Genomic DNA, 144,179 nt, shown 5'->3' with positions numbered 1-144,179 from the left:
TTCTGACCATTCACAGAGCTCCTGGCTTCAATTGCTGCAAATGAAAACCAACGGCCTTCATTTTCCAGCCACTAAAAAGTCCCCCTTCTTTTCCCTTCATTTTCTCTTCCGCATTTTCTGGCCAATACAATCTTCCCCTCTCCCACCAGTTGCCAATCAAAACGGCACATTCAGTCCTCATAAGCTACCAATTGAAACCCCCCTCCTTCCACAATTCTAGCCTATCATTGGCACTTTACCTGCAGGGCGCCAGCCCTCAAATTGAAGATGGCTTTTCACTTCTCACTCAGTTGTTTCCTGCACAGCCACAGCGTGTGGAAAATGTGTTTGGTGGGATGAAGAGCAGCTTTCTTTTCCTTCGAGAAATCAACCTCCTTCTAGGGTAAGAGGCCAAAATGATGGCGATGTATTAAACTACTTTAAAATGGATCGTTTTTGCATTGTGCATTGCACCGTTAAATCTGTATCAACAGCACAGTGATGCTGCTCGTTCATACACCTTTGATGTCTTGTTGGCTTGAAACCATGACATTTTATGGACAATGTCATGCTGTTTAGTACAACGTTTTATTTTAATTGAATTGTTAAATAATTGCATGTACGTTATAGCCATGGCTAGATGTGTCGCTCGTCCGCCACGAGGGTCATGGCTGAACTTCAGCCTGGTGTTTGCACGTTTTCGATTTACAGCCTGTACATCTACATATACGTTCAGATTTCAAATATAAAGTGCTTAACCCATGGCTACAGATGTTACAATTCTGGACGGGCCCTCAAAAGTACCCCTATTCTCCGGATTGTTAAATAAAAAGCATTTTAATCCGATCGATGGCCATTTTCTCTAGCTTTCAACTGTGTGAGACCTATCGGTTGGGAGGTGTATTGCACCCTTATACATTATAACTCTATGATTAAAATGGCCACCGATCGGATTAAAATGATTATTATTGAACAATACTCCTGCACCTGCTCATCAAAGAACTGCTGTAACATTTCCCTTTGAACATGGAGTTGGTCCTCTGGCTCTTTCTCTGTCTCTGAGTCAGGCTCAGGCTCAGCCTCAAGCTTAGCCTGACCCTGCACCATGTCCTCAGCCTTCCTCTTGTTGATTTCCTCCATTTTGTAGGGAATGTCGGAGTGGAGCTTATTGACCCTTACTCCAACCAGGTCCCTGCAGAGGCTGGATGCATCGAGGATTTTTAATCGTTCCAGTTCCCTCAATGGAATGAGCCCGCGCCTCAGGTACTCCTTGAGGGCGGGATATTTAACGAACCCGTTGTTCATCAGCATGCCGATCCCGCTGATTAGGCAAAGGGAGCTGAGTAGTTTCAGCTGGTCATCCTCCTTGGCCTGCAGGACACGCCTCGGAATCCTGCTCAGGACTTTAGGAATCCATGGTAGCCCCTTTTCCTGATAGTATTTCAGGCGTGATTCAAATATACAGTCGGAGGCTACCATGGATTCCAGGATCTTTGTGGTCCAGGTCTGGGCCTCCTTTACATTCAAGCAGGGCCTTTCTCCCACGCCATGTATCACCAGGAATGCTGGGTTGTCCCAGTAAGCGGTCCTCCCGCGCCCTCGGGTCCAGTACTTTATGTATGGAAACCACACTAGCTCCAACTCCTCCATGCCACTAACCAACAGTTTGTTTGGATCACGCCCGGCCTTCTGCACCATTTGGACTGCTCTTCCAAAGGTTAGATCCTGGTCGAAGTGCCGGACGTGACCCAACACCTCTCTGGCAAGTTCATCGTATGTCAAGGAGTTCTTGATCGACTCAAGTGGCCTGGTGGTGTTAGGACTTTTCAGTCCTAACAGGTCCAGTGTGTTGGTCTTGTGAAGGTCCTTTAGGAGGACCTTCAGAAGTTCGGCCCCGAGGACGCGGTCCGTTGCCCCCATGTAATCTGACAGACGCCAGATCCTCCTCACCTTCTCCATCTGGCTTGGTGTTGTTAGCCAGTTGTCCAGGGGCGGTGGGGAGGATCCGGCGCTGGCGGAATTACATGGGGACAACGCCAGGAAGCCCCTCAACCTGGTTGAGCTGTTCTTTCCGACTGACGAGGTACCCAGGGAGCTGGAATAGTACTTGTCCCCTGGGCACCTCGGCATTCCATGGAAAAGTTCTTCCAGGGCGATTTCCAGCTGGTAAGCCGTCCATACAGGCTGGAAGCCACCTATCCACTTGTTGGATTCAAGCAGATCCCTTAGAGTCTGAAGTATGTGCCTGGCAGCGATTTCGGCAACCGATGTGATCCCCTCCCCCTGCACGTTCTGGAAGGGGACCAGCATCGGTTTTGCTGCCAGGAGTGCCTTCAATCTAACAAGGTCCACCAGGTCCAGGGCGGCAAGGCCATCGGGGATGTGTCCCCTCTCCAGGCGTACCACCCCCTCCAGCCTTGCTGCCATCTGGGTCCCCAGCTTGTTTGTCAGGTCTGTGAAATGCAGTATATAATCGTTTGCCCTGGTGAGGAGGCACCGGTCTCTGGGCCCCTGTTTGAGGCCCATGGAGATCAGCACCCCGCTCACCGGGTGCTTGTAGAACGGCGACTGGTGCTGGTGTGGGCTGTCTGTGTAGAGTTGAACAAAGTTCAACTCTCCACCAGCACCAGCCGCCCTAAAGACAGTCCACAGTAGTGGGTGGTGTTCTGGCCTGTGGTGGTCCAGGGGTGACTGGTAATTTGCCGCCTCGTGGATGGTCAGGGCAGTGTAGATCTTGCCCTGTTCACCCACGAGGGCGTGTATGCCGTCCCTGGACCACAGCAGATCCACGTTCTCGTCCCTATCTGTAACTGATACCGCCACGTGGACCGAGAGGGCCTCCACGTCCTCAAGGTTTGAGAACACGCCGTCTTGCAGGACCAAGGGGGCGTTCTCTTTTTGACCCATTCGGGTCATGGTTATCATGAGCTTAAGTCCCCTGGGGGTAGGCGTCTCAAGCACCACATCGTCGAGGAGTCTCAGGATGCACTCCTGGTCCTCCCCGACGATGTGGAGCTTGGCCGTGTTGTACAAATTGTTTTTCAACACGGTTGGCCTTTTTTCTGCCCGAGGTATGGCACGGAGCTTTTCTCCAAATGCCTTCCCTAAGGCAGCCTGAACCCCCTTGCACATGACCACTGCTGCCCTGTGGTCAGTGAGCAACCCCGACGGTTGCTTTGCGTCTTTTGGCACCAGAGACCAGTGTAGCGTGAACCCCCCATCCACATAGCCGAGAGTGGACCCATGGACGTGTGTCCACTCTTTGATGACAGCCTGGCTAAAGTTTTTGAGGGGTATATGCTTCTTGAGGAAGTACCAATGGCAGTGATGCCCCACCCGCACCCACTCGGGTAAGTACAAATAATGTACCCGGGCCTTAAGGGACTGCATGCGGCCTAGCTGGAACACAACCCCATCAATGTCCGGTTTGAACAGCAAGCGCTCATTTTGCAGTTGCACCGGGACATTGATGGGGTTGACCGGCATACAGTCCCCCTCAGCCCTGAGGAACCCCTCCACATTCCCCACGAAAGGGGAGAATAGGGTGAGGGCCTCAATGGTGTTGTCACGCGCCGTTTCAATGTACTCGGATTGGTCCATTGGGTTAGGGTAGTAACACTAGTATGGCCTACTTCCTCTTGATTTATGACGAGATGTCAAACAAACTCTCCCGGAACTCTCTCCCCAGTTGACTTAAGTATGCAGGATTTTTGTGTGTGGGGTTGGGATAATTAGCTGGGATTCAGCGTTTGTAGTGGGGATTGGAGCGGGTGCGTGGTGTAAAAATGTGCTTTTTGAAACAGAAAATGTCAAACTGGGCGAAATGAAATGAAGAAAAAAAAATGAAGGGCTCCCACAGTGCAATTGATTTTTTTAAATAATTTTCAACAAAATTAGAACGGTTTGAAAAAAAAAACGGACAGGGCTTCGCCGTATCTTTTCGTTTTTTTAAAAAAATCCAAAGAAACACTGTCAAAATCTGAAAAACAAACAAAGTCCCTAAAGAATAAAAAAAAAACGGACAGGGCTTCGCCGTATCTTTTCGTTTTTTTAAAAAAATCCAAAGAAACACTGTCAAAATCTGAAAAACAAACAAAGTTTGCTGGACTGTCAACCGGGACAAAGGGTAGCTAGATGAGAGCTGTGCACAGCACGATGGTTTGAGAGAGAATGAGAGAAAAGTGGGCGTCTGCCTTTTATACCTGCCCGGAAAGTCATAAATTCAGAAATTGCTTAAAAAAAAAGTAATTATTTCTTAATATTTGATTGACTATTCCCCTTATTTCGGGCACGGGGAACAAGAATATGTACTCGGTTTCGTTGAAATAATTTTCTAAATTGATGAAAAAGCTGTTTGAAGTTCGCCAAAACACCTTAAAACGACATCAAAATTAAAAAAACAGCGAAACTCTTCGTGTCATTTTGTAGCCCTTGTCGCCCTGAGTCCGAATCCGTTGTCCGTTTTGAAATCGGACCACGGGAAGTGCCCGAAAATAAATAAAAGAATATTCGCGGGGATGACCGTTTATAAATTGTGACCGCAAATAAATTGTTTTGGAACCCAAAACGATGTTTTCATGATCTGAGACTTGGTCTACCCCCCTAAAATCGACCCTTGCGCATCTCGTGGTGGTCTTGTTTTTTTTTTAGGACCACGGGAAGTGCCCGAAAAAAGCGTACTAAGATCGCAAAAATTGCGCTTTTTGGTTTTGGGGTTTTGGGGTTCAAAATGATTTTTGCAAGGGCTGACATTTCGGCTACCCCCCCTAATTGGACCACGGAAAATTTAATGGTGATAGTCCGCGCTGTCTAAACAACCGTTAACTGGGTGAAATTGCTGTTTTAAAGTTTAAAAAATTCACCATTTCATGAATTTTAGTCATTTTGCTCCCAAACTTTTTCTACCCCCACTAATTCAATAGCGCTGAATCCGAATATGTCAATAATATTGCAATCCAATAAGTAGAAGTACCTTAATTTGCTCCTCATTGGCTAAAACTCGACTTCCTGTAGGAATGTCGCACAGTAATGAAACTTATATCAAAATGTTCGTCCTGATGAGTTATACAACATATCCGAAGATGGGCTTCTAACACCCCTCCCCCATGGAGTTAGAGTCCCTAGAAGCTAAAACTAACAGATCTACAAGTTCTGTAGTCAAACATGACCGAAAGACCCCCAAACTCTGCCTACCCCCCCAAAATAGGGCATTGTGAACAACGTTCCCATTGGAAAATATTGTCTATAATGCTTCCAAAGGCCCTAAACCAAGACCCCAGAGACACCCAGAAAACATATTTTGAAAAAAAAGGAAAACTCTTTTGGCCGTAGATTTGTAGTTTATGGCTCAATATTGTCATGGGTGGTACCATTGGAACCGCTCAAGGGTCCAGTTTACTAATCAACTGTCATCTCAACCTCAGCCGTATAGTTTAGGAGTTACAGCCTGTTGACCGAGGTAACGTCATTTTCACATTATTTGGCCTGGAAAAGTCCCTTTGACTTGTTTTTTTTGAGGGCCTGTATATAATTGTAACATCCGTGGCCATGGGTTAAGCACTTTTTATTTGATATCTGAACGTTTATGTAGATGTACGGGCTGTATGTAAATGTTGAGAGTCCAAAAAACGGGTTGAAGTTTCGTCATGACTGTCATGATATGACGGTCATGTTTCTGGGCTAGTCTAAAGAACTGACGTTGTTGGCTTGACACCTTGACATTTTAGGGACAATATGCTGTTTAGTTCAACAACATTATTTTAATAGATTGGACATTGGCAAAGAGCTTTTTAGCTAAATTATTTAACCAATGATAGAAAATAAAGTTTTCAGAAAGCTTAATGAGCTGTCCAACACATGTTTTCAGATGTCATATTTCAAGCCCAAGAAACACAAGGCCATGGGGGGCGATGAATGGCTGGCTCGGATGAAGACGTTTGCTAATACAGGTGCCTGGCCTAGTCAACTAGGAAACAAGCCATCTGTCAAGCAAAAACAATGGTATGACTTGTATCAGAGGGTAAGCTTTTGCATGCATCTGTAAAGGAATTGTTTCAACCAACAATGCTCTAGTATGTGTTGGTGAATTTCAGTGGTGTAAACTTAAAGTAACTAAGTACATTTACTCAAGTGATGTACTCGAGTACAATTTGTTGAGGTACTTTTTTTTTAAGGTATTTTCAATACTTTTACTTCTACTCCATTACATCTCTGAGATAAATATTGTACTTTTACTCCACTACAATTATTTGGAAACTTTAGTTACTTTGCAGATATAAATTATTCAATATAAAACATACTTTAACCACTTTAGGTGCTTTAACCACTTTAGCCTTATTTTATACAGGCTATTTGAAAATAGCCGATCTACAAGCTCACAACGCATGTACGCAAGTACATTTTGATACCAATACTTTTGTACTTTACAAGTAAATAGGACATTTAGAATTCCAGACTTTTACTTGTAACAGTACTTCTACATTGCAGTATTGATACACTTACTTAAGTAAAACATTTGATTACTTTTTCCACCACCGGTGAATTTGGAATATGGTTGTGTAATGCCCTGCAGGGCAGCAGTTAAGAATATAATTAATGTGTGTGTAAATATTTGGATTTTGGTCACAGATAGAGAAATGCCCACTGCATAAACAGGGGCAGAGGACTCTGTTTGGGGGGCCACAGATCTGCAATTGTGGATTTCACACTAAGAAAGTGAGTTTAACTGTTAATTAAATAACAGACTTCTATAAAGCTGTATTGCTATACATTAATTATTCTGTCATTTTATTAACATTTGTTTAATGTTCAGCCAGCTGATCTTGTTCCACGGGAACGGCCTACACCAAACCTGGCAGCAGATCCTGTTCCGAAGGAACGGCCTAAACCGAACCTGGCAATGGTAATTCTGCCTACTAAACTCAAGCTTGGCCGTGATGCAGTTCCAAATAAGTATGACATAACTTGTTGGGGCTTATTGACCGGTGCTGTACTGACACTGTTTACTTCCACAGTTTGACAAGCAAAGGTTTGGTGGCTCACATTGTGCCGCAGCCAAACCTAACGTCGATTTGGCCAGGCCTAGGAAACCTGCAGAGGTATGAGGCTTAATGTTGGATATAATGGTTCATATAATAGTTTGCTTATATAATGATGACCAGTCTCTGTTGACCTGTCGGTATGTTGCTCTTTTCCTGGATGTATAATTTCTTTATATTTGACAGTATGCTTATCAACTATCCCCACTCGTAGTCTGTTTCCAGCACTGTCGCCACCTCACCTAGTGCAGCATCTCCTATGGTCTCCATGATTACCTCTTCTCCCGTCTCAAGGCCTCTGAGCAGCACCAGGTCCTTCATAAGGACCATCTCGCCTTTCTCTCTCCCTCCTTCCTCTTCGACCGCTGTGAGGACTGCCACAGCCCCTGTAGAGGGTCATTCCAGGTATCACTGAAACCAATCTTACTCCAATTGGTCAAAGGGGGGCACTATAGCAATTTTTTTTAAATGCAAACTTTAAACAGGCAAAAGTCATGCCTCGTTTGGCCGACAGCCATTAAACCTGCTTAAACATGTGCCTTGACTCATGAGGAACATATCTATCACTTTGACCAGTAAGCTCCGCCCTTAGATTGTCTGCAATTTTGAGCAGTTTGAAAAACATTTAAACCAAGGATTTCTGAGCAATTCGCGTGAAACTGTCAACTAAATGTGTGAGGACCTTTTTCACAGGTTCAGATCTGTTGGTCCAATAGCTTGATCGCTTAATCATCTGCCTTGAAACCACAGGGTCGCCGGTTCGAATCCCACCTCATGTAGACTTCATTATAATTGCATTGCACACAACATGACTGTATCAATGAATACATGTGCAATTGTTAAAAGATAACGTGAAATGCTTATTTGAAAGTAGTTATTTTCAACGTATGACATACTTCATTCGCCCTTTTGTTTTGTTGGATTCTCCTTTCTCACAGTCTGAGGCTGTGGATTGAATAGCTCGATCAGTAGAGTGTGAGCCTAATGTGCCGAAGGTCCCCAGTTCAAACCCCACTCATTACAGTTTAAATTTAAATTGCATTGTACAAAACATGACCCTGTTAATTCAGACATGTGCAATTTTTAAACAATAACAAGAAATGCTTTTTTGAGAGTAGTTGTCTCCGCCAGGAGACTATGTTTTCACTTTCCGCCCCCTCCCCCCCCCCCCCCCCCCCCCCCTCCCTCCTCGGCCAAGCTAACATTCGTCAAGCCTCACGTGACACGTGACAATACGTTGAAAGAGTGTGCTCTGATTGGCTAGTGAGACGCATGACGTATAGCGGCCTATAAATAGATGTGTCACTTTGAAAGAGACTTGGTCTCTTTCAAAGTGAGGTAAGACAGGAATAATCACGAAATGGCTGAGAAATGGCGGAGTAACACTTAAGACAGGATTAATCAAGTAACACTTAAGACAGGATTAATCAGGAACAGTACTGGCGGAGACCTGTGCTCCGAGGAGCACATTTTCTAGTTGTTTTTTATGTATGACATACTTTCATGTGAAAATAGCCGATCTACAATCTCACAACTTTTCAGATAGCAACGCGTTGTGAGCTTGTAGATCGACTATTTTCACTAGTTTCCATTCCGAGGAGACAAAAAAAAACATTATTGGTAAATGTTTTGTGAACCAGTGATCTACAGTAGTTAGCGAAACAGAGGCTTGGTTCATAACGGACGGAAAAACCTATAGATATCAACAGACACCATCAGGGAGGCCATATCTTTACCTCAATGAGAAGAGAGGCAGTCTGTGAATCCATACAGTAGGTCGCTGGTTCGATCCCTGTCCCCAACAATGCGTTGAGGTGATCATCATTTGGAATTCCCCCTATTCCCATGGATTGGATCCACCCCTCTCACTCATCACCAATCACACCTGTCACATGCACAGTACAATTTTTAGGTACTTTTACTTTACTACTCTACTCTACTACAATTACAGCAGATGACAGCTTTAGTTACGTGTTACTTTGCAGATGTAATTATTAATACAACACCTACAGTAACCACATACAGCCGATCTACAATGTGACGCGTTATGAGCTTGTATATATATAATAAGCAACCCATGCTGTATGATAACTTACCACATATGAAATCCAATTCTGTCTATCCAATGGCTCAGTCGGTACTGCGGCCATAGCTGAGTGGTTAGTGAGCCCGCCTAGGGAGCCAGAGACCCTGGTTGCCCCAGGTACGATTCCAGGCCAGGCCAGCAAATGTGTCGATGAAATGAAATTTGTCCCTGAGCAAGACTCTTAACCCGTAATTGCTCACAGGCCCTCATTGGAAACAAGACCGCAAGGACTTTCATGAACGGACCTGGAATTATCCTTATCCTTTACACTGTCTACCCGCAAGTCTATAGGTCCCTTGTTCAAATCCCAATTTAACCAGCCCAAATATAATTTACTGAACAAAAATCATGACTTTGTTAATTAATGCATGTTCACTTCTTCTCTCACTGCCTCTCTTTCTCACTGCCTCTCTCTCTCTCTCTCGCTCTCTCTCTCTCTCTCTCTCTCTCTCTCTCTCTCTCTCTCTCTCTCTCTCTCTCTTTCTTTCTCTCTCTCTCTCTCTCTAACTGCCTCTCTTTCTCTTTTCTCCGCTTATTGCTGCTTGCAGCTATATTCTGTCTTTATTTTTATATTTTCACATTTTGGGAAATGTAAGGTCATTTTCAACATGATGTAACCTTACAGTATATCAGCATACACATAATTTAAAATGTACATGCAGATTACCATTAGGTTGGTAGGATCAATATTGATTCCTAGCATGATTCAGTATAATTTATAAATGAAATCAGTGTTCTATTCCTGATGTTGATTCAACATAAAATCAACTAAAATGTGCATGCAGATTACCATTTAGATGATGGTTGAATCAATGTTGATTCCTAATGTTGATTCAACATTAAATCAACTAAAATGTGCATGCAGATTACCATTTAGATGGTTGATTATTGATTCATAACGTTGATTCCAAATAAAATAAAATAAAATCAGCATGCAGAATACCATTTAAATGATGGTTGAATCAACGTTGATATAGTGTTAGTTAGTGGTTGAAACCCAACGTTGAATCAATAAGGAATTCCTTTGCGATTTCTGTACAGTTTCAACGTTGGGATTGAACATTGAATCAACCGTTATGGCCGACTATTTTTCAACGTTGATTGACCCATATTTTGCTATCTGGGGACCCCCCCTTCCCTATACAGTGATTTGAAGGGTTAAGTGGGAGCAGTAATTGGCAGTTTTGTTCTATTGTTGGTGTGTCCCACCCCCTCATTCTTTTTGGGCCATCAGTGCCCTCTGTTAGTATTTAACAAGAGTTTGTTCTGCTTGGTACCACTTCAATCTCTGCTAGTTGTTAAGAGCTGAACTTCTCTTTCCTGCACTAGCTGAAGCAGTCAGATATTTAGTTGTGGTTCTAGTTTTGTGCTTAATTGTACTAGATGTTCTGGCTCTAAGTCAGTTAACCAACATCTGTCTAGTTTCTTTTCAGTCTACTTTGAAGAAAGTTTGGAGTTATGGCTTTACTACAAACAATGAAGTCCTTGATCAACCAGAGACTATCTGCAGCTGCGGAAGAGATATTTGGGATCGTTGGAGGAATTCTAAAAGAGTACGAGGGTGAAGCTTTCCAAATCAAGCAAGAAACTGACCGCCAACGTAAACTACTAACTGGATATGTTTTTAAAACCAATTATCAAATTACACAGAGCAGGTTGGTAAACCACAATCTGATTGTTAAACCTTTTCTAAATATGTGGTTCAACTGTCCTTGTATGGCTCATTTTTTCAGCATGCTATTTTGAGTCATAATTTTGTGAGGTTGAATGGCAATACTTAATAGTAAACTGGAATACTCATTAAGCACTGAGCTTGTTTAAGATGAGATCCCCATGCACACAAATCATGATGACATATAAGAGACAGACAGATATACACAACTACTATAGAATGTCATACCATCAGTTTACAGGTTACTGGTATGAAGAGTGAGAAATATGTACAAAAGAAGAAAGAGAGAGGGGGGGGGGGGGGTAGGTTAGGTTAGGACTTAGACAGGGGCCATTTTCCAATTGCAGCCTCCTGAAGGTGTATCTTTAGGGCAGTTTTGAAAGAGAGTAGGGTTTTACACTCCTTTCCACATTTTTGATGAATAGCATGAGAACGAGTTACTTCCCTTTGTTGAGCCAAAAAGGGTTGGACAAGGTTTGTGGAGCTGCCTCTGGTATTGTGATCATGGACATCATTAACATTTTGGAAGTATTTTGACAAATACAGGGGGATCCCAATGTTGTGGTGTATCTTGAAGACCAGCCCCATAGCAAGTTGCTGTACTCTGTCCTCAACCCTAAGCCATCCAATCCTAGCAAAATGATCAGGGGTTAGATGGGTTTTGTAATTGAGGCCAAGAAGTAGCCTTACAAGTTTGTTTTGGTATGTTTGGAGCCTTGTTTTTAAGGCCTTGGAGGTGTTGTGATACCACGAAGTGCATGCATAATCATAATGACCTTGTATGAGGGCCACTGCAAGAGTCTTCAGAGTATTCTTGCTGACTAGACGATCAATCCTCCACAAATAGCTTGTTATTTTGTGGACCGTTTTGATCGTTTTTTCTGCATTTTTGTCACCAGAGAGGTCAGCCTCCAAGGTAGAGCCCAGGTAGGTAATTTCGTTTTTTCTTTTGATGACATCATCACCCGCTTTGATCGTGAAACTCTCTGCCTTTCTAATGTTAGGAGTGGACCCAAAGAGGATGCATTCCGTTTTACCCAGGTGTAATGAAAGTTTGTTGTCGGAGAGACAGATGCAGATCTTGTTGAGTTCCGAGCTGAGAGTTTTCTCAACCTGCAGCCTGTCCCTGTCCGAGACTAGCAGGGCCGAGTCATCTGCGAACAGGAACAGGTTGCAGTCGCAGGCTGAAGACATGTCATTCACATATATCAGGAACAGTAAGGGTCCTAGTATACTTCCTTGAGGAACACCACAAGTCACTGGGAGGGGGGGGGGGGGGACTGGGTGCCGTTTACTTCCACCACTTGCTCCCTCCCTTCCAGGTAGCCCTCATGAAAAACTGCTAATGAATTACTACACAAAAGCTACTTGTGTAGTAGTGGCTGTATAGTCACCTGTAGCAATTGTGTAGTAAATCTGTAATTTATTCACTATTCACAATACATCAGTAGAGTTTCTTAGTGAGACAGTAGTGTTCCCAGTAGTAATCAAGCCGAGTAGTGAAAAAGCTGTTAGAACATTACTGCTTTACTACAAGGGCATTTAAATAGAGATTGTGTAGAGATTTTACTACTGGCTTGTGTAGTGAATATGCAGTAACTACTATACAGAATCACTACAAATATTTTAAAAAGTGATCAAGTAGAGTTTTTACTACCTGCTAGTGTAGTGCATGTGTAGTAACAACACTACAGAATCCACTACAGTAGCCGAGTAGTGAAAAAGCTGTTAAAACATTACTGCTTTACTACAAGGGCATTCAAATAGTGATTATGTAGAGTTTTTACTACTAGGTTGTGTAGTGAATGTGTAGTAAAAACACTATATAATACTCTACAGAAGCTGAGTAGTGAAAAAGCTGTTAAACATTACTGCTTTACTACAAGGGCATTCAAATAGTGATTATGTAGAGTTTTTACTACTTGATTGTGTAGTGAAGATATAGTAAAAACACGACAATCCTCTACAGAAGCCGAGTAGTGAAAAAGCTATTAAAACATTACTGCTTTACTACGAAGCCATGTAATTGATCAAGTAGAGTTCTTACTACATGCTAGTGTAGTGAATATGTAATAATACCACCAGTAGCATGGTCTCTGACACTCTGTATAGATGAACCTCTTATTGTAGTATCAATCAATATTAAACACTTTGTCTTTGTTACAATTAAATAAAATTAAATATAGGATATATGTGGCAGGATAAGAGATTGCATTTAAATCATTTATTTCCTGAGTTTACAGGCTAAAGGACCGCCATTAGCAAAATCAGTAAAACAACAACACCTGGGAGTCTAACTCCATCGACACATACAGTACTGTCAGTGGCGGTTCCAGCCTTTATGGCACCCTGGGTGAACCAGTAGTAGGGCTCTGTACTCATGTCTCAATACACAATTTCCCCATACCTGAAATACATCTTTACATTTCTCAAAATTGGTTCATCCCTTCAGACGGACACCTGCGTCGCAAGTTGATGCAATTTGGTGATGTGTGGCACAGATACTCCCTTTAATTGGCGTGTTGCCCAGTTAGTGGCAAACCCTAACTAAAAATCACACCTGTGTGAAGGTAGCGGCACCTTTGATATATTTTGTCATAGATATGTGTTTCAATATTAATATCTAATATATAATATCAATATTAGTTTATACCCCAGTTAATAAGAATACAGAGGACGAACACAAGGATGGACATACACCTGGACATAGACACGGACACACAGAGAAATACTAGAGAAACAATATTAAATCTCTGTAAATTTATTTCAAGGCTTCCAGTGGCACTAAATAGTGCCATTGGAAGCGAATCACCAAATGCATTCCAAGGTAAGTGGCAAAAACTGATCTGTCATAGCTGATAGAGTGGGTACCTAAAAAATAAACTTTGTGTGTCCGTGTGTATACATGTGGTACCAGAAAGATATGTAGTATGTGTTATGAAATAATCTATACAATTTATAAGCCGTACCCAGAGTGTTTATGTTCCGGACTTTTACAGTTTATATAAACCATCTAATTTTGTATTCATGATATAATATTGATGTCATGAATAGTTCCCTTGCCTGACCAATCAGAACGTCGACGGGCCTGACCAACCAGAACCTTGACGGGCCTGACCAATCAGAACGTTGACGGACCTGACCAATCAGAACCTCGACGGGCCTGACCAATCAGAACGTTGACGGACCTGACCAATCAGAACCTCGACGGGCCTGACCAATCAGAACGTTGACGGACCTGACCAATCAGAACCTCGACGGGCCTGACCAATCAGAACGTTGACGGACCTGACCAATCAGAACCTTGGCGGGCCTGACCAATCAGAACGTTGACGGACCTGACCAATCAGAACCTTGGCGAGCCTGACCAATCAGAACGTTGACGCAAAAGCCAGGTATAGAGGGCTAATATCTGCGCGCCGCTAAAAAACAAAAACATAAACCTAACCTCAACCCTAAACTTGGGTTGTCTAACCCTAACCTTAAACCTAACCTCTCAGAAAAGAAAAGAAACCTAACACTCAAACCGATACTCCCCCTTCCCTATGTGTTTTCCCTGGTGGGCGTGGATATACATCTAACCCTGACCAGAACCCTAACCTAAACACCATCCCCAGCCCTAATCTGAACCTAACACTATCCCTAACCTGATAACCATGCCCACCAGGGCGTAACACTAGGGAAAGAGGGATTCTCGTCACAACCACTAATTGGGTGAAAACACTGGAAGTATCTGTGCCACACATCACCAAATTACATCAACTTGCGACAGAGGTGTCAGTCTGAAGGGATGAACCAATTTTGAGAAATGTAAAGATGTACATTTCAGGTATGGGGAAAATGATGTATCGAGGCAAAGAAGTACAGAGCCCTACTACTGGTTCACCCAGGGTGCCATAAAGGCTGGAACAAGAGTGTCAATTTGGGGGTCCTCAGCATGAAATAGTTTGAACCACTGAACAGACACAAATAATAAAGAACATACAATAAATAAATGAGTACTGTACAAAACAGATGTTTTTTAAGACTCAATCTGTTTCTTGGTGATTTGGCAGTGGAATGACATAGAGTCTCGTTTGACTTTTGAGGAGCACACATGTCCAACTGGATTCCTAGATCATAATGTCGACAGGTAGTTGTGGGTTTGAGAGACAATTTTCGAACCACTAGACAGGTTTTCAGCTCACAGTCACACTTGCTGGTTGCACATCTACAGTGGACACAAACCAGTTTTTCTAATACACCAAATGTACCATCTCTAACCAGAACTACCGAGTTGTCTCTTCGTGATTCTCTTGAGTAGTGTGCTGTGGTAAAAATGGAACCGTCAAAAGAAAACCTGTCATAAGCAGACACCTGACTGTCCTCTATGTGAAACCCAAACAGTGTCTCTATGGGCTTCTTCAGGTGTGTCAGGGGTGGACAATGCTGCCTTGTCATAACATAAAGGTCAGGAGCTAGAGACTCTCTCTTTTTCAAGGTCACCTTTTTGGTAGTCAGGGTCTCATATAATGATTTGCACTTACTGCTTGGTTGCAGCAGATGAGATGCTCGTTTTACAAGTGCTCTTTGAAGATACAGCGACTTAAATATTTGTTTGGGAATGTGTCTTGTGCCATGGAATGCACTTAAGAGGACAGCATTGTTTCCCTCAAAAGAAAAGGTGGACGTTGCCCACAGTGGCCCAAGATTTAGCACACCTTTGGGGACATGTAGAAGCTGGTGAACATTGTAAGTGGTATGTTCTTTACCATAGAGTACTGTCATTTTCTTCACAAACTTGGTCAACATCTTTTCAGCTTCTTCAACTGCAGACTGTGTAACAGTCTCCTGTAACAGCAGATGAATGGCAAACGAGAGTAGAAAGAACTGTCTGAGATAATCAGTTGGCAGGATGCCCTCCAAGGCAACATAACCATAATACAAAAGAAAAGCTCTCCATTCTGACCCTTTCCAATGTGTCCGCTCAGACATAGCTCTTGGTTGGTTGGCGTGTTATCTCGGATGGTGGAGAAAAACTCTCCCAAGTGCTTATCTATAGCCTTGATCTGTTTGCCAATGCACCATGGTTTTCGGTGGTGAGTAGTGTCAAACCAAAGGGCAGCCAACTGCCGCATAACACCGAGTAACACACAATGAAGATAGTCTGGAACAAAACCATCGACCACATTAAATAGGGGAAGAGTCATTAAGGACGTTGGACCTTTAGTGCCACATACAGACTTTTGAGTCTGGTGAGCTTCCATTGCATAGTTAACTTGTTGCTGGTGGGTTCGTAACCTGGGTACGTCTTTTGAACTATATGATCTCATAAAACCTGCTCCCTTGGGTACAATTTCACCTGGTGTTAAGCACCAATCACACCCATACATGCCATTGAATTGAGTTGTATTTTTGAGAAGCGGTCTAGCAACAGCGTCGGCAGTACAAATAAGGTTGAAAACTTTGGAAATCAGTTTTTTACCCGTGATGGGATTTGTCCACTCAAAACCATCTTTAGCCAGTTTAGTACATTCAGCAATGTATGGAGCTAAGAAGGTTTCCATTTTTGGCTTACTCGGTCCAAACCAAAGGGCTGTCACCATTATATGTTGTTTCCGCAGTTTGGGCGGCAGCTCAATTAGTTGTGTTTGTAAAGGCCAAATAGAGTATTTGGACGAACGAAAAACTGGGACACCATCACAATTCCAAATGACAGACAGAGCATTGTCATCAAGTTTCCCCTCAGACAATAATTGCTGGTAAAGAGCACCATCCATTATATCACCAATAGTAGTGTCTTTTCTTGTTTTTTTCCCCTCAAGATGTTTAGAAACGTCCGACATACTGAGAAGATCTCCTAAGTGTTCAACCAGAGGCATGTATAGAAAGAAACACCCATTCTTTAAATTACGTTCAGCATTGAAGGGGTGTGAACACTTATGGCAATAATTTTTTATGTACTCAAAGCAGTTACTACACTAGTGATGTATTTCACTTATTCCATCTTTTGAGTCAATGAATGCCTTTTGGAAGACATACTTTGTGGCTGGTAGCATACTTGGGAAGAATAAATTAAAAACTGATAGCAGATCCTGCAGAGCAACCCCATTCACACAATGTCTTAGACAGAATGCCAAAAGTATTAGAAGACTTTCACCGATGGTGACTTGGGAACCGGGATACAGTGGCTCGTTGTCATTGGTCTCGACGGTGGCATTGTCCTGGCTGTCTTCCTCTTGCCCATCTTCCTCCACCTATGAAGTTGGAGGAATAACATTATACATGGTTGAAAATGGAGTGGAATGGAGGTCCTTTGATTAAGCCCTTTATTAATCAACCCTTCATAGACCAAGACAATTGGTTCAGCTGGCTACAGTACCATTACATTACGTTCACAGCCACAATGTGGCTGTGAACTGATTTTACTCCATTTAGGTCTGTAGGTTACGGTTTAGTAAGTACAGACCCTGCCCACTCGAAGTCAGTCTGAAATCAGGCTTAAGACGGTAAAAGTACAGTAGGGTACACTGCAGTACAGTAAGGTTCATAAGTAGGCATAGGAGGATACAGTTAGTAGTATCCAAGTACATTAGGGTACAGTAAAGTGTGTAGTCTATTTGTGGGATATGGTAGGCGCCACTGTAGCCCACAAACAGACTACATACTTAATTGTACTGTACCCTACTGTTCAATAATCTATCCCTACTTAAAATGCAGTTTTATTAGTTATCATTTACCTCATCATCATCTGTAGACACATAGTCCTCCACTTCAGATGCATGTTGCTCTATCTGTAGGAAGAAATTAAGAGAAGATTCAAAACCATGTAACCATTTCAATTCTTTCATAATATATTATATTATTATTTATTTTAAACTGTTTGACTACCACAGATTGGCACTCAAATATATCAAAACCTCCAGGATATATAGGGTACAGAAAAAGAATAAGATTTGCAACAATTCATACCGTTTCATCAGTAATCTGTAGGTAGTCCATGTGCTGGTATATCTGGTCGTCGTCGTCAGTCATTCGCTGGTCTATCGGAGGGTCATCAGCAATTTGCGGTTCCATGAGCAGGCGATTTCCATCAAACGTCTGATGATAACAAAATCATTCAGATCAGCTTTAACACAAACTTTAAACATGCCCCAGCAAGGGTTGAGAAGAAAGTAGAATAAAAATGTAGTCCATTGATTTGTGGGCTATGGTAGGCCTCATTCTAGCCCACAAAGAAGACTACAGATTAATTGCACCGTACCCCAAGGGTTCCCAAAGTTTTTAGGCTGTGACCCCCCCAAATAAACATTTGAACTGGGATAAATAGCAGCTCCACAAGCTTACAACGCGTCGCGTTATAAGCTTGTCAAGCGGCTATTTTCAGCAAAAAGCTTTCCCCAGAATAATATAAGATCGAAAATACTCTAGTATGGAGCCTTGATGGACCAACCATATGGGGTTCAAGTGGTTAAGCTAACTACTTTTTTATGTTCCACTGCATTTGTTCACTTATGTATCCTAAAATAATAAGAGGAAAATAGTCTATTCTCTGTTACAAGGAACTTAGTGCATTACCATATATGTTAGTCAAGTGCTTTAGCATCTTACCATACTTTATTTTGTCGCCTCACTCTGCAAGGCGTTGTGATATTGTAGATCAGCTATTTTCATAATGTTCACCTCTTTCTTACTTAATATTTGACAGTTTGGTATTTAAGGGTGTATAAAGTCCTTAATTTTATGTTGAATTATTTGTGAGAAGTGAGAGAGAAAAAAATATATGCTGACCCCACAAAATCTAGGAACCCCACTTGGGGTCCTGACCCAAAGTTTGGGGACCACCTGTATCCTACTGTTCAGTAATCTAATCCTATTTAAAATGCGGTTTTATTACAGTTAACACTTACCTCATCATCGTCTGTACGCCAGGAGTCTTCTTCTTCAGCACTATGATGCTCTCTCTGTAGGACGAGAACAAATAATAATTAAAATAAAGTGCCAAACGCCCACAAGTCAGAGTAAATTCTCCAATTTGAAGAGATATATCTGAAGACTACCTGCCACTCTGGCAGCTAAATGTTTTATTTTTTTTATCAATAGTCACATAAACATAAATTATTAAGAGATTAGGAGCCTACCTCAATGTGTTGACTTTCCATTTCTTGATCTACTGCTGCTGCTGCTGCTGCTGCTGCTGCTGCTCCATCAAAGGTCTGCTGATCCACCTGCACGAGGTAAGGAATAGAAATCATGGAAATCAAAGGAATTAGCTATTGGCAATATTTTACCACTATAATGCAGGCAGTTATGAAAAGTGTAAATGCAAAGCACTGATATAAGCTACTTACATTTGTGGAGACAGAGCTAACGTCAAGGTTTGTCGTCGTTCCTCTACTTGCTTTCTCCACCTGTACCTTGTTCGTCGTGACGGTTTGGATTTCCCCAACTTGTAATGGTCAGACATAATGTCCTCCTTTATGTGCGCCTTTAGGTTAAAAACGAAATATTTTAGAACAGCTTTCTAGCAGAGTTTATTTTCGCCGGCTTGGTTTGTCGTGGTTGTATGCCATGTCATGTGCTGAATGACTGAGTCTGCGACGCTTTTGAGCTGAGAGAGCTGTCTCAGAATGATGACGTCGCCTGGGAAAACAAACTCACAAGCTCCAACACAGGCGCCAGCGAAAACAAATATATAGTTTTAATTTCGTTTCACTTTTATTATTTATTAACCAGCTCAAGTCTGAAAATGACGAGTCTTGTAAGCGAATACGAGTCGTCCCAATCTGACAGCGAGGCTACGACGATTGTAAGTAACTTTAGCTGGCGCAGTTAGCTATTAGCAACTGTGCTAACATTAGCTATCGTCGTTAGCGTTAGCTATACAAGCTAACGTTAGCTATTAGAAACACTGTTAGCAACGCTAGCTTCAGCCTCTGCTGGCTTTAGCTTCTCTCCAAGCTCGCAGCGTTAGCTTAGCCCTATAAAGAACCATACCCTCCACCACGTTTTTTACTTATCACGGAGCCAACAACAGAACGTGGCGGAGGTTGAGGTTCTTTATGGGAGTAGCGTAAGCTACACTACTATTAGCTACGCTTGCGTTAGCAGAGGTTCACAAACGTTCCATAAACGTGCCACATGTCCGCGACCGTTGCCCCTATCTAGTCTGGCAGAGACCGGGGCTTTTTTGCCTGGGGTATAGAATTTGGTATATAGTCTGTTTTATTGGCCTAAAATATTGTCCATATATATACAGTCATGAATCCACTCGCTGACCGTTTGTCAGCATTGAGCAATTTATTTTATAGGGGGTAAAAGGTTTGGGCCCATTCACTTATCATTGGGCCAATTATCTATATTATATAGGAAAAACAAATCTGCTTTAAGTAGCATGTTAGGGGTCAAGCTAGGGGTTCTTTATTATTCTGAATCCATTGCAAGCATTTGTTTTGCATGAAAAACATTCCTTGGGCTAAAAACACCCCCCACAAAATTGTGAAAAGTGATGACTCATCACTGAAATATAGTTTTGGCGGGCAGTTTTTAGCCCAAAGAATGGACCAATACTGTAGTTAGGGATGCAGCGATCATGGTTTTTCCATTTCGATACGATATACGTTATGGCAGCATCTAAATCGATACGATACGATATAATTACCGATACGATATGCACTCATGTTAAGTACCTCTATACTGTCTGCTATCTGGCAGGCAGCAAACCTTTATATCATTACTATTTATTTCTAATTTTGCAGTCTGGAGTGTAAAAAAGGGATTAATGATTAAATATGACCCAAACAGAGAACTTAACCTCCCCAGAATTTATCGGCACATTTGATCGGTGATTTCCATCCGATTAGAATCCGATCCAATATCCCTGTTTTTTCTAATATCGTATCCGATCAGCATATCGTATCGTTGCATCACTAACTGTAGTTCTGTTATACTGATTCAGAAATGTCTCAAATGTTTTTTTAATATTTTTTCTGAATTCCTTACCTCAAAATAGAAGCCAATTGAAATATCAAACAAATGAAAACTCAACTCACCATCATTTTACATGTGTTTTTGACAATAATAGTGGCAGTAATATTGGATTGATGCCAATTAAACATATTTGCACAACTTGAATTTCTTAGAACTTTTAGTATGTTGTTCTGATGACTTAATAGAAATATTCTGTGAAGAAAAAAAATCTGCTATGATTACTTAGAGTTTTAGATCCAATATGAGCTAGTTTGCCTGTACTGTACCCCCTGTAAAAAAAAATGCTTAATGCTGACAGACAGAGAAGTGGATTCATGACTGTATATGTATGGACAATATAATTAGGCCAATAAAACAGACTATATACCAAATTCCATACCCGATACAAGGTGCTACCGGACTAATCCATGCCAAACTTTGCATGGTTTCTCACATGGGCCCCCTCTAGCGTCACCACCAGGCAGATTAGTGAAACACATTTTTGGACACTGCTCCAACAGATTTTGTCCTAAAATCCGCAAGATTGAGACAAAGTGCCTGATGATTGATGTGTTTTGGCTTATTTTCAGAGTCAAGCCAGCCCCAGGAGGATGAGCCAGAGGCGACGTCCACAGTCCTCCAGCTCTGCAGCTGGGAGGTCAAATGACCTCATTGGCCAAATTGTCGGCCAACATAGAAAGGTATGAAATATAATCTTTGACTCTGTAAAACTATGTCTGAACCTAAACTACCCTAACCTCACAAATACTATGCCTAACGCTAACAGAAATTATGCCTAAACCTAACATCAAAAACCCGCCCACTTTGCCATAGCACATGCCACATGCTCATTGACTTGACTGCGACTGTCAGGTCACAAGTCACTATGACTAGCTCCACCGGGAGCTAGTCATAGGGTTTGTCCGTCACGTCACACTTTAGGCCCTGCCATATGTCCGTGACCGTTTTTGGACACTGCTCCAACAGCTTTTGTCCTAAAATCCGCAAATCAGTAAACAGTATCTCTAAAGTCTTGTCACTAACATCGGATCTGTCCAATTTTCCATATTCCCTCCTCATTGGCTATGTCTGTCTTCAAAATTTTGTCATTTCTGTTTATTGGTGCCTGTTGGACATATTTTGAAGTTTAAATTATGTGTCTGGGTGTTGCAAAGTAAAATGCATCTAATTTTCTTTATCTTCTCCCAGGAATATGAGGAAACTATGCTCCTTTATTCATCACAAGTAAGTATTTAGATCCAAATTTCCTACATTAGCTTGTTTCAATGGGAGAGGGGAGAGAGAACCCTTTCATTTCATAAATACCCTTTTTTTGTAATTTTGTTTAGATTGTATGTACACAATTCACTGAGATCCTGGATGGCTTGGTTCTGTGCTTAAAATAATTGGTATATATATGTATTTATTAAATAGTCTATGGTCAAACGGTTGAACGGGCTCATGTCTTCCTGCAACAGGAAAACCACTGCTATGCCCTATCGATTTCCTGAGCGCTGCCATGGAGCTGCGGTGTCGCCAAACAGACACACGCACACTGGTGCCGCTCTGAGTAAGCGGTCTATACAATAATAAACAGCATTGTTTACTTTTATTTTTTCTTTAAGGAGACCTCAGATGATGCCGACAGTGCATGCGGCAGAAACTTGCTGCTTGCCAAAATTAAAACCTTAGGGTTGGACAACACCAAACTGAGAAAAGAGAACTCTCAGCTGAGAAACAGTATGCTGCTCTTTGACCGTAAGTTCAAGTTATTTTAGCAATGCAGATTTTCAACAATAGTTCAACTCTTGAGAGCGTATCATTTTAGCATCTTAAGAGTTAAAAGGTATATAAGGGTCCATTAGTTTACCATAACCTTTCATTCACGGTACCCCTGAATTACACTGTTACATTTTTAGGATCTTGTATCATTTTACTACGTAAATATCCCCATCTTTCCACAGCATGAAATGTCCATCAGTTTGCATCAGTACTGACTGCAAATAAATGTATACTTGACGTTCAACCACTTGAACCTTTGCATCCCTATTCTGGGGGAACATTCCCCAAAAAAGCCGATTTACAAGCTCACAATGTGACGCGTTGTGAGCTTGTAGATCTCGTGATCTGGTGTAGATGTCATCAGGTATTTTACTGAGCATTTAGGATCTAAGGTTAAACTTACAGAAGTGATATATATTGTTGAATTCCAAATATTCAGAAATGATTCTGATTTAAATTACATGATTTGTTTTTGTACATCTTTACAGATCTCCCAGAACTTCTGAGCCGAGTTGAAGCTCTCTCGGGGGCTTTAGACACAGGGGTCACCCTGAGGCCCTGTCAAAATCAAGCTGCACAAAAAGAGGTAGTTGTTACACAATATTATATTCACTTATTTATTTCAAGAACCCCCAATTTGATAGAAAATGTCCTAATCTACGTGGTCTAAAGGCAGTATTAATTTGACTGTTTTTGTCACGTGCCACTTCTCAGCTATCCAGCTCTAACCTTAGACATTTGTCAGTGTTGTCGATAACTACTATAACTTCTACCACTTTTTTTGGTCACATGATTGGATACTGGATTCTGATTGACTTGACCTTGCAACACTTTTGTGTTGCAAGGAGACATTCTGATTGGCTTATAGCAGTCACATGGGCAAGCCTACCCTACCATGCTGAGTGTATTCTGAAACAATTAAGGATTGTAACTAGGGTTGTCCGATATTGGCTTTTTTACCGATAACCGATATACCGATATTGTCCAACTCTTAATTACCGATACCGATATCAACCGATACCGATATATGCGGGGATTATTGTGATTAGGGTAAGCTCAAATTTCATATCACACACACCATATACAGTAAAAACTCCTGTAACTTACTTATAAAGCAAAAAAAAAAAAAAAAAAAAAAAAAAAATTTTTTTTTTTTTCAAAAACCGATACCGATATTTTCCCGATATCAATTTTTATGCTAATATCGGCCGATAATATCGGGAGGCCGATAAAATCGGACATCCCTAATTGTAACTCAATAGCCTTGCATGTTTTCTTTCATTTATATGGTCGAAGTGGTAGAAAAGCAATTTACCACTCGAGGGTTGTGTGTTATGGTCTGATAAAGCCACTGTTTCTGGGTTGTTTTGCACTCGCATAACCCACTCTCTCTCGTGGTAAATAGCTTACTAAGTAATATTCAATAATTTCTGAAGTTATTCTGTACACTGTTCTGTTTCTTTTTCAGACTGACATTGGAGGAGGGGTTCTTGTGCCAGAGCACTCCCTCCGGTACATCGACCACTCCAAGCACTCAGCCTTAACAAACGGTCTCCTGACCCTCCTGTTCAGCAGAACTGAACTAGCACAATGCAGCATCACAGGTAGGGGTGTGCTCAATGGTCTCAATGGTTCATTTATATAGCGCCTTTAATCCAAGGCGCTTTACAAATATTGCATTACATTTACCCATTCACACACGCATCCATACACCAATGGCGGAGGAAACCATGCAAGGCACCAACCTGCTCACTGGGAGCTACCAGGGGTTCAGAGTCTTGCTCAAGGACTCTTCGACACTAACTCTGGGGGAGCCCAGGATTGTTTTAATGCCTTTATTGAAACGACAGCATACTGACAGGAAACTGGTAGAGAGAGAGACAAAGGTCGCCCGGATCGGGAGTCGAACCGGCGACATCAGAGACATTTGTGATATGCGCAGTAGGCCAGCGGGAGCACACAAAATGACCTTTTCTATTGATTATTCATGCCACAGAGAATTGAGTTCAATAATATGTTCTTGTATTTGTCGCATGTCTAAAACAATAATTTGACTTCAATTCTGGATGGGGACTATGTAATTAATACACTTTAGTGGAAATTATCTATTAGCAGCATATATCTCATTCCTATACTGAGTCGGCCTGTGTGTATAATTAGTAATCATAAGAGAGAGAGAGAGAGAGAGAGGATTGAAGAGAGAGACATGGAAACGGAATATATTGAAGATAGAAACGGAATAGATTGAAGAGACAGAGAGAGAGCCATGGAAACGGAATAGATTGAGTGATGTTTTTTGCAATTCAACTTAAATGAGTCTGCATCAAGTGAGGCTTGAACCGGCAACCTTGCGATCGTGAGGCACTCTTAGGTAGCTGCAACACTACCTATAGTGCTATAGCTTTATCCAGGCTGATATTGTCTGTTGAGGATCACAAACTCTTGCCTTCTGTCATGACCCAAGCCCCTGTTTCACTAACACAAAGATCACTCGTTCACAAACCATTTACCAATGAAGAAATTGTACATCTCCTCAGAACCAAAACTAGTGAAAGTAGCCGATCTACAAGCTCACAAACCATTAAAAGTTGTCAGATCGGCTATTTTCACAATGAAGTATGTTATACATTGAAAAAACATACTCTCATTGCTATCTGAAAAATTGTGAGATTGTAGATAAGCTATTTTCACAATGAAGTATGTAAAAAACACTCAATTAAGTATTTCATGTTATCTTTAACAATTGCAAATGTATTCATTGATAGTCATGTTGTGTGAAATGCAACTTAGATGAAGTCTGCACCAAGTGAGGCTTGAACCTGTGACCTTGAGGTTGAGAGACATACACTTAAGTGGGACGCTATTGGACCAACAGACAAACCTCTGAAAAAAGAGATCACACTGATCATACAGTTTCACGCAAATAGCTGAAAAATCCTGGGTTTAAGTGTTTTTCAAACTGCTCAAGATTGCGGACAATCTAAGGGCGGTGCTTACTGGTCAACGTGATAGATGTGTTCCTCATTAGTCAAGGCACATGTGTAAGCAGGTCTAATGGCTGTCGGCCAAACGAGGCAGGACTTTTGCCTGTTTAAAGTTTCAATTTTCAAAAAATTGCTATAGCGCCCCCGTTTGACCAATTGGAGTAAGATTGGTTTCAGTGGTATTTGGAATGGCCCTTTACATTTCTGCAAAGTTTCAAAGAATGGTAAGTCTGCATGTATGTGTTAGGGGCAGATGAATAATTGTCATAAAACTGCAATATTAATTGGCTCATTAAAGCTTCATTTTTTCACTTATGGAAAATATTTTGCAAACGTTTTTTGGCATAGGTCCAAAGTTCATGTGTAAAAAGTTTCGTGCAGATTACTCAAAAATCCCAGGAGGAGATAGGTTTTAACTGTTTTTCATATAATTCAAAATGGTGGGAGATCTAAAGGTCAGAGGTCAAAAGTCTGAGTGTGAAAGTTGTTCAGCATGAGGGGACGCATGTGTGCATCGAAGTTTCATGGCTGTAGGTGAAACAGGGCATGAGTTGTACCTGTTCAAAGTTGGCATTTTTCAATTGAGTGCTATAGCGCCACCTTTTGACGAAAGATTATGAGAATTATTTCTTGATCGTTTTTCATGACCATCTATCATATGGCCGAGTTTCATAAAAAGCGACTGCACGGTTCAGCCAGAACTGCCAAAAGTGGCAGAAGAAGAAGAAATGGAAATATAGCTGCAAGCAGCGATAATATGGGGCCAGGAGAGAGAAAGAGAAATGATAATTCCTTTAACAGGTCAGTTCATGAAAGTCCTTGCGGTCTTGTTTCCAATGAGTGCCTGTGAGCAATTAGGGGTTAAGAGTCTTGCTCAGGGACAAATTTCATTTCATCGACACATTTGCTGACCTGGCCTGGAATCGTACCTGGGGCAAGCAGAGTCTCTGGCTCCCTAGGCGGGCTCACTAACCACTCAGCTATGGCCACCCCTCAGAGAGAGAGAGAGAGAGAGAGAGAGAGAGAGAGAGAGAGAGAGAGAGAGAGAGAGAGAGAGAGAGAGAGAGAGAGAGAGAGAGAAGAGAGAGAGAGAGAGAGAGAGAGAGAGAGAGAGAGAGAGAGAGAGAGAGAGAGAGAGAGAGAGAGAGAGAGAGAGAGAGAGAGAGAGAGAGATAGATAGATAGATAGATAGATAGATACGGAATAGATTGAAGAGACATAGAGAGAGACAAATGGAATAGATTGAAGAGACAGAGACATGGAAACGGAATAGATTGAAGAGAAAGACATGGAAATGGAATAGATTGAAGAGAGAGAGAGAGCGCCATGGAAACGGAATAGATTGAGTCATGTTTTTTGCATTTCAACTTAAATGAGTCTGCATCAAGTGAGGCTTGAACCGGCAACCTTACGGTCATGAAGCACTCTTAGGTAGCTGCAACACTACCTATAGTGCTATATCTTTGTCCAGGCTGATATTGTCTGTTGAGGATCACAAACTCTTGCCTTCTGTCATGACCCAAGCCCCTGTTTCAACTAAGATCACTCGTTCACAAACCATTTACCAATGAAGAAATTGTACATCTCCTCAGAACCAAAATTAGTGAAAGTAGCCGATCTACAAGCTCACAAACCATTAAAAGTTGTCAGATTGTACATTGGCTATTTTCACAATGAAGTATGTTATACATTGAAAAAAGATACTCTCATTGCTATCTGAAAAGTTGTGAGATTGTAGATCAGCTGTATGTAAAAAACACTCGATTAAGTATTTCATGTTATCTTTAACAATTGCAGATGTATTCATTGATAGTCATGTTGTGTGAAATGCAACTTAGATGAAGTCTGCACCAAGTGAGGCTTGAACTGGTGACCTTCAGGTTGTGGGGCACACATTTAAGCGAGAAGCCACCAACAGACAAGAACCTGTGAAAAAGGAGATCACACAGATCATACAGTTTCACGCAAATAGCTGAAAAATCCTGGGTTTAAGTGTTTTTCAAACTGCTCAAGATTGCGGACAATCTAAGGGCGGTGCTTACTGGTCAACGTGATAGATGTGTTCCTCATTAGTCAAGGCACATGTGTAAGCAGGTCTAATGGCTGTCGGCCAAACGAGGCATGACTTTTGCCTGTTTAAAGTTTCAATTTTCAAAAAATTGCTATAGCGCCCCCGTTTGACCAATTGGAGTAAGATTGGTTTCAGTGATATTTGGAATGGCCCTTTACATTTCTGCAAAGTTTCAAAGAATGGTAAGTCTGCATGTATGTGTTAGGGGCAGATGAATAATTGTCATAAAACTGCAATATTCATTGGCTCATTAAAGCTTCATTTTTTCACTTATGGAAGATATTTTGCAAACGTTTTTTGGTATAGGTCCAAAGTTCATGTGTAAAAAGTTTCGTGCAGATTACTCAAAAATCCCAGGAGGAGATAGGTTTTAACTGTTTTTCATATAATTCAAAATGGTGGGAGATCTAAAGGTCAGAGGTCAAAAGTGAGAGTGTGAAAGTTGTTCAGCATGAGGAGACGCATGTGTGCATCGAAGTTTCATGGCTGTAGGTGAAACAGGGCATGAGTTGTACCTGTTCAAAGTTGTCATTTTCAACTGAGTGCTATAGCGCCACCTTTTGACGAAAGATTGTGAGATTTATTTTTTGATCGTTTTTCATGACCATCTATCATATGGCCGAGTTTCATAAAAAGCGACTGCACGGTTCAGCCAGAACTGCCAAAAGTGGCAGAAGAAGAAGAAGAAGAAGAAGAAATGGAATAATGCGAATAACAATATGGGTCCATGCTGGAAGCCTGGCCCCATAATAATGCGAATAACAATACGGGTCCATGCTGGAAGCCTGGCCCCGTAATGATGATCATCCTAAAATAATAGCAAAAGTGATTGTGATAATTATGGTTATCCTGATAATTAGCTGAAAATGGTGATACAATGTTTGTCCATATTGCCCACCCCTAATTACAGGCAAGAAGTGCAACATCCAGAAAGACGTTGCCACCCCGAAGCCCATGCTTGACCCGCGGAAGCTTCAAGCTGTTGTTGGTGAGATTTTAAATTATTGTTTCTTGCTTCATGACCTGAAATGTTAACATTTGAGACAACTTTAGGTCGACAGACAAGGGTCTGTCGTGATGTCCCTCCCACCTCACGACAGGAAGGATATAGAGACACAGGGCGAGAGCACACAGTAGGATGGTTTTAAAAATCTTTGGGATCATAATGACTCTACATTAGAGGCATATATATTGGGGCTGTCGCATTAATCGCATACCGCAATATTTCTGTTTCAAACCGCAATGGGGAGATATACCACACAAACCACGGCTCACACGAAATGCTCACAAAGCATTACAAAAGCATACACAGCAATGAAGACTAAGTGAACATTAAAATACAGTAAAAACTCATCTCTGCTGTGCTATTTAAAAAGCAACACTGTAAAGCTTATTCATTGTAGGTTATTTATATATAGTAATTTAAGTTTAAAATTGCTGTTAACCACCTGAACTCCATATGGTTGAGCGAAGTCCCTCAGAGCTCTACTAGTGTATGTTCTGTCTTATATTATTGTGGGGAAAGCTTTTTGCTGAAAATAGCCGCTTGGCAAGCTTACAGTGCTTGTACAAGCTTACAACGCTTTAAACACATTTGCCTTCCCCACAAAAAGGATGAGGTTAAAAAAGGGTGGGGTGGGCCATTGCAATTTTTGTCGCATACCGTACTTCTGAGACACTTAATCACACCACGGTTAAAATTGTGTCATCGCGACAGCCCTAATATCTATGTCTTATGGATCATACTCTCGGAGCCCAAACAATCCTAACCTGACAAAGGTGGGTGTGCTCCAGCGGTTGTTATCTCTCCCATTGGTCATTGAATGGCACTCCTGGGCGATGATGGTTCAGCATTGCTCTAGTCTGTTACCCAGAATTCAATTTTAATCATTAATCTGTTTTCTCTCCCTCATACAGCCTACGTGATGGAGAAATGCGGCGTTCCCAAAAAGAAAGTTCTTCAGGTGGTGACAGCAAAGCTTAACTACGAGGACAAGGTAGGGAAGCCAAAACGTCCCAAGAAGACCGGTGGTCCAAAAAAGAAGACTGACCCTTCACCTCCAAATATACATAATGAAGTCTAGACCTTAGCTGAAAAAAACTAAAAGATAATCAGATCTGGGCCACATCCAGATTGGAATCCAAACGGTATTAACATCACGTGACCATTAAAACCAATCGGATTCCAATCTGGATGTGGCCCAGATCTGATTCAGACTGAGCTTGGCTGCCACTGTAAATGGGGTCCCCGTTTTTTTTTTTTTATATATATGTATTGTTTTTATTTATATTGTTGTTCAAGGGCATGCATCTTGTGTTTTTTTTTGTGTATTTTTGAGAAGCGGTCTTGCAACAGCTTCGGCAGTACAAATAAGGTTGAAAACTTTGGAAATCAGTTTTTTAGCCGTGATGGGATTTGTCCACTCAAAACCATCTTTAGCCAGTTTAGTACATTCAGCAATGTACAGTATGGAGCTAAGAAAGTTTCCATTTTTGGCTTACTCGGTCCAAACCAAAGGGCTGTCACCATTATATGTTTCCGCAGTTTGGGCGGCAGCTCAATTAGTTGTGTTTGTAAAGGCCAAATAGAGTATTTGGACGAACGAAAAACTGGGACACCATCACAAGTCCAAATGACAGACAAAGAATGGTTATCAAGTTTCCCCTCAGAACAATTCTGTGTGTTAATTGTATTGATATTGTTTTTATTTATATTGTTGTTGTTCAAGGGCATGCCTTAGGCCCCATTCACACCTGTAATCAGATCTTGGCCACATCCAGATTGGAATCCGAACGGTATTAACATCACGTGACCATTAAAACCAATCGGATTCCAATCTGGATGTGGCCCAGATCTGATTCAGACTGAATTTGACCGCCACTGTAAATGGGGTCGCTGTCCTAGTTAAAGTGAGTGCCTGTCTGTGCTCAGTTTGAGTCAGACGTATTATTCACTCCAAACCTGATAAGAAATTAATGCACACTGGCTACAGTGCACCTTTTATTCCTCTTTCGTTAAACATACAGCCTGGATAATCTGATCAGATCTGGACCACATCCAGATTGGAATCCGAACGGTATTAACATCACGTGACCATTAAAACCAATCGGATTCCAATCTGGATGTGGCCCAGATCTGATTCAGACTGAACCTGGCTGCCACTGTAAATGGGGTCCAACTACAGCAATGAATGTACTGCCAGACAGATAATATATTTTGTATTGATATTTGTATTGTTATTGTTGTTATTGTTATAAATTCTCTTGATTGACCTGATTTCATGTCCCCTCGAATAACTGAACCTGAGCATGATTCTGAATTGATAAATGGTAATGTAACCAGTTTCATCATCAGAAATTGCTGGTATGCAGTGGTCAAGTAATGAGTAGATGTTGTCATTACTTAATAGTAAGGCAGAAGTAATTGAATGACAATTGTGTAGAGCTTTAAAAGTGACCCAAAAGGGTTTAAGTAGTAACAAAAAGTAATTTGTTAGTGATCAGTAGTGATAAAACACTACATGAACACTACACACAAGGATGGAGTGATTCAGTAGGGATTTTGAAGAGAAACAGGGGTAAATGTGTAAGCATTCTATAGAGTTTTAGAAGTAATTCAAAAGGGCTTGTTTAATAGTAAGACAGAAGTAATTGAATGATAATTCTGTAATGTTTTAAAAGTGATTCAAAAGGGTTTGTGTAGAAACAAAAAGTAATTCATTAGTGATCAGTAGTGATAGAACACTACATAACACTACACACAAAGATGGAGTGATTCAGTAGGGATTGTGAAGAGAAACAGGGGTAAATGTGTAAGCATTCTATAGAGTTTTAGAAGTAATTCAAAAGGGCTTGTTTAATAGTAAGACAGAAGTAATTGAATGATGATTCTGTAATGTTTTAAAAGTGATTCAAAAGGGTTTGTGTAGAAACAAAAAGTAGTTCATTAGTGAGCAGTAGTGATAGAACACTACATAACACTACACACAAACATGGAGTGATTCAGTAGGGATTGTTAAGAGAAACGGCGGTAAATGTGTGAGCATTCTGTAGAATTTCAGAGGTAATTCAAAAGGGTTTGTTTAATAGTAAGACAGTAGTAACTGAATGATAATTGTGTAATGTTTAAAAAGTGAATCAAAAGGGTTTGTGTAGGAACACAAAGTAATTCATTAGTGATCAGTAGTGATAAAACACTACATGAATATTTTCCATAGGGATTGTGTAGAGCTGCAGCAGTAGATCTGTAAGCATTGTGTAGTAATTCAACAATGAATGTGTAGTGATTGTATAGTTCTTTCCAAAAAGCCTATAGTGAGGCTGAAGTAATTAAGTAGCAGCCAGGCAGTGATTTGAATAGTAATGATGTAGTAATTATCAGTAGTGATTAAGTACTGAAACGGGACATTTCTCCACATTTTACTATTGAAATCACTACATAAATCACTACTAATCGCAATAGCAATTGAGTAATGAAATGGTAGTTTTTGTGTAGACATTTTGTAGTAGTTATGAGTAGTGATTCAATAGTGTTTTTTCACGAGGGAGGATCTCATCCAGTTCACTGACGTGTCATCAAAACCTATTGCTTTGAGCTTATTGATCATAACCCTAACCTAGGGTCTAATTGGTTTCCTTTTTTGTACAGAGGGGTCACCCTTGCTTTTTTGAAATCGTTAGGGACCCGTCCCTGTATGGTGGAGAGGTTTATTTTGTGGGTGATGATTGGAGCAATGGAGGCGGCTGAGTCTTTTAGAAATTTGGGGGGGATATTGTCCGAGGCCTGTGGCTCTGTGTTGATGAAGAGCACTCCATTTTTTAAACACCTCTTCTGTTTTCACAGGGGAGAGTTTAAAATCATCTTTGCAAACACCCTGTTTTTCGTAAAATGAGACAACATACTCCTCACCATAGCACCCAGAGTGAGGAGGAAGTTTTTCAACCAAATCTGAGGCTACGGTCGTGAAGAATATGTTGAGGATTTTACTCACTTCGTGTTTGGATGAAATGAGAGTGTCATTCACCTTGAGGCTTATGTTTGTAAACCTGGTTTTCAATTTCTTGCTGCAGCCTAGAAAATAGTCTATGAACAGGTCGATAAGTATCTAGTAAATCTAATCTACAAATTCCAATCTGGTTTCAGAACAAACCACTCCACTGACACATGCCTTCTCTATTTGAACGACTCTATCAAACAAGAGATCGAAAAGGGCAAATATTGCGGCATGGTCATGCTGGACCTCCAGAAGGCCTTTGACACAGTTAATCACCCAATTATGATCAATAAGCTCAAAGCAATAGGTTTTGATGACACGTCAGTGAACTGGATGAGATCCTACCTGGAAGGGAGGGAGCAAGTGGTGGAAGTAAACGGCACCCAGTCCCCCCCCCCTCCCAGTGACTTGTGGTGTTCCTCAAGGAAGTATACTAGGACCCTTACTGTTCCTGATATATGTGAATGACATGTCTTCAGCCTGCGACTGCAACCTGTTCCTGTTCGCAGATGACTCGGCCCTGCTAGTCTCGGACAGGGACAGGCTGCAGGTTGAGAAAACTCTCAGCTCGGAACTCAACAAGATCTGCATCTGTCTCTCCGACAACAAACTTTCATTACACCTGGGTAAAACGGAATGCATCCTCTTTGGGTGCACTCCTAACATTAGAAAGGCAGAGAGTTTCACGATCAAAGCGGGTGATGATGTCATCAAAAGAAAAAACGAAATTACCTACCTGGGCTCTACCTTGGAGGCTGACCTCTCTGGTGACAAAAATGCAGAAAAAACGATCAAAACGGTCCACAAAATAACACGCTATTTGTGGAGGATTGATCGTCTAGTCAGCAAGAATACTCTGAAGACTCTTGCAGTGGCCCTCATACAAGGTCATTATGATTATGCATGCACTTCATGGTATCACAACACCTCCAAGGCCTTAAAAACAAGGCTCCAAACATCCCAAAACAAACTTGTAAGGCTACTTCTTGGACTCAATTACAAAACCCATCTAACCCCTGATCATTTTGCTAGGATTGGATGGCTTAGGGTTGAGGACAGAGTACAGCAACTTGCTATGGGCCTGGTCTTCAAGATACACCACAACATTGGGATCCCCCTGTATTTGTCAAAATACTTCCAAAATGTTAATGATGTCCATGATCACAATACCAGAGGCAGCTCCACAAACCTTGTCCAACCCTTTTTGGCTCAACAAAGGGAAGTAACTCGTTCTCATGCTATTCATCAAAAATGTGGAAAGGAGTGTAAAACCCTACTCTCTTTCAAAACTGCCCTAAAGATACACCTTCAGGAGGCTGCAATTGGAAAATGGCCCCTGTCTAAGTCCTAACCTAACCTACCCCCCCCCCCCCCTCTCTCTTTCTTCTTTTGTACATATTTCTCACTCTTCATACCAGTAACCTGTAAACTGATTATATGACATTCTATAGTAGTTGTGTATATCTGTCTGTCTCTTATATGTCATCATGATTTGTGTGCATGGGGATCTCATCTTAAACAAGCTCAGTGCTTAATGAGTCTTCCAGTTTAGTAGACCTTGTATTGCGAATTTGTACTTCCATGTACTGCTGTTCTCATGTCTTACTAAATAAAGTACATCAATCAATCAATCAATCACTCCACCATGAGCTCCGAACAGGTATGCAATGTAACCGATATACTTTAAACGCTTAACTACTACGGATAACTGCCAAATAATTAGCCATAGCATGCATTTTTCTGAGCTATAACATTTGCCTAAACAATCTCTGCCATTGTACTTGTAGCTGTTATCTATAATAGAGGGTTAAATTAACTTTAACTAAAAGTTTGATCGCACTCGAACTGCGGTCAATGTTCATCCTATCGGTCTCTTATTATTTGGCTGGCGAAAAATATCCGTATCCCTCAGGTTGAGAGAGCGGCGTTGTCAGCCATATCTCTTTGCAATGCCCTTTGGACACTGAGCAGCAAACCCAACGTTTAAATGTACAGATGTGCCACTTCAAAACTTCACATGTCCTGCCATCGCCAAGACAGTACATTTTCAGGGGATTCCCAGGGCAATAAGAGGGATTTTAAGGGCAGAAAAGGGAGGAAAAACATGCATTTTCAGGCCACTTTCAGGGAAAGAACAGTAACGTGTGAAGTTTTGAAGTGGCACATCTGTATGTTCTCACACACACGCACACATCCGTTTAGGTCACTAGTGTGATGCCTATCCGTCGTGCAGCAGGAACTCCACCCAAGGAGTCGGCCCCCTCTACTGCAGCAGAGCAAGGTGAGCATCACTGTTGTGCATCATCCATGTTAACTTAAACCCCATTATGGGTAACCAGGGTCCCTCAGGGCTCAATACTAAAATAAATATAATAATACTTATTAAGGTTTCGAGGCCAATAGGCTCGAAGCCTTATTACATCTGTAAGAGTTCATTATTCTTCCGCCGGTTTTGCCAGTTCTGGCCTAACCGCGTGGTCACATTTTATGAAATTCGGCAATATGGTAGAGGGCTATGCCAAACGGCGAAAACCCGAAACTCACAACCATTGGCCAAAGGGTGGCGCTGTAGCACTCAATTGAAATATGCCAACTTTGAACAGGTACAACTCATGCCCTGTTTGACCCACAGCCATGAAACTTCGATGCACACATGCGTCTCCTCATGCCTAACAACTTTCACACTCTGACTTTTGACCTCTGACCTTTAGATATCCCACCATTTCGAATTCTATGAAAAGCAGTAAAAAAGACTCTTCCTTCGTACAGATTGAGCAATCTGTACGAAACTGTATACACATGAACTTTGGACCAATGCCGACAGACGTGAGCAAGCGGATTTTCCATGAGTGAAAACGTTAAGCTTTTATAAGCCAATGACAATTGCAGTTTTATGACAATTATTCATCTGCCCCTAACACATACATGCAGACTCACATTTGTTTGACACTTTGCAATATTGTAGAGGGTCATTCCAAGTATCACTGAAACCAATCTTACTCCAATTGGTCAAAGGGGGGCTCTATAGCAATTTTTTGAAAATGCAAACTTTAAACAGGCAAAAGTCATGCCTCGTTTGGCCGACAGCCGTTAAACCTGCTTACAGATGTGCCTTGACTCATGAGGAACACATGTATCACTTTGACCAGTAAGCTCTGCCCTTAGATTGTCTGCAATTTTGAGCAGTTTAAAACATTTAAATCCAGGATTTCTGACTAATTTGCGTGAAAGTGTGTCATGTGTGTGAACTCCCTTTTCACTAGTACAGGTCTGTTTGCCCAATGGCTTAATCATCTGCCTTGATACCGCAGAGTCGCCGGTTCAAATACCACGTCATGCAGACTTCAACTCAATTGCATTGCACACAACATGATTGTATCAATGAATAAACATGCAATTGATAAATGAAATGCTTATTGAGAGTAGTTATTTTCAAGAATGACGTACTTCATTCCCTCTTTTGTTTTGTTTTGTTGGATTCTCCTTTTTCACTGACTAAGGCTGTGCATTGAATAGCTTGATCAATACACTGTTAGTCTCATGTGCCAGAGATCCATGGTTCAAACCCCACTCGTCACAGTTTACATTTAAAGTGCATTGTACAAAACATGACCCTGTTAATTCAGACATGTGCAATTTTTAAACAATAACATGAAATGCTTTTGAGAGTAGTTGTTTTTTATGTATGACATACTTTCTTGTGAAAATAGCTGATCTACAATCTCACACCGGAAGAACCTATGGGACGGAAAAACCTATAGATATCAACAGACACCATCAGGGAGGCCATATCTTTAGCTCAATGAGAAGAGAGGCAGCCTGTGAATCCATAGGTCGCTGGTTCGATCCCTGTCCCCAACAATGCGTTGAGGTGATCATCATTTGGAATTCCCCCTATTCCCATGGATTGGATCCACCCCTCTCACCTGCTCTCACTCATCACCAATCACACCTGCCACATGCACAGTACAATTTTTAGGTACTTTTACTTTACTACTCTACTCTACTACAATTACAGCAGATGACAGCTTTAGTTACTTGTTACTGTGCAGATGTAATTATTAATACAACACCTACAGTAACCACATACAGCCGATCTACAATGTGACACGTTATGAGCTTGTATGTATATAATAAGCAACCCATGCTGTATGATAACTTACCACATATGAAATCCAATTCTGTCTATCCAATGGCTCAGTCTGTACTGTGGCCATAGCTGAGTGGTTAGTGAGCCCACCTAGGGAGCCAGAGGCCCTGGTTGCCCCAGGTACGATTCCAGGCCAGGCCAGCAAATGTGTCGATGAAATGGAATTTTTCCCTGAGCAAGACTCTTAACCCCTAATTGCTCACAGGCCCTCATTGGAAACAAGACCGCAAGGACTCTCATGAACGGACCTGGAATTATCCTTATCCTTTACACTGTCTACCCACAAGTCTATAGGTCCCTGGTTCAAACCCCAATTTAACCGGTCCAAATATAATTTACTGAACAAAAATCATGACTTTGTTAATTAATGCATGTTCACTTCTTCTCTCTCGCTCTCTCTCTTACTGCCTCTCTTTCTCACTGCCTCTCTCTCTCTCTCTCTCTCTCTCTCTCTCTCTCTCTCTCTCTCTCTCTCTCTCTCTCTCTCTCTCTCTCCCTCTCTCTCTCTCTTTCTTTTCTCTCCCTCTCTCTCTCTCTCTCTCTCTCTCTCTCTCTCTCTCTCTCTCTCTCTCTGCCACTCTGTCACTGTCTGTCTGTCTGTCTGTCTGTCTGTCTGTCTGTCTGTCTGTCTGTCTGTCTGTCTGTCTGCCAGTCTGCCACTCTGTCACTGTCTGTCTGTCTACCAGTCTGCCACTCTGTCACTGTCTGTCTGTCTTTCTGCCAGTCTGCCACTCTGTCACTGTCTGCCAGTCTGCCAGTCTGCCACTCTGCCACTCTGTCACTCTGTCACAGTCTGTCTGTCTGTCTGCCAGTCTGCCACTCTGTCACTGTCTGTCTGTCTGCCAGTCTGCCAGTCTGCCACTCTGTCACTGTCTGTCTGTCTGCCAGTCTGCCACTCTGTCACAGTCTGTCTGTCTGCCAGTCTGTCACTGTCTGTCTGTCTGTCTGCCAGTCTGCCACAGTCTGTCTGTCTGCCAGTCTGCCACAGTCTGTCTGTCTGCCAGTCTGCCAGTCTGCCACTCTGTCACTGTCTGTCTGTCTGTCTGTCTGTCTGTCTGTCTGTCTGTCTGTCTGTCTGCCAGTCTGCCACTCTGCCACTCTGTCACAGTCTGTCTGTCTGTCTGTCTGTCTGTCTGTCTGTCTGTCTGTCTGTCTGTCTGTCTGTCTGTCTGTCTGTCTGTCTGTCTGTCTGCCACTCTGTGCCAGTCTGCCAGTCTGCCACTCTGTCACAGTCTGCCAGTCTGCCACTCTGTCACTGTCTGTCTGTCTGCCAGTCTGCCAGTCTGCCACAGTCTGTCTGTCTGCCAGTCTGCCAGTCTGCCACTCTGTCACAGTCTGCCAGTCTGCCACTCTGTCACTATCTGTCTGTCTGCCAGTCTGCCACTCTGTCACAGTCTGCCAGTCTGCCAGTCTGCCACTCTGTCACAGTCTGCCAGTCTGCCACTCTGTCACAGTCTGCCAGTCTGCCACTCTGTCACTGTCTGTCTGTCTGTCTGCCAGTCTGCCAGTCTGCCACAGTCTGTCTGTTTTGCCAGTCTGCCAGTCTGCCACTCTGTCACAGTCTGCCAGTCTGCCACTCTGTCACTGTCTGTCTGTCTGTCTGCCAGTCTGCCAGTCTGCCACTCTGTCACAGTCTGCCAGTCTGCCACTCTGTCACAGTCTGCCAGTCGGCCAGTCTGCCACTCTGTCACAGTCTGCCAGTCTGCCACTCTGTCACAGTCTGCCAGTCTGCCACAGTCTGCCAGTCTGCCACTCTGTCACAGTCTGCCAGTCTGTCACAGTCTGCCAGTCTGCCATTCTGTCACAGTCTGCCAGTCTGCCAGTCTACCACTCTGTCACAGTCTGCCAGTCGGCCAGTCTGCCACTCTGTCAAAGTCTGCCAGTCTGCCACTCTGTCACAGTCTGCCAGTCTGCCAGTCTGCCACTCTGTCACAGTCTGCCAGTCTGCCAGTCTGCCACTCTGTCACAGTCTGCCAGTCTGTCACAGTCTGCAAGTCTGCCACTCTGTCACTGTCTGTCTGTCTGCCAGTCTGCCAGTCTGCCACAGTCTGTTTGTCTGCCAGTCTGCCACAGTCTGTCACAGTCTGCCAGTCTGCCACTCTGTCACAGTCTGCCAGTCTGCCAGTCTGCCACTCTGTCACAGTCTGCCAGTCTGCCACTCTGTCACAGTCTGCCAGTCTGCCAGTCTGCCATTATTCTCGAAACCGCTCATTGCTGCTTGCAGCTATATTTTTAATTATTATTAGAAAATGGCAGATCAACAAGCTCGCAACACGACACATTGTGAGCTTGTCGATCAGGTATTTCCAGCAAAAGCTTTCCCCACAACACTGATAATGGGGTTTAAGTGGTTAACCTCTCCACACAATGCATCCACATTACCCCACCCCCCTCCCAACCAGCTATACACTATCACTGACCTATTAGCCAACAATACTCAATAGTGCTGTATGCAAGTGTTCCAAATCGCTGACTCCTGTAGGCGACCAGTGTTATCCCACCCGGTCAGTAACTTCTGTGCCCCCCTTCTGTGACGCACGCGGAACTGCTTCGCCCGTAGTCATGCTTGTTCTGGAGGACTTCTTAAAGTTCGGCACGGCGACTTGCTAGGCGGTGCCTCTCGTTGCTCAAGTCCGGCAGAAACGGCGCGCTGCTTTTTTTTGGCCAACTACTTCCCAACTTAATATTAGGGGCTGTAGTCTGTTTTCACCAACGGGCCGCCGGGGCCTAGTGGTCCGCCTTGCTGGGGCGTCAAAAACTTTACCTAAACCTAACCTTAATCGTAATAAAATTATTATTGTATAAAAAATAAACAGTGCAATGAGAAGAATTCGATCCCGATGCGCAGGGATGAATAGACTAACGCTTAACATTGACGCCACAGTGCTGTCTGGTATTTCAGGGGTTTTGGGAGTTACTTAACGGCCCACCCATGTGAGAGGCAGTTCGCGTGTGTCTAAGAAGGGGGCGTCGCCAATTGTTGCTGAGACCGGGTGGGATAACACTGCAGGCCTCCTGTAGTGCACATGGGGGTGTCAGCTATTTTGTAGGGTGTTCCAAAGTGTAACAACGGTAGATTTGCCAGCAGGGGGCGCTTGAAACACGGTAAATCCTAAATAATACACGCACAGCGGTGTAGTCAGTGTTTCGAAAATAGTGACCCACAAGCTTGCATCGCTTTCGTGAAGCATTGTGTGCTTGATGATATGGACATGGCGGCGCGCAGCAGTGCAGCGGCTTCTCGGCTACCAGACAATGTTAGAGATAGTGCTGTTAGTAACATAGGGCGCGCGTTAAAGTCGCTAATGTACAGCTTTTCGGAACTGTTTCAACTCGCGAATCCAAGCGTGTTGATCAGATCAGAGATCAAGGCAGTATTAGGCAGATTGAGGCTTTTAAAGACAGCGCGGTGGAGCAGGGAGAAACACCGGACGAGAGAAAGGAGGAAGCGGTGTGTCAGGAAACAGAAGAGGGGGAAGCGAGGTGGTTTGTTGGCTAGGCTAAAAGCCAACAACCGACCGGCTTTGCCGACACTTTTTCTGTCAAATGTCCGCGCGCTGGATAAGGACAAAATGGACTTACTGAGACTCCGGATGGGCAGCTATGCAGAGATGAGGAAATGCTGCGCACTTCTGCTTACTGAGACATGGGCAAAGGAGAACATGCCCGACGCTGCTTTCCAGGTGGACGGGCTGCTTTTCTTCCGTGCCGATCGGGACCGTCAGGTGACGGGGAAGACGCGCGGAGGAGGGCTCGGTGCCTATATCAACAAGCAGTGGTGCACCAACTGTTCCATGGTAAGCAGCCACTGTTCTGATGCTGTGGAATATATGGCGATTCACTCACCACCACGACTGACGTACACACATCCACAGCTTCCACAGTGATCATGGACTCTTGTTTTAATGCCTACATCGCCATTGCGGATTTAGGGAAAAAAAAGAAAAACACATACTTTTTTTATTTTTTATCTGCAGCGGGACGTTACGGTGGTGCTGATTGTGACTGTGTATATACACCCGAAAGCTAACGCTGACATGGCTTTGGAGGAGCTACATGACCACATAGGGGACCTCCTAAATAAACATCCTGGAGCCTTCTGTGTGGTGGCGGGCGACTTTAATCATGTGAAGCTCACTGACACTCTCCCTCAGTTCTATGCACATATTTGCATAGCAACTAGAGGCAATAACACGCTGGACCAAGTGTATACAAACAAACAGGACGCATACAGAGCGGTGCCCCGCCCCCCCAGCTGGGCCTCTCTGATCACATCTCCCTGCTGCTGATTCCTGCTCATCGCCCTGTGCTCAAATATAACAGGCCCACACAGAAGGACATCACTGTGTGGCCGAGCACAGCCGTTCCTATGCTCCAGGACTGCTTCGAGAGAACCAACTGGCAGGTCTTTAAGGAGGCGGTGACCAGGGAAGGCAGGACTGATCTGGAGGAATATGCATCTTCCGTTTGTGGCTTCATCAGTAAATGTATTGATGACATCACAGTCACCAAGACGATCACCATCCACCCAAATCAAAAACCCTGGTTTAATGGAGAGGTGAGGCAGCTCATGAAGAGGCGGGACGCAGCTTTCAGAGCTGGAGATACCTCAGCCCTGAGGGCAGCAAGGAAGGACCTGGAGGCTGGAATAAAAAGAGCAAAAGCAAAGCACGCCCCAAAAAATCCAGGGGCACTTTTCCACAAATAACACCCGGGACATGTGGAGAGGCATTAAAACCATCACCGATTATGGCAAGAGGGATGTTGAATGCTCCTCAGATCCATCTCTCCCAGATGCCCTCAACACGTTCTATGCTCGCTTCGAGGCAACCAACACCTCGCCCAGCTCCAGGCTAGCTGTCCCACAGGACCACCTCCCTCTCACTGTGTCTGAGGCGGATGTAAGGAGGACCCTGCTGCGTATAAACCCCCGGAAAGCCACAGGCCCAGATAAAATCCCTGGAAGAGTGCTGAGAGACTGTGCTCAGGAACTCACTGGGGTGTGGACGGATATCTTCAACATCTCTCTCTCCCAGGCCGTGGTACCGGTGTGCTTGAAAACATCTACCATCATTCCAGTACCCAAAAACGCAGCAGCAAGGAGTATGAATGACTTTCGTCCAGTGGCCCTCACTCCGATAATCATGAAGTGCTTCGAGCAGCTAGTCATGGCCCACATTAAGAACAACATCGATATCAGTGTAGTGGACCCACACCAGTATGCCTACAGGGAGAACCGTTCTACCTCAGATGCAGTGTCGGCTGTCATGTCATGAATAGACTAACGCTTAACATTGACGCCACAGTGCTGTCTGGTATTTCAGGGGTTTTGGGAGTTACTTAACGGCCCACCCATGTGAGAGGCAGTTCGCGTGTGTCTAAGAAGGGGGCGTCGCCAATTGTTGCTGAGACCGGGTGGGATAACACTGCAGGCCTCCTGTAGTGCACATGGGGGTGTCAGCTATTTTGTAGGGTGTTCCAAAGTGTAACAACGGTAGATTTGCCAGCAGGGGGCGCTTGAAACACGGTAAATCCTAAATAATACACGCACAGCGGTGTAGTCAGTGTTTCGAAAATAGTGACCCACAAGCTTGCATCGCTTTCGTGAAGCATTGTGTGCTTGATGATATGGACATGGCGGCGCGCAGCAGTGCAGCGGCTTCTCGGCTACCAGACAATGTTAGAGATAGTGCTGTTAGTAACATAGGGCGCGCGTTAAAGTCGCTAATGTACAGCTTTTCGGAACTGTTTCAACTCGCGAATCCAAGCGTGTTGATCAGATCAGAGATCAAGGCAGTATTAGGCAGATTGAGGCTTTTAAAGACAGCGCGGTGGAGCAGGGAGAAACACCGGACGAGAGAAAGGAGGAAGCGGTGTGTCAGGAAACAGAAGAGGGGGAAGCGAGGTGGTTTGTTGGCTAGGCTAAAAGCCAACAACCGACCGGCTTTGCCGACACTTTTTCTGTCAAATGTCCGCGCGCTGGATAAGGACAAAATGGACTTACTGAGACTCCGGATGGGCAGCTATGCAGAGATGAGGAAATGCTGCGCACTTCTGCTTACTGAGACATGGGCAAAGGAGAACATGCCCGACGCTGCTTTCCAGGTGGACGGGCTGCTTTTCTTCCGTGCCGATCGGGACCGTCAGGTGACGGGGAAGACGCGCGGAGGAGGGCTCGGTGCCTATATCAACAAGCAGTGGTGCACCAACTGTTCCATGGTAAGCAGCCACTGTTCTGATGCTGTGGAATATATGGCGATTCACTCACCACCACGACTGACGTACACACATCCACAGCTTCCACAGTGATCATGGACTCTTGTTTTAATGCCTACATCGCCATTGCGGATTTAGGGAAAAAAAAGAAAAACACATACTTTTTTTATTTTTTATCTGCAGCGGGACGTTACGGTGGTGCTGATTGTGACTGTGTATATACACCCGAAAGCTAACGCTGACATGGCTTTGGAGGAGCTACATGACCACATAGGGGACCTCCTAAATAAACATCCTGGAGCCTTCTGTGTGGTGGCGGGCGACTTTAATCATGTGAAGCTCACTGACACTCTCCCTCAGTTCTATGCACATATTTGCATAGCAACTAGAGGCAATAACACGCTGGACCAAGTGTATACAAACAAACAGGACGCATACAGAGCGGTGCCCCGCCCCCCCAGCTGGGCCTCTCTGATCACATCTCCCTGCTGCTGATTCCTGCTCATCGCCCTGTGCTCAAATATAACAGGCCCACACAGAAGGACATCACTGTGTGGCCGAGCACAGCCGTTCCTATGCTCCAGGACTGCTTCGAGAGAACCAACTGGCAGGTCTTTAAGGAGGCGGTGACCAGGGAAGGCAGGACTGATCTGGAGGAATATGCATCTTCCGTTTGTGGCTTCATCAGTAAATGTATTGATGACATCACAGTCACCAAGACGATCACCATCCACCCAAATCAAAAACCCTGGTTTAATGGAGAGGTGAGGCAGCTCATGAAGAGGCGGGACGCAGCTTTCAGAGCTGGAGATACCTCAGCCCTGAGGGCAGCAAGGAAGGACCTGGAGGCTGGAATAAAAAGAGCAAAAGCAAAGCACGCCCCAAAAAATCCAGGGGCACTTTTCCACAAATAACACCCGGGACATGTGGAGAGGCATTAAAACCATCACCGATTATGGCAAGAGGGATGTTGAATGCTCCTCAGATCCATCTCTCCCAGATGCCCTCAACACGTTCTATGCTCGCTTCGAGGCAACCAACACCTCGCCCAGCTCCAGGCTAGCTGTCCCACAGGACCACCTCCCTCTCACTGTGTCTGAGGCGGATGTAAGGAGGACCCTGCTGCGTATAAACCCCCGGAAAGCCACAGGCCCAGATAAAATCCCTGGAAGAGTGCTGAGAGACTGTGCTCAGGAACTCACTGGGGTGTGGACGGATATCTTCAACATCTCTCTCTCCCAGGCCGTGGTACCGGTGTGCTTGAAAACATCTACCATCATTCCAGTACCCAAAAACGCAGCAGCAAGGAGTATGAATGACTTTCGTCCAGTGGCCCTCACTCCGATAATCATGAAGTGCTTCGAGCAGCTAGTCATGGCCCACATTAAGAACAACATCGATATCAGTGTAGTGGACCCACACCAGTATGCCTACAGGGAGAACCGTTCTACCTCAGATGCAGTGTCGGCTGTCATTCACACTGCTCTCAAACATCTGGAGAAGAAGGACTCGTACGTCAGGCTACTGTTCCTGGACTATAGCTCTGCGTTCAACACGATCATCCCGCAGGCTCTGGTCAACAAGCTGCTGCTGCTTGGACTACCATCTAACCTCTGCAACTGGGTACTGGATTTCCTGACTCACCGGCCACAGTGTGTCAGGATTCACGGCATTACATCCTCCTACATCATCCTCAACACCGGCTCCCCCCAGGGCTGCGTCCTTAGCCCCCTGCTCTACACGCTGCTCACACAGGACTGCTCGGCTAAATATCCGGGTTGCCAGGTGGTGAAATTCGCAGATGACACAGTCGTAGTGGGACAGATATCCCTCAGCGACGAGACATCGTATCGGCAGGAGGTGACAGGCGTAGTGGACTACAGTGGAGAAAACAGTCTCTGCATAAATGTGGAGAAAACAAAGGAGATGATTGTGGACTTTCGGAAAAAGGCTCATGCTCCTCCCTCCGCCCTGTCCATAAATGGAGCCACGGTGGAGAGAGTCTCCACTTTTAAATACCTGGGGGTTCACATTTCGGAGGACTTAAAGTGGACCATCAATGTCTCCAACATCTTGAAAAAGGCCACCAGCGCCTTTACTTTCTCAGAAGGCTGAGACAGGCCGGTCTCAGCTCCCAAGTGCTGGAGGCTTTCTACAGGTGTGTGGTGGAGAGTACCCTCACTTTCTCCATCACCTCCTGGTATGGCAACTGCTCCGCTGCAGAGAGTGGTGAAAACCGCAGGATCACCAACAGCGACCTCCCGGCAGTTAAGGACATTTATGACAGCCGGTGCAGGAGCAGCGCTGCCAGCATCATGGGAGACCCCACTCACCCGGCACATAAAGTGTTTGTCCCACTTTATCCAGAGGCTGTTAGGCTGCTGAACTCTGAGCACTGAACTCTAAATGCACTTTATACTCTATACACTGCACTTTTTCTTGACGCTCTGCCTCTGAATTGCTGCTACTAGGGTTTTTATGTTTTTAATGCTGCTTTTTATTCACTGTAAGATTTTAATGACAACTAGTTTTATTTATGAAATGATAGTTTTTATTTTTACACACTGCTGGTCCTGAGTGCAAATTTCGTTCTCATGTGAAAGCATGTTAATGACAAAATAAAGAAACCTTGAACCTTGAACCTTGTAGTGCGCAGCACAGTCGTTTGACGAAGTAAGAATCGGGTGTGAAATATGGACATATTAAACACATTGCCTGCCAAGTGTCAAGCCACTGTCAGCGATTTCGAGTGTTTTTACTAACCTTTGAAAAATCATAGAATATTATTTTTCATAGCGATCGCCTCATTACACGTACGGGGGTCTCGGAGAATGTGGGGGGGGGGGGGGGGGTACAATCGGGATAATCCATTCCATAGTTATGGGCAGTTGAATGAAAGCAGAGAAAAAATTGCTTTTATAAATCCTATAACACTGAACGAAACCAGCTTAATTTTACTGTGATGATGTGATTTCTGGGTGTACAGTACTCTTCTTGGTTGATCCTGGGATCATTCAGTCATTGTCATTGGCGGTGTAAGCCATTGCAAAATATGACAAGAAATCTCGCAAAGAGTTATTGTGTAGCTCCGGTTGTTCAGAGCCACAGATCTGACCGCTATGCCCATGTATTGTCATGTGCATATGTGACGGTGGCCAGGTTGTCACATGTGACTTGCCACTTCTTTTTTAGAATGCTGGCACATTTTACTCTTCCTTAAATAAATAATAATCCACATTAAACTCATAATAATAAAATATCAATTGCACAATAAAGTGCGGGGTGCGTAATTACTGTGAGAATAATAATTGGAATCAAATACTGCAAGACTACGCCACCTTTTTGTATATGAGGTAAGGTCCTCTATAACACTTTCTTTCCTTAGGCTATTCACAGGTTCGAGTTTGACCCGGGTAAGTATAAACTAAGGCCGGGCCGTTAACGCCGTTACCGGGCTAAGTTAACGGCGGACTCTTATCGCGCGATAAAAAAAATTACCGCCGTTAATCTATTCTCAAAGTTGGGTCTGGGAGCCAATTACATTAGCTTTACTCTGTGTCTGTGTGTGCGTGTGCGTGTGCGTGTGTGTGTGTGTGTCTGGGGGGGGATGACGACTCTGCATGTAGCGTTGATTTCAACTTGTTGAAAGTGGGTGTGGGTGTGGGTGTGGGTGTGTGTGCGCGCGCGAGCGATGTGTTTGTGTGACGAGCATACATGCGTGTGTCAGACTGCTCCTCCTACCTGCTGCTTAGAGTTAGAGGAGCTGCACTCGCTCGCCTCTCATTGAAAATGAATGTCCTTAATGTAACAAGCTGCCTAAAGCCTTTTGTAAGAAAAGCTTGACTGTTTATGTCCATTCGTCGGATTGACGTTCGTTTTATTGAACTCAGTGATTTTCCGCGACTTGTCTTTCACTTAGAATCAAATTCGTCAAGTCAAACGACAGTAACACTTGATTCCGGACGGTTGGCCTTCAAAATAAGAGCGTGTGTCCCGTTTTACTTTAGGTCAGAGAAATTCAAAATAAGAGTGCACTGACTTGCTTTTTTTTCTAAAGAAGAAGAATGCTCAGTTTTCATTGTTGCTACACTTAGAATATCAAATAAAAAGTGTGAACCAAAAAAATAGGTTACTTAAAGTTAAGAGTGATACTGACTTGTTATAGATGAAGAATGCTTAGTTTTCAATGTTGCTACAATTAGAATATCAAATAACAAGTGTGGGAACTCAATAGCACTTAAATAGTGATATTGACAGTTTTTTTTTAAATAATTTGACGTTGCAACACTTAAAATATAGAATATGACATTTTAACGGTAATATCGTATATCGTATCGATATCGCAATATTTGGGGAACCTGATAGCAGAGTTCCTCAGCTTATTTGGAATACTGTAGTGTAGGCTACACAGTATATCATTAACATAACCGGTTTTGCTAGCAGGTTCCCCTCCCCCCTACAGTCTGTCTGTCTGTGTGTGTCACACACACACACACACACACACACACACACACACACACACACACACACACACGCGATGTGCAGTGTTTGAAAACTTTAGTTACTTTGTAGATTTTGATTATTATTACAAAACATACATTAACCATTAACCTTATATAAACGTTGTCTATTTATCTGTTATTGTCGATTTTTGTTTATAAATATTTTTCCTTTACAATTTAACTATATATTTTTAGGGGCATGTCATGTGGTCTACCTGCACAGCCTTTGTGATCTACTGGTAGCAGCTAAGCTAGTGTCCCTTAACAAAGAGAAGAGAGTACATTTCTCTTAACAATGTTACCAGTTAGGTGAAATGTTCTTCTCTTTAATGGGGAAAACCACCCATTTTAACTTTGAACTATGTCATTAATATACCTTAGAGTTGTTGTGTAGAGTTGTATTGTATTTGTATTCTGTGAGTAAAAAAAATATATCAATTCTACCTTTTCATTGTTTATCATTACTATTACTCTTGTTGCTGCCCTTATAATACCTGTGACTGCTTAGCAGTCACATGTATATTCTGCCCTGTTTGTTGTAAAATAAAAGGTAAAACTGATTCTGACTTCCCTAATATTATAGGTGGCCAGTAGCCGCAAATTGCAACACTAGATTATTTTATTTTTTTGACGAATCTAGGGTTGCAATACCTCCCATAAAATCTCTACAGTGGATTTTTAGGAAACAAACACTTGCAGATAGAAAGAGGATAATTCAAGCTTTCCATAGAGCCGCAATGTTGGTGAGTTTAACGTTGTTTAATACAAGCAGATAGCAAACCCCTTTTTTTGCATTGGCTGCCTATGGGAGGTATTGCAACCCTAGATTCAACAAATTTAAAAATCTTGTGTTGCAATTTGCAGTTAGGTGGCCAGTGTCATGAAGAGGTAATCTTGATTTCCTCATTCACACTCTGTTCAAGAGCTGAATCGCTGAAGCAACTTTACATATCAAAAGCCCCCCAAAGAGTTGACTACTGAAAGTTACTGTCAGCCTGCCTGACCCCCCCCCCCCTCTTTGTCTGTCTGCCTGCCCTGTCTGCCCTGTCTTGTCTTCCTTGTCTTGTCTTCCTTGTCTTGTCTTCCTTGTCTTGTCTTCCTTGTCTTGTCTTTCTGTCTTGTCTGTCTGTCTGTCTGTCTGTCTGTCTGTCTGTCTGTCTGTCTGTCTGTCTGTCTGTCTGTCTGCCCCCTGTCTGTCTGTCTGCTTGCCCCTGTCTGTCTGTCTGTCTGTCTGTCTGTCTGTCTGTCTGTCTGTCTGTCTGTCTGTCTGTCTGTCTGTCTGTCTGCTTGGCCCCTCTGTCTGTCTGTCTTATTCTTATATAGCCAAAGCGTTACATACAGTATGACACTAAATAATAATACATATTCAGAATAAGAAAAATAATACAAGGGAACAAGGAAAACATTATCAAAATGATCATTATAGAGAGAGAGAGAACTTGTAAACTTGCTACCCCTTGTGGCAGCAAAGGGAATCATAGATTTCAAAATAATTCAGCATTTTAAATGCCCTTCTTTGTCCCTCTTATTGCCCTGGGAATCCCCTGAAAATGTACTGTATTGCCGATGGCAGGACATGTGAAGTTTTGAAGTGGCACATCTGTATCATGGGGTTCAAAGTCAAATGGCTCGGGGACCGGGGTACAATACGTAGTATGATAAAACATTCAGTGAAAAGAATACATTTAAGATGATGATTTGTTTTAAGTGCATTATACAGGTTTTACGCATCAATAAAATAATACAAAAAATATTACACCACTCATTTTTGACCCTGTCACACATATATGGGACCAACCGACATCAAACTCGGTGCATGCATCGGAAAAGACTCAAAGGCTTTAGGATATGTCGTTGCCCAGAACCGCCACTCCGACCGATATGTCCATATATAGGCATATACTGATGACATCAGGGATCTCCATATATGCAAAATAGACAATCACTGACAGATAAAGAGATCTCATGTGGGCATAAAAGGGACACAGGTAGAGATCTCCATAAATGGGCACTTTTAACACAAGTTAGTACAGCATTGGATCAAAACTAAATAAAAATAAAGCTTATTTTATTAGCTACCGTGCCCTGCCCACTCTTCTATTAAAGTCACCTCAACGTCTCTTCCAGTCCTCCTAAAATATATTATCTTATTCTATTATTCACACATGCTGCTGTTGTTTATGACAACATGCTCCCGACATGCGTCTCTGCTTCGTCGCTTCGTCGCCAGATTTTGTGAGAGAAATTAGCAACCAGGTCTGAGAAAACAAGCCCAAAAGAAGCAACACATACATGATATAGTGTAATTTAAAACCAAAACTAAGGCCTCAGGGTGACTTAAAGACGTGAACATGGTCATTTTTGTTTTATAACATTTTTTATAAAATAAAAAATGTAATCCCAATCCACAATCTTTTTGTCCGATCTTTTGAAAATTACGTGACCGGGCCCCGATCACATGATCGGATCGGGACAACCCTAACTACCATCTTTGGGATTGCAAGACGGAACATACAACTGTTAAATTTAGCTGCTTTATTCTGTCCTTGTTGTTAAATTTAGCTTTATTCTGTCCTAGTGCAAAACTATTGAGTATTGTAGAAAATGCAGATAACTTTAACAACCACCATCTTATGAAAAATTAAGACGGTAAGCCTGCACAATATTAGGAAAGCATGCAATATTCGATAACAATGTTGAAAACCTTGAACGATGTCTCACAATAAGTAAAACAAAAAAAGTATTTTTGCTTAGTTTAAGTTTTGCAAACTAAAGACGTATTAATTCAAGAAATTTAAACAAATATCTAGCCCAACAAAAGGCGATACAATAAACTTTGACTTTCAGCTGCATTATTGCACATAAATGCAATAACAATATTAGGCCTGCTTCCATTCAAGATGGAAAATACAATTGTCCCTTTGATTTTGGAGTGAAGTAGAAGTCAGTTTCATGAGGGGCTACTGGAAAGTACTTGCTATCAACAGAAAACGTTCAGCTGGACACGCACAAACACGCTACACCAAAGACAAACCTTTTACAGCTGCCGTTAATTTCAGCTGATAGTCTGTGAAGTGAAAATGCTCTAAAAAGGCACTTAAAGAGCCATCATTAACATACTGCGATAGGTATATTGCGCATGATACCTCGACGAAGGTACATTTTTGATATATCTTGCAGCCTTAAATCTTATGAAAAAACAGCTAGGCCTAGTGCCAATATTTAAGCATGGGAATTTTAGACACACCTAGCCTAAATGCCTAAGTGTTGCTTACAGCACAGTATACTAAGGTCAGCATGGCATGTTTTAACCTTTAGAGGGCAGTGCACTCACAAATTGAGTAAACAAAGCTAGACTTTTTTTGTTGCAGTTGTATGATCTTAATCTAGACCGTAGCTCACATATACAAAACACAAAAATGCAAGATACAGAATTGAAAATAAAAGTGAAATTTAAACAGAATTTTCCATAAACCGCATATGTAGTGCTTCTCTCCTAATACACAGAGCCTGATGCAGTATCTGAGGAGCCACCTTCAGCTGAGGAGGAGGAGGACACTGCTCCCTCATCTCCAGCAACCAAGGACACAGGAGATGGTGAAGAGGCCAGTGACCCAGAACCAAAAGAGAATGGAGAGGAAGCTGACAAAGCAGCTGCAGGAAAGAAAGGAGATGAGGCTGAGGGGGAAGAGTGAGTTTGATGAAGCCAAATAAGCTCTACAAATGAAAATTGCGATATTTCACTTGGGAAAGCACTTTTATCTGTTTTATTATCCTTGCCTCCAGTGGATTACAATTTATTCACGCAGTGACCATTTTGGTTTCATACTTGGGGGGTGCGGGGTTGAGGTAAGACCAAAATGGCCAGTGCTGCAGTTCCCGGAGACCTGTCACACGCATATATCCTATTTTGTCTTCTCCATTTATCAAGTAAATGTACCCATCTCTGTGTCCACAATGTTGTAGGATCTAGAGAAGGACTCATTGGCAGATATTGTGTTTATTTGTTTGGCCTGGAAATAATACTTTTAAGACTTGCTGTGTCGATTATAGTACCACTTACTTATGGGCTCAAGACGACATTCAGCATACGATTTCAAATCAAATTGGTTTCCATTTTAAACATCACAATATTCCACATTCACATGTGGAAATAATCATCATGTTATTATATTTCAGGTATTCTGATGTTCAGGAAAATTGTGTATGATAAAATAAAAAAAATGTGATTTGGTAGAAACTTAATTAAGGATGAGTATAGGATCTGTAGACGAGCTCCACATTGTTTTAGAGGATACCACCAGTGTGTTTTGCATCACTTTTGGTTCCACCAATGCAATCCATCGTAGTCAAAATGTGGTCACAGAAAACATACAAAAACAATACTTTTTAATGGTTAAAATACATATGCCTCTAATAGTTTACTGCATTAAAGAAGTTACTTGATATTGTTTTGTATATTTCATGTAACATGTACTAACGGTGGAAACAAACATGAACTGACACCGGCGATATCCACCGCAAAACAATAGTGTAAACAGGCGCGACTGTAAGGCTAATAGAGTGTTCTCTAGTCTAATATAAACGCAGCAATAGCTGTTGGAAATTAAGGGGAATAAATACAACTCAACACCACTGACCACGTGGTAAACCACAATACAGGAGACATTATTCATTCAGGATGAATTTGCATGTTTGGCGGACAACACCCTGCAGGAGGAAGCACGTTGTTGATAACTAACAGCGAATACCAAAGTGCTCGTCCCAAAACACAGTCGCCCCGGGGCAATTCCGGCGACCTCGGAACAGTCACCACCTGGTATTCCTAAACGTAAACTATGCCTAAAACCTAACCTTATTCTTAAACGTAACCTCAGTAAAACTATGCCTAAACCTAACCTTATTCCTAAACCTAACCTCAGTAAACTATGCCTAAACCTAACCTCAGTAGCCTAAACTATGCCTAAACCTAACCTCAGGCTCAGCAGCCTAAACTATGCCTAAACCTAACCTTATTCCTAAACGTAATCTCAGTAAACTATGCCTAAACCTAACCATATTCCTAAACGTAACCTCTATTAAACTATGCCTAAAACGTAACCTTATTCCTAAACTTAACCTCAGTAAAACTATGCCTAACCCTAAACTTATTTCAAACCTTCAGTAAAACAAATACAAGAATACAAGAACCGCTAGGGGCAAGCGGTCCGCGAATTTCTTTGGAGGGCGAGCGTGTTTTGGGGCGAGTTTTCCGGTTACCATACACCCTGCAGGAGAAAGCACGTTGTTGATAACTAACAGCCCCATCATAACTTCATTATGTATTGGCTAAAACATAAGAAAGAAAATGTGAACGATTAAAACAATAATTACATGTTAAACGTGTAATTAATTACCACTTACATAGAGCCGTAAACTCTAAATATAAACCAAATAATGTGTCCCCCATTTTTTTTGTTTTATTAATAATTCAAAAAATATATAAATGTAAGCTGATTCCAGGCAACAGCTATCCGAGATCAATACAGATTAGGGCCGATCACAAGAGATCACTGAGGAAAAGAGAGAGCCTACCTTGTGAATAGTTGGGGACAGACAGCTGCAGCGGTGGGCAGGGAGGCGGATCACTGAAGTGATCGTTGGAGCCCCTCCCATTTAACAAGCAAGGCGACTCAGTGGAAATTTCCACCATGTGATGGTAACTCTTGAAAGCATCATGTTACACTACTACCAGTACCAAGACAGACCGCTCGCACAACACAAATACCTTATAACACTAGGCTAGTAAGGTATAATATGATAATAAAAATGCGTGCGTTGCGATAGCGAATTAAGTGCGAGCGTGGTGCACATTTTGAGAAGGGATTTTGAAGCAAAAGACTACATACAAGCATCATATTAGTGTGTGATTGCAGTCTTTTGTTGACATTCCGTCTGAACACATTGTAGCAACATGCGCTCCACACGCTCCAATTCCGCGCGCGTCCTTAAAGGGAAAGGACAGAAATGCTGTCACATCGAATTTATCGATTGATTAAATAGAAACACACAAACACACAAAATCAACTTTTTGTTCTCGGCTCAGCTTTGCATAATTCTGTCACTGAATTGTGGATTTTACTTTTACATTCAGTAACATACACCAGTCGATTCTGTAAATAATTTAGTGTAATTATTATTATTATTATGTATGTCTCGCTAGGACGTGCCTCACTAGCCAACACACAAGAGGAGGTTGAATGAACTGAAACCAGCGCACCCCGAAACAATATGTTGGGAATTGATTGCATGAAACAATCACCTGTGCATCCAGTCTCAATGTTGGTAAACAAATAATTGGTCTATAACCCCAACAAAAATGTACTGGATAAATGGATAAATGAATAGATTAATACATGAATAAATTAATACGTTAATACTTTAATACATTAATCATCATCATCATCTTTTGACTTTGCCTTGTGTAGAGGCCCATGTGATTCAAATTTGGGGTTGCAATGATGTTTGGCTTTTTTTTAACTCCTCCCACAAACTTTGGAAGACAATTATAGCCTATATCATATCATATCATATAATTTCATATTATAATAATAATAATAAACCTGCAGTTCAAGAGTTATAGGCCAAAGCATAAAATGGGCTGGTATTGTGCCACCATGAGGATGGAGTGATTTCCTACTGGCAGCCTGCTTTAGAAATCTGGTACAGATCGGTGGAGAACTTTCTGAGATTAGCTCCAGATTCACACACATAAAACATAACCTCTCCCTCCCGGCTGTTCTGGCCTGGCATGAGATAAAACAGGAAACATAGATTAAAAGGAAGAAAACAATATTCAAAACAAAACAAGAAAAACTTGAATTTACCCAATCATCATACAGTAGGCTAAAGGTCCCTAGTCTACATTACAACTGGAGTCATTTTTAAAACAATCAACTCAAAATCATTTTCAACTAGCCATTAATTTAAAGTTATACTGTGAACATTAATTATAGTAGTAGTCTTTTTGTCAATGTCTATGAAGCTTTGTCATTCATTGTTTACGTCTGTTGGACTGTACTGTTTTGCTGAGAGACTACAGTAAAAGTTATTGAGAATAACCTTTACAGTTTCGAACTGAGTATATTCTTCACCCACACCCTGGTCACTTACACTAGGCTGGGATGGCTCAAAGTGGAAGACAGTTAGCAACTTGCAATGGGTCTAATAGTCAGAGGAACAGTCCCCATTTAACTGTAACATTATTTCTCTAGAGTGAGAGACGCCCATGGGCACCACAACAGAGGGAGCCTCTGATTTAGTTCCCCCTAAATTCGGCACAAACATTGTGGAAAATGCATTCTACTACTGCCACCAAAATATGGAATGCCCTACCAACAGTCATAAAACTTCTCAATGGCCCATCCACATTTAAAACTGACCTATAAAAACAAGCAGTCCTCAAATTACAATTGGACTTCGACAATTTTATCCCCCTCTACAATAGATACAATAGATTGTTGGGATAGATTGTTTATGTACACTTTGACAATTTGACTGTATTAATACCATAGGCCTATATTTCTACTGTTAATATGCTATTAGTGCACTTTGACTACATTAATGATACCTGTTAGCTCATACAAAATTGCAAATCCCGGGCGGTCCAAGGGCAGAGGGCCAAGCAAGAGTACTGTAAATCTCTTCTTATCTTTGGTTCTGGTACTTTATTCCTAATCCCTATTACTACCTGTTTACAAATGTTATTATCTTATATTTTACTCCTATAGCTGCATATCTTTTTCTGTATCTGTCCTGTTTAATAACTGCAGTACTGCCATGACGACTGAATTCAACCCCCACATCAATCAATATCTACAAATATGCCATGTGCTTATCCAAATTCATAGGTTGATATTCCTCCATCAGAGGAAAGGAAGGGAAGTCCGCACGCTGTAGCTCCCAGTAGAAATTTTATTAAATAAGTTAAACAACAACGTTTCGACCGCTGTGGGTCTTCATCAGGTCTGATATTCCTCCATTACCATAATGGGATGGGTTGTTGACACGTGCTACATGAGATGAGCTGTCTTATGCTTCTGGATATGACAATAGATAGCCAGTAAAGGGTTTCACATGTAGCCTGCTTTCTCCCAGCTGACAGTGATTAAACACACCACTGATCTGGATAATCATGCTTCCAAACTACAGTTAAGTAGATCTCGAGAGTATTTGAGGTCAGAAGTCCAATTTACGAACCATAATTTGAGCACATACATAAATATAAGTACAACACTGTGGAATAAAGTATGTACAGCACACCAACGTTAACTACACGTATACAAATTCACATACAGTATAGAAGCTGTATGATTACGTTTGACATGACAGTGATAGGCCTGATCAATGACAATGACAAGATGGCATACAGGAGCGAGATCAACAACCTGACACAATGGTGCCAGTAGAACAACCTATTTTCCAACGTTGACAAGGAGCTGAACGTGGACAACTGGAAAATCGGGGATCGAGGGAGGCTGGACCACATTGGCTATCATGGGGTCTGCTGTCGAGGGGTTTAAAAGCAAATATGAATTCCCTCACACACTGATTACCTCTGCATTGAATTTATTGGGAAAAAAAAGGGGATTTATTCAAAACAGAGCAAGGTTTTAGACGCACAGACCTTGATTTTCATTCCCTTATCAGCTCTATCAGACCTGATTGCCTCAACATACAATAGTCTAGTCATACACATTTAAAATTATTTTGGATATACCTTTTTTTTCCATGGTTAAAGGTATGAATGCAGTATACATCAGACATATCCCAAGGATAATGTCCCATGGGGTCCTGTATCTTCTGAATGAGCCATGTACAAATTTACAAAATATATTTTGGGAGGAATACTGTATTATAGAGAGTCAGCAGCTTCAAGTTCCTCTCCATTCACATCACAAATTACCTCTCCTGAGATGGCCACACGCATCAGTCATGTAGTGAAAAAGGTACAGCAATGCCACTTTCACCTGTAGGTGGCCAAAGAAGTTCATGTCATTTTAAATTAAGCTAAGACTAAAGAAATTGAGAATGGGGCCCAAGATACTACATGCAGGCCTGAGGCACCATCGAGCACATACTGACTGGATGCATCAGTGCCTGACAGAGGAACTTAACTGCCCTCAACTGCAAAGCACAGTGGATGTCAGCTTCCGTCCATCCAGGATATATACACTGGAAGATGTGGCAGAAAAGCCCATGGACGGTTTCAGCTGCTAACATCTGGCAAGCGGTATATCAGCAAGCTTTGGGGCAGCTTTTTCCACCAGGCAACCAGGCTATTATGAATAGACACTAACGGCGTATAGGCCTGTCAGTCACGCACGCGCGTGTGTGTGCGCACGCACGCACGCACGCACGCACACACACACACACACACACACGCAGCTGTGCATACATACACAGCACATAACACACAACACACATTATTGTATTACTGTAGTTAAACACATCCCCCACACACAGCACCCGTCACTACATTTAGACACACACACACACACACACACACACACACACACACACACACACACACACACACACACACACACAGAGTATGGTCAACATATTGGTCAATAGAGCAGTTCAATAATACTGACGTACTGTTTGTAGACGGAATGACCTGACCTCAACTGAACTCACGTGAGTTAACATGAGACTGCATGGCTGACTTTACAGTCAGTTAATTACCCCCTTGTATGATAAAGATAAACTATTGAGATATAACCTATAACCTACAACGTCTGACAATATTGAGTATGTCAGGCTTTATGACCCCCCTGTCAGGCTGCATGACCCCTTACGGTCCATTTATCAGCTGCAGCTTGTACAGCACCTGTTAGAATGCTGTCCATTCTGTATAATTCTGTGATTTCATTTAGAATACTTTGAAAAACCAGCACCATCAAATTTGCTCAACTCACACAAGTCTTGGATTTTAATTACTGTAGCTTCACAGTGTTCTTACTGGCAGGGAGGAGCAAGGTGTGAAAAGGAGAGAGAGCTGTCAGAGGGTGCGGACGCAGTTAGCGTCGCTCCAAGCTGATCATCTCAAAACCGCCAGATAATCGGGTTTTTATACTCATATAGTCTACTGATCACTCGAGCCTTTAGTATTTTATAATTGTATGCCATGTTAAGTGACAACAGTACACTTTTATTGGAAGAGAACCATGTAGTTCCAACGCATGAGTACTGGTTGGACGCTACTCAACAGAACTAGCCCGTCGGGCTACAACAGAACTAGCCCGTACGGCTACAACTTTAACTCCAGAACGACCCACTTCTACATCACCGAACCCGGCGGTACAATAGAATCGCCGATCCAACTCACAGGCCCAGTCTCTGGGCCTCGTTGGTAAGTCTCGTTCTCAGCCTTACCTCCCCTGTGTTCCGGTCCTGGTACTAAGGTCTACTTTCCGCTGTGGGCACCCGTTGGTGCCCTCGCGTGTAAGTATTGTCCCGAGACGCGACCTGCCTAGGCCCGCTACAAACACTGCTGTACCTAGCCTTCATCTCTCCCTGTTTCAATACACCTTTACTGGCCACAGTCTGTTTCCCTCCTCAGCAACCGCCAACATGTCGACACTCACCTGTGACAGCTGTCTTCACCTGACGCAGAGAGTATCCGAGCTGGAGGGAAGAATCACCTCGCTGCATCAAATAAAGGATGATGAACTGCTCCTCGACTCCCTATATTCCTTCTGCCACGATCCCATTCCAGCAGCTCCGGACCCCGACGCGACAGACGACGTGATCTCCATCGGCCACCCCAAAGTGGCTGAGCTGGATGCAACAGTCGCCGCCGCTGTGGACAAAATGTGGCCGGCTTTCCGCCCTGCTAGGAGGGGCGAGCTGGACGCGACCGTCCCCGCTGAAAGGTCCTTGACGGCTCCGGTCGCTGCTGCTCCGAGACGCTGGGCTCAGGAGGATGCCAGGCCCAGGATCACACCCTCGGCCAGCTCCACACCGGGCCCCTGGACAACGGTCCCTCGAAGCAAACCTCGACGACCCCCCCCACCGACACTAAAACAACCCCCGCTCCCCACCAGAAATAAATTCTGTCTGTGGATGATTTCCCCCCACTCACCGCTCTCACGCCCCCCCCCCCCCCCGTGAACCTGGGCCCCCCAACGGACGGTTCAATTCCGGGTGTTCTATCGAGCGGTCCACTGTCCTCGACCAGGTCCAAGTTGTCCACCAATAGCCACAAACACGACCGCCGTGAGACACTCAAAAAGGCTGTTAGTCGCAGATCGGTGGCCCTCACCGGTCACCAGTGCTCCCCCCACTCTGGTGGTCTCCAGCCCACCACTGTCCCCCCCGTCGCATCCTGGTGTCGCCATTCCATCACCTCTCTTTCCACCCACTGCAGTAATCATCGGTGATTCCATAGTAAAGCACATTCGATTTGCAAATGCAATAACACACTGTTTTCCAGGCGCAACCACTGCACACATCGTCAACAATCTCCCCGCTATCCTGGCTTCTATACCGTCCACAGTAAAGAAAATCATTGTTCATTCCGGAGCAAATGATCGTTATTCCGAAGAAAGTCGGATCCAGTTTATTCATCTCCTGAATCTCCTCAGTAGTTGTGGAAAGTCTGTGTTTTTGTCCGGTCCGCTCCCCACGCGGAACCGCGGAGGTGTTTCCCTCAGCAGACTAATGGCCCTCCACTATTGGCTCCAGTCTGTCTGTTGCACCTATGGCGTTGGGTATATCCAGAACTTTTTTCTGTTCTGGGACCACCCCTCCTTCTATGCCGAGGATGGTCTCCACCCGAGTCACCGTGGATGCAAGATGTTGCTTAACAATCTACGTCGCTCCACTGCCGATCAGACGATGCCCAAACATAACAATCTGCGTCGCTCCTATACTGATCAACCACTACTCAAAACACATGATCGACCCCGCCCACTCCCGCCCCCCTGCCTTCAACTCTATGGGAAAAGACAACGCGCTTGTTGTTTACACTCCCGTTGTAACTACTTCCGGTATCATTCAAAATACTTCCGGTTTCCAGCAAGTGACCTGTCCCGCTCATAACCACTCCAGCCCCCCCCTGTGGCCAGGTGGACTCACAAATCCTACCACTTTTTACATTCCTACAATAATCTCTGATAGACACTATTCCCAACACTCAGATCGCACTGCCATAGCCTCTAATTTAATCTTTATGCCAATTCACCCCACTATGACTGCCCCTCTTTCAACTACCTCATCTCATGGCAAAATAAAAATTGCTCTCCTAAACATTAGATCACTCAACCATAAAATAAATCAGGTATTTGCAATGATTTTATTACTTCCAATGATATTGACATTTTTATCCTCACTGAAATGTGGCTGAAACGTGGCCTTCTCAATGCAGCCTCCCCCCCCGCCTTTTCTTATCTGCAGAAACCTAGGCTCTCAGGCCGTGTTGGAGGTGGCTTAGCTGCAATTTTTAATATTGAGTATATTTGCTCTCCCGTCCTATTTGGTGAGTTCTCATCTTTTGAATATTTAGCCTTTTCCATAAACAAAAAACAGCCTACCCTGTTTATTGCAGTCTATCGTCCCCCAAAATCGAATGCTTCTTTTATTCCAGAATTCTCTGATCTATTATCTATAGTTATGACAAAGAAGAATAGTAGAATAATTCTTATTGGTGATCTGAATGGCCATGTATGTTGTCCTAATAACCCCTTAGCCAAGGAGTTCATGAATATTATTGAATCATTTAATTTTGTGCTTCATGCCTCAGGACCAACTCATGACAAAGGTCACACTCTTGATTTAGTCCTGTCCTTTGATGTGAATATCTCCAATTTAGAAACTGCAAATTTCTGTCTGTCCGATCACAAAAGTGTTGTTTTTACTTTGATGTCTGCTCCTCCTTCCAGGAAAACACCTATTCCCACCCGGTCTCGCATCCTTAACCCCTTAACCGCCAGTAAATTTAGCACTGTTTTTGATACGACTGCAACTGCCCCAGCTCCCTACCATCCCATCGACGACCAACTCACTTATTTTAACAAAACCTGCCAAGAAACACTAGACCTCGTGGCCCCCTTCAAAACCCGGATTCATCTACCCAATAAAATCTCACCCTGGTTAACTGACCACACTAGAGCTCTTAAAAGAGAGCTAAGAAAAATTGAACGAAAATGGAAATCCTCCAAATTACTTGTTTTCTATGAGCTTCTTAAGGATCTCATGCGAAATTACAACATTGCTGTCAGAGATGCAAGAACCAAATATTTTTCCACCCTGATCTACCTCATCTCATGGCAAAATAAAAATTGCTCTCCTAAACATTAGATCACTCAACCATAAAATAAATCAGGTATTTGCAATGATTTTATTACTTCCAATGATATTGACATTTTTATCCTCACTGAAATGTGGCTGAAACGTGGCCTTCTCAATGCAGCCTCCCCCCCCCGCCTTTTCTTATCTGCAGAAACCTAGGCTCTCAGGCCGTGTTGGAGGTGGCTTAGCTGCAATTTTTAATATTGAGTATATTTGCTCTCCCGTCCTATTTGGTGAGTTCTCATCTTTTGAATATTTAGCCTTTTCCATAAACAAAAAACAGCCTACCCTGTTTATTGCAGTCTATCGTCCCCCAAAATCGAATGCTTCTTTTATTCCAGAATTCTCTGATCTATTATCTATAGTTATGACAAAGAAGAATAGTAGAATAATTCTTATTGGTGATCTGAATGGCCATGTATGTTGTCCTAATAACCCCTTAGCCAAGGAGTTCATGAATATTATTGAATCATTTAATTTTGTGCTTCATGCCTCAGGACCAACTCATGACAAAGGTCACACTCTTGATTTAGTCCTGTCCTTTGATGTGAATATCTCCAATTTAGAAACTGCAAATTTCTGTCTGTCCGATCACAAAAGTGTTGTTTTTACTTTGATGTCTGCTCCTCCTTCCAGGAAAACACCTATTCCCACCCGGTCTCGCATCCTTAACCCCTTAACCGCCAGTAAATTTAGCACTGTTTTTGATACGACTGCAACTGCCCCAGCTCCCTACCATCCCATCGACGACCAACTCACTTATTTTAACAAAACCTGCCAAGAAACACTAGACCTCGTGGCCCCCTTCAAAACCCGGATTCATCTACCCAATAAAATCTCACCCTGGTTAACTGACCACACTAGAGCTCTTAAAAGAGAGCTAAGAAAAATTGAACGAAAATGGAAATCCTCCAAATTACTTGTTTTCTATGAGCTTCTTAAGGATCTCATGCGAAATTACAACATTGCTGTCAGAGATGCAAGAACCAAATATTTTTCCACCCTGATCTCTAACGATCATCTCAATGCCAAAACCCTATTCAAAACCATAGAACGTGTTGTTGGTGCTCCCCAAAATCTCGACATCCCTACCTCTTCTGAGCACTGTGAGCAATTTTTAACCTTTTTTACAGATAAGATTAATTTGATCAGATCTCAGATGGCCAACACTCGACCCCCCGTACTTACCTCCAACTCTCAGGGTTCCCCAACTGGCTTCTTCTCCTCCTTTGAATTGATATCCCTAGAAACCCTCCTCTCAACCATCTCCCATATGAAGTCTTCCTCCTGTAATCTGGACATCATTCCCACCCGACTTCTGAAGGAGATCTTACCTTCTGTTGGTCCCCACATATTATCTTTAGTTAACACCTCCCTAGCCTCCGGGTCTGTTCCTGCCTTTTTTTAAATCTGCCATAGTCACCCCTCTGTTAAAGAAATCAAATTTAGATCCCTCCTCTATGAGCAACTACAGGCCCATTTCCAAACTCCCTTTTTTATCCAAGGTCCTTGAAAAAGTTGTTTTTAATCAGCTACTAACCCACTTGAGTACCAATAACATTTTTGAAAAATTTCAGTCAGGATTCCGCCCGATGCATAGCACTGAAACAGCTCTCTTGAAGGTATCGAATGATCTCCTGCTGTCTACCGGCTCAGGTAACTGTTCCATCCTTGTGCTGCTGGATTTAACAGCGGCCTTTGACACCATTGACCACGCAGTGCTCATTAGCCGGCTGGAGACAGTCGTGGGCATTTCGGGTATCGCCCTCCGCTGGTTCATCTCTTATCTCAGTGGCAGACACTTCTCGGTCGCCATTGGAGATGTATCATCATCCCTAGCCCCCTTACATTGTGGGGTCCCCCAGGGCTCGATCCTCGGCCCTATCCTCTTTTCCCTATACATGCTCCCTTTAGGTGACATAATCCGCAGCTATAACATTCAATTCCATTGCTATGCCGACGATACGCAGCTGTACATACCAATAACCCTGGACAACAAAGACAGTTTAGCCACCCTCCATAATTGTATAGCCGACATCAAAAAATGGATGTTTGATAACTTCCTCCAGCTTAATGAATAAAAATCAGAGGTTCTGGTCTTTGGCCCCCCCCTCGCCAGAGCCCAGATTGAAAGCAACCTTGGTCCACTTGCTCCAAACCTCAAACCCACGGTTAGAAACCTGGGTGTCACTTTCGACCCAGACCTCAACTTCCAGCATCATATCAAGAAAGTCGTTCAATCCTCATTTTATCACCTCAGAAACATATCAAAAATTAAATCATTCCTTACCACCGCTGATCTGACAAAAGTTGTTCACGCTTTCATCTTTTCACGCTTAGACTACTGTAATTCCCTGTACTCCTCCCTCCCAAAAAAATCCATCAATAGTCTTCAACTGGTTCAGAATGCTGCGGCCCGTCTTTTAACTGGTACAAGAAAATTTGACCATATCACACCCATCTTAGCATCCCTCCATTGGTTACCAGTTGAATTCAGAATCACTTTTAAAATTCTACTCACTACATGTAAGGCTAGGCTAGGTCTTGCTCCAGCCTATATTTCCGACCTACTCCCCCCCTATGTGCCTACTCGTAGTTTGAGATCCTCAAATAAAGCGCTCCTGGCCATTCCAAAAGGTCAGTTAAATTCAAAAGGTCGTATGGCCTTCGCCTTCAGGGCCCCTTCTCTTTGGAATGCCCTACCCCTGGAGATCAGGATCACTGAGTCTGTCCCTCGGTTTAAATCCCTTCTTAAAACCCATTTTTATAGATTAGCTTTTAATCCCCACTCCTAGTCAATTATACTAGTTTATCTCCACAGTTTTGTTTTTGCACCGGTATGAAAGTTAATTGTACCTGTGCATTCCTGCATTGTTTTCTGCATTGCTTTTAATCCTTTTTCTCGTTTGTTACTGTTTTCTTTTCTGTTTTCTTTGTGAAGCACTTTGTAACACAGTTTTGAGAGGTGCTATATAAATAAAGTTTTATTATTATTATTATTATTATTATCCTCGTAGAGGCTGTTAAGGTATGCATAAACCTGCAGTGGATTACTGCATTTGTCCTGGCCTGTTTACGGTCCCATTCACCATATTTGCACAAGTTTGCTCTTACTTGATACTCTGGGTAAGGGAAGACTGTCCGTTGGGCATGACTTTTGTGTCCTTTTGGCTAATAAGCCCAAAGACAAAAAGACAAAAAGCCAACGCAGACCGCCGCGTTGGAAATTATTCTGACTTTTTGTCCTTTTGGGTATCAGGTAAGTGCCAAAAAGACTGTCCTTTTGGCATTTTTTTTCCAAAAAGACAGTCTTTTTGGCCAGTAAGTTGTGTCCATTTGGCTAAATGTGCCTGCGGTCATGTACCTTTGGGGGGCAGCAGCGAGTTCTGTAGTGCTAAAAGGACAGTGCCAAAAGGACACTGATGCCAAAAGGACAAAGATAATAAAGGAAAGTGATGCCAAAAAGACAGTGTCAAAAAGACAATCATTGCCAAAAGGACACTGATGCCAAAAGGACATTGCCAAAAGGACATGGTTACGTGTGTAACCTATAAGTGCCAAAAGGACCCTGATGCCAAAAGAACAATGATAGTAAAAGGAAAGTGATGCCAAAAAGACAGTGTCAAAAGACAATCATTGCCAAAAGGACATTGCCAAAAGGACATGGTTACGTGTGTAACCTTAAGTGCCAAAAGGACCCTGATGCCAAAAGGACAATGATGATAAAAGGATAGTAATGCTAAAAAGACAGTGTCAAAAGGACATTCATTGCCAAAAGTGCCAAAAGGACACTGACGCCAAAAGGACACTGATGCCAAAAGGGCAACGAGAATAAAGGAAAGTGATGCCAAAAAGACAGTGTCAAAAAGACAATCATTGCCAAAAGGACACTGATGCCAAAAGGACAATGATAATAAAAGGATAGTGGATGCCAAAAAGACATTCATTGCCAAAAGGACACTGATGCCAAAAGGACGATGATAACTGGGATTACGTGGGTAACCTATTAGTGCCAAAAGGACACTGATGCCAAAAGTACACTGATGCCAAAAGGACAATGATAATAAAAGGATAGTGATGCCAAAAAGGCAGTGGGGTTTTTCTTTGCACAAGACCCCCCCAATACACCTTGGATGGGAGGTCCCATTGCAGGTCCCCAGGGAGCCCCATGCAGGTCCCACCGTTGGGTGGGAGGGGCTTGCCCTGTTAGGTCTAGACCCCCGGGCGGTCTGGACCCTCTCCTTCCCCGGTTGAGGGTCAGGAGATAGGACGTAGTGGTTTCCCACTTACGTATTCAATTCACAAGGATCGAATCGCAATGCCAGATGTGAGCTGAGCAAGGTGAGGTTTCTTCTGGGTCTGCACTTTACAATTGCGGTTGGTGTGCAGATGAGTGTACTTCCACTCAGACATTTTAAATGGCCAAAATGGCCACTCGTTCAAATAAGAGACTTGTTCCTGTCTGATGTTTACTATTGCGGTGCGTTTTTATTTATTTTTTGAGACTGACTTGTTCCAGTCTGACTTTTACGATTGTGATTTTGAGACAGTGATGCCAAAAGGATAGTGATGCCAAAAAGACAGAGTTAAAAAGACATTCATTGCCAAAAGGACAATGATATCCAAAAGGATAGTGCCAAAAGGACACTGATGCCAAAAGGACAATGATAATAAAAGGTAGTGGATGCTAAAAAGACAGTCCCAAAAAGACATTCATTGCCAAAAGGACACTAATGCCAAAAGGACAATGATAACTGGGGTTACGTGTGTAACCTATAAGTGCCAAAAGGACACTGATGCTAAAAGGACACTGATGCCAAAAGGACAATGATAATAAAAGGATAGTGGATGCCAAAAAGACAGTGTCAAAAAGACATTCATTGCCAAAAGGACAATGATATCCAAAAGGACACTGATGCCAAAAGGACAATGATAATTAAAGGATAGTGATGCCAAAAAGACAGTGTCAAAAAGACATTCATTGCCAAAAGGACAATGATAATAGAGGTACCATGCCAAGTGGACATAAGGTACTTCCTGTCTATCACTTAAATTGCGGTTGCATTTTTATTATTTGTTTGAACCCTCGTCTCAAATAACTACACTTCCCAGAGTGCAGCAGCAAAATGGCTTTGGGGATTTTCCATGGGGAAATTGGGGATTTTCCATGCCCTGCCCTAATCAACTCTCAACCTGTCAGGTTTGAAAGCATTCAAGCCAAGCTAAAAGCAAGCCAGTGTTGGATCTTACAACCACACCAGAGACTTGCAGAGAGGACACGCGTCGTCAGAGCTATATTCAAGAAAACATTTCGGTCAGAGTAAACTTCGAGCCAACTTAAGAAGAGACATGGAGGTAAGTCATACATGTGTTTGGTTAACACATTCCCTGCCAGAGGTCTTTTTTTTTTTTTTTACTTCCCCCACTGCCAATGTTAAAAACAAAAAACACAGGAGCCGAGATACAGGATTTTAAAGTAATAAGTTAACCAAGGAGTGAATGGAGCTAAAAATCTTCGGATGGCTATATCTCTGGTTCTGTTTGGTTGTAGGCTTGTGTTTGGCTAAAAACCAGCTACCATGCCAAGTGGACATGAGGTACATTGCAAAAGGACACTTCAGGGATCATGCTAAAAAGACAGTTGGCATTACAAGAATCAATGCTAAAAGTACATTGTCGAAAAGACATTCATGAATTTTAATGCAGTGTTTACTATTGTTTCAGGAAAAGAAGAGGGAGAGGGTGGCGCCAGAGCCGGCACAGTGTTCTTTCCCAGGATGCCGAAGCGCAAAGTATTATGCAGACCTTAAAGCACACTTTCAAGGGGTCCACAAAATACAAAATCCAGTGGAAACACTACTCTTCACCAAACTGGCCAGGGGCCATGTCAACATTGACAAGTGTGCCTGCCCTGTGAAGAACTGTTCCCAAAAACCGGGCTCCAAACTCAAGAGGCACATCAGGGGAACCCACGCCAAACAGTCCCCCGATCCCAGGCACCAGGAGCAAATTGCGAACACCCTAATCCATATTGCACAATGGCGAGAGGCCCAGCGGCTTTTTGCGGAGCTGCGGGCCTCGAACCCCGCTATTCCCCTCACTACACACGTCTGTGTGTGTCTTACTCTCTGACTGTTTCCCATGTTATTTATGCATGTCTGTTTTTCTCATTGGACAGGCGCCTTCTACTTGGACGACCTCTTCGGAGGGTTCCCTTCAGGAAATTCCTCCAACACCTGAGGTGAGAGGCCAGGCGGACGACGAGGCCTTCGCCACAAATTATGAGATAAGCATGGCAAAGGTCTGTCTGTCTCACTGACTGTTTCCCATGTTGTTTATTCATGTCTGTTTATCTCATTGGACAGGCACCAAAGTCTCCAAAGGTGAAGAGGAAGGAGAAGCGGATCAAAAGGAAGAGGAGCGAGGAAGAGGTCTGTATTCATATGTCTGTGTGTGTGTGTGTGTGTGTGTGTGTGTGTGTGTGTGTGTGTGTGTGTGTGTGTGTGTGTGTGTGTGTGTGTGTGTGTGTGTGTCTATCTGACTGTCTGACTGTCTTTCCATGTTGTTTATGCATGTCTGTTTTTCTCCTTGGACAGGCACCACCATGTTCAGATGGCTCTCAGCAGGAACATCCTCCGGCCCCTGCCATGAGCAGCCAGGAGGACGAGAGCTCTGAGAAGGAGGGTTCGTTGGCCAACACTGAGGTGAGCACCCACGAAGAGGGCACTGACATGGTCTTTGTAGGAGAGTTATGAGTTTGCTGTGTAGCAATGCCACATATGTTTAAAAGTCCTAGCTTTTCACAGCAAAAGATCTAAGTGGCTCTCATATCATTTTAGGGTACAGGTTCTAATTGGTTAATATGTATAACTTTGACAGGTAAAGGAGGCATGCCCAAAACGGACCCGGAAGGTGGCACCCCGCATTACCGAGTGGAAGTTCCTCGACAATAAGAGCAGAATCAGATTGTGAGTATTATTGATCCATCAGGAGGTTTACTTGTTTACGTGTGTGTGTGTGTGTGTCTGTGTGAGAGAGAGAGAGAGATGAATACATTCAAAAACAAACACACATTTTCCCTCTCCTCAACAGGTGGGTTTTCACCCACTTGGCAGCAACGTTCAAAGAGACTCCGAACACATTGGACCATTACATCATGAATGTTCGGAGTTTCTTCAAACACATGAGGAACAGCCCGCCAGAAAACTGCCATCTCAGTGTTCCCCGACTCAGAAGGGCAAAAGCAGTGAGGAGGCACGTGGTCAAGTGCAATAAGAAGAAACGGCTGCACACCAAACGAAGAGCTCAAGACCGCATTGGTCAAGAGCAAGGAGGAAATTCCCAAGCTGCTGGGTAAGTCAGTTTCCAACTTGACAGTTATTCTCATCATCACAGGGGATGCATTCAACAATCATTCATGTGGCGTTCTGTGCTTCTGCTTACAGCATCCATGGAGGACGAAACGACCGACACAGGGTACACCGCACAAAAGAAGGCCCATTTGCACGGGTACCTTAATATATACTGGGGCTGTCTTTTTGGCCATCGCTTTGGTGTCCATTCCAACATGACTGACGAGGACGTCAAACGGGCAGCAGAGACGGGGGACGACGAGAAGGGATACATTGGTCAAGTAAGTACTATTCAGTAACACTGTAGAGCTACAAGAGTCAATGCTAAAAAGACAGTGTTGCAAAAGCACTCTGTCTTTTTGGCATCACTATCCTTTTATTATCATTGTCCTTTTGGCATCAGTGTCCTTTTGGCACTTATAGGTTACACACGTAACCATGTCCTTTTGGCAATGTCCTTTTGGATATCATTGTCCTTTTGGCAATGATTGTCTTTTTGACAATGTCTTTTTGGCATTACTATCCTTTTAGTATCATTGTCCTTTTGGCATCAGTGTCCTTTTGGCATCAGTGTCCTTTTGGATATCATTGTCCTTTTGGCAATGACTGTCGCTTTTAGCATTCTCTAAGTCCTTTCTGCTTTCTCTCCCTGTGCTCTTTGCCCTGTCTCCACTTGTCTGTCATAATAGGTGATTGAGCACAAGATGGTTCGGTCCTGCAGAGATCTATTGCAATGCAGAAGAGTACTCTTGGCTAAAGAGATACATGGCCATAAAGAATCGTCTCCCGTCGGAATCCAAAAACAAATTATTTTTCTCAACAACGGGCGCACTGGCGAGTCAGAACTTGAACGAGCTCATGCAAAACGCCAGGAAGAAGATGGGGCTGAAAGGAAAACCCATCTTCAATAGTATGCGGTCGTCTATCTCAACCTATGTAAGTAAACCTTGAAGTCTAAACACACCTCACTATTTTTGTTATATGTTGATTGATTCAGTTTTATTTGTTGATATCTGTTTTATTCAATTCTCTTGTCTTCTGCTTCATTTCTTCCAGGCCCGAGAGAAATATGGGAGGGACACAGAAGAGAGGAAAATCATCACAGACTACATGGCTCACAGCGGGCAAATGGCCAGTATTATGCATATAACCCCACCCACAAAGAATCCAATGCAAATACGTACCTATTTTTCGGCCACTCTACTGGAAGGGGGGTCTGCATCGGGGTCCACCTCTGCCACCCTCCAGGGAGAGGGGTCTCAACCAGGAGGCTGAAGGAGCCGGGTCTGCCACCCTCCAGGCGGAAGGCGCTAAAGAGGAGGAGGATGAGGAGGATGAGGATGAGGAGAAACCAGTGGCTCCACGCCGCAAAAAAAACTTTAGTCCTTATAAGGACTACAGAAATATGCTCAGGGTCAAAAAGTCTTTATTTAAGCACCCATAACTTTCTTTTAAAGTGTTCACAGTGTTCAATGACATTTAATTTTCTTTTAAAGTGCCACCAATGGCACAGTGTGCTGTGTGATTTGATTTTAAGTGCTACCGATAGCACAGTGTGCTGTGATATTTTATTTTAACGTGCTACCGATAGCACAGTTTGCTGTGAACCTTTGTGTGTAATAAAAAGTGCTATTGGCACAATTTGCACATCATTTTGTGTTGAGTTATATAGTGGGGTCACAAATTGAGGCTCCGTGACCATCCTTTGGCAAGGATGGTTTGACGATTGATTTGACCTCTATGGACCCTTTAAAAAAAGATTTAGCCCCCAGGTCCCTCCCAAAAATCCCGGCATTTTTTGCTAGACAGCCAAATTCAAAATGGCGCCCGGCGCCATCTCTAAAAATTAACTTTTGATCTGGATGACCTAGAATCATGTATGAAGGCACTTTTCCATACAAGTCAACCATGAGGATTCCAAATCTGACACAATTTTAATTGTAAGACCTCGTTTTGACTCTAAAATTCAAGATGGCCGACATCCAGTAGAGTAAAAACTTATACCTAGGGGGCAAAGGGGGGTATGCTGCATTTGCCCTGCCATAAAAGGTTGGCCACCAGAAATAATATCTATGACCCAGTAGGATCACAACCTATATGGACAACAAGGTCACCTTGCTGCTGGAAATCCAATATGGCCGCCTAAATATTATCAGAAAATAGCTTTGGCAATAACTTTTGAACCAGATGGGCTAGAAATAAAAACTTCGTGTCTATTTCATGGTTTCAGAGCATGAGAAACTCAATGGAATACTTATCTTTATGATTGGGTGTGTCTGGACCTTTCATTTGCATATTTCCAAGATGGACGCCACGCGAAAATGAGTTTTACTATGACTTTTACAGTGACAGCTGACTGTTATGGTAAAAAGTCTGCTTTTTAAGCAATATGAACACATTTGGTCAGTTTGAGCTTTAATTTATATGTTGTCAATATGGCTGCAGTCATAAATAATGTATGGTATTACATTTTCCCTCAGATTTATTGATTTATAGATCTATAGTTGTGGGGATGATTTCAGAGAAAAATCTGAGAAAAGGCCCACAATGTATCTTATGTATCATTTTAATAAACTAAATACAATATAAACAGACATGCACACTCCAAGACTTGCCAAAAACTTCAACATTAGGGCTATACAAATTAACATAGTGGTATGCATTCAAGTAACATAACAAAATATAGACTACTTAGTGACAAATAGAGTAAAGGCGGAGTTGAGGTTGCCTACAAAAGGTTCATTTTGGCCTCTATGGTGCTGTCTTGCCTGCTTCTAAAGCCAATGATACTATGGTACAATGCTATTCACTGTCACTGTTGTCATGTGTTGCACTGATCCTGCTGCATCATGTCCCTAGTCCATGGCAACGGCATCCTAAGTAGCATGGAATTGCCTTCTTTGCAAGGGAACAGTTTTTCTGGCAGCCTTTGATACAGCTGCATGATATTGCCTTGTTCATTGACACAGGCCAGGCTGGCTCGGTAGATGCAAGGGGGACTGCATTGCTAGCACTGAGAGACCATCCATACTCTGTGAAAGAAGGAATATCCGGCTTGGCGATATGTGCACATTTATCTATTATGGTTGCTAGAACAGCTCTTCTCAGGTGCAGGTCAAAGGCATTCTCTGTCGGGGGCAGCAGCTTTAAGAGGCTTGATCTATTATTGAGGAACTTGTACACTCTAAGCTTACTCAGGTCAAAATCCTCCTGGTGGTCCGCTTTGGATGTATATGCAGCTATTGTGAGGTCTCGTGCCTGATTGATGGACGTCATCTGAGAGGGAATCATAAGAGTTTTCACCAAACTCCTCAAGTGCAGAGATCCAGACGCATGATGGCCTTGAACCATGCCTTCTTCCCAGTGAAGAAGGGATAGCTGGTGGTACGGTATCTCTCCCACTTAAACTATGGATAAAGGGCAGGGCACGACACTGTGCGAGCCCCAGTGCTGATACCAATTGATGGATAGGAAGGTATGAATTTTGCTCTGTTCTCACCCACAGCTCTGGAAGGCATCTGAGATGGGTTGCTGCATAGTAAAGGCACATGATGATGATGTCTGTGTCATTGGCATGGATGACAACTCTGTCAACTTTGTCATTCTGGACACTGTACAGGGTGTGGAGTATTATTCTTGTATCAGCCTCCTGTTGTGTGGATTCTAGTGCAGGGACATCTTCAATAGACCCCTCCTTGATCACCACACTCCTTGTCTCTTCTTTAAACCCCCCACCCAGGTAAAGATGTGTTGGACCAAGGGCCGACTTAAGTTTCTCATTTTCACACCATTCGTCACAGAGGAAACTCAATAGGTTTGCCTTGTTAGCTGACACAGAAAAAAACTCCTGAGGATCTGGAGCTGTGTAATGCATACTGACTTCCTATTCTTTGGTAGGTTTTGGTCAAGCATATCTGTGTTCTTGCTCAGCTGTCTTAAGACTAGGTCCACTGTACCGGTCAAAACAGAAGTGAATGATCTCTGTGCCAGCAGGCACATCATTCAACAGCAGACGTTGGTATCGTTCAGCGATTGTTCCAAATGCTTCACCTTTCAGGAACGACCAATGGCGCATGGCATACATGGCATCAATAACTACTGCTGTTTTTATGTCTTCTGTAGGCAGGTCAGGGATGCAACTTTGGTCTCCTCTTTCAGGACCTTAACACATTAACCGCCAAGAACGTAGTCCTACGGTCCGTTAAATCCAACTGTTAAGCGCCGAAACCGTAGTCCTGCGGTGCGGGTGTTTTTTCCTTTTTTTCAAAAAAAAAAAAAATAGATTTTTTTTTTCGGGGACTATTTTCAGTGTAACACCACCGGAAGTGACCCGGAATGTACCCGGAAGTAATTGTTTCCCGTCCGCCTCCATTCTAAGTTTTTTCTCCTCGCATTTCCCATGTTAACATAAACGGTCAGAACTCATACATCGCGGCTCCGTTTGACTCGCGGTCTGGACTAAAAGACGAGGCAACATGTGGAGCTTGTTTACAAACATTCCATCGCGGATTCTAAAGGATTTTAACGAGGGCTATGGCGACTTGAAAAAAACTAAAAACAACAATAAAAGCTTGGCAGTGGTGAGTACATTATGAGATTAGCCCTTGGCGGTGGATGTGTTAACAAGGCTTGCCTTGGTACCTGTTCTCATCCTGCCATCTTCCTGGAAGAGGGAAGGGGGGAAGTCACTGCACTCGTGGTTGCCTATAAAGTCAACAAGGTTGAGTTCCCCACCACTGGCTATGATTTGGGTCATGCGCAGGAGGGCAGTCATTTCATTGCTCTTGCCAGGTGCTGAGGTTTTCTCCTTAGATTTTTTAGATCTTGTGTTTTGAGTGTAGAAAGTGTTAAGCTTCATTATGCTTGTCTTCTTCTGTTCACTGGACAGTGACTCACACAGTGTCTTCAGACCCAGTTCTTTCACACTCATCAAGTCGTCCTTGACTGTGGAATCAGCACACTGTCCTGTAGATATGTTGATCATGGATGATGTGCTCACTGTAAATGGGTTAGTCTCCACTGCTGCCTTGACTACCATCTCTGCATCCCGGATTACACGACTCTGAGCAGACTCTAGGTGTGGGTCTGCCATATTGACAACATATAAATTAAAGCTCAAACTGACCAAATGTGTTCATATTACTTAAAAAGCAGACTTTTTGCCATAACAGTCAGCTGTCACTGTAAAAGTCATAGTAAAACTCATTTTCGCGTGGCGTCCATCTTGGAAATATGCAAATGAAAGGTCCAGACACACCCAATCATAAAGATAAGTATTCCATTGAGTTTCCCATGCTCTGAAACCATGAAATAGACACCAAGTTTTTATTTCTAGCCCATCTGGTTCAAAAGTTATTGCCAAAGCTATTTTCTGATAATATTGAGGCGGCCATATTGGATTTCCAGCAGCAAGGTGATCTTGTTGTCCATATAGGTTGTGATCCTACTGGGTCATAGATATTATTTCTGGTGGCCAACCTTTTATGGCAGGGCAAATGCAGCATACCCCCCTTTGCCCCCTGGGTATAAGTTTTTACTCTACTGGATGTCGGCCATCTTGAATTTCGGAGTCAAAACGAGGTCTTACAATTAAAATTGTGTCAAATTTGGAATCCTCATGGTTGACTTGTATGGAAAAGTGCCTTCATACATGATTCTAGGTCATCCAGATCAAAAGTTAATTTTTAGAGATGGCGCCGGGCGCCATTTTGAATTTGGCTGTCTAGCAAAAAATGCCGGGATTTTTGGGAGGGACCTGGGGGCTAAATATTTTTTAAAGGGTCCATAGAGGTCAAATCAATCGTCAAACCATCCTTGCCAAAGGATGGTCACGGAACCTCAATTTGTGACCCCACTAATATGTCCTTTACACAATGACTGCTTTTAAAAGAGCAATGGTATAATATGGTGTCCTTTTAACATAGAGTTATGTGTCCTTTGCAGATTGACTGCCTTCAATTGTCTTTTTAGCATTTCCTTTATTGATGTCTCTTTGACATTGTCTTTTTGGTATTGACCCATTGTGGTTTAAAATGGTGTCCCTTTAGAAAAGTACCTTTATCCCAAAGGGACAGTCCAGTTGGCATTGACTAATACAAGACAATACCCTCCCCCACCCAAAATCCTAACCTGTACGGGTCATGCCCAAGTGGTCATCCCTAAAAGACAGTCTGTTAGTTAAAAAATATTAGAGTTGCACCAGTGCAAAAATCTGACGTTTTCTACTGTCATTTGCATGCCAAAAGGACAGTGAAAGTCTTTTTGGCATTGTCTTTTTGACATCACTATCCTTTTATTATCATTGTCCTTTTGGCATCAGTGTCCTTTTGGCATCAGTGTCCTTTTGGCAATGAATGTCTTTTTGACACTGTCTTTTTGGAATCCACTATCCTTTTATTATCATTGTCCTTTTGGCATCAGTGTCCTTTTGGCATCAGTGTCCTTTTGGCACTATCCAATCCCCTCCCCCAACCAAGTCAAGATCTTACGAAGAGGCCTAAAAATGAGTTTTTACTTCACAAATATCCTGTGTCATGCCAAGTGGACAATCCAAAAGGACAGTCCAGTTGGCATGTAAATGGGAATTTCCCATGCTAAGTGGACAAGTGGTCATCCCAAATAGACAGTCCGTTTGGCATTGAAATGGGGGATTTTCCATGCCAAAAGGACAAGTTGTCCAGCCAAAAGGACAATCCCCTCCCCCACCCATCCCAACATCGTGCGGTCGTGGAACATCGATATTCTATCGATATTTTTTCACTATTTCTTTTTAAATGTTGCTTTTAAAAAATATCAAAATGTATATATCTATTCGGACTTACTTTTTGACGCTGAACCCCAAAAAAATGTTGCGAAGCTCCACGACCCTTATTTAATTAAGGGTCCGCTAATTAGCCCCCCTTGGGGTTTGGCAGAAAACCGAGACCAGTTTCTTGATCAGGGGGTGCTGCGCGAGAGAAAAGGACGCTCTGCTTCCAAATTCCGCCGATTTTCACCGTTTTTTTTCTCACACGCTGTTAGGAGAAGCCCCCACGGTTGGTGCCCTGTGCTGCACTGCTTTTATCCGCCAGATTTGGACGTTCACGGCATATTTTTGCACCGTTACGGTGCGTTCATCATCGGTGACGAGTGCCTCTAACAGCCGCTGCTGGCTGCGTGCACGCAGCGAGGCGATGCGAGGCGACACGAGGCAACAATCACACAAGCACGTGCAGCATGCTTCCTCTTCCCCTGCGCCTAATGGCTGTACATGGGGCCGACGCGTGCTTTACCGTGAGTGTGTGAGTGTGGCTTCAGGAAGTAAATTAATAGCCTCGATCTCCAGGCTTTTATTTTTTATTTTTGCTACATAACGTGTACGTTTCATACCCAAAAGGACAATTGGTAGTCCCAAAACGACACGTCCATTGGACTTAGTGATAATAAAAGGATAGTGATGCCAAAAAGACAGTGTCAAAAAGACTTTCATTGCCAAAAGGACAATGATGCCAAAAGGACAATGATCATGAAAGGATAGTGGAAGCCAAAAAGACATCATAAAGACTTTCATTGCCAAAAGGACAATGATGTCCAAAAGGATAGTGCCAAAAGTGCTCCTCGGAGCACAGGTCTCCGCCAGGTCAAGTCTGTGGACAATCGAGACATAATAGATGAGGTGGAACTGTCGTTGACAAACATGTTTACCTTCCCGCACAATGCTTCAAAGACATAAAAACTCCATGGATACAGTCTACCAGAGCCTCCTGGTAGACCGCACATGCGGTAACATTGAGTCACCTATAGAATGGCTGATAACAGCCTACCAGTGCCTCCTGGTAGGCCAGTAGGGACCTACTGGGCCATAGCTATGGGACGATTATGGATAAAATGGGTAAATTCTCTTTCTACAGCACTTCCAACAAAAAATTTGCATCTCTGGCTCCCTTCAAATCAGGCCTAAAAATCCATCTCTCAGGAGGCCAAAGGAGGAGGTATACTCACTTCCCCATAGAAAGGTGTTGGCATTCACTGCCTACAGTTTTTTTATTTCCCTTTTTTTCTACTCTGTAAATTGTGTTTTACATTTGATGATATTGTATTTGTGTTATTGTTATTCTATGTTGATGAATTGAATACATAGGACCACAATGGAAACAAGTCCCCCAGGATTTTTTGGTGTTATCCTTTTAGCTCAAATGTCTGATTGTACCTTGTGCTGTTTACATTTTTGTCAAAACAACTAACTTGAACTCAGGGTCAATATGCCCGTCCATGGACAAATATGCCCCTGGCAAGACTTTTCTGTGACAATTGTTTTAAAGGGAGGGGAGAAATTAAAAAAATGAACAAAAAAAACACATAATGTTCTTATTTTGTTGATATTATGTGTGATGAAAGCACTTCATACTCATAAGACCCAGTTATTGAAATGCCATTGTCCAGGTCTTTTTCACTATGGGTAGGACAATGATTTAATGAACACAGAAATATAATGTTTTTTGTCCACTAGCTAGTACACATTTAGGGCTATTTGTGTTTCTGGAATATTCATTTGTATGTCCATGGCAAAGAAAAATATTTTGACAATCATGCCAGCATAGTACATGAGTTTCAGTTTTAAACTCGAAGTGTGTGAGAATGCCCGACTTGAATTGGAATTCCATACAGAGCCATGGTAAAGTTCAGCCAGACGGGATATTTATCCACCAAATGAACAACACCAACTAACACACACAAGTTCTCTACTTCCACTTCCAGCACAAATTCAAGACTTTTAGCAAGTGGCAGCCTTTTATCCTCAGCTGAGCCAATGAGCCTGGACTATACCATTTTACAGGGTGTATTATAAATGTGAGAGCATACCATAAATACGTAAATAAACGTACAATAAATACATGACAAATGCCTTTAACCCACACAAGTATATTTAAAGACTCCATGAACTACCTAATATAATAACTTCCAAAGACAACATAAAGCAACTTCACAAGCACATCATAATAACCCCCCTCTGACATCCTGACTATGGTCCAGCCCAATTATACTGAAGACACACCAGGCAATGATAAGCATTCAATCAAAACTCAACAATAATACTTCACACTACAAATGTAGTGCACTCTCCATATTGCACTAAGGTATAAACTGTGTAAATTAATATAACTGCAAATGTGCTGTGCAAATATGAATGAATACAAGTCACAATAGATATGTGCAAAGAAGAAGTAACAGAGGACCTTTCTGTTACAATGTGACTTGATTACTAAATAATCTACTAAATAAAGTTGTGGCATCTGTGCAGCCTTGTTTATTCACCATGTCCATGGAAACAACAACCAGTGGTGTAAAGTAACTAAGTACATTTACTTAAGTACTGTACTGACATTTTGAGGTATTTTTTACTTTAGTGGAGTATTGCCAATTTTCAGTAGGCCTACTTTTACTTCCACTCCACTACATCTCTGAGGAAAATATTGTACTTTTACTCCACAATTATTTGAAAACTTAGTTACTTTGCAGATATAAATTATTATAGTATAAAACATACATCAACCTCTTTCGCCCTATTTTATACATAGCCAATCTGAAAGTAGACGATCTAAAGCTCACTGTGAGCTTTTAGATCTGCTATTTTCAAACATTTTAGTACTTTTACTTTTGGTACTTTAAGTATATTTTGATTCCTATACTTTTGTACTTTTACTCAAGTAACATTTTAAACACAGGCCTTTTAACAGAGTATCTCTACATTGCGGTATTGATACTTTTACTCAAGTAAAAAAGATTGAGTACTTTTTCCATCGCTGACAACAACAAACACAGACATAAGGTCTGGTTTCCTTATGCAGTAATAATTGTCACAAATAAACAACGCATGGTCAGACAAGCCTAATATTTTATTATTTGTGATGCTATGTATATATGCAGAGTTCAAAGATATTGCCACAATTTCTTTCAATCTAATTTGGTGGTGGTGGATGTGTGTGTTTGATACAGTTATAGCACTTTCATTTGCTTCAAATGTTAAGTGTGTTATGTTTCACATTTCTTCTTCTTCTAATTATTATCAGTAAAAGGCTGACAGGGTGGTTTTGCAGGCTGTGAAGCAGGCGTAGAGGCAGCTCTGTGTACGATAAGGTAACAGTCTTCCACGCCGACATCTCGCCACTCCGACTAGTGGCTTCCGCGTGCGGTTAGGGTTAAGGTGAGGGTTAGGTATAGGGTTCGTTAACGTCGGAAAGGCGACATGTCGGAAAGGCGACATGTCGGAAAGCCGCCATGTAACCACACGATAAGTCTCTCTGGCCTGCACTCTCACACACAGTGAAAGTTTAGGCTGCCTGCTCAGTCCAAACACCATGAAAAACACTCTGCTTGTATGGTCGATTTATTCTTAGAAATGAATCTAATATTTGACGATCAATCTATGAAATTACTAATCCTTGCATATGTTTTGTATACAATGTATTTGCATGTATTTTCAAAATACAGAATACATATGTATCTCAAATATATTTCTCAGACCAGTATTTATATTTTGTATTGTGAATTATTTTTTTACCCAGTGTTTGTATTTTGTATCAAAGTACTTTTCTATGTATCTTCGCCCGTCTGTGAGCCCTTGATTGACTGGCGATAAAATCATATTTCATATAAGGAATTAACAACCACATTTAGCAGATCAGAGGGAGATTTGAATCAGAAAGAATTATTACATAAATAGTTGTGGGGAGACTCTGTGTCGTCTCATGTGTAATTGTTGCATTTTGTATAACATAACCATCAAACAGTGATTGATACTGTATGGCTACAATGTTATTTTAACACATTCAACATTCATATTCTTATTATTATTATCACACAGACCAGCTTACTCCCGGTAACCGCCTTCCATTTCGGCATCTCGCCACTCCGACTACTAGCTTCCGCGTGCGGTTAAGGTTAGGGTTAGGGTTAGGTATAGGGTTCGTTAACGTCGGAGAGGCATCATGTCGGAATGGCGCCATGTAACCCTTACTCCCCAGTCCCCATCCCAGTTATATAAGAAGGCTAGGACAGTGGTTCTCAACCTGTGGGTCGGGTCTCAACAGTAAACAAACCAACATACAGGACAAGTGTATACAGGGTATCTGCACATTTCTATAGTGGATTTCTTTTTAGGACTTTTAAGACCTTTTAAGACCTTTTTAACACATATGAAATTAAATTGTCATTATGTAATCAACAAACTGTTTGCTACAGGTACTACAAAAATTGGTCACACATTGGCCAAATTGTCAAATATTACCTGAGAAAATAGCTGATCTAAAAGCTCACAACGCCTCACAACACAAGCTTGTGAGCGTATAGATCAGCTATTTTCAAAATGTTCATCTGTGGAACCGAGTCAAACTACATGTAATGCCTCAACTCCTACATTTCCAAGTGCTTGTCAGGGCGGGGGGTCCCCAGTTCACATATGATTATTTGGGGGGTCCCCAGTTCACATATGATTATTTGGCGGGTCCCCAGTTCACACATGATTATTTTGGGGGGTCCCCAGACTTCCAGTGCAGCCGTCACTGGAGCAACAAGATATATGTGACAGCAGGCTAACCTTGTTTTATTCTATAGTGGTGGAGAAGAACATGCCTGTTTATTGTCTCCGCCAGGCCGAAGGCTAGGGTGACCACCCGTCCCGAAATTCGCGGGACAGTCCCGAAATTGGACCCTCTGTCCCGCGTCCCGCACAAGCAGAGCAATGTCCCGAAAATCAAAGATATGAAAAATAAATAAAATAAATCGGTAAAATCAGGCAAAAATAAGAATTAAATAACATAACCCTAACCTAACCCTAATCTTAACCCTAAAACCGAAATAAAGAAACCCAAAACGAACCCAATCCGCCCAGACCCGCGCGCGCGCACGGGAGGTCCCGCGGAACGGGTACGTTTGTCCCTCGATGGGTCTGTTTGAAGGTGGTCACCCTAGGCATGGCGAGAGAGTATGTTTTGCACCCCGTCCGTCCTTGTGTCCGTCCGCGTGTCCGTGTGTGTGTCCATCTGTCTGTGAACAGCTAATCTCTGGCACCGGTGGCCCGGTCGCTGCAAAACTGTGCACACACACTCCCTGTATGCCAATTCAGAACCTCTGCCCCACATTTTTCACATGGGCCTGTTGTAGCGCCACCTGGAGTCCGATGTGTGCAAACCCATTTTTTCCCATTACTCCTACAGCTTTTAACTAAACTTCATGCAGATCGGTACACAGTATCTCTATAGTCATGTGATCAACCCGGATCTGTTCAATTTCCCATATTCCATCCTCATAAGCTATGGTTGGCTTCCAAAGTTTGCAGGATTGGTGAGTTTTGAACAAACTGCCTCAAATCATGAACGCAGCTTGCCATCTCCATAAAATTGCACACGCACATTCCCACTAGGCCGAGGAAGAAATGCCACTTAAAACTTTTCAAATCAGCCTCATGGTGGCGCTATAACAGGCCGATTTGCATTTTTAACTATAACTGCACCGATCTGCGTGAAACTTTGCACGCACACTCCCTAGAGGCCAAGGAAAAACATCTGCACTGCATTTTTCACATCTGCTTTTTACAGCGCCACCAGGAGGCCGACTTATGTCAAATACATTTTTGGATATTAATCCTTCAGATTTTATCCAAACATCACGCAAATCGGTACACAGTATATCTATAGTCATGTGATCAAGACGCATCTGTCCGATATTTCATATTCCATCCTGATTGGCTAAGGTTGGCTTCCAAAGTTTGCAGGATTGGTCCGTTTTGAACAAAATGTCTCAAATCATGAACGCAGCATGCCATTTCCGTGAAATTTTCCACAGAGATTCCCACTTGGCCCAGGAAGAAATGCCACTTGAAAACGTTCACATCAGCCCCATGGTGGCGCTATAACAGGCCGATTCACATTTTTAGCTATAACTGCACCAATCTGTGTGAAACTTTGCACCCACACTCCCTAGAGGTCTAGGAAAAACCTTTGCCCTGCATTTTTCACATATACCTTTTAGATCGCCACCGGTTGGCTGAGTTTTGTAATACACATTTTTTGCTCTTACTCCTTCAGATTCTGTCCAAAAATAACGCAAATCGGTATACAGTATCTCTATAGTCATGTGACCAACATGGATGTGTCCAATATTTCATATTCCATCCGACTTGGCTAACATTGCCTTCCAAAGTTTGCAGGATAGGTCCCTTTTGAACAAAATTCCTCAAATTATGAACGCAGTGTGCGATTTCCGTGAAATTTTGCATGCACATTCCCACTAGACCGAGGAAGAAATGCCACACTTTTCACCATGGCCTGTTATAGCGCCACCACCAGGTCTAATTTAGCAAACCACATTTTTGGAACAAAATGCCTCAAATCATGAATGCAGTGTCCGATTGTCGTGCAAGGCCTAAGAAGAAATGGCACCCTTTTCACATTGGCCTATTATAGCGCCACCAGGAGGCCATAATAACCTACCTGACCTGGCGGAGACTTGTGCTCCGAGGAGCACCTTTTCTAGTTTTGAATGTGTTGCTCGCTTTAGATCAGTTAATTATCTTGTGCATGCTTCATCCTAGCCCCATACCGGCTAACTTCCTGAAAGACTGCACTATTGTTGACTCTGATGTCACTACTGGTGAAACACCAGTAGTGACATCAGAGTCACTACTGGATTAAAGATCGTCAAATAGTTAGCATACCAGACGACATTCCCAGAGATGTTATATCACTAATACTAAAGAAGAATTGCATTCAAAAGATAAACAGGACAGATACAATCTGTCAATCTGTAGTTCTGATCAAAACTTGTCTGCAATCATTCTATTTGTCACATTCCCGGTGCGTATGGATCTAAACATTTTAACGTACATCGGCCATGTAAATTGGAACCCATGCCAGGCAAAGGGTATTAGTGATTTATTATGCTATTGATAGGCCCAAAGTACAGTAGGCCTCTTCTTGTGTTTGCAGGACAAAGTATAGAATAGGGCATTCATTTATGGCCTATTTATGGGCTGCTCCTCTATAGCATTCCATATACCCATCTCCCCCCTTTATGACACTTTATTGCACTCATGAACTCAATTTCCAACATACACATTGCTATCGTTTGGGGTACTTCCTCTTTCTCTTCTCTCCACTATTGACACACCATGTTATTTCTGAGGTGTCACTGAGCGGTGGTCGAATGAACATCCATGTCACATGAACTCTCTGAAATGATGCTTCATTCCTCTCACAGTAACACACTGGAAGGATGTCCCTGAGATTTAGGAGTTCAGGTAGGATTCAGTATTTCAATTCCTTTGGTACAGAACATGTTCCATGCTGCTCTAAAAATCCTCCTGGAAACTATACTATTCCTTGTGACCTTTCTGTATTATAGCTTGTTAGTTTGTGAATGAAATGAAAGGCAACTAGAAAAAGTGCTCCTCGGAGCACAAGTCTCCGCCAGGTCAGGTAGATTATTGTGGGCTCCTGGTGGCGCTATAATAGGCCAATGTGAAAAGCGTGCCATTTCTTCTTAGGCCTTGCACGACAATCGGACACTGCATTCATGATTTGAGGCATTTTGTTCAAAAATGTGGTTTGCTAAATTAGACCTGCTGGTGGCGCTATAACAGGCCAATGTGAAAAGGGTGGTATTTCTTCCTCGGCCTAATGGGAATGTGCGTGCAAAATTTCACGGAAATCGGAGGAATTTTGTTCAAAAGGGATCCATCCTGCAAACTTTGGAAGGCAATGTTAGCCAAGTAGGATGGAATATGAAATATCGGACACATCCATCTTGATCACATGACTATAGAGATACTGTGGACCGATTTGCGTGATTTTTGGACAAAATAAGAGTAAGAGTAAAAAATGTGTTTTACAAAACTCAGCCTCCTGGTGGCGCTCTTAAAGGTATATGTGAAAAATGCAGGTCAAAGGTTTTTCCTTGGCCTCTAGGGAGTGTGCGTGCAAGGTTTGACGCAGATCGGTGCAGTTATAGCTAAAAACGTGAATTGGCCTGTTATAGTGCCACCATGAGGCTGATGTGAACGTTTTCAAGTGGCATTTCTTCCTGGGCCAAGTGGGAATCTCTGTGGAACATTTCACGGAAATCGCATGCTGCGTTCATGATTTGAGGCATTTTGTTCCAAATGAACCAATCCTGCATACTTGTGAAGTCAATTTTAGCGAATCAGGATGGAATATGGAAAATCGGACGGATCCGTGTTGATCACATGGCTATAGAGATACTGTGTACCGATTTGCGTGTTTTTTGGACTGTATGAGTAATAGCAAAAAATGTGTTTTGCAAAAGTCGGCCTCATGGTGGCGCTATGACAGGCTGATCTGAAAAATGTGGGGCAGAGGTTCTGCTGTGGCATCCAGGGAGTGTGTGTGCGCAGTTTCACAGCGACCGGGCCAACGGTGGCGGAGATTAGCTGGTCACAGACAGAAGGACGGACAGACACACACGGACGGACGGACGGACGGACGGACAGAGGGCAAAACATACTCCCTCGCCATGCCTTTCGGCCTGGCGGAGACAATGAAAAACATCATGCAAGATGACTGGTGAATTAAAGTCACTGAAATGTATACCATAGAGAGGCTAATATCTGAAATGTCTACCATAGAGAGGGTAATATTTTCTCTGAGAATAATGTAATGATGAAGCAGCAATACGAATATTGTTCACGGTGGATTAATGATGCAACCCCACTAACTATTTCCTCATGTGTGTCTAAAGATAAAGAAACATCTCCAAGCTAAACGTCTTTGTCAACACATCTGTAAAAAATACAAATAAAAAGATGAAGACCTTTCTGTGTTAAAGGCCTAAAAATAAATGTATTTATTTTACTTCAAGCCATTAGCAGAGATTCTTTAAAAAAGAAATGTGTACATAACTGTCAGTAGTATACCGTACCGTACCGTACGTATGCCGTCATGTCACACAAAAGTAGCAAAAATAGCCGATCTACAAGCTCAAAACGATTCGCAATATGGCACGTTTTGAGCTTGTAGATCTGTTTTTTTTTTATTGGAATCCTGATTTATTTTGCTATTTTTGAATTGGAATCCTGAAAAGTAACATTTCTATTTGATTTCAAATGCATTTAGTTATACTTATGTTAATTTTATTGTATTTTGTTTGTACAACTAGTTAACAACAAGTAGGCAAGGCGAAGAGGAATGGTAGTGTGTCCTGAAGAGGTGGGTTTTCAGCCTGCGACAAAAGAATGGGCAGTGACACTGCTGTCCTGACATCAGTGGGGAGTTCATTCCATCACTGTGGGGCTAGAACAGAAAAAAAAGTCGGATAGACCAACCGACAGTGTTGTAAAGTAACTAAGTAGATTTACTCAAGGACCGGCAAAATGTTTAATCATAAGGGACATCTGAAGACACACACAATGATTCACACAGGCGAAAAGCCATTTTCTTGTAAAGTTTGTGGTAAAGGCTTTACTGAGAATAGTGATCTAGAAAAACACTTGAGGACTCATACAGGTGAAAAGCCCTTTTCTTGTACAGTATGTGGTAAAGGCTTTAGTCAAACAGGTAGTCTAAAATCACACATGAGGACTCATACAGGCGAAAAGCCCTTTTCTTGTACAGTATTTGGTAAAGGCTTTGCTGAGAAAAGTACTCAAACATACAAACATATGAAAACTCATACAGTGTAAAGACCCTTTCTTGTACAGTTTGAGGTACTCCACGGTAGAGGCAGGTAGAGGCTTTGCTGAAAAGACACACAGGGACTCATACGGGGGGGGGGGGGGTGGCTTTAGTTTAAGTTAGTCACACACAGACTCACGATCAATGAGACGGATACTAAAGCAGAGGAATCACATAATCAGTGGTTAAAGTGGTTGACATTTCTTGCCGGAACTGACACATGCACGCGCGCGCAGTTTCGGGTCGAAAAATGTGCGGGTTTGGGTGGGTTTTGGTACTTTATTTCGGTTTTAGGTTTAGGGTCAGGCTTAGGTTAGGAATACGTTATTTAATTTTCGTTCTCATAAATAAATCCCGTCCCTGGGCCCACCCATGGCTGCACCCCTGATACACATGATGAAAACAGAGCTATATTGTCCAACTTGACCATACTGTACAATACCAAGTACATTTTCAAAAAGCCAAAGTTTAAATGGGGCTGAAGCGGTTTATGTATGTTTTGTCATAATAATTAAAATCCACAAAGTTACTAGTAGTAACTAAAGTTTTCAAATAATTGAGGTGGAGTAAAAGTATAATATTTGCCTCTGAGATGTATTGGAATAGAAATAAAAAATATTGCAAATTGGAAATACTCCAGTCAAGTATTTCCTTAAAATTATACTCAAGTACAGTATTTGAGTACATGTACTTAGTTACTTTCCACCACTGTCAGCATTAGATAAGATGAATTACTCACCTTCTGAAAAGATGAAAGAAAACACACTTTTGTTCCATAGCCCCACATTGTCTTGGTTTCAGAGATCATGGTTGTAAATATTAACTTTTGCCACAAAGTCTTTATATTCCATAATGTCCCATGACCCACGGCCGTGTTATTTACATTTTTACGATGCATGCACATTAGTCAAGTGGAGCTGTGTTCCGTGAGCAGAAAGCTGTCAAGTGGCCTCCTGAAAAGAAATCTGGTTTCCTTTCAAAACGATGTGCATTTCAGAATAAGAGGTTTTTTAAAACTCTGTCCTTGTAATGTTACAATTCAACACACATTTTATTTTGAAATCATACTACTGGAAGTAGAAGTACCCAGGTAGCCTAGTTGAAACTACTTAACTTCACGCGAAAGCAGCTGTTTATGCGGAACGGGGGGAGAAAAAAAAAAGAAGTCAGACAAACAGTGGGGGGAAATCACGGATCTGTGAGAGTGTCCCGTCGTACGCACAAATTAATGAATGGTTGTGACGCCCTGTATGTTAATCTGACGTTAGTAGATTATGTTTTATTCCTGAACATGGCCATGGGTCTGTGGCAGGTTATTTAATATGGGATTTTCACAGCTGCCTTTGACTTTTTCTTACGGAACGGCGTTCCGCCACCGAATCTTTTACCAGAACGCCGTTCCGGACAGTGCCGGCCCACTTTCACCCCTGCACATAATATGACAATATCAACATGGCTGAATAGAATAAACATTATTAGTTTCTTGTGAATGGATCACCCCAGCTCATAGGTTACTGGTAGAACAATATGAGCATATGTCATATGTCATTTGCCAGGATTTAGAAAAGTCATATTCATTAATATTAATTCATGCACTCATTTTTATGCTCATTGATATGCAATAAATGCAGCAAATAATGGTGCAGTTAAGTGCTGAGAAGCTGCTGGGTTTGTGTAGCTGTTCGCTGTGTGTTGACATAAGTGTTGTCTAGATTGTTTCATTATATGATAGTACATATTTGGTAGATGCCAGAGAGACAGTGTCTCACTATCACTTATAGTATAGGCATTATATGGATACTAAGGGGTTAACTTAGGACAATTTGCATCAGAAACTCTTTCAATGTTTTTAGTTTTTTTTGTAAATATGTTAGTAATAACATATCAAAAGTCCCAAGAAATCCCAGTGTTGAAACATGCTGAAATATGTGATGTCACAATTTCCCATTGACTTCCATGTTAACTCTTTAACTGCCAGAAAAACAACAACAAAAAGGCTAGTCTTTTTGAGGAAAACCCAACTGCGTCCTCGCGTAATTTTCCTTATTCTCATCCTGTGGATTATGGATTCATACCTCAACTCTGCATGGATTGTACACCAAAGGGAAAAGGAATAGTACGAAAAAGAAAAGGAGGAATCACACAGTGACTTCTACCTAGCTACTGGACTAGAGCAGGCTATGGCACAGCGTCGATTCACTCGATTCTCACGGCTAATCCAAAGCGAAGAAACAAACCCCTGAATGGTAGATTAAATCGCAGCACGGCTTTCTGCTTAATACTACTACTTTCTTTTTTTTTTTCTAATAATTTTTATCCCGCGATTTTGTAACCCATTTTGTTTTCACCCGGTGCCAATTTCCTAAGTGATCCTGGGCGCTACACCAGCCCTATACCAGCGCTACACCAGTCCCCCACAGCCTGGGGAGGCCAGGGCCGAGCTCATGCTTCCTTCAGTGCATGAGAGCCAACTGACCTTCTTGTCACCTGACAGGGGGGAGTTTCCCTGGTGGGACGTAGCGCGTGGAAGGAACACGTTATTCCAGCCAGTTCCTTTCCCCTCCATCAGGCGCCCCGGCTGTCATGGGGGAAGCGGTATAGAGACCAGGATTACTACATGTTTTTGTGAGGGTATTAACTACCCGCAGGGATCGAGTTTACCGTCGTGCAAACTTTGTACCGTCGTTCTACCGTCGCTCCCCATTGACTTCCATGCGTTTAGGTTCTTACCGTCGCCCCCACCCTACCCATCCTCCTTTGACTGTCCCCGCCCCCTCCCTTTGACTATCCCCGCCCCCTCCGCGGCTCTCTCAGTTTCTCGACGGCGGCCATCTTTGTTTACTTTTAGATTTTTAATTCGTTACAGACCCCCGCGACCAAACACCGACGGTCCCTCGGTGCCGGTTGGGACCCAATAACGTTCCGTTCTATGTTTTATGTGTTTTTGATGACGTTAAGGCCTGGATTTGGACGTCTTTCTCCCGGCCCGTGGCAGCCAGCGTTGCCAGACTGTGGGAGAGAATCGAGCGACCCGGTCTGGGAAAACAAAGCACAAAAGAAGCTACTATATGTGCCACACGAGCCCCAACGGATGGTCTCTTTGTGCTGGTTGGGACCCAATAACGTTCAGATTTGATGTTTTATATGCTTTTGATGACATCAAGCCGTGGATTTTTACATCAGCGTTGCCAGGTTTGGGAGAGAAACGAGCGCCTGGCAAGTATATAAGTATATAAGTATATATGTATATATGTGTATATATATATAGCTACGTGCGGTCCGCACTTAGCTATATACTGTTAAGAATGACGTAACGGTTACATAACCATTACGTCATCTCCAACGACGAAACCATTATGACGTCATCCTGGAGTGAGATGACGAAAACTTTTGACAGATTTTTGACTATGACGTCATCCTAGTAGTCTATAACTGTCCATCGACTTCAGTCTTCAGTGTTCAAGCACAGAAAATTTCTCAAGTGAAGGTTGAGGACACTGACCTCCCCCTCCCTCAATAACATTTCTTTATATATATTTTTATTACTCTCCGCAGGAGAGTATTGTTTTCACTTTCTAAATATGACACACCGATTGGTCAAGCCTCACGTGACACGTGACAATACGGTGAAATACTGTATAAATACATGGCGTCACTTTGACAGTGTCTTGCCACTGTCAAAGTGAGGTAAGACAGGAACCATCACGAAATGGCTGCATGGCTGATACATAATTGGCAGATAGGACAGATAGGACAATTATATAGACAGGAGGGATATGACACTTACACAGACGGATAGGACACTTACAGTACACAGACAGGACGGATAGGACACTTATACAGACAGGACGGATAGGACACTTATACAGACAGGACGGATAGGACACTTATACAGACAGGACGGATAGAACACTTACACAGACAGGACGGATAGGACACTTACATAGACAGGAGGGATATGACACTTACACAGACAGGACGGATAGGACACTTACAGTATACAGACAGGACGGATAGGACACTTACAGTATACAGACAGGACGGATAGGACACTTATACAGACAGGAGGGATATGACACTTACACAGACAGGAGGGATAGGACACTTACATAGACAGGACGGATAGGACACTTATACAGACAAGACGGATAGGACACTTATACAGACGGATAGGACACTTATACAGACAGGACGGATCGGACACTTATACAGACAGGATGGATAGGACAGTTAGAACATAAGAATTAGAACATTCCCAACATTCCCAACACAAGTCTGGTAAGAGTGAGGTAAGACAGGAACAATCACGAAATGGTTGAGAAATGGCGGATACTGTAACAATTGGATAGGCATACGATACGACATACGATAATACTTTATTGTCAGTTTGCACTGAAATGTGTCTTGCGACCCAGAAACAGCCATGTATGCAACATATAACAGTACACACATTTGACATGGCACAAGAAAACAACAAAATACAAATACATACATAAAGACATGCAAAGACAAGAGCAATGTCCACCACTCAGCCTACCCCTGGCTTATAACTCCTGATTAAGCCTCAATGTCGTCTGATGGACAAAGGACCTCTTCAGTTTGACCTTATTGTATGTAGGAACACTGTATCTCCTTCCTGAAGGCAGCAACCTATATTCTCCATACAAAGCATGGCTAGTGTTTGAAGTGATATTCCTTGCCAACCTTATCATACTGTTATCATACGTAGATGTATAGAGCCTCTGAAGTGGTTGTCCAACAATCTTTGAACAAATGTTCACTTGTTGCAGCAGTTGTGACTTTAAAGCTACAGACAGACATCCATACCAGGTGGTACTACAGTACTGCAGGACACTCATAATAACAGAAGTGAAAAATAAAAGAAGAATCTGTCTACTAGCACCAAAAGATCTCAGACGGCGAAGGAAATAGACTCTTTGTTTTGTCTTCTTACCCACTGATTCAATCTGGTCTTTCCATGACAAAAGGTGGTCTATTACTACTCCTAGGTATGTATACGAACATACCTGGTTGATCTGTTCACTATGAATAGTAATAGGGGATCTGTGTATCTCTAGTGGGGCACCAAAAACAATCTCTTCTGTCTTTTTTGTGTTAATGATAAGAGCGTTGTTATCACTCCATTCCACCACCTTATTTACTCTGTGTTGGTGCAGTCCAGGATCACTGGAACTATCCAAAAGAGAAATCAAAACTGTATCATCAGAGTACTTTAGAATGTATTGGTCTGGCTTGTCAGTGCGACATTCAGACAGACATTTCTCAGTACTACAGCTGTCAGTATAAAGGGTGAACAATACAGCTGAGCTTACACAACCCTGGGGAGCACCAACATTAGTGGTTAATGCTGAGGAGAGGGTTTTGTTCACTTTCACCCTCTGTACTCTGTTAGTAAGGAAGGAAGCATACCAGTGAATTAAGTATGGATTCAGTTCCAACTGTACCATCTTTGACACCAGAATATCAGACTGTATTGTATTGAAGGCTGAAGAGAAGTCTAAGAACAGCACCCTTGCATGATTCTTATTAGACTTATCTAGGTGTTTTGTAATGAAGTGGACCAGTGTGACAACCGCATCCTCTGTACCGCAACCTTTCTTATAAGCAAACTGACAGGGGTCAAATTTGTCTTTAGTTATACTCACAAGATGTTGCAACAGTATTCTTTCCAGTGATTTCATGGTCACTGAAGTAAGAGCTATGGGTCTATAATCCTTATGTTCTTTTGGACATTGGATTTTGGGTAATGGTTTTATGTGTGAGGTTTTCCAACACAGAGGAATTATATGTGTGTCTACAGAGGTTTGAAATATTGGTTGCCACACAGGAGCCAACTCGGATGCAAAGTTTTTGAGGAGAAAAGCACTGCACTCGTCCGGCCCATTAGCTTTCCTTGTGTTAGTACACCGAAACACTTTCCTGACATCCTCTTCAGTGATGATAATTCTGTCTGAGGGGGCAGGTGTTACAGCCTTAAGTATTTCAGTGCACTTAGAGGAATCGCCCAATGATTCGAATCTGGCATAGAAAGTATTTAGGTCATTGGCAAAGCCAAGTTCATTGTCTGTCACAATAGGTTTGGTTGGGGCTGACATTCCTGTCATGGATTTCATAGTATCCCACGCCTTTTTGTGATTTTTAGCTTTGTCTATGTGCCAATTTTGCCTGCCTCATTTTTGTTTTTAGCTTATTTTCTGTCAATTTGAGTGCACCGAAATCTTTGCTTATGAAGGCTGTTTTCCTTTCATTTATTATATTCTTTATGTCCTTGGTCACATATGTTTTATTGTTCGGATAGATTTTAATTTCTTTTGTAGGAACAACCAGCTGTACACAAAAATTATTGTAATCATTTGTAACTGTGGTTATTTCGTCCAATGAACCATCTCTAAAAGTGTCCCAATCTGTACAGTCCAGGCATGCTTTTAGTTGTTCCTTGCTTTCATTTGTCCATGTCCTAACTACTTTCTTCTCCACCTTTCCTCTCTTCAGTTTTGACTTAAATAAACTGGAGTCATGTACACAACATTATGGTCAGAGGTCAATATAGGCGGGCCTACCTTGGCAACATATGCATCTGGAATGTTCACATAACACTTGTCCAGAATGTTATTTTTCCTAGTCGCATCCTTGACATACTGTACAAATCCTGGCAACACAGTGTCTAGATAACACTGGTTCAAGTCTCCAAGTACGATTGCTGGTGCCTCTGGGTACTGTAGTTGTAGTCCATGTACACAGTCAGCAATGGTTTTTGCTGCCTGTGCTGCTCTTCCTGGCCCTTTAGGAGGCACATAGACTATGAACAGTAGAATGCACCCAAATTCGCGGGGGAGATAGAACGGTCTTAAAGTCATGCCCAGGATTTCCACGTTGGGATCGTCGCATATCCCGAGTTTGACGGAATGGGATCGACACCAGAGATCATTAATGTACACACATACTCCACCGTAACCACTCCCTCCACCTCTGTCCAGTCGCACCAGAGTGAATCCGGGGACCTCATAGAGTGAGTCTAGTTTTGATGGTTTTAACCAGCTTTCAGTGAAACATAACAGTGATGCCTCACGAAATTCGTAGCTGTACCTTGTGTATGTTCTTATCGTGCTGATTTTGTTATCCAAGGATCGCACGTTGGCCAGAACGATAAAGGGGAGCGGGGGGCGGGTGAATCTCCTCCGTAAACGGTTTCGAATTCCCCCTCTTTTTCCTCGTCTCCTCCTCCTCTTTCCTCGGATCAGTTCCACGGGTATGTCATCCAACACCGGCAAGTGGACGTGGCCCGCCGTTGTGTTCGGCTCCGGCGGCCGTAATGCCAGTAGTGCAGCTCGGCTGTACACATGGACGATCCCGGTAGCGCCGTTTCACGCCAGATGTTTGTCTCGAGCCGAGTCCCCGGTTCTATCGACCAGCACTTTCCACAGAAGTTACTAATGACCAGGATCAGCAGAGCTACCTCTGCGGCTCTCATCTTGGCGACATTGCACATCTTTACATGTGACGACATATAGACACGGACAATACAAATAACTAAACTAGGACACTTACACAGACAGGACGGATAGGACACTTACACAGACAGGACGGATAGGACACTTACACAGACAGGACGGATAGGACACTTACATAGACAGGACGGATAGGACACTTATACAGACAGGAGGGATAGGACACTTATACAGACAGGACGGATAGGACACTTATACAGATAGAACATTCGCAACATTCCCAACAGCGGAGAGTTGTGCTCCGAGGAGCACCTTTTCTAGTTTTTTTCTTTGTTTAAATTGTACATTAATTCTCAAGGCGCAAGTTAGCAATTGACAGATTGCAGTCTTGTTTAATATGATTTCAAATATATTTAGCTTAGTTTAAGGGTCTTATTTGTTGAAAGGAGGAGATGCTAGCGAGATTAGCGCGTTAGCATTAGCGTCTATTTAAAGAGGGGTTTAAAGGCTCTAGGGGACAGTTTATAACATGCTAAAGCAAACGATTGTGTGCTCAGATAACCTGGTGAGTTGGTGGATTTACAGTGGATTCATTATGAGATCAATCTGGGATGTTATAAGTGTGTATTGGGCTGTATGTAACCTGCAGTTTAAGGGCTATTTTCATATAGCTGATGCAGGCTTTATTATAGTGGGCTGAAAGCTGATTAAAGCTAACAAACAGTAGACACATATCTAGTCCCCGATTTGATATTTAATATGATTTTAAATATATTTAGCTTAGTTTAAGGCTCTTATTTGTTGAAAGGAGGAGATGCTAACAAAATGTAGCGCGTTAGCATCGTCTATTTAAAGAGGGGTTTAAAGGCTCTATGGGACAGTTTATAACATAGTAAAGCAAACAAATGTATGCTCAGATAACCTGATGAGTTGGTGGATTTACAGTGGATTCATTATTGGATCAATCTGGGATGCTATAACTGTGTATTGGGCTGTATGTAACCTGCAATTTAAAGATAACAGTCCACTCCATGCTAGACACACATCATTATTCATAGAACATCACTGATCACCATTGAAGCCTCGATTTTACATTTCATATTATTTAAAATATTTTTAGCTTGGTTATTATATAGCAGTTTGAGGGAAAGAGCTCTAGCTCCGTTTTTGTACTGTTATTTAACATGACAATATGTTTTGTGGTCATGGGTCAATGTGTGTTGTTGGTCAACACATGTTTACCTCCATCTGGGGTGTGTGTGGGTTTTGTAAACTGGTCAGTGTAACATGCATGATATTATACTGCTAAATGAGGAGAAATCTAATTAGTGATGGACTGTTTCAGACAATGTAATGTATTGTAGATGTTGATTCTAATCACTGTATCTGATCTGTTTATGTATGTCTATGCCCCTATGCTCTTGTTTATTGTACATTATAGGGCACTGAGGGTGTACAAATGGAATCAAATGGATCCTCAGGGGTCCATTTGGTTCCATTTGTACGCTCTTGAGAGATAGGATTTTATAATATAGATGGAGGTCCCAGAGATAGAAAATGTTATCAAATGGGGGTCTAATGCATATCAAACTGGGGGTCCTTGAAATTCAAAGGGTTGAGAACCACTGTGACATATACATATTTTTTTGTTTTTGTTTTGATTGTATTGCTGTATTGTCGTATTGTGCTTTTTGCTTTGGCAATGTAAACGTATGTTTTCTCATGCCAATAAAGCCCTTTGAATTGAATTGACAGGGGATACTGTGTGTTCATATTTGAGACAGTTATTTATGCAAATATTCCAAAACTTTCACTTTGTTCATTTGTTTTAAATAGACAATCTACAAGCTTGTAGATTGGCTATTTTCAAATAGATGATGCATATAGGTTTTATAGTGTATAACTGATTTTGATGCTGTATTGAATCATTTAGCTGGGGACCCTCGAGGACCCCCCACTTAAAGGATCACTGTGCTATTCTTAAACCTTTCTTATCATGCAATAAGGACATGGTGTCAGAAAGCGAAAAAAGGCATTGGTAGTATGGTACTCCTAGTTTATACTGGGATCAGTGTTCGATCCCCTGGAATGCCCTGCTCTGCTGAGTCTGATTGTTTCACCGTTGTCCTGTTTACAACTCAATTCATTGTCAAGTAACAACCAGCTACCTCTCTGAACTCCTCCAATGCCACACCCCCTCCAGCTCCCTCAGATCGGGGGACATCCCCAAGACAAACAATCAAACAAACAAACCATGATGGAGGCATGAATGAGCTGCAGTGTGTGATTAACAAATTCACAATTGCCCTGAAACTGCTGAAAAGTTAACTATGTAAAGAGGCTGTGTTCAAATGATTGATTGATTGCAAACTTTAATAGCAGTTTGCAAAAAAAAAGCACAGGAAAGTACAGTTCAATACAAGCTCTGCTATGAGGATTTAAACCCCAAGAAACCCTATGGCTTGTTTCCATTGGGGTCCTTTGTATTAAAAAAATCACCTCACCGTAAACCCACCTTTTACGTTTTTACAACTGTACTACAACTTCACTGGAGTTGCTGTTGGTGCTATTTATTTATCTGAATGCACTTTTCATTATAATACATCAACCAGATAGCTCTGCGATTACACCTTTAGCACATGGTTGAACATTCTTTGCACATCGTGCACAGAATGTAATTTTTTTAATGCCGCTGTCAATCTTTAAAAAATACTTCAACTCAATGTTATTAAAGTGTCAAATAACAACAAGTTGTCTCAAGACAGTAGACACGTCCCTTGTGTTTCCTTCATGTGTTCTCCTTCTCCAGGCAGGTTTTCCAGTCCCCCCTCCCCTCCACCCTCCTCAGAGGTGTCAGAATAGACAACGAAGGACCTCTTTAATGTCCTCATCTCCTCCTAGGGCACACTAGGACTAGAGGGGTTAGGTGAGCCCCATGCCAAGGTGAAGGCTTGATCATTTAGGAGGCCTTTCTGTGCTTCCTTGTTTAAATGATCAAACTGCAGGAAACTGCCGTCACCCCCCGTTCCGTCCCATCCAGTTAAACCTGGAGATCAGTGACTTTAGCTACACTATGTGAAAGGTACAACAAGAACCTGCATTACAAAAATGATACATATACTGTATATGTAGGTAAGTATAATTACTGCAGTTTGGAATAAATGGTTTTATTTTGTTGTTTTGCAAGCACATTACTTTCACGCCACTACATTTCAAATAGAAATACTGTACTTTTCTCTCCACTACATTTCTAGTAAGAGACTCTTGGGGCCCAAACACAATTAACTAATAATGAATTAACCACTTAGGCTATTAAAATCAAATAAAAAATAGATCAGACAGTTTCAAATATAGTGAAAATAGCCGATCTACAAGCTAAGCTATTTTCACTATTTTCTTCACATTTTAGTTTAAATGTTCTGCAGTGTGGAATACATGTTATCAGATCTATTCTGTTTGACTACAGAGCCCCACAGGATGTAAACAAACCGTATGTCCAATGCTGTTGCTGCTGTGAATGCGACCAGGACGCACACTTGAACACGCCTGCTCTTTATATGCAGGTAGACCTATGTGGCTATACAACTCATGTAGAAAGTTCTTTCAACACATCAACTTTTTTCCCCTGACTGTCGGGACTATAGACATCCTGCAGAATACCTGGAACAACTTTGCATTTTTTATATGTTCCAGAAAAAAGGTAAGAATCCATCGTCTCCTTGAATGATGTACATTTAGACGCTCGTCTCTCACAAAAGCGTCATGGCGCTACTTGTTCCTGTGTTTTGGAAGTCTTCCATTTACAACCCGTACGTCTACATAAACGTTCAGATTTAAAATATAAAGTGCTGACCCCATGGCCATGGATGTTAAGTTAAAGTGCACCGCTCTAAGTACCCGTATCGTCCGTATTATCCAATAAAAAGCTTTTTAATCCGATTGCCAGCCATTTTCTATTTATTTTTTAGAACGTATCAGGGTGCAATACACCTACCAACCAATAGGGTCGCGTTGTAGAAAGCATATGGATAAAATTCCGAAAAAATGGCTGGCGATCAGATTAAAAGGCTTTTTATTGAACAATACGGACGATACTTGGTACTTAGACCCGTGCGTTTTAACTTGTAACATCAGTGGCCGTGATGTAAGCATTATATTTGAAATGTGAACGTTTATGTAGATGTGCTGGTTGTAAAAGTAAACATTTAAAAATAATAAGGAACAAGTACTAGCGCCATGACTAACAGTCGTTTCAGGGCTAGCACCAGACAGGGCCAGTGTGAGGCTAGAGAGGTTGTGTCATAATAAACCGTGAATCCACTGAAGTTAGTTACCGCAAAAGTAGTTACATTACACTAACGTGTTAGTAGCACCACCAGTAAGCATATCTTGACGACCTGTGGGCTGCTTGCATGTTATAATTTAATTGTGGTTCAGAAGTATATAGGCTTAGTTATTTTGTGAACACTGGTCAGTCTGAATTAGGCTACAATGTGATTCACGAGGCATTATTCTGTGATCAAATTAGGCCATGTACATACAGTATACAGTATACATACAGTATGAAGAAAGCTGTTTAATCACGACCCCAAAGCAGGGGGGGGGGGGGGGCACCTTAGTGTTAAATTAGCTATTTTCCCTACAATTGGAAAAATAAAGAATAGATGTGGGCCTATACTTTGGAAAATGCTCTGAAATAAATTCAAGCAGGGGTCTTCAACGCTTTTCAAGGCTCCTTAGCTGAGAGAGAGATGAAGCAAAAATGTTTTCCAGATGACACTTTATCATCGATTTCAATTTCATATATTCATAGACTTATTTGACAGCACTATCATCAGTGTTCTTTAAATCAATGCCTTTGTTTGTGTGTTTGTTTACACATGATCTTTTCTATTAATATGTTGGATGTATGCTTATATATGAGTATTTTCAGACATCTAACCACTTAAACCCTCAATACTTTGTAAAAATTGACCAGTGCCTCACTTAGATGGGCTATTCTCAGCCAAGATGTCTGGTGTAGAGGGGGAAAAAGTGCATCCCCCTCTACACCAGACATCTTGGCTGAAAATAGACCATCTACAAGCTTGTTGTAAGCTTGTAGATTGGCTGTTTTTTGGCTAATGTTCACCTCAGAATAGGGATGCTAACATTTTTTCCTATCACTCATATGTGGTGTCTCCCCTGTAGTAAGTCTGAGGACCCCGTAGGGGTCCCGGACCCCTTGTTGGTTGAAGATCCATAGTGTAAAGTATACTGTGTGTGTGTGTGTGTGTGTGTGTGTGTGTGTGTGTGTGTGTGTGTGTGTGTGTGTGTGTGTGTGTGTGTGTGTGTGTGTGTGTGTGTGTGCGCGCGCAAGTATCACAGCATGGCAACGCCAGTGATCCGGGTGATGTACAAAAATGTACCCGTGTGCCGCCAACAGGCCATAATTGCACCATCGGAGAAGGCCAGGCCCTAGAAGGATAAAATAGAGTTCTTCCCCAAACCTCCCAAGCAGCTGCTGGAGGAGCCCACAGCCCTCTCCTATGCTGAACAACGGCTACATGATGATGGCATCCCAGCACCAACACGCAGCAATGCCTGGGAAAGTTGGTGTTTCCGTGTGGACAGTATAAAAACGCCACTTTCCACTGGCTTGCCGAGAATGACGTAGGATACATAAAGTAGTAAGTACATACTCTATAAAAATAAATTTAAAAATGACATTAAAGCTTTATTGTCATTCCAATGACATTACTCCTAAATACATGGGAATGCATGTTTGTTATCATCCTCATCTATCAGCATATGTCTTATCAAAAGGTTAACAACAACAACAACACAGCAATAATGTCATTAATTATTTATGCTATAACTAAAGCATTATTATACTATATTTACAGTCTAGTGGACAACCACAGGAAAGAAGTACAGAATCCAGCTCGGAAGCAAGATATAAACCAGGGGTGGATCAAGGACTATCTGGCAGAAAATGCAGAAAGCATACCACAGGTGGCAAATTTCCTAGAGGCCAATATTGACAGTTGCATCTATGGCCAGAAAGGGTTCGAGAGCACTACGTTTCTGGAAATGTGGAACTTGCACAGAATGTACCCCAAACAGAGAGATAAGCCAGAGGACTTCAGTACAGAAAAGAAGGCATTAATCTGTCGGGCACACAGAGCTGTACAGCTGTTGTTGGATGCAGCAATATCTTCCATCACCTCCCAAATAATTCAAAGGTTCTGGAAATACATCATGGCTAAGAGGGACCAAGTAAGCTGTACAGTATATGAAGCACACATAACTGATTTGTAGTGACACAAGATACAATGTGTTATGTCAGATATAATATATTTATCTAGCCCGAGTCCAGCCTTTGACAATGTTTTTGTTATCTAGGAATACAGCTCCCCTCCACCTGATCCCAATTGGGAGGATGATGATTGGATTATGTCTATCGATGAAGATAATTGCACACACTAGGATGCTTGATAACTATGTGCCTTTATTGTTTGCTTGTTGCTTTCTATGTTCATCTCACAGTTGATGAAATATCAAATCTTTTTTTGTTATTTGAAAGGACTGCTCAGCACAGAGGACTCTGCTGTGCCCTCCACAGCAACAGTGTCCGCCATCACAACCTCCTCGACCACGCCACTGCCGGTTGTCACCGCTACCATGACCAGGTTATCTGTCGGCCTCCAACGGCTCTGCCACCTTGACCGCGACTGTGCCATCCTTTGAGGAACCGTTGCTCACCTCACCCCACGACGAAGTAATATTCACAAACCTTTTATAATTGAGTATATTTTATACTACATGAATTTATTTTTCGAGTGGACAAATGTTTTGACTTGTTTCAGGTTCCGTTCGAGGGGTGGTCACAGAATTGGGAACACCTAGGCGCCATCCCACAGGCTGACATCTCTTGGATAAAAAATGATCTACAAAGAGGGCTGTTTAAACCCATTGAAACATACATGGACGACAAGACAGGACAGCTGAAAAGGCGACGGGTACAGAGGACAGACGGGATGTGGTTTTATCCTCCTGACCCTCCAGGCTATATGGCCAGTGGTGGTAAACCAAATCCAGACCTGTTCTTCACGAGTCGCCTGTTTGTGTGGCGGCCTGTTGCTGTGTGGAAGTGCAAGTTAAAGTGTCCTCGGGGCGAGGCATGTGTGGCCAAAGAGGAAGACGTGTACCTGACCAGGTCTGGCTTCCATAGAGGGGTATTTACTGTTTTTATTATGTGAATGAAATGTCCCAGGTTATGCAGAAAATAACACTGTTAGACTTTATTGAAACATACTAGATACTATCTTTGCATTTAACATTTGTTTTCATTTTGCAGGTACGTCACATCTGTGATGTGTCCAGCTGGTACAGCATGCTGACAGAGGTCCTGGCCTGTCACCCGTGTCAAAAGGCAGCTAGGGCAGCATCAAAGAAAGGTGAAAGTGGAACGACGGCTCGTTTCCTGGCATGGGATAATGCTATCCTCTCACAGCTCAGTGGGGCTCACCAAGCCATGTTTCCTGCTGTCCTAACCGCCAAGTAAGTATGATATGTGTGCTATAGTGGTGGCACTTGGGTGAGGCTTCCAGAACTGCAGCCACAAATGTTTTGTCAAAATAAATAAGAACTACTTTCAACCATTTGTGTTAGCGCCATTTTTTTTTCAGTGCTATAGTTTAGGGTCTTAATTGTTATTAGGACAATGTTTAGCCTACTGTGTTAAGTGTAATCTAAATGTAGCCTATTTACAGATACAACTATGTTGTATTAACCTAGAATACTTACTGTATTTGCTGTAAAAGAATAATTAGTAATTACATGTTTAGTTGTTTACTTATCTCTCATTATACCTGTAAAAAGGACATTTAGTTTAATACTCACCTTTGTTACCTACCCATTTGGCTAACTTTGAAGACTAGACTAGATTACAATATTACACTTACCTTTGTATATTGACCTGGTTAGCTGCAGTAGAAATTACCTACTTGTTTATTAGACCTGTAATAGGCCTTTAAAAAAAGGAATTACAAACAGATAACTGGATTAGAGTTAGATTTGACTTAATTATGCTTTTGGACCCAGTAAAGCTTCCATCGCTTAGCACTGATTTGTTCTGTATCACTGCTTTTCATTCAGAAGTCAAATAAAGACATGAGCACCACAACACATTGTTTCTACTGTTGTTATACCCTATAACACGAGTAGTATACTTTTTTCCTGTCAAAAGCGGTTGAAATAAAATTACAGTAATGTGTTTAATAAACATTCAGCTACTACAGTCTTTAATTTGTGTACAGGGTGTAATTCCCGGGCATTATTTGTACAATGTCAATGTAAATATGTCAACATGCCTTAGTGTAGTTGCACCGGCTCATTTTTATGCATTGATTATAATATTACAGGCGCGGTGTGGACAAGAAAGTGGTACATCTTCTATGGGACCGTAGTGAGGGGAACACCATGGCGAAGGTGTGGCGACAGGTCCAAAAAAAACATTGTGAGGAGTACCTCCACAGGAAGGACCTGTACACCACAATAATCTCTACTTTGATGGGACCCGGCACTATAGGCCATGCATTTGGAGGCCAAACCTTCAAGGTTCCACCTCTGCAGAGAGAGCTGCCCACTCCTCGGCTACTTCGACATGCCTTCCTCTTGGAAGAAGCTGACCACGTCCAGGACTACAGGAGACAGATTCTCTCCACCTTTGGCACATTCCTGAAAATGGACTCCACCAAGAAGGTGTGTAGAAAAAAGTGCAATCATGTATTTATTTATTTTTGTGTTGAATTAAAACATTTATTCGTATGTTCTGAACATGTTCCAGGTGGTGAAGAAGCTGTCCGGCGAGGGCAAAGCCACAGCTGAGTGGTTCACCACTATTGGAAATGAGTTTTCTCAGGTGCTCACCTTCGTCCTCACCTGCGAAGAGTCCACCGAGAAGCTCAGGCCTATGTGTCAGGGGCTTATGGACCGGTACGAGCAGGCCAACCAGCCTGTGCCGAAGATCCTGTACGTGGATCGGGGGTGCTGCCGCGACAAAGGTCAGACAGCTCTGGAGAGCTTGTTCCAGGCCCTGGGTGGACCAAGGCATGGTGGTACGTCTAGACATATTCCACTGGATACATCGCTTTGACTCGGCTGTGCGCACCGAGTCCCATTGCAAGTACTCAGCCTTCAAGTCCGCCCTGGCAGGAGCAGTGCTGGCGTACAACCGGGCAGATCTGGAAGTGTTGATAAAGGCGGCTAGAGCAAAGGACCCTGCGGCTCTGTCAGCTCTCTCGGAGGAGGAGATGATACAACTCCACATCTCCAGAGATCACCTAAAGCACCATGTGCGGAGGGTTACCCTGGGTGCTCAGGAGACCTTCAACCTTGTACACACTGCCATTGAAGACTTTAAGGGTCCTGCTGGTCTGGATGAGAATGGTGTCAGCCTGTTCAAAACTCCAGGTAAAAGATGTTAACAGTTACTATTGCTATTTCAATATTGGTTTATTTGTCAAGTGCTGTTACTACACACATATTACTGTCCATCTCATAGTTGTGCTTAATGGTTTATTCACAGAAGCCATAGATGAGGAGTGGGCAGGACATCAGCGGCATCTGGAATGCTTCCAGGACCCTCCAGGCATTCCCATGTATAGGGTGACTCATTCTACTACCATCAACGGTGTAGCTGTCCCCTATTTCAAGGGAGTACGTGGCACCAACAGCCTGGAAGGATTCCACAAATTTCTGCCGCTCATGATTCCAGGTATTATTTTGTCAACACATTTACAATAACTATAGTATACAGTATTACTATATTCTCAAGTTGACACTGAAGATATGTGGTCATGATGGTGTGCTGTGCATCACTGTCGCTGTACGATGGAAATGACATTTGTCCAAAAATGTTATTTTGCAAATTCAAAAATAAAAAAATGGCAATCTACAAGGTCAAATCACGTTACGTTTGAACCTTGTAGATCTGCTATTTTTGGTACTTTTGTGAGACACTGTAGTAGGATGAATTAGGGCATTCATTTAAGAAAAAAACATAAAAAGTTAAAATATGTATTGGAGGTTTCTGCCCGACAGCGATAAATATGACATAAATATGACAAAAGAAAAGCAGCAATCTGCTATAAAACATATTTCTGGTCTATACTGTATATTTACTTTAGAAAATAGGCCAAAGCCATGTAAAGTCAGCCGATGCTACCAATACATTTCAATGTCACTTGCAGGTCCCCACTGTGCAGCACGCCCCTACCAGGTTTACCTGCTCAGTGGAATTGCACGGTGGAACTCGGACCGGAGTTCAGCCTCGGTGTACGGTGAGAAGGGACGCCGGTTCAGGATGTACTCTTCGTCACTGCTTGACCGCCTCAACACCCGCTGCCAGCAGATGTTTGGGGAGAAAGAGGAAGAAAACTTCCGAGGACCATCCAGTGTCACGTCCAACGAGTTGCTCGGGCTGGAATACCCGTTCAGCCAGAGCACAGGGGAATCTCGTGGCTTTACACTGGAAAACCTCCAAAATGAAGGCCCTGGGGATGAGGATGAGGTGATGCAGCCTGGTCAGTCTGACCTCGAGGACGAGGCCTACGAAAGTTGTGAAGAGGAAGGTGACACCTCTGTTGATGATGTCCAACCCCGCCACATTGTGCGCTCTGCTGATGAGATGGGCTCAGAGCATCCTCCAGCCCTTGTAAGTATTTTCTTTCATTACATTTCCAGGTCTATGCTTTCTGGCATGCAGTTTGTTTCCATTTGCTATTTTTGTTGTTTTTTGTTTGATTAACGTAAAGGACTTATCACAGTATTATTGTCTTTCACAACAGGAGGACGCCTGTAGTCTGAATCCGTTGCCAGGGTTCAAAAATGTGGAACGCTTCTGTTCCCTACTGGTGGACTTCAGCCTCAGCCCCACAGAGAGGCTGAGCATTACATCAGATGAGCGGAACAAGATTCTAGAGGCATGGAATGAGCTGGAAGAGCACGACAGGCAACCACAGAAGTTTAACCAGCTGTAAAATCCACTGGGGAAATACCCTCTACTGTCGCACAAAAAGAGACGACCCAGTTGAAGCTGCGCTGGTACCTGGTGCCTGAAATTTGCCAAGAGGTATGCTCCAGCGCAGCAAAATGTCAGTGCAGAGCACAACAGGCTGATGTACACGCTGGTTAAACTTCTGTGGTTGAGGTTACCTAGTAGCACCAACCCAGAGAAGGAATCGATCACCAAGGCCTACGACAGGATCCAGCAAATGGTCTTGGTGGACGATCCTGTTCTGTCAAAAACTGGTATTCCTCTCCCGAAAATAAACACTAAAACTGTTCGGGACTTCATCCGTCGGCAGGAGAGGCTAACCTCCACTCCACCAAGAAACCCTCCTGCATCATGAAGACCCAGTCCATATCCTCCCAGGATCTTCCTCCAGCACCACTTCAGCCATCTGTCCTCCCTCCACCTGACTACCCACTGCTGGAATATAGCCACACCCCCAGCACGGCAGGCACCAAGGTGTTGAAGGAGAGAACAGGCACTGTGTTGCCTGTTGTGGTGCACACCAATCCTCCTCCTTCCACACATCCTCCTCCTCACACCCTTCCTCCTCCTCCTCCTCCTCCTCCTCCTCCTCCTCCTCCCACCACCCAAGCTCCTCCTCTGTCCTCCGGTGAACCCAAATGGGCCAAGTCTACACTGTATAAGAGGAAGGTAGCGGAACAACCTTTAGCTCTGGGAGCTAATCCTAAAGTCTCACGGGTGCAGAATCTCCCTGTGTGCACGCTGTGTGGAAAAATAACACAGGGACATATAAGAAGATATAAAAAAAAGAGCTTCTGCCAAGACAAAAAGATGTCGACATCGAAGGGACTGGACAAAAGAGTGTTCGACAGTTATGAGCACTCTGTTGTTGACGAACTACAGGCATAAATAGGGACAGAGTGGGACCTTGGATGTCACAAACGTAACATCCGGTTTAACTTGTGAGACGTCTAGTTGCCCCGATCCACACCAAACTTGGCACAAACACTGTTCAGGGGACTGCCATGACAATTGTCACACCGTTTGCCCCCCCCCCCCCACCAAGTGTTTCTTGCACATTGATGTGACTGCTCTTGCTTTAGATAGATAGATAGATAGATAGATAGATAGATAGATAGATAGATAGAACATATACTGTTTCTTGCACATTTGTAAAGTGATTATTGGGTACTTTTTGTATAGGTACTGTTACTAACTACTACTACTGTTACTGTTGCTGTCCGGTGGAAACCTTGTATGTCAAAAAACGTTCCTTTTTTATCATTAAATAGCCAATCTACAAGCACACAACGTGGCGCAATGTGACGCGTTGTGAGCTTGTAGATCGGTTATTTTCACTACTTTTGTGCAACACTCTTGTAAGATGCAGTAGGGCATTATTTTACGAAGAAACATAACAAGTTCAAATATGAATATACAAGGTTTCTGCCCAACAGTAACGATATGCTGCTATACCGTATACGTGTTTTTCTGCTATTGTCTATACACCTTTCTTGCACATTGTTGATGTGACTACTTTTGCACTGGGTGCTATGGTGCTCTAAAAGTGTTATTGTTTTTACCTTAGTTTTAGTTTTTCTATTCATTCTTACTATTGTCGTTGTTTGCACAGTACAAATAAAACCTTAATTCCTTATTCTCATTGCACATATTGTAAATACTCTTCATTTTGTAACATTATAATACCACAAATAAATAGCGCCATCAGTATCCCCACAGTTGTGTCAGTGAAGTTGTAGTACAGCTGTAAACGTCTACAAGAAAACAAAAGAAGTGGGTTTCAGGTGAGCCGATCTGAACACAGGTGCCATCAGCCTCTTTGACACTAAAGTTGTCAACAGTTTGAGTGAAGTTGTGATTTCTTAACATAATCCACTGAGCAGTTTTGTTATACAGTATCAAAATCCTTTTAGCCACTTTAAACCCTTCATCACCGTTTACAAGAAATGTTATCACCCAATTCATTGTCACGCTGTCCAGTTAACAAATGAACAAGAACGGATGACAACTGTGTGCAATGAGACTGTGTTTTCAGATCAGCTGCAGTTGTCTGAGAGTTGTTCATTGTTGGTTGGCGGAGCCTGGGATCGAACCCACGACCCGTGGCATAACAGAAACACATAGCTACTAGACATGCAAATCACATGGCATAACAGAAACACATGGCTACTAGACATGCAAATCACAAGCAAATATGCATGAGACATGCAAAGGAGGGACCCTCCCCGATTTGATCACGTGACAGGGCTCGGCCAGTGGCTTCGCAGGACGGAAAGCACTACGGTACGACTGACCCCCACCCGCTGGGAGACACGGGGAGAACACGCAAACTCCACACAGAGTAGGCCCTTTCGCCAACCCCACCTAGGGTATGGGCGCTGATGACGCGGAGGAGAAGACACGCCCCCAGCGCCCACAGCGTCCCCGGCGGGAATCGAACCCAGGACCTTCTTGCTGTGAGGCGACAGCGCTACCGACTGCGCCACCGTGCCCCCGCAATACTACTACTTTCAGGAGACGTTCACAGTAACCCTGGCCCAGTAACCACAAGGCAATCCGCTCGGATCGAGGCTAGCGGCCGTGGCTAACGTTGCCATTAGCAACGGGGAACAACAAAGCCAGGCTGTAACAAAGAACTTCCGGATCACCGGAGCTAGCCTAGCCAGCGTTGCTACCGAAGCTAGCTACGCCGATAACATCAATGGCTCCCCACCAACTCAACTAGGCAAATCAACCCCGATGATCAACCGAAACACTCTCGCTGATTCCACCGCAGCCGTCGACGAGGGCGCCTGCACCGACGTGCCACGGCGATCGACCGGGAGATGCAACGTAGCCGAGGACGCGGAACCATGGAGTCACGCAGCTGTTTTCACCGGCTGTGATGCACGCTGAACCATGGAGTCATCTAGCTGCTTCTACCGGAGCAGAGGCCCTGATGCACTGGATTAAACCTGCGGTTCCTTCCACGGCCAGTGACCGAGCAGAGTCCGTGCTGGAGCCCCCGAGACCCATCCCCCCCAACCCCCAACCCCCACAGCTGGTTGCTTACGACGGCACAGAGGCTTTGATGGACGCTAAGACCACTACACCCTCCGAAACTGCTCCTCAACGTGGACTCTCAGTGGACAAACCTCTCTCCATTGAGCAAATGAACAAATCGTTTGGTGTAGGCTAAGACAATCCCTCCGAATGGGGGGGGAGGGGGCTCGGGGATAAACAAGTTGGGAAACAAGTTAACAACAACACTGACTACAAAACTGAAAAACGCTAATAAAAACAATATGCAAGTATAATCAATGTATGTATTGCGCTGTTCCTGGCGCGGCCAAGGTCTTGGCAGCGGTGGTGAAAGGTAGTGTCCTCTGGATGAATCTCTTCTTCAGCGGTGGTCTCTTCATGTTGTAGTTTAGTAATGAATGGCTCAAGAAGCTGCTCTCAGAGCCCCTTTTATGCCAGGTGAGTACAGGTGATGTAATAAGGCTAAGCCACTGTCAGAACTAAAGTCTTCATTATTTCAGGAACGCTTTTATTATATTAAAGTATTGAATATATGTTATAGACATCATTCTATTTCATTTAGTCATACTACAAACCAATGGCGACACCATGTGGTTTGAGATACATTTACCTGAGTTACATTGTTTATACTTTATACTTCTACTCTACTCTCAGAGGCACATATTTTACTTTTAACACCACTACAATTATTTGAAAACTTTTGGGTTAGATTATTATTAGAAAATATACATAAACCACCTATGACGTCCTTAATACTTAGGATATTAAAAAAAAAAAAAAAAGGTTAGCATACTGGTATGTGAATAAAATAAAGTGATGATCTTTGTTAACATTCTTCAAGATTATTCCCAAATCTAAACTTTTTTTTTGTAAATAGCTGATCTACAAGCTCACAATGCACCACGCTATTTTCAAATATCCTAATTATAAAACAAGTTAAAATAGTCTGGATTTTGATGCTATATGAACCACTTTGTTGACTGCTCCTCCTTTCCCCCTCTTCACAACATATTGACCAAATTAGCTGATGTAAAAGCTCACAAAGTGTTGAATTTATTAGAGTGAAAATCTACAGACAGAGACTTGGAAACTCTTTAGAGTGTTGAGATGATACTGCTTAATATAATTTGTACATCTCCTCTCCTGTTCAGGATTTGGCTGATCAAGGCCCTTTGCACTGCACACAGAGTGGGGGAGCGTTACTAATGAATGACATTGTTTCATTTCTTTTAAATGTTGAGTTTCTTCAACTACCAAACACATGAGATGCACCAAACAGATATAAGTATATCAATCATGGTGTCTCTAGTTAGTTCTTAATTTGACATGTAGATCAGTGGATCTCAATGTAGGGTTTGGGGACCTCCAGGGGTCCTTGACAGGGTTCCAGGGGGTCCCCAGCTAAATGATGGATAGTTCATCTTGATCAATCCAATATATTCAACTAAATACAACAAGAGAACAATTTTGAATTTGATCAGAATTTCCCTGTGATCTCCATATCTACAGTACATAGACAGTAAAGGTATTATGGACCGACAATATTGGACTGAATCATTCCTAATAACATAAATATCCTTAGATTTGGGTTCCAGAGATAAACATCTTGTCAAATGGAGTTATGTGGTTTCATGGAAATTTAATGTGGGGTCATAGATACTAGAATGTGTAAATTGGGGGATACTTGGAGACAATGACACACCTAAAAAATGCATGTAGATTATCTGCAAATGCATTTGGTGTGTGTGTGTGTGTGTGTGTGTGTGTGTGTGTGTGTGTGTGTGTGTGTGTGTGTGTGTGTGTGTGTGTGTGTGTGTGTGTGTGTGTGTGTGGAGTGTGTGTGTGTGTGTGTGTGTGTGTGTGTGCATGACCGCTCCCGGCAGTATGCAAATCAACCACTGGTCATATGATCTCATTGAAACGACAGAACGTGCTAAAAAGATTATTTTAACTGCATCAGACCACACACACCACCACCCACAAAAAAACAATGTATTATTCTGAGCATTTTCATACTATTTTGGTAATTCTTCGATTGCAATTTGTTGAGAAAGACCACGTTAAAATAACTTTCCAAACCGTGACGTCACGTTACATTAGTGATCGCATGCTTCCTTAAACGTCACAGTGACTGACGTTTGGTCACGCCAATCAGAGGAAGGTAAGGGCGGGTCTTTTGGCACGGACGGCGCTGTGATTGGCTAGTTGGTACTGCGCGGGGGGAAGTCACTGTTTACAGTCACTTCCCATGGTTCCCAGCTCCATGGTTCCCAGTCTTCTTCACAACGCTGCTGTATACAGTCTGGGTTAAGATAAGATAAGATAAGATAAACTTTATTAATCCCCAAAGGGTTCAGCGGCCAGCGACTGAAAACGGTATGTACCTTTTTATATGAATCTTTGGAATACCGGTCAGGTGGGCACACTGGACATCTGGGCACATGAGTTTCTAGACAACTGGGCACACCGGATAAGTGGGCATACGGACATCTGGGCACACGAGATGAATGGGCACACGGACATCTGGGCGCACGAGATGACTGGGCACATGGACATCTGGGCACACCGTATGACTACCAAGGATTTTTGTGTTCCTTTGATATTTAAGTACCCCCCGCCCCCCCACTGTGAGAGAGAGACGGTGGGAGACATTGTGTAATGTCTGTTACTGAGATAGTGTATTGCAGTGTGTCCTTGCAGTTCTGACAGCATCCTCATCCATTTTTTGTGAGCTGTGTATTGCCTCTCCCATGTGTGTGTGTGTGTGTGTGTGTGTGTGTGTGTGTGTGTGTGTGTGTGTGTGTGTGTGTGTGTGTGTGTGTGTGTGTGGGGGGGGGGGGGGGGGGTCCTTGAAATGAAACAGTTTGAGAACTACTGGTTTATCTTGTGTAATGTCAGCCATCATCTGTGTAATTTAACTTTGTTTATAAAGCCTAACAGATTCTGAATATAATATAGTCTACCCAAACCTTGCTAGGGATTAAAAGTCATATAGTCATATATTCCTCCATGGTGTCCCCAACAAAATTAGAATTACCACTTTAACCCACGTTATCGTAGGTTTGGTTTTAAATAACTTATCATATGAGACCAAAGCCCTACTGCTATAAGAGTGTGTTTGGTTCCTTCTCTACATTCTTAAATACATAATGTAAAGTTCTTTCTTTTTCTTTGTCTCAACAGTTCTAAAAATGACACGAAGGAGGACGATTGTGTGTTCCTCGTGTGAGAAGGTCTGCTCTGTCTGGGAGAAGACGTGCCCCCAGTGTTTGGCATCCCTGTCCATCACGCCACGGGTGGCAGAAAGATGCAAGAAGTTTGGCCCAGAGTGGGCCAAAAAAGAAATTAAAATTAAAAACGTGTCAAGACACGTCAATGCTGCAATAGTAGCGGTAAGTAAAACTATATGAAGATCCTTCTTAAAATCATGAAAAAGTTTAAAGAAGCAACGTTTTGAAAATGAATCCTTTATTTCTTCTAGATTCATTGCCAGTGAAATTATAATAAAACACAAAATCCCTATCTCAAAATATACACAACGAAGATCTATAAACTCAGTGTTGTGTTGTGACACATTGTTATTTTTGTCCTTTTCTTCTATATTTTTATTGAACATTAGAGTACTTTTTATTTTTGAACTTTAAATGTATTTTAATGCCAATACTTTTGTACCCGACCTTTACTTGTGACAGTATTTCTACGTATTATATCTACTTTTACTAGCACAAAATGTCAGTACTTATTCCATCACCGATTTTTCAGCGTAATATTGCAATTATACCAATCCAATGCCCTGGATTAGTATCAAAGTACAAATATAGTATAAACATGTATACGGTCTACAACCTTTCAACGCGTCACATTGCAACGTGTTGTGAGCTTGTAGATTGACTATTCCCACTATCAGAGAACTTTTTTAAGTATAAAGTTGTCATAATATTTGTAATTTCTTTGTATGTCAAGGTTATGTATCATATCTGCTATGTGCAACCTTAGCCAAACGGAATTGAAACTGTCCACAATAAAAACACAATTAAATTGTAATTGTCATTTAAAATGTCCTAATCATGACAGCCGTATTTAGATGTTTTGTTTTTACAATCATCTTAAGGTCTAAATGGGTTATCATATTAATATGACAATCAAAAAGGTTAAGGGTTGAAGTAGGTTAATGTTCCACTGGTGTAAACATAGTGTCCATAACATATGCATTATTATGATATTTTCAATGTTTAGATCCAATGTGGAAGAAGCCATTTCTGTCCATAAACTGTGAGAGAGGAAGTTATATTGTCTGTTAGATAATACTGAATACATATGACTGTCTCTATATCCTGTTCTCTCAGCAATGCACAGGCCACAGGGGGTCCCATCATAGAGATAGAGAGAGCATTAGGCTCTGTGTTCCATTGGAGCGACGTGCAACAACCTGAAGCCCTACTTCCTCGAGAAAACGGAGGGATAGCTGCGTCACAGTTACTACTGGCCAATCACAGCGCTTCTTTTCCGGGACTCATGAATATTCAATTCAACAGAGCAGTTCCTGGTTAGCACGGCTCGGCTGTTTTATTGGCTGCGTAGGAAAACACCCTTCCGTGTGCCGCGGAGAATCATGGGATAGTCCCTTTGTTTCTCGATGCACGTCCGCCATTGCCTAATGTTCTCTCTATGTATCTCTATGGGTCCCATAACCAAGACCCATAAGGTGTGGCATGGCCTATTACATACAGCTAAATCAGAATGTCTCATTAACACAGGGACAATAAACACAAAGGAGGTGTCTTACCCCCCCTCGCCAGTGTAATATGTACTTGATTAAATATTAAAACATGCTGTCACTCTTCGTTTGGATAAAACTTACCATGTACACCACACACCCCACCTGATAAGGTAGGGTGTGACTTCCTGACAGGAAACCCACAAAAGTGGTGTCTGGCAGATGGCAATTTGTAATATGCATACACTCCTGAGATCAATATATATATGACAGTCAAATATCCCCATGACATAACCATCCAAATCCAAGACAGGTTGCACATCATGTTAAATAATTGCTTTTAACCAGTGTTCCAACTGCTTTTCTTCATCTGTTCATTTAGGTGCAAAAACTCGGAGCTTTGGGCTTAAAGCCCATTCCCTTTTGGACCCAGTTTGGCAAAGAAAAATGCCCTGAACCACTTCGAGTGCATTAATTTCCAGCAGGAAGACATGCATTTGTTCGACGCAATGAAGAATGCGTATGGATATCTCCAATGCATTGGTAAGAAACTGATTATTATTATCATCATTATATTAATCTAAAAGTCTAGAACACACATACACGTAGCCCTATTTATAATTATGTATTTCTTTTCTTCAGAATTCTTAATGACAATTCCCTTGATGGATTGATATGTACACCTTTAAAATTAAATTAATCATGTTAATTGGCTAATCACAGCAGCTACACCCGAAGTCCATCGGCTCCTTGCTGCTGACAAGGAGGAGAGTCTACTAGCTGACCAGCATGCTGATGCTGAGGAGGAGAGTCCACCTGCTGACCAGCATGCTGATGCTGAGGAAGAGGGGAGTCCACCTGCTGACCAGGAGGAGAGTCCACCTGCTGACCAGGAGGAGAGTCCACCTGCTGACCAGCATGCTGATGCTGAGGAGGAGGGGAGTCCACCTCTTGAGGGGGACGACGAAGATGAGCTGGTTGCTGAGGAACCAAATGAGAGGTAACTTCTCCCTGTCAGCTTTTTAAATGCTCTTAGCGAGGTAGGTAGATACTTCATAAAGTGTCCAATGGCTTGCATCCCACATCTAGAAAACAAGTCCTCCCAAAGATTAAAGATGACTTCTGAAGGTCTTCTGAAAAAGACCTTGAGTCGAAATGTTGTAAAAAACCTGACTGGAAGCTATGTAATCATTGTGCAGTCTTTTTATTTTTTTTAATTATCATTGCATCCCACATCTTCCATCCTAATCCGCTTGATCAAGGCAGGAAATATCTCCTATAGCACTCCTTCTTGCAACTTGGGTTTAACAGTTTGTTGCTGAAATAGCTTTTCTGTCCTGCCACAGTACTAGACGAATGATGATGAATGTCCGTGATGGCCTTGAGTTTATTGTCCATTCTGCTATTGGCCACCTCCTCCATAGTATCCAAGTTGTTTCCAAGGACAGAAACAGCTTGATTTAGTCTCTTGCTGCCACCTGATAGTACCCCCCCCCAACACACCACCACATACATGACTGCCGCATACATGACTGCGCTGGCCACCACTGATTGATAGTAGTTGGGTTCCCACGGCCATGAAATTGCTTGAAATATTTAGAAATCAAGTTCTAGCTTTACTGTAGTCTGATGTGTCTACTGTTACTTTGGCTGCTATTGCATCGGCTATAATCTATACAAGTGTTTGTTTGAAGATAGACGTTGGATCATCAAAATAAACATTATCGGCAATAGTCGGCTATTTTCAGAGTAACGAGTACACTCAAGCATCCTACTATAATCCTACTATCCTACTATAATTCTAGTAACCTCTGTCTGTAGTGGTGACTGTCTGTAGTGGTGACTGTCTGTAGTGGTGAAGCCGGTTCTCAGTGGCGTTCTCCTCAGTGGCTGGAGCAATTGCTCTGATTTTGCACACAGCCATTGACCATTACCATCTGAACTTAACTGTGAAGCCCGTTTTTTAATTTCATCAAATCTCAGCTTCTTATTAGCGTTTATGTGTGAAATAATGTTGCCTCCCGGGTTGCCAGATCATGTGCGCATATCCCACCACGGATGTGTCGACCGGGTATGGTCTAGTTCAATATAATTTTAGTAGCGTAACCGGCCACGGGGGTGTTCAGGAGTATCAAAAATAGGTATCGTTTGTTTTTCATTGAATCGATACTCGGTAGTACCAACGTCATGTGTTCGCTTTGATGTAGTGGACCAGGTTGACTTTTAAAAAACATTTTTTCTCTATTCTATCCTAGATCCACCACAGATGTGACCATCATATTGGAACTGATTCCCTGCCCAGCAACGGATCCACCTCAGTCTCCCGCCCGTCTGTCTGTCCTCCCACAACTAACCCTTCTCCTACTGTCTCCACTGACCATGGTCTTCCTCTCTCTTCCTCTTCCACCCCCACCCCTAAGCCTTCCACCTCCGAATTTCCTCCTCTTTCTGCCTCCTCTGTCTGTCCTCCCCCCATCTCCGCCCAGAGGAGAGGGAGAAATGAGACTGAGGACGTGAACCCAAAAAAGACTAGGAAAGAGGGTAGGTTTTGTCCATAGTTTGGAGTCTATAGTTTCCAAAGTCCATGATTGTTGTGACTCTAGCATAGTAAGACAATTAATTGAGAGAAAGAATGCAGATCTACAAGCTCCCATTTGTTAACATGTCTTAAGTGTAGTGAACATAGCTACAGCGTTATTTTAAGCAAATATTTGTAGTGTAAAGTGGCACCAGGAGAGTTATTATGGAGTCACACGGGCTCCTACAAAATCACAGCCCACTTCGGGTATGGGAGAACGAAGTACTGCAGCTGTCAGTGCAATACAAAATACTGTAATTTCATTGTTTGATTACTGATGCTGCACCGATGTCTTTTTTTGGTCTCATAAAGTGTCCCATTTTCTTGATTTATCCTTTTCAATTTGATATAACTGCCATCGCAATATGCAACCCACAACATACTATAATATATTCCATTATACATTCACACAAAGCTAGAAAGCAACGCCCATAAACGTCACGTCCGGTTAGCATGGTAGGGGAAAACATGCTACTTCCCCCCATTCGGTTTATACAGCGTACAGACGCAAACTATCTTTTAAATCACGTTCAGAGCTCTTTTTGGGACAATAGAAGCATCGACAGCCAAGTAAAAATCAACCGGAGGACATCTGGAACACTATCGCTCACTTGGCCCCAGAAACTAAATTGATATTTGGCTAAGAATGTGGCTAACACTTGCTACAGCTAACTCCCCTGGAGAGCATTTACTTTGGTCACCAGGGTGGAAGGGACCGTACCTATGTTCCCCAGGTTCTATGTTCCCCAGGTTCTATGTTCCCCGCAAAAAAGGTTCTATGTTCCCCACTTACCAAAAAAGGTTCTATGTTCCCTGGGTTCTATGTTCCCCTTTTACCTAAAAAAAGGTTCTATGTTCCCCACTTACCCAAAAAAGGTTCTATGTTCCCCATTAACAAAAAAAAAGGTTCTATGTTCCCCGCTCACCCAAAAATGCAGGAAACATCCATTTTTTATTTCCAATTATTAATAACATCTCTGAACACACAACTGAACATAATGGGGATAAATTATTATCAGAAACTTGCCCGCCTTTGCCCCCCTTTCCCCTGGCGGCCATCTTGGTGATATAGAGCACCTTGTAGCAACTCATAATGTAATAACAGCGTAATAACAGTTCATAATATAATAAACTAAATGTCATAAAAGCTCATAATATAATAAAATCATGAGCGGTAGCGCAATAACGGGTTTTTGCATAATATAATAACGTAATAATTTGTTAAATTAAGATTTTTTTTTAAATAATTGTTTTTGGCTTTATCTGCCTTTTTATTAGATAGTATACAGTAGTCTGAGAGGAAATGGGGAGAGAGAGATGGAAGTGACACGCAGCAAAGTCCGTCAGGATCGGGAGTCGAACCCACGACACGCTGTGCCCGGACCGCCACGCCAGCTGTCCGGGCCATAACTGCTCAAATTGTTGAGAAAAGTGTTACATCTTATAATCAGTATCAGTATCATGGTCAGTATCATGGTCAGTATCATGGTAGCATCATGGTCAGTATCATGGTCAGTAACATGTCAGTATCATGGTCAGTAACATGGTCAGTATCATGGTCAGTAACATGTCAGTAACCAGGCACTATAATAAGGTTAAAAATTATATTCAACCACAACACTTTTTATCTACCCTACCCTCAGGGAATTTCCCGTGTAAAGGTTGTATTAATTGTAATGCCATGATAACAGGAGACTCTTTTACTCACACTTAAAACAATTTAAGTCAAAGGGAGAATTACATGTAAGACAAAATATGTAGTTTTTTTTAAAGTGCCCTTGTGGTTTTTGCTATTTGGGAAAGACCAAAAGAGAATTGAAAACCAGAATTACGGAGCACAAGAGTAATATTAGAAATAAAGATGAGAAGTCTCCAGTTGCCAGGCACTATAATAAGGTTAAACAATACATATGTACACGGGAGGTGATGATTGACAGACAGAATTGCTCAGTAGCACCCCTCTGCCCAAAAGGACGTTTTGGTATTGCAGCTGAAAAAGCTTGGAATGACAGACAGTCAGATTGTGAGAAAAAATATCTGGATGTTTTTTTAGGCTTACAACCTGTTTAATACGTATTAGGGGGCAATATTTATATATAATATATATTTTTTACATTCATGGTGTAGCCCCTTTAAGCTTGTATAATTGTCTCCGCCAGGCCGAAAGGCATGGCGAGAGAGTATGTTTTACCCCTTGTCCGTCCGTCCGTCCGTGTGTGTCCTGTCCGTGTGTTACCAGCTAATCTCCGGCACCATTGGCCCGCTCGCTGCGAAACTGCGCACACACACTCCCTCGATACCAATTCAGAACCTCTGCCCCAAATGGTTCACATGGGCCTGTTATAGCGCCACCAGGAGGCCGATTTGTGCAAAACCCATTTTTTGACATTACTCCTACAGATTTTATCCAAACGTCATGCAAATCGGTACACAGTATCTCTATAGTCATGTGATCAACCCGGATCTGTCCGATTTCCCATATTCCATCCTGATTGGCTAAGGTTGGCTTCCAAAGTTTGCAGGATTGGTCCGTTTTGAACAAAATGCCTCGAATAATGAACGCAGCTTGCAATTTCCGTGAAATTTCACATGCACATTCCCACTAGTCCGAGGAAGAAATGCCACCCTTTTCACATTGGCCTGTTATAGCGCCACCAGCAGGTCTAATTCAGCAAAACACATTTATGGAACAAAATGCCTCAAATCATGAATGCAGTGTCCGATTGAAAGGCCTAAGAAGAAATGGCACCCTTTTCACATTGGCCTATTATACCGCCACCAGGAGGCCACAATAACGTACCTGACCTGGCGGAGACCTGTGCTCTGAGGAGCACCTTTTTATATGCTTTATAAATTAAGCACTTTGAAACTGAAGATGATGGCCAATGTTGATGATAGTAAAAATGATAATAATATCGTATCGATATCGTGAGCCCAATATCGTGTATCGTATCATATGTATCGTGAAATTAATGTTGTGACACCTCTAAATAGATTTTGAGTAATTTCAAAGAAGTTTTCAAAACATGATATTTTGACACTTTAAAAACTGAAAAATTACAAATAACTAATGGGTATAAATACATGTATTTAAACCTTTTTAAATGTCTCACCATTTCCTGCATTTTTGGGTGAGCGGGGAACATAGAACCTTTTTTTGGATGAGTGGGGAACATAGAACCCTTTTTTGGTTGAGTGGGGAACATAGAACCTTTTTTTGGATGAGTGGGGAACATAGAACCCTTTTTTGGTTGAGTGGGGAACATAGAACCCGGGGAACATAGAACCTTTTTTGGGGGAAGTGGGGAACATAGAACCTGGGGAACATAGAACCTGGGGAACATAGGGATGACCCCGGGTGGGGAGCTCTCCAGGGGAGTTCGGCTAGACCAGACCTTAATAATATAATGACAACAATGAATCCAGGTGCTGTTACATTTGTTAATGCATCGTTTTTTGTCCATTGGCAACCACAGGAATCAACGCAAGACATTGCAATTAGTTTTACAATTACTATACAGTAAAAAAATCGCATTTGAAAAACGCAGAAGTACCATGCAAAGTAAACGAGGGCAGTGCAATGTTTTCCCCCACGCTCGTCTCCGCCCCCAGCTATGACGCGCTGATGACACCACGCCGTGTGCATGTATTGAGCCAAAAGTGCTATCATTGGAAATCTTAAGTTTAACTGGTTGCAAGGTTTATAAGTCACAGACATATCCCTTGAGGTTTTCAATAAGGCTTAATGTCTCTAAAACAAAGGCTCTGCATAGACTAGAAAGTTCTCACAATCTCCCCAGAAGAGCATGGCTAACAGAGACAGTAGATGTTGTAAACAGCTAAGTATCTGGACACAATAATCGATGACAAATTGAAATTTGACCTCAACACGTACATGATGTACAAAAAAGCCAGCAACTTCTAATACTGTCTGAGGAAATTGGCTAAGTTCAGCGTTGACAAAACTCTGATGAAACTGTTTTACAGTGCTTATATAGAGTCTGACATTTCCTTCTGTCATTATATGTTGGTATGGTAATTTCTGTATCAAAGATAGGAATTCCCTTGAATAATGTGTAAAAGTTGCCTCCAAGGTGAATATGAACAGCCTTTGACTTCTCTTCAATAGACAGGTGCTCAATAAAGCCCTATCCATTTGTTCAGATGCTGCCACTTAATGCTGAGTATAAACCTGTCGTTTGTGGACCCCCAGTTCCACAACAAAAGGCACAATTTGCCCTTTATTCCTGTCTCTATCGGCAGTCTGAATTCTGTCATGGAGAAGCCTAGGAGGATATAGCCTTTAGGTTACACATGCACCTTATCAGTCTCCTTTTGTCTATGTACATCCACTTCCATGGTCTTAGTGCAGCTTACTGCATAGCACTTTATACACTATACGTTGTACTTTGCACCTTAAGGTTTAAAGCAAACTCTTTGTACCGACTTTGGATGTACTGTAGTTGTCTTTTTTTCTGTGTTTTTCTAGTTTTGTTGTTTTATGTTTTAATGTACTGGTGCCTAATTGCTGCAAACCAATTTGCCCCTCAGGGACATTAATAAACTTGAACCTTGAACCTATCCATAAGCCATTAAAAACGAGCTGGATTTACTACTACCGCTATTATTACTCTCTACACTGAAATAGAGTAAATCATTTGCCCATATTTGGTTTCCCATATCATCAATACTCTGTTATGTGCTCAGTAGAAAGGGGGGGGGGGAATTGTGATAATGTCCACTCATCAGCATTAACATCTACGTGATGATTGTTGATTGTTCATTATTGAGAATGGGTGGTTTTCCCCTTTAAATCCTATACTAATTATGTCTGTAGTGCACTTTTTAAGATCTATAATATAGAGAAATTATGGGTTTAGAGTCGAAACAGTTCTCAAACTCAAGTCAATAGAGGGTATGCGCATGCTTAAAGTGAATGGCAAATCGAGTGGCAATCGAGTGGCAAAATGAGGGGCAAATTGAGGTTAACATCGTTTAATGCAATCAGATAGGACCTTTCTGTTCTGATGTATGCACTGTAAGGTCCAGGAAGTATTTTTTTGCTACTCAGTAGGTGTTCCTGCATAACTTATGGGTTTGATGATGATGTCACGCGCATACCCTCTATAGACTTTAGTTTGATAACCAGGTGGAAATAACTTACCGTGGTGCTCTGTAGCGCATCTTGTTTTAAAAGGTGTTGCGCATAATGTGCTGTATAGTTTCATCTTGTCTGACAATGTTAAACATCCATTTATTTTTTTGTGTAATAAATATATACATTTCTTTCACATTTCCAAGGTACAGCTAAAAAGAAATGGTCACCACAGGAGGTGACAGCAGTGGAGAGCTGTCTGATGGAGTGCATCACTCTCCGCAAGACACCTGGCAAAGACGAATGCCAGAGGTGCATCGCTGCGTGCCCTGAGTCCCTGGCGGAGAGAGACTGGAGGGCGGTTAAATTCTATGTCCGTAATAGAATTACATCTGCAATTACATCTGCAAAGAGGATGTAAACCCCCCCTCTCTCTCCCTGTGTCTATCTCTCTGTCTGTCTCTATGCCAGGGGTTTTCAAACTTTTTTGACTCAGGGAACCCCTGTAAGTAACCTTCTCATCCAGGGCACCCCGGAATTACACTGAATCTTCATATTACTCTATGAAAATATGCACATCTTTCCACTTTAGGTACAGCATGTCACTGAGAAATATTCCATCAGTACTGACTGACAATAACTTTATACTTGACGTTTAACCACTTGAACCATAGCATCCCTATTCTGGGGGGAACATTAACCAAAAATAGCCAATCTACAAGCTTGTAGATCTGCTATTTTTGGTGAAGTGAGTTGGTGTAGATGGAAAAATAGCTCAATCAAGTACAGTACAAATCAGGTATTTTACAAAGCATAGAGGATCTAAGTGGTTTAACTTACTGGAGTGATGTTGGTGAATTCCAAATATTAACAAATGGTTCTGAGGAACCCCTGAACCCACTTTGGGAAACCCTGCTCTATGCGTCTCTCTGTTTCTCTCTCTCTCTCTTTATCTCTGTTCTCTCTGTCTCTCTTTCTCTGTATCTCTCAGTCTCTGTATGTCTCCCCCCCCCCCCCCCTTTTCCCCCTCCCCCCTTGATATGTAAAAGGCTGAAAAGCACTGTTCACTGTTATTTGATTGCTGCTGGAGAAAGTAATCATCATCTGTTGTTGTTGTTGTTTGGCTGCTAATGTCACATTTGGTAACTTGAATTGGAACGTTATGCAAAATGAGCACTTTACTTTTTTAAAACTTTTGTATGCTTTTATATATTTGTACTGTGCAGTATATATTTCTTATTCCATTAAAATACATTTGCACTTTGATTGTTGTGTTTCTTCCAAGTTGTCAATCTCTACAAATTAGACTGGGGTGATTCTAAGTCACTTTCTGAAATAATGTGATATAATTAGTTGTGCTTTCGTTGAGTAACACCAATATGAAACTCAAGGTTGTTGGCACATACATAAGTGCATTTATGTAATAGGGCAAATTATTTATTAAAAATAAGTGTTATAGTGTAATTGTTATAGGACAGTCAGTGTTAATAGTGACACAGGGCAAAAAGTGTAATAAGCTTATTTTAAAATAAGTGTAATAGTCTAATCACTGTAATGACAGACAGTGTTATAGTGACACAGGGTAATAAGTGTAATTACACAAAAGTGTAATAGGGCAAAAAGTGTAATAAGCTTAATTTAAAATAAGTGTAATAGTCTAATCACTGTAATGATGGGTTCAGTTGATAACGGTCGGGTGCATCGCTCGGCAGCGCAAGGCAATAGCGAGACACTGGAAACGTCGGTGGGTGACGCCGGTTTGTGAGAAGAAAGACAGGACAAAATAGGTCGATAGCCTAAAAGGTCCGGGGGCAGGCTGACCGTCTGTCCCCCGCGACGGCGTCCCTGGTGTTGACAGATGCATTCCGTGATGGAAGTGTGGCTGTCCTGTCGTGAGTCACAGGGAATCCACTGGTATCCGTCATACCATTTGTCCCTTACATGTCCATACATGGATATCTCTGTATCTGTCAGTGCCTATCCATATTTTAGTGATAACCATTCTGTCCTTGTCCCTGTTACGCCCATATATAGAGAGCCTTGATGTCAATATTAAGCCCATATCTTGGATAGCCTATATATGGACATACTGTGTGAGTCCCATGTGTTGCATCTTAATATTTGTAAACAACAGTACAGAACAGAGTGGGGAAAATGATTTGAAGCCTAAGGCCCAGTGGAACTGGGTGTTACGGAGTGTGTTTGACAGATTAGTTATACATCATAGCCCATATAGCAAAAACAGACTATGATGATCCTATTAGGTGTTCTGACCTTTAAGCTGAAAGGTCAAATGATTCATTTTAAGAGACATGACACTACAATAAAAGGAAACCCAGTACCCATTACCATCCAAGGGGAAGAGGTGGAGATTGTGGACTCATACAAGTTCCTAGGTGTCCACCTGAATAAAAACCTGGACTGGGGACATAATACAGAGGCTGTCTACAAAAAGGGACAGAGCAGACTATACCTCCTGAGGAGGCTCAAGTCCTTTAATGTTTGTAGTAGGCTTCTCTACATGTTCTACCAGTCAGTTGTAGCCAGCATTCTGCTCTATGCGGTGGTATGCTGGGGAGGTGGCATCAAGGCTGGGGAGCGAAACAAGCTGGAAAAAAAAAACATTAAGAAGGCCAGCTCAGTAGTTGGCCTCCGTATAGAAGGACTGCAGTCAGTGGCAGATAGGAGGATTAGGGAAAAACTTAACTCCATCATGGTTAACCCCTCCCACCCACTCTATGCTGAGCTAAAGGCTAGGAAGAGCACCTTCAGCCAGAGGCTCACCTTCCCTCCTAATATACATACAGAGCGTTATAGACTCTCATTCCTGCCCACTGCCATCAGACTGCACAATGAACATTTATAAGAACTCTCGCCCTTATGTTTATGGTCGATCCTGGTCCCATGTGTTGTGTCCTTGTACTTGTTTCTGTCCTGTTTTGTCTTTGTCAATTAGTTTACTGTGATCATAATGTACTTGCTGCTGAAATGTTTCAATTTCCCTTCGGGGATTAATAAAGTATATCTCATCTCATCTCATCTCATCTCAATGTGTACCGTAATAATGTTAAATACAGAGCAATAATTGGCCTTTTGATTACGTGAAATGCTTGTAGTTAGGGATATATATTTGGTTACTAAATATGTTTAGGCAATGTCTTTTAAGGTCTAGGTCTTTTCTAGACAATAGAGGGTATGCATGTGACATTATCGTAACTGGAATTTTTGAGTGAAGGCCTACTGAGTGGCAAAAAATCACACCCTGTGTGAAGGAAGCGGTGCCTTTGGGGCGGGGCTTAACTCATTTCAGTTCGTCCCTATTGGTGGTCTGAGTCCACTTACCAAATTTTTACTTGGTAGCATGCTGCAAACTGGAATGATGGCTGTTTAAAGCCCAGCCAATGGGCAGGCAGAGGGGGCGGGGCTTAAGTAATTACAGTTTGTCCCTATTGGTGGCTTTAGTCCATGTACAAAATTTGTACTCCCTAGCATGCTGCGAACTTGAGTTATGGCTGTTTAAAGGCCAGCCAATGGGAAGACAGAGGGGGCGGGGCTTCAGCAATTCATGCTCGTCCCTATTGGTGGTCTAAGTCCACATACCAAATTTGGACTTGGTGGCATGCTGCAAACTGGAGTTAAAACTGTTTAAAATCCCGTGCTCATCCCGTGCTTAAACGGGCGGACGGACATAACATACGCTGGTGGTCCCTGGACCCCTCTTTGATAACTTCAGCAATTCATGCTCGTCCTTATTGGTGGTCTAAGTCCACATACCATATTTGGACTTGGTGGCATGCTGCAAACTGGAGTTATAGCTGTTTAAAATCCCGTGCTCATCCCGTGCTTAAACGAGCGGACGGACATAACATACGCTGGGGGTCCCTGGACCCCTCTTTGATAACTTCAGCAATTCATGCTCGTCCCTATTGGTGGTCTAAGTCCACATACCATATTTGGACTTGGTGGCATGCTGCAAACTGGAGTTATAGCTGTTTAAAATCCCGTGCCCATCTCGTGCTTAAACGGGCGGACGGACATAACATACGCTGGGGGTCCCTGGACCCCTCTTTCATAACTTCAGCAATTCATGCTAGTCCCTATTGGTGGTCTAAGTCCATATACCATATTTAGACTTGGTGGCATGCTGAAAACTGGAGTTATGGCTGTTTAAAATCCCGTGCTCATCCCGTGCTTAAACGGGCGGACGGACATAACATACGCTGGGGGTCCCTGGACCCCTCTTTGATAACTTCAGCAATTCATGCTAGTCCCTATTGGTGGTCTTAGTCCACATACCATATTTGGACTTGGTGGCATGCTGCAAACTGGAGTTATAGCTGTTTAAAATCCCGTGCTCATCCCATGCTTAAACGGGCGGACGGACATAACATACGCTGGGGGTCCCTGGACCCCTCTTTGATAAGCAGTGGCACGTGTGGCCAATGAGAGGAGAGATGGCATAGGCAATCTCCAAGTCCGTGTGTGTGTGTGTGTGTGTGTGTGTGTGCGTGTGTTTGTATGTGTTTCTTCTTTGCCGTGCTCATACGGACGGACGGACGGACGGACGGACGGACGGACGGATGGACGGACATACAGACAAAGTCAAGTGTAGAGCGGTTGGCACCGCTAAAAAAAGGAGTCAATAGGATTCAGTGTCAGCAGGAGTCAGGAGTGAGGAGTCCCACAGTTTCCCAACGAGTGCTTCTAAACTCCAATGCTTCATGCTCCTTTTTTTTGCCACTAAATCTTGATGAGACTGAGGGCGGTTTCACACTATGGTCCTGGGTGCGCACTCGAGACCGCTTGCCAGGTTTCGCGCTAGTGTGAATGTTGCGCATCGTTCCCCGAAACGGATCGCCGTTCCGTACCTGAAACCACCTCGGGAGGTAGTCTCGGGTGCGATTCTTGCGTCCTCGGGGACGGTACACTGCAATGTGAAAGCAAGCGTATCGTTTGACGGAAGTGGCCCGCTATTTGTAATAGGTGACGGTATATAAACTCGACAAAAACAGTCAACAAAAACACGTCGCAGATCAATCCACAGGGGTTCAACCATGGCCGGAACCCGCGGGTTAATTTCATCATTAAATTATAAAATGAACCCGCGGGATGATGAAAGATTTAGTACCGCATCATCCCGCGGGTTAATTTTATCATTAAATGACCATGTCAATTTTATCATTAAATGAACCCGCGGGATGATGCGCTAAAACCCGCAGTATTTATATATAAAACTTATTTATTTATTTATATAAAACATTACATACAGAAATAGAATGTGAGCGCGAGATAGAAAGAGAGGCCGTGTCATGGCCATATAATGACAGCAACAATATATATATATATATATATATATATATATATATATATATATATATATATATATATATATATATATATATATATATATATATATAAAATAGTATAAATAGTATATCTTGTGGATATCTTGTGGAGTTTCAGCTACTATGCATCCCAGAAATATATAGCTTATAAGGCTTTGTAATTTGAAATTTGTAAGTAAATATAACTCATTTAGATGTAGGCCTACGTAGGTTTATGGTTTCCCATGGACTATAGCCGTTTCACTCATGATGCAATTTCTCTTTCATAACAGATGCATACATGTGCCAGATAATCCCCACACAAAGAGAGTAAAAAAAGAAAAGACGTTACTTTATTTAGTAAGACATGAGAAACAGTACATGGAAGTACAATTCACAATACAAGGTTTCAGTCATTCAGTCCGACTTCACTGTATAGGCTAGTTGCCTTTTCATAAATGATATATTTTTGTACTTAAGCTGTCGTGAAAGTTTATAATATTTAGAGAAATGTAAGGTTTCAAATACAAAAGTAGTAGTTGTTGTGAAGGTTAGCAAACTGGACATTTAGACTGAATGTTTCCTGTATCCTCATCTTGCGCAAATGCACACAAGTGTTTCACCAGGTTTTATTTGTGTTGTTTCTCATAAGCGTGCATCCGTTGTCTGTCAACAACACGCGCGCCAACAACACAGCAGTCTGTGCCTTGACTTCTGTGCGCTCGCGTCGCTGTGCGCTCAGTGCGCTCCTGACTCTCTCCCCAGCGGCAACCCTATATTTATGCGCGACCAGCACAAACATTGTCGCATAGTTGATGACGTCTGTGTCCACTGGGGAAGCACTATGTGCATGCCGCCACCTATAGGATCGGGGGTATATATGCAAGTGTATTCGGGCGCGTTAGAGCCTTGGCCAGTGTGAATGCTGGCCAGCCAAGCGCACTCGGAAACGGAGCGGTCTGGAGTGCGCACCCGAAACCATAGTGTGAAACCGCCCTGAGTGGCATCTGGTGACCCTTATGTGTTCCCCAGCTTTCATTTAGGCCTACAACTACAATGCATGACTTAAGCATAGTAATAAGCATAGTAATAAAGAATTTAAGTCTGTTTTGGAGAGCTACTACGCTATTATACAACTTAGTGCTGTACCGCCAGACAGAAATCACCTTTTAAATAACCATTTTGGCATTGTGTGTTAATAGGCTGGTCTACTGGTTGAATGTCTTAACTCTCTACCTCAGGGGTGCCCAACATCACAAAGGATGTGCAGGTAGACCACATGACACACCTATCACTTCCTTAAAGAATGGCATGAAGACATTTCCTCCAGTATTTCCCATTTATTTACCCCTTAAAGTAAATGTGTTTGTCTTATATGAACGCCAGTGCCGCTGTTCCAAAGTCCCCCTTAGGCCCTCAGGTAAAACATTTTCGGATGCTGAGTTAGTAAAGTCAAAGAGGTGTGGGCACCCCTGCTCTACCTGGAATGATGTCCACTTATGTCTTTCAGCTGGTATAAAGAAAAGCCTGATTTTCAGTGTTGTCTGAATTGTGTATTATTGGTGTTCCCTGGTGTTCTACAAGTAGCTGCCTGTAACTCATTTTTAATTGGAATGTGTGCTAGTGGCACACAATATGTTTTATACATACCTGTATTATTCCACAGAGGAAACACAATGTGCCCAGAGGGAGCACGTAGCAGTTACAAGATGACAGATTAAATGTCTGATACAACAATACAGAGAAGGATATATTACAGAATCACCAATATAAGAAAAGAATGGCACAACACAAAATGTTAAGTTGAAGTTTATTAAAGTTGCAGATTAGTTTTACAAATGCTACATCATTTCTGTGTGAATCTCACATTCATATGGTCCAGAAGCAACAATCAATAGTAAACTGTATATAACTGGATTACATGTTCTGCACAGATGCATGTGTAAAGGTAATTGAGTAAGACATATTGTTTTTGCTTCCTTCAGACAATGCAGCAGTATGTATATACTAACAATAATTAAAGAAATGTCTATGTACAACAGGCCTAGTAGGCTAGTATATTTAAATTAAGGTGCAGTTCAAGCAAGTGTAAGTCCTGCTCCTGCTGCTGTTTTCACAAACATACACAGTGCACACAGAACAAAATGCATCCTATTTTCTCATATTTTCATATAATGACAGCCTGTGCAAAAGAAATGTCCGTCTCAGAAATGATTTTGAAAATGAAAAATCTGAAATCTGCTTAGAAGGACAGCAGGATTTGAGAAAAAGAAATCGCTCCTTTCTCTAGTTAAGCTGCACAACATTGTGGAAACAAATAACATGCCTAGGTTGGATTCAAGGTGTGCGTTATCGTGTGTTTTAGGCACTGGTCTCATCATAAACTAGCCAATTAGAATCAAGTATGGAATTAACCGACTTAGAATGTTATTTTAAATTCTATAATCGGTGCATCCCTAACCATTGTTTTCCTGTGCCATCAGTGGGTGTAATGGAATACATGATCATGTAAAGCGCTTTGGTACAAACACTATAGATATGCACCATTTACCAATATAATGTGCAATGGACTTTCTTTTGTACTAAAGCACAAATCACTGGTCAGTAGGCAGCAAACTGATGTAACAAGTGTTGGATAACGATCATGAAAAGCTTAAACCTTCTCATCATGTACAACAAACAATCCAACCAATGTACTATATTATTTCAGAATGTAGAATGTGTTCTAGTTGGAATGTGTTACACGACCACAAGAAAACTCCATAGGGGCCCCCTTTTGAATATCACTGCAGTCCGCGGCGGTCCTTGATCGTCCAGCTGTATCCTCTCAAAACTAATTTATGCTCCGCCATGCAAAGGTGAGAACAGCAGACCCCCCAGATCACACCGGTCGCAATTGCGACGCGAGGTGAATAAAGTATCTGCTACTACTGTTGTAATTAATCCATATAATGTGGTTTTCATGTTGACGGAAGCACGAAAAGGAAACTATTCCGCAAAGGGGGAATCCACAAAATCCAACATGTTATTATTCCAAAGTAAACCGGTCCAGTGTGTAAAAAGACCAATTAAAAAAAATTAAAAAAGACTTGTAGGAGTGGATGAGAGGGCAAGAGAGGCGAGGCCCTATTCCATTTGGTCACTGTCACTGTCATAATAATCCTCATCCTCCTCAGCGTCAGTGTCCATAAAGGTGATGTTCTCTGCTCCTCGCAAAACCTGCATGTAGCGGTCTCGTGACTGCTTCATCACCTCCTTGATCTCCCACTGCTTTCTGCGAAGTATGCACGTCAGACCTTTCAACCCCTGTTCACTTAGATCCCACGGTGAATCTGAGGTAGAACACAACAAATGCATTGTATTAAGATCAAAGTATGTTAATGACGATGATGTTATAAACACTCATAACTGCGATCACAAACCATTTAATATTGACACTTCTTTGTGGGTGCTTAATATATAGTGTTATAATCATATTTGAATAAACTAGAAGTATGTTTATATGAACTATAGACATGGAAGACGTAGAAGGTCATACAAATAAGTTTTATACATACTTCTCAACGTCCCAGTAGAAACGCTGCAGACCAGCTCCGTCAAGCCATGGGCACGCGCTGAAAGACATTTCCAGTGTTTCTCCATTTCTGAGACAAGTATTTTCTTCTCTTCATGGAGTCGTCGCACTGCCATGATGGCGTCAAACCCACGTCTCTTTGTTCGAAGATCAACAGAATCTGGAATGCATGTATGCCAAGATTCACAGGAAACAATTAGCAGGATTAGCCAATTCACACTCTATCAAACAAATGGGTGTGTATATTATGTGTAGTTATGGGTCAAACAAATGGGTGTGTATATTATGTGTAGTTATGGGTCACATTGGTTAGAAGCAGTCCGAATATTGTACATACCACAGTGTTGTAGTTGCCATATGGCCAAGCTGTGTAACAGATAAAATGGTTTCTATGTTGAGCGCATCTGAACTAGGAACGGCCTTGTTGTAATCCTCCACGACAGAGGTCAGGAGCTCTTTCTCCTTCCTCATTTTTCTGAGGAACCTGGCACGGGCTTTGCAACCGTCAGCTTCTTTATAAATACGCTGAGATCTCCTTTTTATATCAAGCACCAGCGTCTCTATCTTGTGTGGAAGTGCATCTGGCTGTTCATCAGTAGTAGTTGTTGCTGCAGAGGGGTAAATTGGTGGGTACCGGTACATAAACAGGGACTGACATAGGAAACCAATGTCAGTAAACTCCAGTAAAGTGACCAGATCAACCCCATTTTATTGTTATCATTGATTGTATCACATGTGCCCATTTTACATTAAGTGCCTAGTGCGTTAATTTTATTCACTAATCTTTTTATGATGTTTTCCCTATATGCTTATCATAATGCTCTTTTAGTGTAAAGCACTTCAAATATTTTTGCAAATGTGCTATATAAATAACTTCCATAGTATTATAAATCATTTGGAGCACATTGTATGTACAGGGAGTCCATGTTACGATGGAATATGAATTCATCTGTTGTCACGACTGAACACAAGAGTCCTGAAAATCTATGTTAACAAGACATCATGCAAAGAGTTCTTATGATTCTGGCAAATTATATGTGCATTGACAATAACTAATTCCTTACCCTTCGCCCACTCCTGGACATCCTTGACCCGGTCCTCCAACTGACTCTCTGTCACTGCAAGTTCAACCTTCAGTGACTCCAGTTTCTGCTGCTGCCTTTGAAGATCCTTAACAGTCTACAAGACAAGAGACAAGAAAACACATGTTGTCTCAAACATGTCAAATATTGCCAGATGGAATATTAAACGCCTTAAACACATTAAACAAAGAGCATTACTGATGTTGTTACCTTCTGATATCGGCGAGACAGTGATGTGGCTAAGTTGTCAATCTTGTGCTGATTCCACTGCATGACCATGAGACTCAACATGTCTGTCCTTCCTGTCAATATAAATTGATACAAAATTGCAAATATGATCCAATGGAAAATATTTTGCTGATTACAGAACATGGTCCTGCGAGTCCACTTGTCTGTTCGTGCTGAAAAATGAAAATGTTGGTAACATTATCATAATTATGTAAGTATTATTATACTCACCAGCTTTTGACATGTGCTTGGTGGTCACCCCAATCCTAGAGAGGAACGCATTAGTCATCTCTATTTCCTCCCCTAGTGTAAGCCCTGCCCCCTCCAGATGACTTCCACTCAAGTTCACCTGGGTAAAAAATAAATAAAAAATAAATAGGAAAAAAAGATGATGTTACAATAAAAGCAACTTACAATAAGCGAGGTAATACACAATCATAATACATCAATTGCAAAGACATACTAGGCTAATAAAGAAAAAGAAACAGTTGGACAATAAGCAGGTAATGCCGCATAATTATACAAGTGCAGGGGAAAAAAATAAAAATAAAATAGAAATAATAATAATAAAAATAAACTAGGCTAATCAAAGGGCTAAAGTGGAGTGTGAATAGGTGGTCTTTAGATCATGGCGGAATTTAGGGAGTGAGTCTGTTGTTCTAAGTGCAACTGGGAGTTTGTTGTATCTTCATGTGCTGGCATTCTGATACATCTATAACACCACATGATGTTTCCTTACCTCACACTTGAAGTCATGAGCCTTGGCATGAAACACAGAGAGAAGGGGCTTCATGCTGAGCAGGTTTTGTAGCTCAGGACATTTCCCGGCAACCTTCTCCAGGTAGGGATAGTACTTGCACGCCACATCCGTGCAGAAGAACTGGATTGGCTTAGTAGCCAGCTGCTTCTGTAGGTACAAGGGGTATGCATATATTTCCCCGCCTTTCATATTGAGAGCAGACAGGGTTATTCCGTGGCGGCAAACGGCGTGTACGATTCCGCTTTCATCAACGTTGCTTGTGTGCTTTTTCGCAACCTCCTTCGCAGCAGACCATTGACAACCACATACACCTCTTCCTGAGACCTACAATATTGAAAATGGATGATGAAAATACATTTGTATGAGCTTATTGTAGTTGTTAAAATATGAATCATGAAGCTCCTTATTGGAATAGCACCTTGAGGTAAACAATCTAATTTTCAAGTGGGTCCGCAAGTTACAGAATATATAAATACTTCTGTAGGATGAAAGAGATACTATACAGTTAATTAGTGAAACAAGTAAAATATGAACAAATAAGCTAAAGATGATAGGACAGCACAGTTTTAAATATAATTATAGTATGCAATCTTACATGATCGGTAGTCTGGTGAATGTAGTCCACAAAGCTGGCCACATCTTCATCCCTTGCAATGAAGAGTCCCTCAAAGAGTGGCTGTTCCTCCGATCTAAGAAAGAAAGACAGTAAGTTTATTCAATATTTGTCAATATCTTACAGTTTCAGGTCTTTGGTGCAAATAATACAAGTCTTTTATTTTCTTGGTAATATGACTGGGGTTACATTACACTAATTTTGAAGTACCTGGCTGCGCTCTTAAAGCGATAAAGCTTTCTATTTCCATCCGCCGAAATGGAAACCATGTCTGGGGTGCATGCTGGGCATGTGAAGGGTTGCTCCTTGCAGATGTTTTGGATCGCAAACTGAGCCACCTGCCACTGAAAATAGCTTTTCAGGAAGGTATCAGTTGAGATCTTCCCAGTCTATTTCAGAAGAGGGAAACAAACAGCTAATAATGTGCACCCAATGACAAAATGAAGAAAGATATTCTGAAGGCTATATAAATACTCACACGACCAAAGTGGACAATTCGATGATCAAGCATTCTTAAAAATGCCTGACAGGACAAACCAGGGGAAGCCATCTTCATTTTCTCAAATGAAAAAAAAAAAAAGTCCGAGTCATAGACTGCAGCAAACTGAAGGGGGGTGGCAGGCCAGTAGTTCCTGCGAATTAGGTCATCCACCCCAGCAGTCCACGTGGCTTTGCACAACTCACAACTCAGTTCAGGCAAGCTGAGATCATAACGTCCTAGAAAAATCAAAGACACTCACACTGTAATATAAAACTTGGTGTGGCATATATATATATATATATATATATATATATATATATATATATAAATACTTACCATCCATCGTGATCACAGCAACAGACTTTCCTGGGTTGACCTTCAGTGCCTCTTTTGGACAAGTGCAGATGCTGTCTGGCATCCGCACAGGTAGGCTACAAGGCGATCTGAAAAAATACCACACTATTGAATTTAGATCATGTCTGTCTATTGGGAAACAACATTTAGATTGCTGGAACTATACTTGAAGAGAGTGAGTCTTTACTTAAGAAAGGTTAAAAAGATTCAATAGCTATAAGACAAAACCAAAAAGTGATTGTTTAATCTGTGTTATCTGTGTTATACTTTAACAACTTCATTATTTTCCAGTTTAGCTATAAGAGATTGCAGATAAAACAGGTTTTCCAGAAAACTGTTTAGAAGACATCGTGTAAAGGTCTTAATGGGTTAAAGCTATCAAACTGATGAGCTTAAGGAGTCTCTCGTACATTACATTACATTACATTACATTACGGTCATTTAGCAGACGCTTTTATCCAAAGCGACTTACAATAAGTGTATTCAACATAGGTAGGGAACGAAAACTACTAATCACCAGAAGTTTTAAGTACATTTCCTGCAAAAACAAGCAACCAAGAGTATACCTAGCGCTAAGGTAAAAGTGCAATATGTCAGCTACCTACTTTCTTAAACAGATGAGACAAAAAATGGCAAAATCAAATGAGCACGAGCTAAAACAAATAAGTGTATCGACTAAACAAGATCCAATAAAACAATACAAAAATAAAACAAGAGTTCGTACAACTAGTTAACAACAAGTAGGCCAGGCAAAGAGGAAGGATAGTGTTTCCTGAAGAGGTGGGTTTTCAGCCTGCGGCGAAAGATGGGCAGTGACTCTGCTGTCCTGACATCAGTGGGAAGTTCATTCCACCACTGTGGGGCCAGAACAGAAAAAAGTCGTGACCGTGTCGATCGACCAGAAGGACCGTTGAGTGGCGAGGGAGTCAGTCGCCCCGAGGTGGCAGACCGGAGTGGTCGGGCAGGGGTGTGGGCATTGACCAAAACCCGGAGGTAAGAAGGAGCTGTTCCTTTCACTGCTCTATAGGCTAGCACCAGGGTTTTAAACTGAATGCGAGCTGCTACGGGGAGCCAGTGCAGAGAACGGAGAAGGATAGTTGTGTGGGAGAACTTGGGGCGGTTGAACACCAGACGAGCCGCAGCTTTCTGAACAAGCTCCAGAGGTCTGATGGCTGATGCCGGGGCACCAGCAAGGAGGGAGTTGCAGTAGTCCAGGCGGGAGATGACAAGAGCCTGGATGAGCACCTGGGCTGTTTTCTCCGTGAGGAAGGGGCGAATCCTCCTGATGTTGTAGAGGAGGAATCTGCAGGACCGTGTCACTGATGCGATGTTAGCCGAGAACGACAGTTGATCGTCCAGGGTCACACCCAGATTCTTCGCAGTCCGAGTTGACGTCACCACAGCATTCTCAATGGTGATGGCCATGTCTCGGTGAGGACAGCCCTTCCCCGGGATGAACATCAGCTCGGTCTTGTCCAGGTTGAGCTTCAGGTGGTTCGTCGACATCCACTCCGAGATGTCAGCCAGACAAGCAGCAATGCGTGCCTCCACTTGTGTGTCAGAGGGGGGGAATGAGAGGATCAGCTGGGTGTCATCGGCATAGCAGTGGTAGGAAAAGCCATGGGAGTGGATGACAGCACCAAGAGATGTAGTGTAGAGAGAGAAAAGAAGAGGACCCAGAACCGAGCCTTGGGGAACCCCAGTAGTGAGCCTGTGTGGTTCTGACACAGACCCTCTCAGCATCACCTGGTAGGAGCGACCCGTCAGGTAGGATGCAAACAGGGAGAGTGCAGAGCCTGAGACACCCATCCCCTCGAGGGTGGAGAGGAGGATCTGGTGGTTCACTGTGTCGAACGCTGCAGACAGGTCCAGGAGTATCAGGACGGAGGAGAGAGAGTTCGCTCTAGCGGCATGGAGCGACTCCGTCACTGCCAGGAGGGCAGTCTCTGTCGAGTGACCCACTTTGAACCCCGACTGGTTGGAGTCCAGGAGGTTGTTCTGGTGGAGGTAGGAAGACAGTTGTTTAAAGACAATTATGGTTATCTCTGGTCCAGAGTGTCAGTGGGTTCTCACCAACTGCCCTATAAGGGCTAAACTTCAGTCAAAATAAACAAAACTACTTAACTGCACACCTAAACAAGGGGTAGGGCAGAGAAATTCCTGGTCCTGTCTGAGTCAGCTGCCCATCAGACCGTTACTGTGAAATCGCTGACGTTCTGGACCAGAGCTAAGTTATTGTGTACTCAAAAAAATAATAATTATGATAAGAACTTACCACAGCGGCAATGAGCCTTCTCCACAATGCAGGTGGTTGGAGGCAAAGGCTGGAAGAACCCTCCAATCAGAGCATCCCTGTTGTGGAGCACGTATCTGGTGTCTTTATGCATGGCTACATCACACTCAGAACACAGGAACGGCCGTGGTTCACAGCCACGACAACAGACAACAGCTACGTCGGTGGTTAGTGTGCCTAATCTGCCTTTGCTGCAGTGCTGTTGATCAGCAGAGGTCTCTCAGCCAGCCAACTCTCCAAGAGAGCACGATTACGTGTGCTCCAGTCACAGGAAGCCAGGAGACGAGCTGGGGTTGGGTCGGCCTCCATGTCACCCGACACATTGCTGAGTGATTGCTGGAGCTCTTCTATGAAGCGCTCTGTTAAAATAGAATGGGATATCAAAATATAAGATGATATAATGGCTGTGAAAATGATGGTTGCACATTTATTCTGACAAATGTGAAATACAAAGGCATAATTAACATTCAAAGCCATTAAAAGATCATTACAATAAATTATGAAAATATTGCTTTGCCTTAATTAAATACATACCAACGTCATCTCGAGTGAAAGAGTCCTCAAAGCTAGTGTCAGGTGTCTGACTGGAACCACCAGGATGAGCCATCTGACTCGGACCAGCTATAACAGGAAGAAAGAAAATACACTCAACGTTTACCCTTTGCTTTCTGGCCTGCCGGCATTTGCACTTAAGCCTCTCCAAATTATCTAGAATGCCGCAGCATTGATTGATCTTCAACCAGCCAAAATGTTCACGTCTCCCCCTTCTACACTCCCTCCACTGGCTCCCACTTGCTGCCTGCACCGAGTAGAAAACATTGATGCGGGAGGCCTACCTGGCAACTGTACCTTCAAAGCCTGACGAACCCTACAACCCCTCCTGCTTACTCAGATGAACAAACACAGGGAAGCTGAGAGAACCTTTGCTAAAACACCCTGGACAACGATCTGCCCGTCACAGTTTGTGCTCCTCAGTACCTACCTTAGCCTATAGCACGTATCATATGAATTGCCTACCCTCAACAAGTTTACATGCTTATGCAATGGCTAAAATGTCAGTTATTATATAGACTGATGTCAGGACATATTTTCTACTTGGCATCCGATTGTGTGAAGCTATAGACTGATTTCCTGAGCGCTGCCGTGGGGGCTGACATCAATGCAGTGTCGCCGTTTCGCAAACGCGACAACACACTAATGTCAGCACCCACAGAAGCTTCAGGAAATAACTCTATACACAATACATCTTTAATGCACAGATTAGTGATGTTGATGTTTTGGTTGTTATTGTACAGGTTCTTGTTCAACATTTATAATAACTACAACTAATTACCGTAAGACTAGTGTCAGCATGGTTATTACAATGAGAGCAATATTAGCCTACCGACTTTCCCCCAACAGTAACGTGGACAACGGTCAATTTTCTGACTATGAATATGCAATCAAATAGGATATATGTTAAATAGGAAAATATGCTTGCTGTAGATTGGTTGAAAAACATGTCTTGTCTGGCTGCCCATTGGCAAATGCAGAGTGATTTTAAGTGTTTATTACATGCACAGGACCCATTCACAAACATCAACACAGACTGCAGAGCAAGGCACCAATCTCCTCATCAGGAGCAGTCCAGTGTCATTCCTAAAGACACCAACCCTTCAGGCACATTCCTAATAGCCATCCAATCCATTTATAGCTTGCTCCCCATAGGATTTGATCTTGGTAGAGTATATTTCCCCCTTTCTACTGTAAATACAAAATATTTTACTTGTATTTCTTGTTGTACGACTGTTTTTGGATAACTTATGCTCAATACTGTGTTCTATTCGTCTATCATTCAATGTCACAGGCAGCAAAAGCTTTTGAAAATTTCAAGTGAATTTTAAAATCAGCCTCAGGTCAAAATGAGTTAATGGTATAACAGACTGACCCCGATGTGACGGATTTCTGGTTGATCTTTGCCTCACAGGGATGACTTTCCCAAAGCTGTCCCTCGTTTTCCACGTCACCATCGGCCGAGGTGCCTTGGCTTTCTTGGCTGGTGTGGGCGATTCTCTCCATTGTGATTCAGGAGGAACAAAATCAGCCAGACTTTTGGCCACAGCTTCTGCTTTGGCACACTCTATACTCCTTTGCAACTCCTCCGCCACAGCTTTTGGATCACTCATGGTGAAGGGTAATAACAAAAAACAGACTAAGGCAATGACAAGACAAACAAGTGCAAACACACAGGCACACACTAAGAGGAAGATGACGGGAAGGGGGAGTGACGGGGGGGGGGGGGGGGGGGGGGGGGTAAGTGTGAGGGGGAGAGAGAGAGAGAGAGAGAGAGAGTGGCTCTTAAAAGTGCCTTTTGGTTTTAATTTGTTTGTTCAGGAGTTTGGAGTTTGGTTGGAAGGATCTTTCTGTAAGAGAGAACAATCTATTCAGAATGTAAAAAAGGAAAAATAGACCTAAACCAGCTATACAGAATATTGTGCTTGTTCATAAAGACTTAAAACACATCAAAATAGCTTTATTAGCTGCATACACTGAAATCCTGAGAAAAAGTTTGAATATCCCAGAAAAACACTTACCCCATGTTACATTTGAATTAAGTGTTTAAATAGTTTCTTCTCAAAATACTTTAACCCCTGGTACCATATTATATGTATAACACATTTATTGAGTACAAATTTGGACCAACATTAAAACAAGGCCCTGGGGCTTGTTGTTAGCATTATGTTAGCATAAGATTTGACTGTAATACCAGTACTGTTAATGAGATGTATTCAATATAGCAGTGGTTCTCAAACCTTTAGATGTCAAGGACCCCCAAATTGACACTAACTAGCTTGAAGGGTTTGACCTATGCCATTTCAATTTCAGGGTCTCCAGTTTGACATGCATTAGGCTGCAGACCCCCATTTAATTGCATGTCTGAGACCCCAATGTTTACTGTAAAATCAATGTTAATGTAACTTTGAGAGCCTACACATGGAACCAAATGGACCTGTTAGTCTTTATAAGTTACATACCAATAAGGGTACATTTGGTTACTGGCTATCATTTAGCTGGGGACCCCCTGGAACTCCCTCAAGGACCCCTCACTTTAAGAACCAATGCAATATAGTATATAGTTACAAAAAAAGTACAATGGCTCATTGTAACTAATTTATATGGGTTAAAAAGGTCCTCAATGTAAACAAGTGTAATGCTTTCTTGGGGCTAAACCTTTTAGTTGACTTTGTACCAGTGAATCTGTACTGTCATGAAACTGTAACTGTTCCTATGCAAACTTCTTCTAATAAATTCTTCAATCAATCAATTGAGGTCCCTAGAAGGTGAAATGTTTTCTGGGCAAAAAGTGTGTTTAAGGCTTGTGGTGGAATGTTATCCCACTAGCATGTAAACACTACAGCCACCTTTGTTTTGGTGAGAACAGAGCTAGGCTATGTCTAAAGAAAAGCAGTTTTAAACTTACAGACTGGCTAGCTTGCTACAGTACACATTGCAACATGTTAACAACAACCCCGTGCAGTGGTTCTATAGTTTAGTGGTCGGGGTTCTGCATATTGAACGATATATTTATTTAAATAGATGTCAGGAGTATAATCATGTCGTCTTACCGAAGAAGAGCTGGATGTAAACATGATGATACAACTTCCCCCGCGCAGCGGGAAGCAGCCAATCACAGCGCCGTCCGTGCCAAAAGACCCGCCCTTACCTTCCTCTGATTGGCGTGACCAAACGTCAGTCACTGTGACGTTTAAGGAAGCATGCGAGCAGTAATGTAACGTGACGTCACGGTTTGGAAAGTTATTTTAACGTGGTCTTTCTCAACAAATTGCAATCGAAGAATTACCAAAATAGTATGAAAATGCTCAGAATAATACATTGTTTTTTGTGGGTGGTGGTGTGTGTGGTCTGATGCAGTTAAAATAAGCTTTTTAGCACGTTCTGTCGTTTCAATGGGATATGACACGGTGGTTGATTTGCATACTGCCGGGAGCGGCCATGCACACACACACACACACACACACACACACACACACACACACACACACACACACACACACACACACACACACACACACACAGTCTTACTCTTCGGTATTGAAAAACCGACATATCGAAGCTCAGTGCTAAAACCTCTAGTTTGAGTGGCCAACTTTATCCAGATTGGGGTTGCAGGCAAACTGGATCATAGGAGGGGGTCCACACAGGAGGATGAGGGTGTCATCGCTGGGTGGAGGCAGGTGGTCCCTCACCATTTCTTCACTGATAAAGCCTTCGCTGTATTCCCAGTCCTCAGGTGCACGGTCCACAGTGAACCACAGTTTAAAGCGGTCAGGGTTGACGGCGGCAATCTCTTCCAACTCTGGTCGAAGCAAGATGTCTTTCTCAGTCTGGTTGGCAAAGAGGAGGTGACACACTGTGGTGTCCTGAGGATCCTTCACCACAGCTGTGATGAGCTGCAGCATGGGAGTGATCCCTGTTCCTCCTGCAATCATGCCCACTTGTTTGGCTTTCTTTATCACAGCTGGTGCCTTCTTATCCTCTTGGATAGCAAATGTACCTTTGCCCTGGTAGACCAGCAGGCCACTGGGCCCTCTGAAATCGATCGTGTCATTGATCTTGAGGCTCTCCAAATACTGACTCATCTTCCCACCTTCTGGATACTTGGGATTGACATCCTTGAAGTAAATCTTCACCACCAGGTCCACGTAGCCTTTGTCATCGTCACTGGACACAGGCGTGTATGGCCGAACAACCAGCTTTCCGTCGATTTTGGCAGACAGATAAATGTGCTGCCCGATGGGGAGTCCAAGGACGTGCTCCGGAGACGGCAGAGCAAAACGAAACTTCCTCGTGTCATGGCTGACAATCTGTTTGTCTATCATCCGTAGTGCAACCTTTACGTTTGGGTCCTCTAATGTGAGGGCTGGCTGTCTCTTGCCGAAGAGCAGCCTAAATATCAGGTCGTAGATGCCTTCAAAGCCACTCCGGATCAGACCAATGATGTAAGACAGCATCTTCGTTTCGTTTCACAACTAAAACAAGAGTAAAACAAGCAAACTGCCTTATGTTTTACGCGAACTACGTGTTGTGCTGTACACGGAGGGAGCTGTTATTTACACTTATTGTACATACCCTGACAAAATATGTGCTGAAGGCCTTTTTGTTACCATCCATGATAGTGGTCATTGTGGATGTGGCCAGAACAGCATACTCAGGGTGACCCTTTCACATATGAAGATACAGTATGAGTTGTAGATATTAATAATAACATGAGCAATTCATGATGCATGGTTCAATATAAGTCACATCTACCTTGTATTTCACCACAAAAAGGGCATCCATTACCTAGAGACAGAAGAGTGTTTGATGTCAGGGAAAGAAATACGAGACTATGTTGAATTAGGAAATTGTCATTAAGACATTTGACACTTTTATGCACCAAAGAGTCAATCAAAAGTATTTGACAATACATACATACCTCATCTGTTATTGTCTTTTTGGGGTCATAGAGGGCACGTAAACTCTCCAGGGTGAGGGAGAACGACCCAACCTTACCCAAACAAAAGGTCCCGGGGAGGTCCTTGTTTAGCAGGATTTTTTCAAGATCCATAACTTTTGGAGAGAAGACAGTCAACTTTAAAGCACTTGGGTGTCACGCCTGCACTCAGAGGAGCTCTCTCACACAGAAAAGCTCACACACACCTGTGTCCACTCACACACCTGTGACTGTGTACACTAACAAGACATGGTAACATATTGGCTCACTCTGACAGTGTTCCCTGCTTGCTGATCACACCAGTTTAAAGATGTAAAGTTTCCCATGATTTCTTTCCAGCCTAAACATGATCATCAGGTATTAATAATATATAACATGTCTTAAAATAAAATAAAAAGATTGTGTTAAAATTAGGTTTTTATGTGGCCACACCCACCTGTTCATTAAGTCTGCCTGGTTATCAGGTGAATGGTGGCCCAGGTGAAGTTAGCCACACCCACAGCTGATGTTGTATCGTAAAAAGGGGCTGGCTTTAGTGTGTCATTAATATGCTACTTTTTGATTGGCCACTGGAAACTTAAAAAAACAAGAGAAGGCATTGTTGTGAATAAAATTAGAAAAACCACACCGGGGGGGTAATGAAGTACTGTCACCTGAAAAGGCACATGAAAAACTGAATAATTACAAAGATCTTGGTGGGAGTGCCTCTTTAACTTTTGGTATACTTAAAATCTAATATTGTAAACCTGTTATTTTAACTGTGTCAGACCTCTGCCTGTAGCCTATAATCTACTTGTCAGCCCATAGAGTCCCATTGTGAACCAGACATTTTGAGTACAACGAAGTTGTATGTTTTTAAGAAAAAATAGAATAAAGATAAAACATGAAATAGACACCAAGTATGCATTTGTAGTTCATCTGGATCAAATATTACAACCAAAAACTTTTTTGGTAGCAACCATATTGGATTTGCCTGCTATGGTGACCCCAAAGGTCGCCAGCTCAGACACCCTTGCTAAATAATTAGAGCATGCCCTGGGTTACATCTGGGACAAATGTGGTGCTTTTAAGCCCAGCACAATTGCTGAAATATTGTCCATATAGTTGATGTAATGTTTCTGGTCTTACTGTCACTCTTAGTGTCTAGTAAAAGAAACGTAATGTCCACACAAGAATGTATCATTGAGCGTTCGTGTTTACTTCCACACTTGGGTTGCATACATTGAATACTGGCGCGTCTCACATGACGTCATTTACATGAGTCTGGACTAAACCATTATATGGGTGAAACCATTATCCTCAGGATACTACATCTCCTTCCTTTTAAAGGAAGAGGCAGGACACAATGTGAATTACTGTTAGCTGAATCAATATCAAAATATCACACAAGTCACAATGTAACTCATCAATTCTTTCAGTCAGTTTCATCATGTAATCTGTATCACTGGGAAAAACAAACTGGTTAGGTCAACAACAAAATAAGCGCATTCAATTATATCACCATAACATCAAATCAGCTTTGACCCTGATTAGCTCAACCAACAGTGAGTGAGTGTGGCACAATGATTTTTTCTCCTTTTAGCAGAATACCATTCATCTCCGTTATTTCATCCCAATGGTTCCAATATTCAGTGATGGCAGGGGAACATTGTTTCACTTGTAGATCGGCTGCTTTCACTGTTTTCGGTTGCGAGGAGACATACAATTTCTCTATTGGTAAATGGTTTGTGAACGAGTGATCTTAGTGTTGGCTTGGTTCATGACAGAAGGCAAGAGTTTATGATCTTCAACAGACAACCTCAGCCTGGACAAAGCTGTAGCACTATAGGTAGTGTTACAGCCTCTCAGTCCGAAGGTTCAGAGTTCGATTCCTGTTACGGGCAATAGGATGTGATGTCCAATAAATCCATTATGTTTCCATCTCTCTCTCAAATCTATTCCATTTCCATGTCTCTCTCTCTCTTCAATCCATTCCGTTTCCATGTCTCTCTCTCTCTCTGTTCGATCTATTCCGTTTCCATGGCTCTCTTGCTCTCTCTCTCTTCAATCCATTCCGTTTCCATGTCTCTCTCTCTCTCTCTCTGTTCGATCTATTCCGTTTCCATGTCTTTCTCTCTCTCTCTCTCTCTCTCTCTCTCTCTCTCTCTCTCTCTCTCTCTCTCTCTCTCTCTCTCCTGGCCCCGTATTATCGCTGCTTGCAGCTATATTATTTTTCTTTTTTTTCTTTAGTACTTTATTGAACAATGTAAAACATGCCAAAACACTATCTTGAGCAGTTTGAGAGGAACTGACAAACTGTGGGCCAAATTGTTTTCCATGGGGATGAATTTGTCACAAGATTAGGACAGTCCACGTGCAGGAGCAATATTCTGTGTTATGCAATCCCAGACAGACATTGGCCCTTTCTAGTTTGACTGCAGTCGATATTATTGAAGTAGAGATGGGTGACATCTCTTACATCTTTGGGGTAGGCTCTCTTTCTGTCTCTCTCACGCACGCACGCACACACGCACGCACGCACGCACGCACGCACGGACGCGAACACACACACACACACACACACACACACACACACACACACACACACACACACACACACACACACACACACACACACGCAACAACATAGTCCTCAGGCCTTTGGGGCCTTTGTCCTTCAGCCGTATAGACTGGCGATGACAATAAAGCATCTTGTAACTCTTGTTGTATACGAATATTTTGGAATGAACATACAATTCTCTTTTATACCAACAGAGAGCATACTTCACCTTTACAAGTGATGTAACAGCGCATCCATATGCACTACATTTAGAGAGGTAGGATATTTCACTTTAGACACTATTTCAAATTGTAGGTGTATTGTTACTGATTTTTTTTTAATAATCATACTAATGCACTATAACAGTGATTATATTGCATTATACATGTTCTATATGTACAGTAAGTTCTATGTTTAACAACTGAGAATAGAGGTCTGGGAGTGACCAGCAATTATGAAGTATTATTATATTTGACCTTAATCGTCATTATCATCATTACAATGTATTCAGAACGTTTAAGGAATATTATTATAACGCATTACGTACCCATGAGTGCTCATAACTGTAATCACACAGTTGTAATGCATTAACATTAATTTAAAAGTAATGATAAGATACTTTATAATGTGTTTATGATTATTATTACTATAATTAAACAGTGTTAAAAGTACAATATAATGCATTATACTCTCATTTTGTATAATGTATTAAAAATCACACCCTGTGTGAAGGTAGCGGCGCGTTTGATACATTTTGTCATCGATATGTGTTTATAATGTGTTTATAGCCATGTGTCACGTGAAGCTTGACCAATCACTTTGTTGACGGGTCTGACCAATCACTTTGTTGACGGGTCTGACCAATCAGAGCGTTGACGGGCTGACCAATCAGAGCGTTGACGGGTCTGACCAATCAGAGCGTTGACGGGTCTGACCAATTAGAGCGTTGACGGGTCTGACCAATCAGAGCGTTGACGGGTGTGACCAATCAGAGCGTTGACGGGTCTGACCAATCAGAGCGTTGACGGTGAACACGGACAAAGTCAGGTATAGAGCAGGACCCGCTCTATACCTAAAGGTATAGACACAAGCTTAGGGTTATCATATGTGACCAAATTTGACTGGGAGACAGTCATCTAGCATTTTTTCATTTTCATTTTTTCATGTCATATGAAAGCAGGGAATCATAGCAAAATTATGATATATTGGTTAATAAGATACAACTTATAGAACTGAAGTCAAGTTAAAACTCTTCAGTAGAGAAAAGACCAGTTGAATGGATCTCATTCAAAGATAGTAAACATGGCAACCAATCCCATCATGCATAACGGGATTTACATATCCTTTGTTTAATGGTTTAGGGTTAGGCTGTCTTTGTTAAGTATGCTCTCTGAGACCAAGTGTTTGCCACTGCCCCCTGCTGGAACTGGCTGGTTCCAGTGACCAGGAGGACTTAACTAAGATACCTTTTCACAACATTTTAACAAAATATGATTGTTTATACATCTTTATTTGACATTCTCATTAGACACAAGCCAACAGACTAGTGATACCTTTCAAAATGATCGGGTAGAAATAGCGGATTTTACCGCGATTTCCCGATGTTTGGATGGAAACTGAGGATTTTGTTAGCAATGCTAGCACATGCTAGCTCTAACCTTATATTTTAATACATGTTCATGCATTTATTTCATATTTACATGTCGATTTAAGCTCTGAAATTTCTGTCAGACAGACGAGATGTGACAATGAAGCATTTATATCTCTTTTTTTGTCTCCAATTTCTCTGGAAGGCAAATACATTATTCACTTTTAAACCAACAGAGGTCGTAGTTCACCTTCACAAGTGATTTAACTCTGCATCCATAATGCACTGCAAGACAGGTAGGATATGTCACTTTAGACACTATTTCAAATTGTAGAGCTAATCTTTTTCATCATCACACTTTAATGCGTTATAACATTGATTGCATTATACATGCTTTACAATATTTAATTCTATGTTTTAAAACTATAAAAAAAACACTATAATACAGGCCATAAGAAAAAGTTTGTGACCAGAAATGATGGAAGATTCATGACAGTGATCTGACTGTTGGACCTGCTCCAGAGGCTGTGTTGGACCTGTTACTTTTCTCATGTGTATGGTCAGTCAGGCTGCCCTTTCTTTGGAATGGTGAATTATACTTATGTTAGCAATTGTGACACAGAGTAAAGTTGTCCGAATTACTTAATAGTTTTAAAGATTAATACATTTATTCCTTAATTATATATTTTTTTATTCTAATAAATATAATAAATTGTAAGACCATTAAATTTCAAAAACTATTGTCTAGAATAGTAGAATAATACATTATAATACAGAAATCAACTGTTAAGAGGGCCGGTCTGTGTGTCTGTCTGTGTCCATCTGTCAGTTAATCTCACAAACCACTGGGTCAATTGGCAACATATGTTAAATAAGTATTTTAACTTTATTTTAGTTTATTATCATTATAATACCGCGTTGTTGAGAGCGCTGAATCCCTTTAAGTGTACCAATGCCCTACATTTTATAATAATTGACAGCAGATTGCACTTTTATAGAAAACACGGTCCAGTGGCTAGGATTCGGCGCTCTCACAGCCGGCCTGGGTTCGATTCCCGGTCAGGTAAAAGAGGAATTGTGGTTCCTCGTGTGTACTGAGTTCTTTGAACTGCTGTAAAAGAACCTCACAGCACTTGTATTCAGTATATGTCCTGAGCTT

General features: G+C 42.5%; 1 protein-coding gene across 1 annotated transcript; it reads right to left on the bottom strand.

Moving 5' to 3' along the window:
• Positions 1-137,514: 137,514 nt before the first annotated feature.
• On the bottom strand, positions 137,515-138,433 carry LOC311041307 (NADH-cytochrome b5 reductase 3-like). The gene has a single exon (XM_084086211.1). It carries the CDS (start codon positions 138,409-138,411, stop codon positions 137,530-137,532), a length of 882 nt encoding a protein of 293 aa, XP_083942337.1. The 5' UTR covers positions 138,412-138,433; the 3' UTR covers positions 137,515-137,529.
• Between the last annotated feature and the right edge of the window lie 5,746 nt (positions 138,434-144,179).

The sequence above is a fragment of the Gymnoscopelus microlampas genome (assembly GCF_963454915.1).
Source record: "Gymnoscopelus microlampas genome assembly, contig: SCAFFOLD_26, whole genome shotgun sequence".
Taxonomy (NCBI): Eukaryota; Metazoa; Chordata; class Actinopteri; order Myctophiformes; family Myctophidae; genus Gymnoscopelus; species Gymnoscopelus microlampas.
The sequence above is the reverse complement of the archived record's forward strand: the minus strand, read 5'-3'. Positions and strand labels throughout refer to the sequence as shown.

What these genes read in the sequence shown, in the direction of transcription:
- LOC311041307 (XM_084086211.1), bottom strand. Translation starts at nt 138,411, where the DNA reads ATGCTGTCTTACATCATTGGTCTGATCCGGAGTGGCTTTGAAGGCATC.